This window comes from Onychostoma macrolepis, chromosome 23 (genome assembly GCF_012432095.1).
Source record: "Onychostoma macrolepis isolate SWU-2019 chromosome 23, ASM1243209v1, whole genome shotgun sequence".
Taxonomy (NCBI): domain Eukaryota; kingdom Metazoa; phylum Chordata; class Actinopteri; order Cypriniformes; family Cyprinidae; genus Onychostoma; species Onychostoma macrolepis.
The window spans coordinates 29965163-30109341 of record NC_081177.1 but is presented as its reverse complement, the minus strand read 5'-3'; the positions used below and the strand labels follow the sequence as shown (position 1 = coordinate 30109341).

At 39.4% G+C, this 144179-nt stretch overlaps 2 protein-coding genes, 1 long non-coding RNA gene and 2 other non-coding genes across 24 annotated transcripts; 1 reads left to right on the top strand and 4 right to left on the bottom strand.

Annotated features, from left to right (window-relative positions):
* Window positions 1-25678: 25678 nt before the first annotated feature.
* Window positions 25679-29365, bottom strand: LOC131531625 (uncharacterized). The gene is made up of 3 exons (XR_009268744.1): window positions 29159-29365; window positions 25886-26012; window positions 25679-25768 (listed from the first exon to the last, which is right to left on the bottom strand). It is a non-coding gene; the product is annotated as an uncharacterized LOC131531625 (long non-coding RNA).
* Window positions 29366-40311: 10946 nt separating this feature from the next.
* LOC131532715 (U1 spliceosomal RNA) lies at window positions 40312-40475 on the bottom strand. Its single transcript, XR_009268949.1, has one exon. It is a non-coding gene; the product is annotated as a U1 spliceosomal RNA (small nuclear RNA).
* A 264-nt stretch (window positions 40476-40739) lies between these two features.
* LOC131532718 (U2 spliceosomal RNA) lies at window positions 40740-40934 on the bottom strand. The gene has a single exon (XR_009268951.1). It is a non-coding gene; the product is annotated as a U2 spliceosomal RNA (small nuclear RNA).
* Window positions 40935-75427: 34493 nt separating this feature from the next.
* zmp:0000000926 (ataxin-1) lies at window positions 75428-114432 on the top strand. Of its 20 annotated transcripts, XM_058762482.1 has the most exons (6): window positions 75428-75675; window positions 76574-76621; window positions 102401-102444; window positions 102661-107165; window positions 109339-110989; window positions 113173-114432. In XM_058762482.1, the coding sequence occupies exons 5-6, from the start codon at window positions 109649-109651 to the stop codon at window positions 113569-113571; spliced, it is 1740 nt and encodes a 579-aa protein (XP_058618465.1). In that variant the 5' UTR covers window positions 75428-75675; window positions 76574-76621; window positions 102401-102444; window positions 102661-107165; window positions 109339-109648; the 3' UTR covers window positions 113572-114432. The 20 variants fall into 20 exon arrangements, with proteins under 20 accessions (XP_058618465.1, XP_058618469.1, XP_058618479.1 ...); XM_058762486.1 differs by lacking the exon at window positions 76574-76621; XM_058762496.1 differs by lacking the exon at window positions 102401-102444 and having other exon boundaries at window positions 107079-107151; window positions 109505-110989.
* A 537-nt stretch (window positions 114433-114969) lies between these two features.
* Window positions 114970-135613, bottom strand: irf10 (interferon regulatory factor 10). Its single transcript, XM_058762498.1, is given in 9 exon segments — window positions 114970-116870; window positions 132691-132809; window positions 132902-133288; window positions 134151-134209; window positions 134211-134226; window positions 134326-134368; window positions 134522-134598; window positions 134735-134924; window positions 135250-135613. Coding segments are annotated over 9 exon segments (1164 nt in total). The 5' UTR covers window positions 135424-135613; the 3' UTR covers window positions 114970-116771.
* Between the last annotated feature and the right edge of the window lie 8566 nt (window positions 135614-144179).

Below are 144179 nucleotides of genomic sequence, written 5' to 3'. Positions count from 1 at the left end.
GTTCAGGTCAGGCGAGTTTGCTGGCCAATCAAGCACAGTAACACCATGGTCATTGAACCAGCTTTTGGTACCTTTGGCAGTGTGGGCAGGTGCCAAGTCCTGCTGGAAAATGAAATCAGCATCTCCATAAAGCTTGTCAACAGAAGGAAGCATGAAGTGCTCTAAAATGTCCTGGTAGATGGCTGCGTTGACTGTGGACTTCATAAAACACAGTGGACCAACACCAGCAGATGACATGGCAGCCCAAATCATCACTGACTGTGGAAACTTCACACTGGACTTCAAGCAACATGGATTCTGTGCCTCTCCACTCTTCCTCCAGACTCTGGGACCTTGATTTCCAAATGAAATGCAAAATTTACTTTCATCTGAAAAGAGGACTTTGGACCACTGAGCAACAGTCCAGTTCTTTTTCTCCACAGCCCAGTTAAGATGCTTCTGACGTTGTCTCTGGTTCAGAAGTGGCTTGGTAGCCCTTTTCCTGAAGACGTCTGAGCGTGGTGACTCTTGATGCACTGACTCCAGCTTCAGTTCTCTCCTTGTGAAGCTCTCCCAAGTGTTTGAATCGGCTTTGCTTGACTGTATTATCAAGCTTGTGGTCATCCCTGTTGCTTGTGCACCTTTTCCTACCCAAATTCTTCCTTCCAGTCAACTTTGCATTTAATATGCTTTGATACAGCACTCTGTAAACAGCCACACCTTTTAGTAATGACCTTCTGTGACTTACCCTCTTTGTGGAGGGTGTCAATGTTCGTCTTCTGGATCATTGCCAAGTCAGCAGTCTTCCCCATTATTGTGGTTTCAAAGAACAAGAGATACCCAGAATTTATACTGTAGGGATGGTCATTTATTCAAACTCAAATGTAAATATTCTAATATTTTGAGATACTGATTTTTGACTTTCATGAGCTGTAAGCTCTAATCTTCAAAATTAAAAGAAATAAACATTTGAAATATATCAGTCTGTGTGTAATGAATGAATATAAAATACAAGTTTCACTTTTTGAATGGAATTAGTGAAATAAATCAACTTTTTGATGATATTCTAATTATATGACCAGCACATTTTTGTGGGATTTGTATACACACAGCAGTGTGTGTGGAAAGTGACTAGTGCACATAGAGGAGGAGAGTGTGCTACTACAGGTGGTTTGTACAGGCCCACTCACCTGCGTGTAGCACACTTCGATTGCACAAAAAAAAAAAAAAAGAAAAAAATTCCATAAGTTTCAGATGGTCCATGTTTCAGGAAGTAGGGGGTTTGTATGGGGTTTCAGAGAGGGGCGGGGTGATTTGAGTTCAGGGCTCTCACAGCCTGGGGTAAAAAGCTGTTGAGCAGTCTGGCAGAGCGGGCTCTGATGCTCCGGTACCGTCTTCCTGATGGTAGAAGCTGGAAGAGACTGTGGGAGGGGTGTGTGGAGTCCTTCACGATACTGTTGGCTTTGCTGGAGCATCGTGTAAGGAACATGTCCAGGATGGAGGGGAGAGGGGCACCGATGATCTTTGCAGCTGTGTTCACTGTCCGCTGGAGGGTCTTGCGGTCTGCTGCAGTACAGTTCCCGTACTAGACAGTGATGCAGCTGGTCAGCACACTCTCAGTGGTGCCCCTGTAGAAAGTGGTGAGGATGGGTGGAGGGAGACTTGCTCTTTTCAGCCGGCTTGGAGAGTGACATGGTGTTGGTGGTCCAGGTGAGATCCTCTGTGATGTGCACCCCCAGGAATTTAGTGCTGCTGACTCTCTCCACAGGCGAGCTGTTGATGGTCAGTGGGGGGTGATCACCGGAGTTTCTTCTGAAGTCCATCACAACCTCCTTTGTCTTACTCACATTGAGGGACAGGTTGTTAGTGCCACACCACTTCGCCAGCTGTGCCACTTCCTCTCTGTAGTGCGTTTCATCGTTGTTGCTGATGAGACCTACCACTGTTGTGTCATCAGCGAACTTGATGATGTGGTTGGAGCTGGACTTGGCAGTGCAGTCATGGGTCAGCAGCGTGAAGAGCAGCGGGCTGAGCACACAGCCTTGTGGGGCACCTGTGCTCAGTGTGGTAGTGCTCGAGGTGTTGTGGCCGACACGGACTGACTGAGGTCTTCCGGTTAGAAAGTCCAGAATCCAATTTCAGAGGGAGTTGTTAAGGCCCAGCAGGTTTAGTTTGTTGATGAGCTGTTGTGGGATTATTGTGTTGAATGCTGAGCTGAAGTCAATGAACAGCATTCTAACATAAGAGTCTTTGTTTTCTAGGTGGGTAAGAGCCAGGTGGAGGGTGGAGGAAATTGCATTGTTTGTAGAGCGGTTTGGACGGTATGCAAACTGGAGCGGATCGAGTGTGTTGGGGAGGCTGGTTTTGATGTTGTGCATGACTAACCTCTCAAAGCACTTCATCATGATTGGAGTCAGTGCTATGGGACGGTAGTCATTTAGACAGGACACAGGTGATTTCTTTGGTACCGGTATGATTGTTGTGGATTTGAGACATGTGGGGACGACTGCCTGGCTCAGCGAGGTGTTGAAGATATCTGTTAGGACATCTGTCAGCTGTTCAGCACAGTCTTTCAGTACACGGCCAGGTATGTTGTCAGGACCCGCAGCCTTGCGTGGGTTGATCCTAGATAGGGTCTTCCTTACGTCGGCTGGAGACAGACAGAGCGCCTGGTCGTTGGGAGGTGTGGGCAGTTTTTGTGCAGGTGTGTCATTCTGCATTTCAAACCGTGAATAAAAGTGGTTGAGTGTATCTGGGAGGGATGTGTCATCATCACAGGCCTGTGGCGGGGGCTTGTAGTCTGTGATGGTCTGAATGGCTTGCCACAGGCTCCGTGTGTCTCTGCTGTCTGTGAAGTGATTGTTGATTTTTTGAGCATATGACCGTTTTGCATTTTTGATGCTGCGGGACAGATTGGCTCTTGCTGTTTTGAGGGCTGCTTTATCTCCTGATCTGAAAGATTCATCTCTGGTCTTTAGCAGCCCACGAACCTCTGCTGTCATTCATGGCTTCTGGTTGGCGCGTGTGGTGATGGTCTTGGTGACTGTCACATCATCAGTGCACTTTTTGATGTAAGCAGTCACAGTTTCAGTGTACTCCTGCAGGTCTGTGTGGTTGTTGTAGGTGGCCGCCTCTTTGAACATGTTCCAGTCTGTGTCCTGGAAGCAGTCCTGCAGTGCTGAGGTAGCATTTTCTGGCCATACCGTGATCTGCTTAAGAACCGGTTTGGCAAGTTTGAGAAGTGGTCTGTATGCTGGGATTAGCATAACAGAGATGTGGTCCGAGTACCCGAGGTGGGGGCGGGATTCGGCTTTGTAAGCGTTCTTTTCTGTTGTGTAAACAAAGTCCAGTGTGTTATTTCCCCTTGTTGCAAAGTTCACATGTTGGTAGAACTTTGGCAAAACTGTCTTTAAGTTTGCGTGGTTGAAGTCGCCGGCTATGATGAAAAAGCCGTCGGGGTTATTTGTTTATTGTTTGCGGATGGCGCTGTACAGTTCACGAAGCGCGTCCTTAGCGTTTGCACACGGGGGAATGTAAACCGCGACAATAACAATGGCCGTGAACTCCTGCGGCAGATAGAACGGTCAACACTTCACAAACATAAACTCCACCAGTGATGAACAGTGTTTTGTCACTTCCACAGCATTGTTACACCATTCTTTGTTGACGTACACACACAAGCCACCGCCGCGAGTCTTACCAGACAGTGATGAATCTCTGTCCGCTCGGTAGCAGGTTAGCCCGTGCAGCTGAATGGCGGAGTCCGGGATGTTGTCGTTTAGCCATGTTTCAGTGAAAACAGACACACAACAATCCCTTGCCTCATGCTGTGTAGACCGACTGAGTTGAATTAAGTCCAGTTTGTTTTCCAGAGAGCGAACGTTTGAGAGCATGAGTGTTGGAAGAGCCGGTCTTGTGGGGTTAGCCCTTAGCCTGGCTCGTATACCTCCGCGCCACCGCGCTTCCGTCCTCTCTCACACCGCCATGCACGCCGCCTTGTGCGGGTAGCGTCATTAGGCGAGGCCGCGGTCTCGAGGTCCGGCTCCAGCAGTAAACAAAGGCCTCGTAGCTTCTCAGTAGCCGCCGGCGAGAGTTTGTGTTTGTATATGTTGTCGATATCCAAAAGGCTTTGGCGATCATAGATGTATCCCGGAGTGATCTCCCGATGAATTAGCGGTAAACTGACATTGTTTGGAGACGAACAGACGACATTAAAAGACATAAAAGCACCGTCTTTGGGACTTGGAGAAGCCGCTGCGTCTGAGCGCGCCGCCATCTTGGTTTTAAATATATTTAAATAATTTCTGTTGTTGTGTCTCTTCCTGGAAAGAGAAACAATTCATCAATGTGATTCTTTTCCTTAAAGGGGTGTTTTTTTTTTCCTAGGCTTGATTGTGTTTATGGGGTGCAGTCTAACATGTTAATGTTTCGTTTAGAAAAAATAAATAAAACAAATTCACATAATTTACCTTTATTCTACACCATTCTGTCTTCTCCTATAAACTCGCTGATGATTTTCTGCTTTTATGAAGCCCCTCCCTCAGAAATACACAATGGGCTCAGATTGGTTAGCTGGCCCAGTGTGTTATGATTGGCTAAACTGCCTCTAGTGTGCGTCTAAACGTCTCGCCCCTCACCTCAGAATGGCCGTTTCTCAAACGGAAGGCTGCATCCTGCGGAGGTCGCATTTGTAGGTTGCATACGTCATCAAGCCTGGTTTATTTCAGTCAACTGAGCATTACATTCATGAGTCATAAGCATATTACAACAATGTACGCTTTACTAAGAATAATGGTCAAATTTATAACTGTTAATATTCTAAAATGAGACCTCCGGAGGATGCAGCCTTCCGTTTGAGAAACGGCTAATGTGTTCCGGTTGTATTGTGAACAATGGCATCAATGCTTATCAATTTGAGCCAGAATGAGGATATTAGTGAAGAGGATCATGCAGAACCTGTGCAAGCACGGCTCTTAATGGTATGTTTTTTGTGTATTGTTGTCTCATACATTTAGATACGCTATTATCTGTAAATGTTACTGCTTATGTTAGCTTTTAATATATAGTTTTATCTTTATTAAAGCTTTAATACAGCATGGCAATCGCATACACATCCATGTTTAACGCTTCTCATAGCTATGTGAAAAATATCTGTCTGTACGCAAAGTTTATAATTGGAACAGTTTATTGGAGCTGATGATCTGAATGAGAGAGAGAGAGATGCAGAGCAGGGGGACGTGAGGAACAGGATTAAGAACCTTGATTTTGAAACTTGTGAATCCATTAGAATCGTTAGAAGACAGAATTGTGATTCATACATGAAGAGATTTTTTCATGCACCCCTAGTTTTGATGCCATGGCAGCAACTCTTCCTCTTCTCTAAAGCAGCGCAACATGGCCTTTGTTGCATGTTCCCAGGGGTTTATGTAGATTTCTGGGTTTGTGACGTCACAAACCCGGGAAGTAGCTCATTGTAGTCCCTACGAGGCGTTTTTGTAGGCATTAAACTGACATAATTTTAAAAGACTATCTCTGTTTGCATTGAACTGTCACCGTCGTAACTTTGCAGATATTGTTTATGCTCAAACAGCAACATTACACACTAACTAACATTAAAAAAGTGAAATCACAATCAACCACCCCTTTAATATAAATCTTTCATCATAATTGAAACTTACCTTTGTTGTCTGTTTATTTGGTTAGTCTCTCATTGCTGCTCCAACGAACGTACAGTACTGGTTTACGTTTTCCCCTGTGTGACTCACCTGGGTGTTTATGCAGTCGTGTTGTGCTGGTGACCTGAGGGGAGCATTACACTTGCACTTTTTAGGGTTAATATTCTCTGCTGCCCCTTTCCTGTCTTTTTTCTGTAAACCACAAAATCGCCTGCCAAATTTAAAGGATCTTGCCTAGCAAGTGGGGCTGCAAATCTTTTAAAAGATAATACATGTCACTTTTTTTCTGGTCATCTGCAAATATTTAAAACATTAAATTTCCGACCATTTCTGAAATGGTGCAAGCTGTTTCTCACTCTGTTCCCCTCCCACTTTTTCTGTGAAACTGAGCCCTTGTTCACATGGCCTTTTGATTTTTCTGCCCCTCGATCTGTATTCGATGGCTTCCTGGCTCTCTATCTCCATGGGTAAACTTGTAAGCAGAGCTTCAGATTCTGCCTGCAAGTCACGTCCTTCTCTAAAGAGACTGGAATAAGGATCCACCTCCTTTCGCTGCTTTGCAGTACCTAGCCAAGAAGGTCAAGACATCTCCATCCTCCACAAAGGGGATATAGAGATGGATCACCAAAGGCAAGTAGTCCTGTGCAAAGGCTGGATAAAGCTTTAGACCCCTCAGCAAATTATGTTCTTTTTTCTTTGAAAAATGTCCTTGAAAAATGCAACACAGTCCTTCATTTGGAAAAGAGCTCAGGTTCATGAAGGCAAAAGACCAGGAATTGAGGAACTCCTAAGAATCCTCATAAAGGCTATGACTATAACATTTTAAACAGTTTCTACAGTGTCTGTGTACTTTGTGCATCATAAAAGCCCTACCTAACATGTGGTGCTGCAAGTCTTCTAAAAGTTCATACCTTTTGTTTTCTCTGTGAAACCATGCACATTAAGAACATTAAAATCCCTCCCTAAAAATGTCAGGTTTGTTAAAAGTGCCCGCCCTTCCCTTACCACCATGCTGCCCTTCACCAAGATATTAGGATTTGAGATTAAAAACGCTTCACCATTTTTATTTAGATTTGAACCTCTCCATATGGAGGTTCAGCCCAGCTGATCATATCACAGATTAATGCTAAATTAAGGCTACCTGATGTACCTGGGACCCCACAGGTCTGATCCAGATGAACTACGCAGCCCACTACTTTCTTAAGATGCAAAGTTAACACTTTTGTTAAAATCTTATAGTCTGTAGTGAGCAACATTATCTGCCTTTTACCGGTCCAGATTCCAAACCGATCTCTCACATGCTCTCCTGATTTTACTGTCTCACAATGTCTTTCAAGAAAAGTCATTACCTCTCCGTCCTCCACAAATGGGTTGTAGAGATGAAACGTGAGTGGCACGTAGTCCTGTGCAAACAATGGATAAAGCCGTAATCCTTCCAAGAGCTTATGCGTTTTAGCATTTTAAAAGACAATAGAAACATTCAAAGTTTAAACAAGGCATCAATTATGGCATTTTCAAAAGGTTGGGACATTAAAACACTGTAAAATAAAATAATAAATAAATAATAAACTTCTTGTGTTTTGTTGAGCAGTCCATGTATTTAAACTCAGTGTGTGTGTGTTGCTTAAAGAGGTTCAACGTATCAAAGACATTTTCCAGTCCATTTGAACTTTTAAAATGGGAAAAAAAATAAATGACTGTAAAAAAGCCAGTTGAGGAGATCCACTGTTGTGCAGCTCACATTCATCACACCTGACTGACACATCCGATCCCCAGCCGAGATCCTCTCTCCATCCTGTAGCCGGTGTGGTGAGGGTGCATCTACGGCCGGCCAGGACCCTTTCCGTGTGACCCCGGCCTCGCCTTCCGAATATTGCCGCCTGGTACCCCTGCAGCATTGATGTTATCACTGAATCATGCATGGAGGGGGACCGTAACGTGCTTCCCCTCCAGCAGATTTCTGGAGGCTCAGATGGCATCTTTGATGACATTCAGGGTGAGCCAGAGCGAGTGGAATTCTTGTGTTATCAGGTCCTGCAAGCCCCGGCCCACCCCAAGGATAGCAGGCACAGGAAATACAGGGGGCCAGTCTTGGCCCACAGGTTCCGCGCAGCACCACTATCCAAGGTGTCAAATGGTCTCCGGTAAACTGCAGGTTGAGTCTTTGGCCATGCCTCTGGAGTGCATGACCACTCTGATGTGGAGGATTTCATGGGCCTCCGTCCACACCAAGTCTTTGTGCCTGTTCTGGAGCTCTGGGTGGGCAACGTTCCGCCAAACTTGAAACAGAACTCACCATTTCTCAGTCCTGCACAAGAGAGATAAGAGACTTAAAACTGTGGTGTTATTTCTTTCTAAAAAAAATAATAATAAATAAATAAATGCTTTAAAAATGAAAACCTTACCTTCCATCATCATCTGTCTTAGTCCCCAAAACCCTAGTCTTTGTCAAAAGCCTGCTTAACAACACACCTTGCCCTGGAGTGATGCGTGTGGCGATCTTCAACAGTTCATGATAGGGGCTCATAATCCATATGGGTGCTGTTAGCCGGTGATACCACACATCTCCTGGGATTCACCTGCCTTCAGGTGGGTACAGTTGTGTTTCAGGACGCTTGTCATGCACAGAACCAAGAAATCATTTTCCTTGGTGGTCACACACAGCCTGGAAAACTGTACTGAAAAGAAGAGATTTCTGTTGAAGTAACAGGCGTAACATCCCTGTTGAACCTCAGGGGATTGCAGTTTGCAGAATGATACCGTACTGAGGTGCAGGTCACGGTGGACTTCAGGGGACTGTGCCATTCATTTGAGAGTATGATACGGGGTTTCCACTGTACAAAAGGATCAATAAATAGTGTCATGCAAGTGTCATCGTTTCTTTGCTGATGTACAATATTTCATTAAAATTGTAAAACATATCAGCTTAAGTCTTAAAGCCAACACTGAAACTTTATTTTATTTTTTTTATTTCCAGTTCGTTCAATCATATTAACAACAGAAAACCATAATCATTTCTTAAATATTATTACAAATTATTTAGAAAATAATATAATATTTTAAGCATGGTGAGCATAACACATTTTAACATCAAGATGGATAGGCATAATGCAGATGTTTGTAAGTTTGTCATGTATTGCATACATACAGTAATGTGCAAAAACATCAGCACTGCTCTCCGCACATTACACTTGTGAGCAGAATCACATACCTGGCAACTCACAACTCACAATGTTTTATTTATCAGAGGCTTGCCTGCAGCAACACACCGAAACTAAGAATTATTATATATTTTTTGTTTTGTTTTTGTTTTGCTTGTACATGCATTGTTAGTCATTTAATTTATGTTTGTTTGTTAGTCATTACGTGATGCAACATTTACAATTTTCGCTGTGCAGTTTTTGTGTATTTCAATGTAAGACAAGTGAGTTCGAGTTGGTTTTTGCACACTACTTTTTACAGTATGTGAGGTGCACAACAAAAACTGCACATCAAACTTTGTGAACAGTAACCATAAATTACTATATGAGATGTATGCGTATCTATATTTCTGCATTCTGTTACGTTTTTTTTTTCTTCTTTTTTTTCAAAGTAAGTTTATGAACGGTCCAGCCACCAACTATTTGTTTAACAGATGAGGTATCTTTAGATTGAGAATTAAATGGTTTGAATAATAAATACCATCATACACAAACTTAAGCACTATGCAGTAGGCAAATGCTATAACGTGTTGTTACATGAAAAACATATTCAAAACCAATTGTAGAAATATAGAAAGTGTAAAGAAGCTGCAGCATAGCTACAACTGTCATTACAATATCACAATTATGGTATGAACTTAGAAGTGTGTACTTCCAAACATAAGTACACTACTGTAACTACAGATTGATCATGCCAGTATTTTAAATCCACCTGCAATGTAAGAATATGTGGATACAGTGTAAGTACATTGTATCATGTGCTGAATTTGACTTGTAAGTACATAGCGGTTTAAGACACTTGGGACCGGACAGTTATTTTTAGTATAGATTTGGATAGTTATTTTTGGTAACAAAAGTAAAAATAAATCCAGATAAAAATGTGGCCAATTCACCATTCAGCTGCCAGGAACTTGGGCTCTTGTTAAATTAAAATTGTCATAACACATCATAACTGTTCTACACCCGCACAGTATATTGCCACAATTTCAGCCAATTAGAAAAGTAATTTCTGAAGCTTTTGAAAGTTTGCCAGTTTCAGTATGAGGAGGTATTGTCAAGCACAATCACTCTGGATTTGCACTAACTTCAATGTCTCTGACCAGATGGTGTATCTTCAGAACTCGATCAGAACATCAGTTACTGGGAAAGTTTTGTTTCATTGATTTAGCTTTTCTTAACAAGCAAAAGTTGTTTCTTACACCACTAGGAGGCAGTACAACCTTGATTCAGAATTGATCAGAAACGTTCTCTCTACTTGGCAGATATCAGTTAGATAGAATCATCATTCAGCAATATCACTCATTCACAGACAAATTCAGTACTTGGACAACCTTTTTTTTTTTTTTTTTGTGGGTTTTACAATGCCTGCGTGGGATTTCACACATTAATTGTCACATTGTCTAAATAAATCCAGATAGTTTAGTGTGTACAGGTTTGACTATGAAGAGATCCAAAATGTTCTCACTGTTCAAAAATGTCCTTACTGATATAGTGAAACCTTCTGAACTCAGACTAGTGAGCCAGAACTCACCAGTTAAAAAGGCTTATGAATAATAAAAAAATATTGTTTCTATTTAAATTTAGTGTTTGCACAGGTTTCTGTGTGAGTTAACTTTAGGGGTAGGGGTTGGGTTAGGACATTAAAAATATCATAAACCTGACAGAAAAACAGTTGAAGTCTATGAGATGCCATCACTAATATAGTAATGTAAGTGTGTGTGTGTGTGTGTGTGTGTGTGTGTGTGCAGTCAGTGCTGTCTTTCTTGTTTTGACAATGTGGGCTGTGACTCAGACAGAAAGTACCAAGAAGGGCTGACTTGAGTATCACTTTGACTAAGATACTGACCTTGATATTCGCATGGAGAAGAATACACACACACACACACACACACACACAGGAGGTAAAAGTGGACAAAGTAAGAAAAATAACGGGCTGCATTCACAAAACATTTTATCTTACTACTAAGAGTTCTCCTAAATATCACGAAAAGTCTTTCTTAGGAAAGAATGTCCTCTTAAAAGTGTTTGACAGTAGCGTCACTACAAGTAGTGGTGCTACTATTATATTATATACCATTTAATAATTTCAATTATAATTTACACTTAATATATTATTGTATACTGTTTTATAATGTACTATAATACTGAGGTGCAGACAATTGCCACTATTTGCAGTAAGTAGTATAAATAGTGAAAAATCCTGCTATTTTAACAGTGTAAATAGAACATAAAGTTTCACTTAGTGTCAATAGCAGGGGTCATCAAACATGATCCTGGAGGGCCGGTGTCCTGCAGAGTTTAGCTCCAACTTGCCTCAACACACCTGCCTGGACGTTAGACATTGATTAGCTGCTTCAGGTGCGTTTGATTAGGGTTGGAGCTAAACTCTGCCGGACACCGGCCCTCCAGGACCTTGTCTGGTGACCCCTGGTTAATAGCATCTAATTGCTATTGCTATAAGAAGGGCATAAGAGAAATCTGAAGTTGGGATAACTTCCAAGCTTACACTCCAGAGTTGAACTTGCGAAGCCCGAACTACCGAAGGACGCAAGTCCAAAATTTGCGTATTTTGTATTGAGAAACGCGTGCAGACCTACGTCACCGGACTATTAGCCTAATCTTCTTGGTATTTTAGACCGCAATGGAAATGCAGACAGCAACAGGTCTGTGGGACAAAATGTTCCAGGTAATTTCGATGGAAAAGCGGCTTAAGAGTCCGAGTACCCCAACTCTAGTATTAGCAGATATAAAGTTCACAGGTTGTTAGGACTGCACTGCCTACAGTGTGTGGTTTGTGAGTGGCAGTGATAGTAGAAATTTGGAAACACATAGTAAAAATTTAACATAAAAACTGAAACAGAAATGAAAAAAGTTGTAGGAAAGAGGATGAATCAAAAGCGATACTTATGTCCCTTGGTGTCCCTGCTCGGTGGAGTCACACGGTAGAGTCGAAGGTCTTTTACACTCTTCAGTCTTCACATGAGGGCTGCCGCGGTATACTAACCTTTTTTATAGCCGTCTGACAAAACTGTAATTGAATTCAGCTGGACACACTTTACTGTTCATCACAAAAATGGACAGCCATTTTTAGTGGTGTCCAAAACTATAGTGGATGTTCTCGAGTGCACTCATTCAATCCCACAATGCACCGCAAAAACGAGTGTACAACCGATGTACACTCTAGACACTCTGTGGCTAGAGATAACCCATAATGCACTGTGAGAGTCGCGCCGAATTAATTCCCACGTCTTGCCAGAAGATGACGCCCGCAGCTGAATCATCCATTCATTTTAAAAGCGCTCATCCACGGCGTAATACAGCATAATGCAACACAGGTACAAATTCATTGTAAGTTGATTATTAAATTGTTTAGTTATGTTTTATACATATTTTCCATGACAGAGTTCAAGATAAATCCTTTAATCTTACTACTGGAGCTGCCCGTTTCAAATGATTATTAAACAGCAAGCAAACTATGCAAAAGCGGCAGTCCTTCATTCAGTGTCTGAATTCACTCACTCGTTTTCATTCACTCCTTCAAGTGAACTGTATGTGAGTGGACTAATGTAGGGAATAGTGAATGAGGGTATAGGGGACGATTTCGGATACAGCCTCAGTTATAAAAAACAAACAAACAAAAAAAAAAACGGTAAGAATAAACTCATTAAACTAATTGTTAAAGACTGTGTGCACTTAACTCCAAACAAATGCTCAAATAAAATGTATTTAAACCAATTAATGTTGTTGTGACTTCTTTAATGCAATTGTGTAATAAACATACAAATTATGATAAAGGAAAACAAAACGGACCTTAACGTAGTTTAGCAAGCATCATCACAATGGTTTGATAATCTATTCATAAAGATGGTCACTTGCTTGATTCCTAAATGAATCAGCCATTTGAATGAAGCAGTTGAATGAATGACTGAATGACTTGCTCTTTAAGACAGTTACTTGCTATCTATCACTGATTCTTGAGACATGGGACAAAACATGTCCAGCAATTGTAACTGCTATTAGGTTTAAAAATGAAAATATTTTCAATTGCAACTGTTATTAATAATAGAATGTATTTAACACAATCATCCTCTTCAATTTAATTTTATCATTATTATATAAAATCTATGCTATAAAATGGATAAAAATGTTTTTAATTTAAACTGACAGTGTGTCTGCCTCCCGAACAGTGTTGGGTAGATTGTTCCAGAGCTGTAAGACCAAATAGTAAATCTTTGATAAGGAATCGGGTTGTAATTACTCAAAAGAAATAAAAACGTTCATTCGCCTCTAATTTTTTGAGTAATTAGTACAAAAATGTAATTTTAAGTTTACAGCACTCAAATGCTTTCATTTGTTTTTGGCTTCAGTCTGTTGTCTGGTTCGATTGCTTCAGTCTGTTGTGCTGCTGAGAGGTTTGTGTTTGTAGCTCCGTATACCTTCGCTTTTTATTGAATCTCTACCTTACTTTCAATCCCTTTTGTCTAAAGTGATAATATATAACTTAATTCCCACCATATTTCTGGTGTTATCTTTCAAACTAATCTAACTAATTTGATCGTTCTCCTTTAAAAACCGCGAGTGCAGCTTGTTAGCCCATTAGCTTGTCTCTCGCGGTTCCATTTGCATTTCTATTCACGCCTATTATTATTTTATTTTTTCACGAGCTCATCAAACAACAGTGGTAAGTGGTAAGTTAAGTTGGTATCATTCATCAATCACGGTGAGTAATGGCTTCTTCTCCTGCTATTGTTGTTTGCACTGTTTGCCACATGTATAGTTTATCTGTCTCTGTCAGCAGCGAGGGATTCACATGTGATAAATGCAGGGAAATAGTTAGGCTGACAGAGAAGGTTTTAGAACTAGAGACACGCATCCAAACTTTAGTTGAGGACAGTAAGAATGTGAGGGCTGTAGATACTGCTTTGGATGCGACTAGCTCAGGAGTCCTGTACATTGTTCGGTTTCGTTGAGCCCGTGCAGCAGGGCAACTGGGTGACAGTGAGGCGGCATAGTCGCTGGTCAAAACACCACTCTTCCGTTCGATCAGAACATCAAACAGGTTCTCCCACTCAGTGAAGCACCCACTGAGAAACCTGATGAAAGTGCTCTAGTTATTGGCGATTCTATTGTACGGAATGTGAAAATAGAGACACCAGCCACCATAGTCCATTGTTTACCAGGAGCCAGAGCGCCTGACATCTTGGCAAATTTAAAAGTGCTGACTAATGCTAAACGTAAATTCAGTAAGATTGTTATCCACGCCGGCGCTAATGATGTTCGACTTCGCCAGTCGGAGATCACCAAAAATAATGTTAAAGAGGTGTGTGAACTTGCAAATACGATGTCAGACACTGTAATATGGTCTGGTCCGCTCCCTGCTTGATGAGATTCATAGCAGACTGTCGTCACTTAATGGCTGGATGTCTAAGTGGTGCCCGCAAAATAACATAGGCTTTATAGACAATTGGAAGAATTTTTGGGGCAGACCTGACCTGTTGAAAAGAGATGGTGTTCATCCCTCCTGGGGTGGTGCCGCTCTTCTCTCTAGAAATATGGCACATAGTCTTAGAGTTTGTACTTGACTAACTGGAGCCCAGGTCAGGAAGCAGACAGACTGGCTAAACCGATCGTCTGCTAGCCGCCTCACGTCACAGAAGTCAGTTAACTCTCAGCACATAGAAACTCTTTCACCTAGATATCACTCTATAGAGACTGTGTCTGTTCCCCGAATTGATGTTCAACAAATAAAAAAACGATATAATACAGATAAACACATGATAAAGCTTGGCTTATTAAATATTAGATCCCTTTCTTCAAAAGCACTTTTTGTAAATGATATGTTCACTGACCATAAACTAGATGTGCTTTGTCTGACAGAAACCTGGCTAAAACAAGATGATTACATTACTTTAAACGAGGCTACACCCCAAGATTACTGTTACAAACATGAACCGCGTCCAAAAGGTAAAGGAAATTCGTTCGAAGTAATGGTGCTTCATATAACGTTATCCAAAGAAACAAGTGTTAATGATAAATCCCCTGTGATGTTTGTACTGGCTACTGTATACAGGCCACCAGGGCACCATACAGACTTTATTAAAGAATTTGCACGTGTCAGGACCTACTCATTGTCGAAATCATACTCTAGATTTAATACTGTCACATGGAATTGATGTCAGTGGCGTTTAAATTTTGCAGCAGAGCGATGATATCTCAGATCATTATCTAGTCTCCTGTATATTCCATATAGCTAAAGCTGTAAAGCCAACTTCTTGTTACAAATATGGTAGAACCATTACCTCTACCACAAAAGACTGCTTTATAAATAATCTTCCTGATTTATCTCAGTTCCTCAGCATATCCAATAGCTCAGAACAACTTGATGATGTAACAGGAACTATGGACTCTCTCTTTTCTAGCACTTTAGATGCGGTTGCTCCTTTACGCTTAAGGAAGATTAAGGATAAGAGTCCAACACCGTGGTATAATGAGCACATCTGCGCCCTAAAGAGAGCAGCCCGGAAAATGGAGCGCAGCTGGAGGAAAACTAAATTAGAGGTATTTCGTTTAGCTTGGCGGGAAAGTACCCGATCCTACAGAAAAGCATTAAAAACTGCTAGATCTGATTACTTTTCGTCTCTTCTAGAAGAAAACAAACATAACCCTCCGTATTTATTCAATACAGTGACTAAATTAAAGAAAAATCAAGCATCAACAGGTGTTGGCATTTCCCAAGAGCATAGCAGTAATGACTTTATGAACTACTTCACTTCCAAGATCGATACTATCAAAGATAAAATTGTATCCTTGCAGCCGTCAGCTACAGTATCGCATCAGATAGCGCACTATAGATCCCCTGAGGAACAATTTCATTCATTCTCTACTGTGGGAGAGGAAGAATTGTATAAACTTGTTAAATCATCTAAACCAACAACATGTATGTTAGACCCGATTCCATCTAAACTACTAAAAGATTTGCTTCCAGAAGTCATAGATCCTCTTTTGGCTATTATTAATTCATCATTGTCTTTAGGATATGTCCCCAAAACCTTCAAATTGGCTGTTATTAAGCCTCTCATTAAAAAACCACAACTTGACCCCAAATATCTAGTTAATTACAGACCGATCTCAAATCTCCTTTTCTGTCAAAGATACTAGAAAAGGTAGTATCCTCACAATTATATTCCTTCCTAGAGAAAATGATATCTGTGAGGAATTCCAGTCAGGATTTAGATCGTATCATAGTACTGAGACTGCTCTCATTAGAGTTACAAATGACCTGCTTCTATCATCTGATCGTGGTTGTATCTCTTTATTAGTTCTACTGGATCTTAGCGCTGCTCGACACTATCGACCACAACATTCTTTTGAATAGACTACAAAACTTTGTTGGCATTAGTGGAAGTGCCTTAGCATGGTTCAAACCGTACTTATCTGACCGCCATCAGTTCGTAGCAGTGAATGAAGAGGTATCATATCGATCACAAGTGCAGTATGGAGTACCTCAAGGCTCAGTACTAGGGCCGTTACTTTTCACGCTCTACATGTTACCCTTGGGAGATATTATCAGGAGACATGGTGTTAGCTTTCACTGTTATGCTGATGATACTCAGCTCTATATTTCTTCGCGGCCCGGTGAAACACACCAAATTGAGAAACTAACGGAATGCATAGTCGATATAAAAAACTGGATGACGAGTAATTTTTTACTGCTAAATTCTGAAAAAAGGTGTTAATTATCGGACCTAAAAACCCCACATGTAATAACCTAGAACACTGTCTAACACTTGACGGCTGCTCTGTCAATTCTTCTTCATCAGTCAGGAACCTAGGTGTGCTGTTTGATAGCAATCTTTCATTTGAAAGCCATGTTTCTAGCATCTGTAAAACTGGGTTTTTAATCTCAAAAACATATCTAAATTGCGATCAATGCTCTCAACGTCAAATGCAGAAACGTTAATTCATGCGTTTATGACCTCAAGGTTAGACTATTGTAATGCTTTATTGGGTGGTTGTTCTGCACGCTTGATCAACAAACTACAGTTGGTCCAAAATGCAGCAGCTAGAGTCCTTACTAGAACCAGGAAATATGACCATATTAGCCCGGTTCTGTCAACACTGCACTGGCTCCCTATCAAACATCGGATAGATTTTAAAATCTTGTTAATTACTTATAAAGCCCTGAATGGTTTAGCTCCTCAGTACTTGAGCAAGCTCTTATCACATTATAGTCCTCCACGTCCGCTGCGTTCTCAAAACTCCGGCCGTTTGATAATACCTAGAATATCAAAATCGACTGCGGGCGGCAGATCCTATTCCTATTTAGCACCCAAACTCTGGAACAGTCTACCTAACACTGTTCGGGAGGCAGACACACTCTGTCAGTTTAAATCTAGATTAAAGACACATCTCTTTAGCCTGGCTTACACATAACACATTAATACGCTTCTATTATTCAAATCCGTTAAAGGATTGTTAGGCTGCATTAATTAGATCAACCGGAACCGGGAACACTCCCCATAACACACGATGTACTCGTTACACCGTAAGTTGAATGGCATCTACGCTAATATTTGTCTGTTTCTTTCCTAGTCTGTTTCTCAGTCCGTATCCGATCAGATGGTGGATCAGCACCAAGAGATGATGTCTACAGCCCTGATCGTCAGCGGAGACCAGGACACCCAGATGACCCCCAGAGATATATCCCCAGTGAAAACCTTGATTGAATACAATAAAACAAAAACAAAAACTAAAATATAATAAAATACCTAACTACATAATACTACTATTGTTAGAAATTGTAACAAAATTAAAATAGAAATATAAACTTTTGAACTGCGGGTTTCGTCTGGTCAGAGGAGAACTGGCCCCGACTGAGCCTGGTTTCTCCCAAGGTTTTTTCTCCATTCTGTCACAGAGGGAGTTTTGGTTCCTTGCCGCTGTCGCCTCTGGCTTGCTCAGTTGGGGACACTTAATTTCTAGCGATTATCACCGATTTGATTGCACAGATACTATTTAAACTAAACTGAGCTAGACAATGACATCTCTGAATTCAATAATGAAATGCCTTTAACTGAAAATTGAAAATTGAGTGTTTAATCTTATCATTATACATTACTGACACTCTATCCTCTAATTTGATACTGTTAAGTGCTTTGGTAAAAGCGCTATATAAATAAAGGTGACTTGACTTGACTTTTGGCAGTGTACTCAAATAGTTATAATACAATCCCGTCTGACGTCACGCATGTGCTCCGCCCTCAACTAGCTGCTGCAACTTTTTGAAAAGACGCCATGTTGTTGTTGCTCGCTGACTCGCCTCAGGTTTAATTTTTTTAAAATAAGTTTGCAACACGCGAAAAACTGACTTGTATTTTATACAAACGTTTTATAACATAAGAGGGGATATTTTTCAATCGCCTGTGAGGACCTTTGTGGGGAAACGCGGCATGCGGTTTTCTGAACCTGCTGGTGATGATCAGCTTCTCTTCATTGTGCTGCCTGCACAACTGTTAAGTTAACATAAGTTGCTTGTTTTATAAATGTGTTTAGTGTCTTAGCAGTTAATGTATTTTATGCATTTGCAAATGATTTGAGCTATTTTATCCTACATCACTAAAGGTCAAAAATCGACTGAATTGATGAATCAACTGTATTTAGATTGAGTCTGATATAAAAATATATCAAAGTCTGATATTTTTGTATCGAGTGTGCACACATTAAAACGTTTTTGAGTAACAAATTGTAATTACCTCAAAATGGCAGTTTTGAGTCATATTTCATGATAGAGAATGAGAATGTGACATAAAGCTGTACTGTTAAAAATGTATTGTAATTTTACAGGAAATTCCTGGCAACTAATTGCCGTGAATTTACAGCAGGTAATAATAATAATAATAATTATAATATACAGATAATGTACTGTATTTATACAGCAGTGCTACTGTGATTATACTAGCATTATTACAGTAAAATGCTGTAATTTAGTATAGTTCACTGTATATTTACTGCAACTCAGTTGCCAGGAATTTCCTGTAATTTTACAGGAGAGAATTATAATATTGTAATTCAATGTACTGTATATATCCTGTTATTTGAAAATGTTATAATAAAATACTGAAATTGTCCATCTTCCACAATTAAAACCAAAACAATGGCAACTTTTCTTTTTCTTTTTATTATTGATGCGTTCACGACAGTACATGGCAGCGCTGATCCAGATCCAGCGTGATGACGTTGAATCATGTGCCTTGTGTTCAACGTCATCACGCTGGTTCTGGATCAGCGCTTGCCTCATGTACTGTCGTGAACGCGCGTCCACAAGAGAAACAGTAGAGAGTTTCGTTATAAATCGTTATCATTATATAATATCGTAAATATTATTGTTATTTCGTGGCTTCGTAAAATTACAGTTGACAGACTGATGTCACAAGGACTACTTTGTCGATCATCTGGCAATGTTTCTGGACCTTGATCGTGTAAAGACCATTGCTGTCTATGGGAGGGTCTGAGAGCTCTCGGATTCCATCAAAAATATCTTCATTTGTGTTCTGAAGATTGGGTTTGGAACTACTTGAGGGTGAGTAATTAATGACAGAAAATTTTTTCATTTTTGGGTGAACTATCCCTTTAACAACAAAAAGGTGCACATCATATACTTTTCAGCAAGGACACTACACAGTTTTGCGAAGAAGTCTTTTTTTCAGTCCATGCACCTTCACAGAACACTGATCACCTCCAAGGTCAATAAAACTCTTTTGAATGACCTCAAATGTGTAGCGTTGTTTTTTTGGGGTAATCAGCATTAAGCACAAAAATTAGTCCGACTAATAGAGCTACAGCATGAGGGAGGTCTTTGTCTACTCTGTGGTGCTGGAGCAACAGATGTCAAAGGCGTCATCTCCATCAGGCTTTATGAGAACGTCCACATCCATTTCTGCCGTCACGCGGTCTTCAATGTCGGTTTACTACAGTAATTGTATTATCAAAATATTTACTCAGAATGTCAGTTGTTTTATTGAAATAGTGTATAACCCAATTTTTTGCAAAAAATTATGTAGGGAGAATAAGTATCTTAATTATGAGACCCTGCTTGCAAAATTCAGAAGTCTTTTTTGTAATTTACTGTTTTTTACATTAAATCATTATTCATAATGTAAAGAAGATTCTATGAAAATCTAACCTTGATATCTTTAATACTGACCAAGGCCATGTCAAAAGACTAAAATCACAGTGAAATTAACAACTAAAATCAAACTTTGGCTTTTATTATCATTATGTTCCATGTTTATATAGTATTGTTGGATTCTACGTGCTGCTGTGTGCTATCTTTCTCTCTCTCCTTCTGTGTCTTGGTGTGTTACTGCTGCTCAACCAGGTGCGGAGGAGAGGAAGGTGATCGCTTGCACCTGCTGCTCGTTACTGTGCAAGAGGCTGCAAGCTCAAAAGCTGTTCAACATGTCTACCACACCGAAGCTGGACTTCCAGAGCGCTGTACCGCTCGCCTGCCTTGTGTTGTTTTGTAAGAGTTTGATACTGTGTAAAACGTACGGCTTATTGAAGCCATCCGAATATGTAAGTGGCGTTGTTGTTGCGCTACGTGTCTTTTTATGTTGGAAGCTGTAGGGAGGTGGGTGCCATTTTGTTTCTGTGAATCTTTTTCTCTTGTTTTTGCTTAGTTAGGGAGTTAGTGTACATTTCTGTTGTTAATTTTCTTTTGTTTTGTCAGTTTAGACAGTTTTACTCCCTAACTAGTCAGAGGGTCCTTTTGTTTGTTGTTTTGGCCTTTCCCCCTCCTGAAGTCTATTTTTGCTTCCTAGTGTACTTTGTAATTTGGCAATTCTGTAAATAAAACACTTGGTTTTTGTAGTTTAACGTGTTTGTTGTGCCTGGCAGGGGACTGGTACTCCCTCACCCCAACCAATTTCTATGTTTACTTTCCTCTGTTACTCCCCTACCCTAGACCCTTATATCTGGGATGTAACATCATAATTAGATTATGAAACTATCCTAGATTTCAGAGACAGGGTCATGATTAGACATATACAGACCATTATTTTAAGCAAAGGTATAATATTAACATGCAAGTGTACCTCTGCTGACTTGAAGGAATCTGATGAATCTTCGCTGAGGTAACATGGAAAGCCCTGAAGAACAACGTCCCTTTTCATTGACATGGAATTCTTAAAATAAAAAATTATTAGATTGATTTAGGGTAAGGCTGACTGCTTTATAACTCTAGTCTCTAGTCTAAGTCTATTTAAACTGAACTGAGCTGGACGATGACATCTCTGAATTCAATTATGAAATGCCTTTAACTGAAAATTGAGTGTTTAATCTTATCATTATACATTATTGACACTATTTTCGTATTCTGATATTGGAAAGTTCCTTTGACACAATCTGTATTGTTAAAAGCGCTGTATAAATAAAGGTGACTTGACTGAAGTACCTCAGTGGAGTATATGAGGATCCTACAATATGGTTTATTGCAGCTTCAAATTGCTTTACATGATTCCAGCAGACAGACATGGGTCTTGTCTTTTGAAACAAGAAGTTATTTTTTCATAAAAATGAACATTTGTATATACCATAGACTGTAAAAAAAGATGGACGACGCGTCTCCGCTTCCTTCCATTATAGAAAAGTGAAGCGAATACATCTCAGTATGGCTGCTGCCATCTTGAGTAAATGACGTCATTTGGAGCCCGAGTCTGCGCAGTAGAGATTCATTTGGAGCCCGAGTCTGCGCAGTAGAGTCATGAGGTGGAGCCGCGGAATCAAACTCCCGCAGACCCAATCAACCATAATGACACACCCCATTTTTATAGCATCAAATTACTAGCTAAAATCAAACTTATCACAAAAACGAACAATATATCAGCGTGATAACAACTACCTTAAATTACTAAAACCATATTTCGGAAAATTGTATTGGAAGTGTAATTTATTTTTTTATTTTGACTGAAGTCCCATTCGTTTACATGGAGAGGGCGGGGTTTATGACCTGTACTGCAGCCAGCCACCAGGGGGCGATCAAAGAGCCCGCAGCTTCACTTTTAAGGACGAGTGAGACACACCCGATATATACTTTTTAATTAAAAATACTTTCCTAGATCTGGCTCTGCTATATGCATTACATAATCTCTGACCTCATGCATTATGAAATCACATTGAAAAGGTCACGCTGGACATAGGCGGAGGAACTGCCCTATTCAACATTTAATAGGACCATTCAAATTTTGAGCCGCCCAGAAAAGGGAGTGGAACAGTGGACAGGAAATGACACGCAAGCTCTGTGTAATGTGCAACTCCATAACTGAGGCTGATGCTATAGCCATCGATATGATACATTGAAGATAAATATGAAGCAGCTAGCGATGCGATATGATACGTTTCACCCCTGTTACGATGCAGTGCGATTCGATTCAACACAATGCGATTTGATGCAATGGAAAAAAATATGATCGCTTTTATTTCTTTGGTTCAGACAGACAGCAAATCATAAATTAACTTTTGTCTTCTGACTTCTAACGCCTCGAGGCTTGTTTCATAAAACAAGTTTACCAAATAAGCCAGGCTTATTTCAGTAATTCTGACTTATTTTCACTTGATTTGGTTTCTGAAAGCAAAATTACCATAGCTCAAGCTCAGCCACTGTGGTAAGTCATGCTGGCAAACTAACCTGGGGTGCGTTTCCCGAACAACGACTTAACTCGCTGATTAACCACCAACCTACGATGCATTGTTTTGGAAACGAACTAGTCACGACTGTTTCCCGAACACGGTCGCATCTCTGTCGTTTGAACCACATTGGTTCAGCAACATAGGTCCATTGGTAATGACGTCACATGCATGTGTTGGAGGAATAACTTCTGCTATTTAACTGATTAAAGATCTCTTAAGATGCTGCTGTATTGAACATGGCACCTACTGACTAATTTACTATTTTTTGTTCCCTGTCATTTTGCTTTATTTGATGTTTGATTCATCGTGAGTTCCCTCTTACGTCACACTCCGGGGTTCCCTTAGGCATTTATGCACATGCGCACTTTTCAAAAATGGCACTTACAAAAATACATAATTAAAATGCATTTTATATTTAGATAGAATGGAAGATACAGATAGTACTGCATGTTAGCTTGCTTGTTGTGCCCAATAACATATTTATTTAAACCCATATATCTTATTAACAAGAAACTATGCTTCTAACCACAGATCGAGAGCTGCAGTTCCAACCACGCAAGTTTGTGATGCTGATTGCGAACGTTCGTTTGAACTATGGTTTCGGGAAACACCGAATCGTTGAACTATGCTGGTAACGACGGAACTTGCGACCATAGTTGGCTAACGATGCTTTTGGGAAACGCACCCCTGGTCAGGAGCAGGCTAACTGTCCGGCTAAGCTGAGCTCCTCTAACACGGACCAATAGGAACGCATTGCTATTACCACTGACTCTCTCACATACAATTAGTTGACTTTATTATTAGTCCAAAAATAAAAGTATACAGAAAATACCTTAAATAATCAAATAAATAAAAAATAGGCTACAACCAACTGTATTTAATGTATTGTGCCCAAAATGTAGGCCAATGACATTTTAACATAGTTGCTACTTGCGCATTTAGTTGATCAGCAGTAGCCATGCAGCCTTTCTCTCTGAATTTATGACAGCTGCACCTTTTATGGTTATTAGAACATTAAAACTTTGCAATCTAAAATGGCTCTTTAAAGCATTAAAAACACTAAATCAAAAGTTAAAATCACTGAATTAAAAAATAAAATAAATAATAGAAATCAGACTACATTTTAACTGATAAGAGGAACACACATTTAACTCATTTGAGCTAGTATGGCTGTATTAGCCAGCTTACATTTGATTTACAGTTACTGCTATCATAAAAATACACTTATATGTAGGATTAAAATTCTATGTGTCACATTTAATGTCCAACAACAAATATTTTAGCAGAATCTATATTGTATTCTGAACTCTTGCGCTATTATTCTATTCTGCTCCATCTGTGTAGCGCGCATGCGCACTCACGTAAGCCTCGCCCACTCCTGACAGCAAAATGGATGACTTTCTAACATTTACAGATGAAAAATATACCTGTGGCGTGTCAGTTATACACTGAGGAAAACACAACGTCTCAAATGCATTAAACAGCACAAATATATTCGCTGTTTGTCATGCTGAATCGATATGAGCCATGATCGACATTAAGGGCTGCTTAAGAATAAGCGTGCACAAATTAGTTCGATTGTGTGAACCTACATTGTTGTTTATAACCGCTTTAGCCCCGATTGTTTTGTTAGGTTATTTCAAGTCAGGTTTTGGACTTTAATCCCAGTTTTTCCTCGGGTCTCCGTAGTGTTGTGATGAGAACGCGCTCGAGACAGTTTCGAGAGGAGAAATCATCCACATATAAAATATGGTCACATATTATTGGTCACTTTCTAAACAATAAAAGTGTAGCGCATCCACTAGTAATTATACATAAATCATAATGCAAGTAATTAAACATAAACGCATCGTTAATCTTTTTTTGCAGATGCACAAGCGAATCCCTACTACAAACCCAAACAACTTAAAAAACAAAACAAACAACAACGTTTTAATTTCAACAATCACAAAACTAAAATACTCACATCACTGTCAATCTTGCTGAGAAGACTTTCAAATAGTGAAATGCTGCTTATCTTTGTTCTAAACATCTGAAGAAATCAGAGTATACAGGTGCTGGTCATATAATTAGAATATCATCAAAAAGTTTATTTATTTCACTAATTCCATTCAAAAAGTGAAACTTGTATATTATATTCATTCATTACACACAGACTGATATATTTCAAATGTTTATTTCTTTTAATTTTGATGATTAGAGCTTACAGCTCATGAAAGTCAAAAATCAGTATCTCAAAATATTAGAATATTTACATTTGAGTTTGAATAAATGACCATCCCTACAGTATAAATTCTGGGTATCTCTTGTTCTTTGAAACCACAATAATGGGGAAGACTGCTGACTTGGCAATGATCCAGAAGACGAACATTGACACCCTCCACAAAGAGGGTAAGTCACAGAGGGTCATTAATGAAAGGTGTGGCTGTTTACAGAGTGCTGTATCAAAGCATATTAAATGCAAAGTTGACTGGAAGGAAGAATTTGGGTAGGAAAAGGTGCACAAGCAACAGGGATGACAGCAAGCTTGAGAATACAGTCAAGCAAAGCTGATTCAAACACTTGGGAGAGCTTCACAAGGAGAGAACTGAAGCTGGAGTCAGTGCATCAAGAGTCACCACGCTCAGACGTCTTCAGGAAAAGGGCTACCAAGCCACTTCTGAACCAGAGACAACATCAGAAGCATCTTATCTGCGCTGTGGAGAAAAAGAACTGGACTTTTGCTCAGTGGTCCAAAGTCCTCTTTTCAGATGCATTTGAAATATATCAGTCTGTGTGCAATGAATGAATATAATATACAAGTTTCACTTTTTGAATGGAATTAGTGAAATAAATCAACTTTTTGATGATATTCTAATTATATGACCAGCACCTGTATACTGGTCCAAACCTGACAGAAGGGCGTTTCTTCAGCTATATATATATATATAAAATAAAAAGTAAATTTTAAGCTTCTGAAAAACGTTTTCTTGTAAAAGCTTCATAACTTGTATTCTGCATGCTTTAAGCAAGGTTTCGTTGGAATATTTTGAACATGACCATTATAACTTGTGATTTTTATAAAACATAAGCATCTTAAAAAAAAATTAAGTGAAGCTCTTGACAAACATTATTTGGAATAACTTGTATCGTTTGTATACGCATATCTGAAAACTCTAAAATACATTATTTCACAAACAAAGCAACCGTGCAGCTCCTCACTCCTCTGTCCTCGCTCTCCCAATGGCCCTTTGAAAAGACAACAATTAATCAACCACTGTGCCACTTTTTCAGTTAAAACAGATAATTCTTGTCTTTTTAAAGATTGTATTTCCATTTAATAATCAAGAATATCTTAAGGCTTACCTATCTTGCTCTCCACTACGTGACTTCGCAGAACGGTTTCCTCCCGTCACCGATGAGCCACTTTGACGCTGACTTTTCTGCCTCATTTCTGGTAATTTGGTTTGTAATATATATTTTTTCAAGCTTCCTGTAAAACACATAAAAAGCATTAAAGTTAGATTAAATTCCATATTTAAGCACTTGGAATAAATAAGCAGTCATCTCCATTTTAACAATTTTTCAGGACGTACGATAATGGTATCGGATATAATATTCTATCATAAATGATTTCTGTGTAAACAAGGGCACAGGGCAACATTTAAAGGCATAGTTCACACAAAAATTTTATTTGTCTCATCATTTTATCACACATGTCAAAATCTGTTTATCTGAAATTTTCTTTTAAAAAATGATCATTTTTATTATAGGTCATTTTCATTGCCATTACAGTGAAATAACTGAACTTAAACATAAGAGCCTGATCATTTCGGTTTTTGCATCCGATGTCTTCATTTGTTCTTATTTTATTATCACTTCACTTGTATTAGTGTACTTGTCTTTAATAAAGTTTGAATTTTATTATTTATTATAAACTGTGAGTTTTGTGATCACTACACCACAAATTAAAAGTTACTTATCACTAAAATAAGCAGTACACCTGGTTCATATTCTCGTAATTTGGGGTATTGACAATTATTTGCATACAAACTCAACTCTACCAAATAACCTCTGTTTGCTCATGAATGTTATAAATAATCCAACAGCAAGTAAATATACCTTATACATAAATTCGCATTTGTTGCAATTCTATCAGGTTTAAGATGCCCCTTACTAAGGTTTTGATCCCACAGCTGTTCACGACTCCTCTCCTGTCCATTTCTAATTCACATAACAGAGCTGATGGACAGAGCTCCAATTACAGGGTTTTTTTGCCAAGTTTTTTACGAATGCGCTTAAAAGATGCAAATGAATTGGATGGAAGCCTGTCTTTTGACATCAATGCATAGAGTATATCATAGAGCCTAACAATACTGAACAAAAAGAAAGAGATTCATGGGACGTTCCATATGAGAATGATAGATCTATTTTCTTTATTAGTGTGTGAACAGTTTAAACATACCTTTGGACAAATTCAAGAGTGCTTGAGGCCTCTTTAGGAGACTGCAAGTTGAACACATAGCAAGCAGCGAAGGTCGCTGCCACTCCATTCAAAAGATTGGGTAACACTTTATTTTGATGGTCCCTTTTGAACATTCTGTTGACACTAAGTAATGTTGCAACTACAAGTCAACAAACTCTCATAAGAGTATTAGTAGACTGTCTGCTTCATATCTACTAACTCCTTATTGTGTTGGTCTCCCAACAGATATTCTACTGACTATAAGTAACTTTGCAAGAAACCCTAATCTAACCCTAACCCTACCAGTCAACTAATACACTACTAACACTCTAATGAGAGTCAGTAGAAATGTAGGCGCAACATTATTCATATATAGTCAATAGAATGTGTTAAAGGGACCATCAAAATAAAGTGAAACCAAAGATTGTTATGGGGCCCCATCACAATCGTTCTTTCCATGGACATCATCCACTTATCTGCGCTTAGTGTCTCTCCTGAAATGCATTAACTCAATATGATAACTAAAAGAGCACTAGAAAGCTGCACTACATAAACACATAAACACGCACGAGTGGCGGTGTTGGCACAATGGGCGAAAGTACCAATTTTATCGGCTGGGAGACAAAGTTATGGTATGTTTTTGCTAATTTAGACTAGGCTTATGTTGAATTACAGTCTTTCCTTTCTTCTATGTAACAACTATTAACAGGGCTTAAAGCAAGGAAACTTTCTGTGCCTGAAATCTGTTCAGGGTGCAATAAAAACAAAAAATGTACCCAATTTAAATGTGGCTGCTCTCCCCTTCAAAGTAGTCTCCTTGTGCAGTGATACACAGTTCTCAGTGCTCCTGGCTTGGTTGGAACGCTCCCTGGAAGCCTCGCTATTTAAGCCTATGCAGCTTAAACAGACGTGTTTTGGATCTCCTCTACTGTCAAAACGGTGACCCAGTTTTCATTTTTGAAAACTTGCACGTTTTCCATGCGCTGTGAGCGTGTGCGTTGTCACATTGGAGCACGCTGGATATGCTTAGATCCTCTTAAATCCTCTGAAGCAGAAGCACTGGGAGCTGTGTATCACAAGGAGACTACTTCAAAGGGGATAGTGGCCAAAATTAAATCAGGTATATTTTAGCTTTTTATAGTCACAGTCTCAATACTTTATTTTACTCAATACTTTGATTTCACCTCATAATAATTTTTTTAATCTAAAATGGCCATGCACCAGAATTCCGGTACAGTGCAAAAAAAACTTAAGCCCTGTAATAAACCTTAACAAAATAAGGGAAGAATATACCTTGCACGATTGACCTGTCGGTAAGCCCCCCCCCTTAGTTACTGTTGCTCCCTCGGACAAACAAAGGGAGTTGCTCACTGTCTTACAATGACAGCTGCAGTGAAAACCTTGTCCCACAATGTTTTTGCACAATTTTGGACACAGAAGGCCACCAAATGGGAATTAAATATTCCATGGAGGGATTTATAAAATATTTTCAAATAAATAGTAACTCGAAGCGAGGGTTTACAGATCACAATGCAAGCGGGAGAAGTCTCTTATTACGGTCGGATGACAACATGCAGCATCAACACTGTTCATGTATCACAGGGTACGATTAAATTAATGTACATTTAACCAGTTTAATATGGAGAGACACTGAAATGTAGACCTTCGTTTATGTGTTTTTGACCTACACTGTACAAGACACGAGAACAGTCCGCTATTTAGGTTGTACGTTAGCATGGACTCACTAACTTTAACGTTAGCTAGTTTTAGCCAGAGATACCTTGCTAAAGCACAAGATAACATTAACGTTCTGCTTGAGCAGATGAAAATTGTAACTTAATGAATGTATGACAACCAGAAAATTTACGTTTTTGTCTTCATTTGTATTGGGTTTGAATACTTAGGGACATTTTGCTGTTTTGTTTGGATTCAGGAAACGTAATAAAATTAATTATATTGCCCATCCTCTCAGGATACCTGGAGTCAGTGTTACGAGTACCACAGGCACATCGTTTTTCCATTTTTGAAGCATAAACCCCATAAAACCGATGCGAGCTTCGGATCTTCCAACGTTTCTCTATGGCGCTGAAACCTAAAGATGTCCGAGTTCCGCTCCCCATGCAACTGATACTCCACTGCCATTGGCTAGTCTGCGTTCGAGGGGAGGGGCTTACTGATAGGTGAATTAAGCGAGGTGTGCTGGGTAGGGTCTTTTTCTGGATATCAGCAGCTGTGGCAGAAGGCTGGGGCAGTGGTTCTCAAACCTGCCCTGCACCTTTTGTATGTCTCCCTTATCTAACACACCTGATTCCACTCATCAGCTCATTAGTAGAGACTGCAGGAACTAAACTGGGTGTCTGATTAGGGAGATGTACAAAATATGCAGGGCAGGGGGTCCTCCAGAACAGGTTTGGGAACCACTGGGCTCGGGAATAAAAAAAACGTATAAACATTACAAAATGTATTACCAATTACACAATAAATATATTTAGCTTAGCTCACAGTTATGCTAATTTACAGAATTAAATGAAGATACCAGCACTGACGTTTAATTAAAGCCCATATTTCAACTGATATTTTCTTGTGTTCATGCAGTGACCATAACATCTACAAACTACGTTACTGTTGCCAATCATACTAGTGTGCAAATCATAACTTCAAGACACCCGATTAAAAGACAGTAAAACAGAAGTTATAATAACATTACAATAGCCTGTCCGGCAGCACGTGAAATGCAATAATAACCTGAGCTAAGGAAGCTGACCGGGCTAATGCTTATTTTTACAGTCTACAGGCTAATGTTAATGATGCTAACATTATTTGAGCTGTCGTCATTGTGGTGGTTTTGCATGTGGTAACGTTACCTTTTTCCGTATCACCTCCGTCGAGGTTCCAATTTTGTAGAGGCGAGCCGAGGAGATGACGTTTAGATATAATCAACAGCAAATCAGTGTCTGAAATAATCCAGCGGTGTTACAGCTGATGCCGCGCAGTTTACCTTTTCCTTCGGTGTTGACCGTTCAGGACCGTGGTGAAGTTAGTTTTAAATTGGATAGAGTAAGAAGACACCATTTGAAACTAACTTCAGGTCAGTTCAAGAGAAATCTGAATATACCACTGAATATACCACTGAAATATACCAAAGGAAACAATCAGCACTCACTCAGATCACCGGTATTAACATATCCATAGAGTTATAAAATAGCTTTTATGTTACATACCTGAGACGTGTTCAGGAACGACAAGGAGAGATGTGACTGGATGGGTTTGTGCCAGGGTTACTCCAGCCAGGTTTTTGTTGTTGGTACGCTCTGCAGACTTCTTGTTCTTGTCTTTGCTACCCTGGGTACCGACTTTTTGCCAGTAGTCCTTTGTTCCCATGCAATCCTTTTCCACCATTGACCCAACTTTCACCAGCTGCTCAGGATGCGGTTCACCAATTCCTCCTCTGAGATTTCAGGCTTCCACTTTAAAGGTGCCATAGAATGGAAAACTGTATTTACCTTGGCATAGTTGAATAATAAGAGTTCTGTACATGAAAATGACACACCGTGAGCCTCAAACACCATAGTTTCCTCCTCCTTATGTAAATCTCGTGAATAGAAAAAGACCACTGAAAAATAGGCGAATCAGAACAGAACACAGACTGTGATGTTACAGTCGGGATCACTAATAGTTACGCCCCCAACATTTGCATATACCCGCCCATGTTCTAGGCCAGCCGCATCATCAGAAGTTCTGCAGGTATTGTGAAGAAACAAGCGAGGACAACAGCGAAAATGGCAGATCATGGAAATAAATGTTCTGTTCCAGGCTGTGCAGGGGATGTGAAGTGCAGGGATGGGTTGGTGTCTGTATTCAGAAAGGCACGGAAAGCAAATAACGCTTTCTTCTAAAATAATGCGAGCCACTAAAGGGACATGGTTAGCTCCTTGCTAGCGGTAGCCTGTTACATTATAGTACATAAGATTTCACTTACCACATAAACAGAGTAAGGAGAGATGGCTGAGGATGATGGCGATTGATTAACAGATCCTGAGAACCACTGACAAGCATCTGATCTTGTGAAATGTGTGGTAAGTACTGCTGCTTCATAGCATAGACAGAGTTTGTGCGATTGCGAATCTCGAAAGCGAAAGTAAAAAGCGATCGTGCATTTGAAAGCAGTTTCAATGCCCAGCATATTAATAGCGGCTCCCAGTATAATTACCCGACGATATAACTGCGAGATAAAGTATTGAAATATATTCCTTCCTGCTGTGTGAGCTACTGAAATGAGCCGCACTGTGAAACAGCCAATCAGAGCAGAGCTCAAATTGTTATTCATGACCCTTCCAAACAAGTCAATAACAGACCACTTCATTCTAGGGAGAAATCCTAGGGTTGTAAATGCACATGTAAAACCGTTTCTGGATCATTTTTGCCCTTACCTAAGCTACATACCTTCTGTGTAAATATCAGAGAACAATTTAAAATGCATTCTATGGCACCTTTAAACAGAGGGCCCGGTAGTATATAAGCGAAGTCCCTCAGGCATTGTCGTGGCTGCTAAACCAACATCTTTAGATTCCCCTGCACTTCTGAGAGGTAATCGCCACAAATGTTTTTTTGAAGGATTGCTAGTCTGATAACTTCTCCTCAGGACTATACTCAGTGTTCCAGTGAGCTTGAGGCTGGGGAGAGGCCTGATCTCTCACACTGCTCGATGAAGTTGAGCACCTCCGCTGTCTCGCAGGGGTCGCTAAAAGTGGGGAACTCTAGGTGGACAGAAGGCCGAGCACAGAATGAGGATGAACCAGTCATGATTGCGGAGGTAAGCACATTAGGTGGGTGAGTATGCACAGCAGGAGTAATGCCATAGGTAGTATTTTGAGCTCTATGAGTTGGACTTGTGGGAGTGGGAGTACTTGTGAGTTTTATTTTTTTCATTTGACTTTCCCATTTAGCATCTCTCCTAAGAAAACAATCTATTACGGGCCTTTCTAATTTTTCCAATGGGGAAAGTCCTCCAACCCAGCCAAGCTAGCGTCCATGGCCTGCCTGAAACTGGTCTCCCGATTCAATGTACTGTCCATTGACTGTCTGAAATCATGCTCTAGACTTTGTACTTTTTGAATGAGAGCCAATAAATCCACTTTTACCTGTGCTACGTCTGCTTGCATTGTTTGTACCATTCTAACATTTAAAATACAACTCCCTTCATCATCATCATCATCATCAAACTGAGCTAAGCATGGATGTTATTTCAGCAGTAGGATTGCACCTGGTCACAAACGGGCCTGCTGTAAAATCCACCTCTGACTGTTCAACATGATCTTGGACATTTACAGGTGTGCATGAGTTATCTGTAGTCACATTGTTCACAGCATTAACATCAGTAACAGTACTGTCCACATCCATATTTATACTCTACAAATCAAAAAAACACAACAATACTTGTTGGAAGATTTGTACAAGTACCAAAAAAAAAAACACATACACCATCAAATAAGCCAAATCCAAAAGTGTTTTATACAACAAATGTTCATTTCCCAGGTTGTTATCTCTTTATTCCTTCAACTGTGCATATTGTTCTCTTATACGTATCTGCATAGGTACATTATTATTATAAAAAGGTACGCTGTGAATTTTGGTTTCCTTACACTATAAATTGTGGGCTGTAATCTAAAGCATTACCGGCCTTTCTGACTCTATTTTATTTCTTCATTTATTTATTGTATTTTCTCATATATCTGTATCACCCCTGACATGTAGGGATACACGTACAGTTGTTGTATAATATGTTTTGTTCTTATTAAAGTAAAAAAAAAATAAAAAAAAAGTTCTATTATTTCTGTGAGTGTAGTTTCTGCATGAGGACGCCCTCTGGCACGGTGTACAAATGAAACAGACATTACATTATGTGTGTTCTCACTAATGCTCACAACATCATATTTTTGGTAAAAATATATACTTATCTCTGAAGGAAACATATGCTGATCCATACATTTTTCTCCAGTGTTCTCCTCTCTTTCTCTATGGAATCATAAGATTTAATAATAAAATTTAACACTGAAAATGTTTATCATAATTGAATAGGCATACTTTATTATAAAGCCTTAGGCCTTTCTAATGATTTCTAGTTTTAGGCTGTAAGGTCTGCACCGCTATGGTTCCATCCTCCTCGGGGTCTGATCCACGGCCCAGGACCTCCAGTGTCCCACGCTCCACGTCATGATTCAGGTCCTGTTCCCCTGCATGGGCCTGGCCCTCCATCCCTCAATCCCTCTGCTCTACCACCCTCCTGGACTTTTGGGGTTCTGTTATGTGTAGTTTAGGCGTCTGGAGCCACCTTTTTTGAGAGGGAATATGCAAGGTCTGTTTTAATAACCCTGCTGTTGGTTAGTGTTTTAGTTTAGTCTGTTTGTTTGTATTTTTGGTTTACACTTTGTTTAATAAACTGCACTTAGGTTCTCACTACGCTTGCCTCCAGTGGGCGAATCATTACATAAGCCCCCTACCCTGCAGTTTTATGTAAAATATAATGAAAATAATCATTATTATACTTATTCTTAAATAGTAATATTTCTTATTTTGTTAAAGGTTTTATTTAATTAAAATAATAAATATTATTAATATAATAACATATGATATTATAAACTAAAATATAATTAGTTTTATTATATAACATTGATATAAAAACACAATTTTGGGCCAAATTGTGCAGAGCCCTGCATAGAAATATGTTTCCAGAGATAAGTCTGATTTAATTGATTGTTTTTTCTCCATCTCTAAACATGTATGTGGGTCTTGAAAAGAAAAGAAAAACGTAATAAATCTTAACTAGTTAATTGATTTCCACAAAATATAACAACATGCAAAAAAGATAAGTTATAATCTGGCATGAGAAATAAACAAATGTGGTCATAACGTTGTGCCGTAGGTTACTGAAAGTCACGTGTCACAATTCTATCTTGCTACAATGGAATGCGTCACCAACAATGCCACAATATAAATGTGTTTGCTGAAGGGCACCCTTACTTCTGTTTAGCAACTTATTAAACTATTTTCTTGTATAACAACCTTATGCTAAAATGGGCTTTCTCTCTCTCTCTCTGTGCTGCAGATCCTCTCAAGCTCTGTCAGGTCCGACCGTCAGTGGACGGTCATTTTCAGGTGACTCCAGAGATGTTCAGTGGGTTCAAGACTGGGCCATTCAATGACTTTCAATTCACTTGGACATGAATATGAGTCATCGAGCAGCTTTTGGTGTTTTATTTATTTATTTATTTTTTTCCCTACAGTGTATACTATACACTGTATAGTGTTATTAGTTACAAAATTCAAAAAACAAACATGTTTCAAGAAATGAGTGTTTGTTACAGCATAGTAGCACAAACACCACAGCATCTCCATTTGTGTAAATGTTACACTAAGCCTTACATGCACACACATAAACACTGAATCAAAAATGAAAGAACATGAATGAATCACACAAGCCAAAAAAAAAAGAAGCTTGCGGTAAGGCAGGAAATATCTTGTCTGACTGGGGATTTCACAAGTGCACTGACATAAACAAATAGAGCTTTAGAAGTAGTAAGAAGCTTTTTTTTTTTTTTAATTGAAAGTAATGAAAATAGGCTTAAAAAGTTGTGTAAACTGACAATAACAATAATTTTAAGTTTGTGCTAAATTTAAGAGATTAGAAATTATATTTAGCAATTTGGTATAAATCAATATAACTGTATTAGTAAAGTGGCAAAATTACGTATTGAAAAAACATTTTCTTATTATCTTTATCTTACCATGTTCTTTCTAACCATTTTTATGTTATATTGAGCCAATATACAGTTCACAATGAGTTTTTCAGCAGGCTAAAACCACGTGTGGGTGCATTTACTTATATTTCTGTTTTGAAATGTGCAGCACATGGGGCCGTCCCCTCATTTTTACATTCACTGACCTTTATGATTGATTTCATAACAGCACATTACTAATACATTTTGGGTTTAGTGATTACACTAATATTAACCAAATTCCACACTAGTTCTGACACAAAATGAAAGACAGCTTCTTTACATATAAGTGTTCTGTTACTGCGATTTAAAAATTTGATCTGCTTGTGTGTTTTAGACTGATGCGTGCTGCTGTCATCAGATCTCTGGGTTTAGTTGTCTCTCTGTCCGTCTGTCCAGTAGTCCATCTCATGGTGTGTGTGTAGGTTCAGTAAGTAAGTGAGGTATCACTTTGAGGTATGTCTTAAGCTTCTTGTGACAGAGAAATGATGACTGTCTTCACACACATATACTCACGTTAAATGTCAGTTATTAGCTGTTTCTGGAAGCCACTGGGGCTAAAATATTTGCAGCGTGTGCAAATGTGTGGGCAGTGCGTCTGAGTGTGTGTGTGTGTGTGTGTGTGTGAGTCAGAAGCAGAGCTCAGAGCGGCTCTCACATGTGTGTGGGCAGCTTCCAGATGGCTCCTCCAGCAAGCACACAAATGTCACTCTGATAACAAGCTGAAAGAAAACGAGAAAAACAAGTTGTTGGAAGCCTATAGATATTCAAACACATACACAACACAGAATATGAAATATTAGCACAGAAATATACAGGGACAGATAAAGATGACACCTATAAACTATACAAATACTGTTCAAACAACTATTATAATTTTTTTTTTACATTTTAAATGATTCTACAAGAGAGTAATAATATTAAATAAAGAGCAGATGAAAAAGTCTTGGTAACCTTCGTTCCCTTAGGGGGGAATGGAGATGTTGTGTCGATGTTCTGACACTAGGGGTCACAGCTCAGACACCTCTGACATCACTGAGAAAAGGCTAATGAAATTGGTGAGCAAAATTTGCATAGCTGGCCATGCCCCGGACATCCAGGTATAAACAGGCCAGCGTGGCATTTGTGCACTCATTTTGTTCTTAGAAGTCAAATAGCAACAATTCAGAGTTGTGGCATAAGGGACCATCAGGGAACGACGGTCACCATATGTAACCGAGACGTTCCCTTTCAGTCAGTTACTCTAACATTGTTTTGAATTTCTGACCTAGGGGTCCCTATACTAAACGCCACAGCTGCTGAACTGCATTTACGAGTCCATGGTGGTGCAGATGTTGGCAAGCCCAGCGTGCCAAATGCACCTCTCCTCCCCTTAACCTCAGAGGGGCAGAGATCATATCCAACTGAAGCCTTTTCTCATTCTGAGAAAACAAGAAAAATAATGGTTGAAAGTCCTGGTTGTAATGTCAGGGAAGTGGGAAAAGAACACTGTGGAGACCACATCCTAACTGAAGGGAAGGTAACATGTGGAGGTGCATCCTGCTACATAGGGAAGATTTCTGTGGTGGGCTCCACACCAGGGGAGAACTACCAAGCACAGAAACAAGCGACAGACCTGGGCATTGTAAGGCCCCCGGGCCACATCCAGCTTTGAATTACTACTTCAGAACAAAATAATTCAAATCAAAAACAAAATCTATTTCATTATAAAATCCCTAAAGATGCATTTATCTCTAAAGGCACATCCAATTAGGAGACGGCGAGTCAGGACCATCATCAAATGCATGGATGATCCAAAATGCCAGTTTTCCCGAAGCATTGGGAACTTTTAGTAACTCCCTGCGCTCCAACTTCTCCCTGATGCTGTGCACGGTCACCTGTAACCTGTATGCTAATGCGTGCATAGGCCTATATGCGTTGCTTTTGCGTAGGTGATGTATAATATTTATAATATAATCAATATTTCATACAGTAGCCATGTGTGCTCTGCGCATATATGGGCAAAATAAAAGGAGAGAAGCTAAACGAGCCCGATCTGTGTAAAAAAAAAGAGCCTGGCCCGAATGGACTCAGTCCCCCGTTGGAAGTCGGCGGGCTTGCAGAACTCTACTCTACTGCATCTTGCCATCTCATAATTAGTAGGAGTGTAAATCGGGTGGTTCTTCACGATACGATATCGATTCTCAGACCCAGCGATACGATATTTGCGATACCTCAAAAAATTCTACGATACGATTCGATACAGGAGTATATCGATCGATATTTCGATATTATATACCTACTTTAAACAACAATCTACATTTTTATTAACTCACAAATGCAACCAAAATATATAACATGAACATTTATCTGAAATTTTCACATCCTGTACCTCAACTGGGACTTTCACAACAAAAAAATAGGCCTATACACTTTTTTTTAAATAATAAAGAATATAAACAATTGAAAAAACAATTCTGGCTGCTACTATGGGCTCAGTGCTAAAAATCTTTTCTACAGATAACCATATTATAAGCAATAGCAGAAAATAAATATAATAGAACAACGACACAAGATCAATAAACAGTGCTTTTGGGGTTTTTCTGCTCAGTCTAAAATAAATTTTCAGGTACGCTACAGAAATGTAATAATCAAATGTAAAATAAGGTGGTGACTGAGGTTGCACTGCTACGAATTCAGAGCCAGCGGCAAACGTCAGAAGGACTAGCCGCGGTGAGGCTGCTCTCAGTGGGATACATGAGCACTGAGCGCCCTGTGATCGTGTGGAGCTCACGTCTCCGAAATCAGCGAAGCGCCTATTTGAAAATGTGGTATCTTTATAAATAAACCGCAGATTTGAGTTTTAAACAACTATATTCTCGTCTGAAATACTGGATTAGAACGGCATTTCATGACACAATAACAGTAATATTTTGAAAATGTTGCGGGTTTCCCCTCTGCCATTAACGCTCGCTGATTTGTGCGAAATGTATTCTGGGATACCTGGCTGCCTCAAGTTCACACAAGTCACCTCTGGATGCATCCTTGATAAAGGGGCGGACTAAGAACACATCTGGGGATTTGAACTGTACTTGGCTAGATGTGAACTTTGAAATGGAACAGTACTTGGGCGACGACTGATGACGTTTCACAAGTCCACAAGAACACAAGTACAGACAAGAACGCATATTGAGAAACGGCTACAGAGAACAGGGCCGGGTTTCCCGATAATGATGGATCTTAGTGCTTAAGAGCATTTTCTACGAGTCATTTTACGAACTCTCGTTATTGTTTCACGTGCATTTCCCAAAAATAGACTTAACACATTCGCACATAGCCCTGCTTTAAGTGCTACTTAGGAGTCGCTATCCGATGAAATGTCAATTTATTGAATGGCTTGTATTTGTAGTACACGATCGTTTATTGAAATGTTAACCTAATGCTGTGTTCCAGACAGCTCAGATAATATAATATAATATAATTTACATTTACATTAAGTAATTTAGCAGACGCTTTTATCCAAAATGACTTACAAATGAGGACAATATAGAAGTAATCAAAACCAACAAAAGAGCAACAACATGCAAGTGCTATAACAAGTCTCGATTAGCCTAACACAGTACACGTAGCAAGGTTTTATTTGATTGTTTTTTTATTTATTTATAAGAAACAAGTAGATAGAATAGAAAAAAAGAAAGCTAGTGTTAGTTTTTCAAGAAAAGCTAGCAGAATAAATATGCAATTGATAGAGGGTCAAGTGTCTGTGTGTGTGTGTGTGTGTGTTTTTTTTTTTTTTTTTTTTTTAATAAAAATAAGACAGATTAGAATTAGAATAGAGAGTGCTAGAGTATATAATATAATTTAATATAATATAAGTAAATATAATAAGTATAATATTAATTTATAATACCTTTGAAGCATTTTCTACATTACTTTTTTTTTTTTTTTAGTTGTTGTTGTTCAGTCATTTAATTTAGATGCGTTGTTTTTTTGGTTAGTTTTTTTGGTTATCTGCCCTTTTTAATTATTTAGCCTAATTTCATATATATATATATATATATATATAAACATTATAAAGTGTGCAATAAAGTACAATCAAAAGCTTTAATTATAATCACATTGCACTTGAATAAATTTAAAAGTGTAATCTGCCGATTGTCCTGCCGGTGACCTCATAATTCTGTCTTCTTACGATGCACGTAGGGCTTTACGATTACTCCAGTGTACTCGTAGATCTGGGAAAGCAACATTTGGGAAAGCAAGCGCAGAACGTGGAAACAAGAGTGAAGGGAAAAACAGCATAAGCATACAAAAAATAAAAATATGAGCAGAAAATGTCTGAGAGCAGAAAAAAACTGAGAAATATAACCAAGGAAAACATGATTTTGTGCGCAAGTCAGATCATTTTGCTTTAATATTTCAATTTTGTGCAATATGATTTTAAATGTGTTTAAAGTTTTGATTCATGCTTATTATTTTTTAAAATGCGCTACTCATTGTTTGATTTACGCTTATTATTTTTCTATCCGTGACTACTGTTTGCTATTCTGAAAATGTTGCTTTCGTTTTTAAATCTTGTGCAATATATTTTTACTTGCGTTTTTACATTTTGTTTTCACGCTTGTTATTTTTTTATCCGTGACTGCAATACTTTAGGTGGGAATCTGATCCCATACGAGTACCCCAACTCTAGAGTGCGGAATGGTGCTGCATGACCGGGAGGTGAGGCGCTTGCACGATCCCTTGCATTTTTTCCTGATAATGAAACAAATCAGTCTGAAATTGATTTTATTTCTTTAAACTCATAATAACAACAAAACGTTGTGATTTTGAAAAATAATGAAAACAAGGACGTGCTTTCTGCCATCTCTGTTTCTGGAAAGCATCACAAAAAAGAACCAAAACTCAGTGTATGGCTGCCTCACAGACATGAGAAATATATCTATAGAAATGTCTACTTTTAAACAAAACAAAATCAAATACTCCCTGATTATGTAATCGGTATGAAGGTTGCATTTCTCTCTAAAGGTGTGTCCAGTAGCCTTCACTGAAGATGAGGGTCAGCATTGTGAATTTCATCTTTGCAGCCAACTCATTTTGCATTATTAGCTTTAATATAAACATGCAGTTAGTTAATAATGGCTTAAATGAATGACTAGTTAAGTTGTAGGGGACAGCCCTATTAAATACCCACTAGACATCTCTGTTAAAGGGGTCATATAATGCTACATGCACTTTTACAAGTTGTATGAACTGAGATGTGTGTTGGCAGTGTGTGCACAACCACCCTATAATGATAAAAATCCACCCAGTGTTTTTTTTTTTTTTTTTGTAATCTTTGCAAACTAGCACCAGGCATTTGGCCCAGTCCGACCCAAAGCAGCACAGAAAGATTCTCTGGAGAGGATTGGTGGGGCCGACTTTTGAAGAGTGTAAGTGACTTTGTTTTCACACGCGCGCAATATGACAGAACCGTTCACTCTGTACAACTCTCTGGATCGCTGACTAGCCCGAATAAAGAAAAGAAGAACAAAGACACAAAAGCAAAAAAAGATTTATTTAACCAGCTCTTTCAGGGGAGAGCGCGAACGCAGTCCCCCACTACCATAAATTATGCAGTCGAGATTCCCACATTTGGGGAATTCGCAGGGGTCAGCACGTCCGGAGTGTAATGGCCGAGCCTCGCCCTGGGTGAACCACCTTCTTGATCATGGTGTCTCCCCTGCCAGGTAAGTATGAAGACTCAAGCTGCCAGTCAGGGGTACCATTTCCCTCTCGACCATCCTCATCAACGGTGACCCCCACCCCTATCAAAGGAAGGACGGGTGGCCTGCGCTGTGCCTGACCGAGCCTGCCAAGCGTTGGCACCAGCTGCAGCTTTTTAAACCGGTGAATTCCCAACCGACGGCAGTCTTTGTGAGGCCAGACCTCCGTGGGAGGCGAGGCAAGGCCCCTCGTTATTTGCTCTGCTATTCCTCACAAAAAGAGGCAATCCCCAAAAAGGGGAAGCACCATTCCTGGAGACACTGTAATACCAGGCCGATGCGTGGAGTGGACGGAGCAAGCCCCGGCTCCAGCTCCGTGATCCAAAAATCAATTTAATATGCAGTCCCCGGGTAGGGGACGTATCAAATATCAAACTGATAAGAACAGATTATTATTATTATTTTTTTTTTATTTATTTAACCAAAACCATATTTCACAACAAAACCCAATGTTCAAAAATACAACATAAATAGTCAAGTCAAGTCACCTTTATTTATATAGCGCTTTTAACAATACAGATTGTGTCAAAGCACTTAACAGTATCAAATTGGAGGATAGAGTGTCAGTAATGTATAATGATAAGATTAAACACTCAATTTTCAGTTAAAGGCATTTCATTATTGAATTCAGAGATGTCATTGTCTAGCTCAGTTTAGTTTAAATAGTATCTGTGCAATCAAATCGGCGATAATCGCTAGAAATTAAGTGTCCCCAACTGAGCAAGCCAGAGGCAACAGCGGCAAGGAACCAAAACTCCCTCTGTGACAGAATGGAGAAACCAGGCTCAGTCGGGGGTCAGTTCTCCTCTGACCAGACGAAACCCGCAGTTCAAAAGTTTATATTTCTATTTTAATTTTGTTGCAATTTCTAACAACAGTAGTGTTATGTAGTTAGGTATTTTATTAGATTTTTAGTTATTTTGTTATTTTTTTAGTTTTATTGTATTTTAATCAAGGTCTTCACTGGGGATATGTCTCTGGGGGTCATCTGGGTGTCCTGGTCTCCGCTGACGATCAGGGCTGTAGACATCATCTCTTGGTGCTGATCCACCATCTGATTGGATACGGACTGAGAAACAGAATAGGAAAGAAACAGACAAATATTAGCGTAAATGCCATTCAACTTACGGTGTAACGAGTACATCGTGTGTTATGGGGAGTGTTCCCGGTTCCGGTTGATCTAATTAATGCAGCCTAACAATCCTTTAACGGATTTGAATATTAGAAGCATATTAGTGTGTTATGTGTAAGCCATGCTAAAGAGATGGGTCTTTAAATACTCTTTAACATTCCATCATGCCATTCTCTGAGCATTCAAAAATCAAAAGTCACGTATACATCAGGTTTCAAAAACAAACACCCGCATTGTACAAAAGAGAAAACAAAAACAAAAAGCACCAAAGCACAAATACAAACACTCCATCTACCCCACCCCAACCTTTTGCAGCCCCCTCCATACCCTCCTGGTTACCTCCTCCCAGAAAACCATTCTAAACACTTTAACCTCTGCTGACATTTTCCCCAACAGTTGTAAAAATAACCTTTCTGATTCCAGATGGGGAAACTGCTTTCTCAAACACATTGTTCTCCATTCCCACAGAACATGCTTCCCCTCTGAGATCTTACCCCATATCACTCTCCTTCGCTGTACTTCAAAACCATCTAAACCCACCCCATACAACACTAAATCTCTTGTGATAATTGGCCCCCTCCACCTCTCCCACCACAGCATAACTGCCTTCCAGAGCGCTACAGCTCCTGGGCACGACCACAATGCGTGTTCTATTGTCTCCTCTTTACCACAACCTGTCGGGCACATTGGGGACCTACCAGAACCATGTCTATACAACCTCTCTCTCACTGGTAACCGACCCAAGGCCGCTAATCAGTTAAGGTCTTTACAGAAGCCTGTTAAAAACGATGGCTGCACCATTAACCACCTCACTTCACATGGCAAGACCACCTTCTCTACCCCTTCCACTAGCTCGGCACTCAGACTGTGGTACAGTTTCCTCTGTTCTAAAATCAGGGATTGTTCTAGACACCAAGGCTTCCTAGCAATAAAATCTGCTGCTTTACGATAATGCTCCGGCCTATCTGCAGACCAGGGTCTTGTTCCCCTCCAGTTACCCAAAGACCTCAAGGGAAAGGCCAACCAAAACTGGGCTAAAAACCTGGCCTTATGCTCCTTCTCTTGCGATGCTAAACGAGCTGCCCAGGAGCAGAAAATAGCCTCCATCTTCAGAGGAACACAAGGGATCCCCCTCCCACCATCCCTCATCGGCCTATACATTTGCCCCCTAGCCACCATTTCGGTGCTATTCTTCCATAGAAAAGAAAAGACTAGCCTTTCTAGCCTCCTCCCAGACCAAAAAGGAACTGGAAACACATAGGCCAAGTAGTTCAGGCTTGGGAGAAGATCAGCTTTTAGCACCTCCAACCTCCCCCACAAGGACAACCCCCTAGAGTTCCACCTTACTAACTTCCCCTCACTACCTTCAATCTTGCCTCCCAGTTCTCCCTCGCACTGTCTCCTCTGAAAATTCTGACACCAAGAATTTTCAGCCCATCAACACAAATACTATACCCCCCTCTTGCCTCTGCCCTCCCAGCCCACTGGCCAAAAAACATGACTGATGACTTTCCCACGTTAACTCGTGCCCCAGACTCCTGGCAAAACTCCTCCAGTATTCTACCAACCACTTCGAAGTCCCGCTCAGACGTCAGAAACAAAGTTGTGTCATGTGCATAAGCAGCCACTTTGGCACATGTGCCACCACCACCAGGCAAATGAATGCCCCTAAGAGATGGCGCCGCCCTCAAAGCTCCCAACAAAGGTTCTAATGACAAAACATAGAAGCCCCCCAGCTGTTCCACCTTTCCTGTGAAATGGCCATTTATCCTAATTCTGCTGAATGCCTTTCTGTAAAGCAATTTAACCCATGCCCTGAACACTGGGCCAAACCCCATATGCCTCAAAATTGCCTCCAGAAAGGTGTGACTAACCCTGTCAAAGGCCTTCTCCTGGTCTAAATTCAGAATAGCTAAAGGGAGCTGCCTCTGCTCTGCCCAGCAGATTACATCTCTCACTAAAGCTAAATTCATATAGACCGACCTGCCAGGCACCCCACATGTCTGGTCTGGCTGAACAACTGCCCCTATGACCTTCTTTAGCCTCTCTGTCAAAACTTTTGCCAAAACCTTGTAGTCCGTAGTCAGCAAAGTGATAGGCCTCCAATTCCCTAACTCTTCTTTTGCACCTTTCTTATACAGTAATGTTACCAACCCTGTTCTCATTGACTCTATCAGCACCCCCTTCCTAAAACATTCTTGGTACTCTCCCACCAGTTCCCTTCCTACCCACGGAAGAACCGCCTCGTAAAAGGCAGCTGGAAGGCCGTCACCTCCTGGAGCCGTCCCCTTTTTCAAAGAGGCCACTGCAGAACTGACTTCTTGCAGGGTCATGGGCCCTTCTAAAGCTTTCCTTGCCTCAACCTCTAAACCTCCTTCAAGTCCCGCCAAAGACTTCCCATAAGCTGAAACTGGAGGAGTTCTATCAGCGAATAAATTTCTATAAAACCCTTCAGCCACTTCCAGCATCCCCTTCACTGATGTCTGCACCCCACCTTCGCCCCTCAACCCCTCTATATAGCTTTTCCTTTGCCTACCTTGCACTGTTGCAAAGAAAAAACTGGTTGGTTTTTCATCATAAAGCTGTTTCCGGATGCTTGAACATTGCAAAAATGACTTGGCTTCCTTCAAGTAGTGAACCTTCATTGCATCCTGCAAATGCCTAGCCCTACACCATCCCTCTGTAGTCCCCAAAGCCCCGCCCGCCCAAAGAGCATGCAGCTCCTCAGACCACTTACCAACCTTTTCCCTCTCAATTCTTGCTTTCTCCCTTCCCCAATTTCGGCATAAAACCCCTACCCTCTCCTTGAAACCCTTCCACCACTCCCCTCGCGACTGAAACAACCCTTGCAGATTTTTTCAACCAGCTACCAAATTATAGAGCGCTATGCAAAAAACTTTATCCTTCAAAAAGGAAGTATTGAACCTCCACACCCCCTCCCCCACCTTTCACCCCCCACCTCCACCCATACCCCCACCAGACAATGGTCAGAAACCCACATAGGAACCTGGGTATAATTAAACACTTTTACATATGACGGCAAAAAGAGATAGTCCAAACGTGCCGCTTCCTGCCTACTGTTGCACCAAGTGGAGGTGGGCACACTCCCTCCAGCCCCCCGAAAGGAATCACAGAGCGAGAAACCCGTCACTAGTTGAGCCAGTGCACCACCAGAAGCATTGTCCAAAGACACATTAAAGTCCCCTCCCAGCACTAGCAGTCTGTTTGTATACAAAATTCCCTTCAAACTCTCCAAAAACCCCTCCCTTTCACCCAATTTACTCGGGGCATAAACATTTACAAAACAAAAAGCTGTCCCCCTCCATCTCGCATCAACAACCACTACCCTCCCAGGGATGACAACAACAGCAGACTCAACAACAAAATCCGATGAGTAAAATAAAATACCCACCCCGTCTGCATTGACATTCCCCACACCCCAAAAGGAAGGCCCAATTTCCCACCCCGCAGAAAAAACAGAAACATCCTCTTTATCCTTCAAATGGCATTCTTGTAAAAAACATACATCTAAGGGTAACACTTTTAAAGACAGAAAAACTGCAGTCCTTCTTTGTATCATCTTTAGCCCTCTTGCATTCAAAGTTGCCACCTTTAAACACCCCATTTAAACAAAAACCATTTTAAAAGAAAAGGAACAACCCAAAGAAACCCCACAACACTTCACATGCTCCCTTTTCACTCTAAACCTTTTTTCCCCTTCCCTTTCACCATTACTTCCGTCCACTCTCCCACCTCCCCTCCATCCCCTCTCTCACTCCCCTTCTCCCCTCCCTCCTTATCCTCCCGCAAAATTAACTTGACCTTTTCCAAAACCCCTCCCCCACTCCCATTTCCCCCACTTTCCTCCACCACCCTCTCCCTTGTGTCCATCTCACCCACAGCCACCTTGCTCTGGATCTGTCTAAGTGCAGGTTCTTGAACTTGGACTTTACTGCACTTCTTTCCCCGATCTCCAGTCACATCCTCACAAAACTTCCTTCTCTTTAAGCCTTGGCCTTTATCAGGCCCCATGGAAGGCCCAGCGCCTTCCATTATGCCCTGCTCCAATTCAATTTCCGAGTGAAGCTCCCCTTCGCCGCCTGTAGACTCTGCCTTCCCCAACTCCGTCTCCCCGTAAATGCCACACAGTACCTCTGCAACATCGAACTCCGACCATTCCTGCGAAGGACTCAACTGAAGCTCCTCTATCCCGCTTCCTTCTTCCGTCACCTTTCCACTCCTTGCTTCTGCCACCTGCCCTCTCACAGCTCCACCACCTGCACCCACTCCTGAAGGGCCTGCCACTTGACTCTCCCGTCCGCCTGACACACTCATCAACAGGCCTTCAAGATCAGCCTGCAGACCTTGAACTTCCTTAAACAGGCTGGAAAAAGTCTTCTGTCTGCTCGTACACACCCGAAACAAATGGTCCCTTCCTCCACATAAACTGCAGGTTTTCAGTTCTGCGCAGTCCGACGCCATGTGCTCTGCAGATCCACAAAAGCGGCATCTCTGTCCTGCGCAGTCCGCTTTCACATGCCCCTGCACCCCACACCTCCTGCAATATACTGGCTGGCTTGGATAATGCAAAAATCCCTTGTTTGATCCAATGTAAAAAGATCCAGGTGGATGTACTACACCACCTGGTGCCGCTTTATCTGCCCCTAACTTAACCAGATATCTTCTCTTTCCATTCCAAATGCCAAACCGGTCCTTCAAATGTTCTCCTCCTTTCACCGTCTCACAATACCTGGTCAAAAGGCCAAAATGTCCCCATCCTCCATGTAGGGGTTATACAGGTGGATAGTTAATGGCAAGAAATCCTGCACATAGGCAGGGTAGAGCTGCAGGTCCTTTAGCCGCTGATGATCCTTTCCCTTCTCCCATGACGTATGAAACGCAACACAGTCAGTTAATTGAAAAAAAAGTAAAATCCATAAATCCAGATACAGAAAAGTCTTGTAAACAAAAAATTGAAGAAGCCGGAACCCCAAACAATTCTCTCAGCACCTCCATCACCACGAACTCTCTTCCGAATCTTCTTTTAGTCTCCGCAGTTGCATCCGCTCTCACTTGTAGCCGGACCGTATTCTTCAGCCGCACCACCATAGTCGGCAAAAATGTATCCTCTCTCGTTGAATCCATTTGGAATGATCAAACTTGATCTTCGCCAAAAGGCCAAGAAGTGATTACGCTATGACGCAGCGGGGAGGAAGCCTGAAACGGTCACGCCCATCCAGGCCGCGGTAAGTCACAGAGACCTGAAACGCTGGGGGATGGTAGCACCCTCCCCCGTCTGCGACGGAAAGTACGGCATCGCTCCTAACTCCCAAACAGCTTGTCGTAGAGCCAAGTGCCTTATGTCATCGGAATCCTTGGCTCGAGCCGAAGGAGAGGGAGGTCTCGGATTGGCTCATCGCACCGACAAAATTTTCGGCTATTTTGGATTTTGTTGAAAACCTACTTTTGCAAACTAGCACCAGGCATTTGGCCCAGTCCGACCCGAAGCGGCACAGAACGATTCTCTGGAGTCTGACTGTCAATAATCAAGCAAAAAAAGTGGAAATTTCCATTCTCCTTGGCGAGGGGACCTCAAAACGTTCGAAGGTCGCTAAAAAGGCTATAACTCGAGAAAGGAATGAGATCATTTCACCCAAATCGGCACACCTATGTATGGGCCCAATCTGTACCCCTTTACCCCTTTCTTTTTTTATTATTTTTTATTAGAACTACAACAAAGAAAAATATACAATTATATCAAGACATCCAAATAAAAAGATAAAATAAAAAATAAACGTGGGTTTACAGCCTACATTATATACAAATATACAATTTTACAAGAATACAAAGAAAATCTTTACCCCTTTATCAAATCGAGCCGTTTGTTCATGTGACGTCACATGGACGGAGGCCCCTCCCACAATTGTTGATTGACAGCAGAGTTTCAGCACAGACTGCACTGGTGTCTTACCTCAGACCCGCCCTGAGTGAGCTGTCATCAGTTGTTTCACCACCGGAGCAGATGTAGAAAATGACTCCTAAGCGATTAAGGTGTTTTGTTGTAGGATGTAATAATGAACATAGCAGTAGTCATTTACTCCCGTCATCTGAGCCGCTGAAGAGGATTAGGTTTGGTTCTGAAGGGAATGCGCCCTCCATCTACATAAATGCGTCTATATTCGCGCAAATCATTCGTGATCCAGCTTCACCTCCAGAAGAAGTGAGTACAAGGTGTTTTAAATGAATCTTTGCAAATGGCCTTAATAATGTGCTAATTAGCAAGTTTCACAATGAATGCGCTAAAGTAAACAGTCCCTCAGAGAGCGGCTTGGAAGAGAGGGGCGGAGTCAGCAGAGCTCATTAACATTTAAAGGAGAATGACACAATACCGCTTGCTCTGACAAGAGCTGTTTTTTACACTACCAATGAGGAATTTTAACCAAACTATGTTACAGACTTTTCATTAAGACCCTGAAGAATAATATCAACTTGTGGAAAATGGGCATTATATGACCCCTTTAAAGTGTTTAAAGCTTTTTATACACATTTCCATAGTCGGATAAACTTTCAGAATCAGGGTATCTGTAACGTGGTCAACGAGACGTGAGGCGTGCGGATCAAATTGCAAAGCTTTATTTCTGAGCAAAGACATGGTCATAACAGGCAGGGTCAAACGGCAAACAGGTATATAGAGGGCAAGGCAAAAGAAGTATCCAAAACAGGCGTGTTTGATCGTGGGCTAACAATATCCAGCGGACTAAGACAAAAGAGGTAATGAGTAAACAAAGCAATGGTCCGGGCTGGGGCAAACAGTATCCAAACGGCAGGGCAAACGTTAATCCAGGGAACACGGGCTAGAATAAGAACACAGGAAAACAGGCAAGGCAAGACTAGAAAACTAACAAGGGCTCTGTAGAGTAGCTAAAGCTAGGGGAGCAATAAGCGCATACAATACTCGGCCGTGAGGGAGAGAAAGTGAGTAGAGTGTGTGATTGGTGATAGCTGTGTGATCAGTGCCCTCAGCTGTGTATGTGCAATCAGTGTAATCAGCTGTGTATGTGTCACCAGTGCAATGGATGATGAGAAATGGAGTCCAGTGTGTTGGGTGCTGTGAGAGTCAATAGGTGCGTTTACACATGTACACTTTTTTGTCATTCCGATTAAAATCATTCCGATTGAAAGATTCGATGAACTGTTTACATGAGACGTTATCTAATCCGATATGGTGTTTACATGTGCCTGTGCTTTCGATTTTAGGATATGCTAATAGCCTACAGTGACAACAAAAACAAGTCACCAGAGGAAAAAAACGCCCATATTTACGTTAATATTTTTAATATCTGTTTGCACTTGCTTAGAATAAACGGTTAATATTTGAATCCTTGCGTTCATTCGAGCGCTCAGTCATATGGCCAGAACGCGATCATAGAAATCATATGTCCCTCTGTAATGCAGCTGAGATTAATTGTACTCTGATACTACAAAGTTGTACTGTACTTAAATGGAACAAATACATGATTTCTTACGAAGAGTTGCTGAACAATGAATCAAAGAAGCATTGCTTTATCACAATCGTGTTTCGTAAAACATTCATGGCGTGAGCACGTATAAATTCAAGCAGATCGGAAATTATGAATCTGTCATCTATACAAATACAAATGACAAAGGCAACTTTTGGTCAAGTTGTTTATTTTCATTGAGCTACTTTCACTATCATCACTGTGTTGTTTCTAAGCTGAAAAGCAGAAAATTGCGCTTCATTTCAGATCTGTTTTTCACTCCGGACATGAGAGCAGATAGTCCGTCACACAGCAAGCGTTCTCCTTTCTAATGTGTTTTTAACTGTATAATGGAAATTTTAACTTTATACCTCCACTATTACCCAGTCTCTACTGTTGTGTCGGTGTCCCCAAATCACAGAATGTACCGTTGCCGACATCATCACGTTCACGTTCTGACGACCCGACCTCTGGACGTGATGACGTAGACGCAAAGTAATTGGTTTAAAGTGTTTACATGGCAGGATTTTAATTTTGTTCGGTTTATAGAAAGGTTTATCTCACCCCTCTCAAACCGATTACAATTTCATTCGGTTTGGGCATTTTTATTCCGATTGAGGTGTTTATATGGAGCATTTTCATTCGGATTGGACTTTTAAACCGATTACAATGCTCCATGTAAACGCACCTATTGTGGTGAGCGAGTGACCTCTGGTGGTGAGTGAACGGAAGTTCATAGACCGGATTCATGACAGTATCTTCTGTCCAATCGTTTTTTTTTTTTTTTTTAATATTGAAATCTGAAAAATAAAAGAAAAAAAATAATTTGTTCAAACTAAATAAAAAAATCAAGAATTCCGCTTTTTCGTTTTTATGCTCAGGGACAGAAAATGAATAAACAACTTGAATATTCAATCTCTGCATGTGGGTGGGAATGAAATGCCCCTCTCCACTGATTGGTCAACCAAACATTACAATATAATAATAGTCCTAAAAAGAAAATAATAATAATAATAGTCCTCCGCTTCTATGGATTCTTAACGTGTTTATTTCTACTACATTTAATTTCTGTCTCTATATCAAACAGCCAGATTAACGAATGGCTGGACACAAACCGTACCGAGGCAGAGCCTAGACGGAGCTTTCTTTTGTGTAGGCATAAATTCTGCAACCTACCCATGAAATATTAGTTTATCTCATAAATATCTCAAAACAGCTGAAATCTCATGCTTATCTCATTTGCACCTGATTTATTATAGTTATCCACCTATCAAAATCTGTGTGGCAAAGCTGCGCGACACACTGTAGTGCGGGGAGAATGTAATGTAATGTATTGTAGTGAAGCACAGACCACTATCAATTTATGTCAACATACACAGGAGTCATAACTTTTGTTTTAGACAATACGCTGCGTTTTGGACAATGGAGGAACTTAAACAATATGACAGATATGAAAAGAAATGACTTTGTGTAGTTTACCTTCACTGCACATCTATTATTTTAAGAAATATAAAGAGATGGTTCAATATTTGTAATGAATACATTCTATGAGAATTTATGTTTCGGGTTTTGACTGCGAATGTCACTGAATTGCTTAGAAATACTTGCTTTTTTGTACAAAGTTGTGATGGTAGTTTTTGAAACACTGCAAAAAAATGCACATTTTCAAAACTGTTTTTGTGAATGTTCATTAAATAGTGATATAATTGTGTCCTCCACATTTTCATTGTATGATTATAATGTTTCATTTACTTTTTTTATAAAGAGATATAATATATTGGGCAGAACTGAGTATTGGTCCGGACTTCTGCAACCGCCCAAGTTTCTCATGTGGCCCCTTGGGGAAATTAATTGCCCACCCTTGGTCTAGAGCAGGGGTGGGGAACGTTGATCCTGGAGGGCCGGTGTCCCTGCAGAGCTTAGCTCCAACCCTAATCAAACACAGATGAACAAGCTAATCAAGGTCTTCAGGATACAGGTAGGTATTAGTATTTTCAGGGTTAGAGCTAAACTCTACCCTTCAGGATCAACGTTCCCCACCCCTCGTCTAGGGCAAACACTGAATCCTAATCGGGACATAGCAGTGGGCAGAATACACATATGGGGCCACCAAAGGAAGCCACAACATATGGAGCACTAATCCTTCTTTATACAATACAGTTCGTATCAAAGCAGCTTTACAATATTAAATAGTGTGTCATAATGCAAAAGGAGAACAGTAAACACTCAATTTTCAGTTAAAGTCAGTTCATTATTTACTCAGTTCAGTTCAAATAGTATCTGTGCAATCAAGTCGAAAATATTACCAGAAATTAAATGTCGCCAACTAAGCAAGCCAAAGGCAACATGGCAAGGAACCAAAACTCCATCAGTGACAAAAATGGAGAAAAAAAACATGAAAGAAACCAGGCTCAGCTGGGAGCCAGTTCGTCTCTGGCCAGAAGAAACCAGCACAGTGTGGTTTAATTTCAGGCTGCAACTCAAGTCAGAACTGTGCAGACGACTTATCTGGTTCCCGTGGTTTTGTGCCGATGGTCGTCGAGGTGACGAGGTCTACTTAGGGGATCTGTCTCTAGGGCTCACCTAGTTGACATGGTCTCCACTGACATTCAGGGCTGCATTTCCTAAAAGCATTGTAAGTCTAAGTACATTGTAGACCCATTGCCACCAATGGCGCTACGATCCGCTTAGGCTTACGATGCTTTTGGGAAACGCAGCCCAGGGCAGTAGAGGTCATCTCTGGGTGCTGATCCACCATCTGGATTGTAAACGGACTGCATCTGGGTGACTGCAGTGACCATCTGATCTGGATGCAGACTGGATCTGGTGGCTTTGGTGACTTCGGGTTAAGAACAAAACAGACCAACATTAGTGTAGATGCCATTCTTCTTATGATGTAACAAGTACATCGGGTGTTATGGGAAGTGTTCCCGGTTCTGGTTGACCTAATTAATGCAGCCTAACAATCCTTTAATGGATTTGAATTATAGAAATGTGATAGTGGGGAGCTAAACCATTCAGGAATTTATAAGTAATTAGCAAGATTATTAAGTTTTTGGTCTGGTAATTAACACCTCCATTTATTGATTTATTTTTTTTACAGAATTTAGTAGTAGGAAATGTCTAGTCATCCATTTATATATCAACTTTGCATTCCATTAGTTTTTCAAATTGGTATGCTTTGTCGGGCCACGAAGAAATATAGACCTGAGTATCATCACCATAACAGTGAAAGCTAACGCCTTGTTTCCTGATAATATCTCGTAAACGTAGCACATAATGCGTGAAAAGCAATGGTCCTAGTACTGATCCTTGTGGTACTCCATACTGTGCTTGTGATCAATATGATACCTCATCATTCACTGCTACAATTTGATGACGGTCAGATAGCTATGATTTGAACCATGCCAATGCAATTCCACTAATACTAACATAATTTTCTAGTCTATTCAACAGAATATTGTGGTTGATAGTGTTGAATGGGTCGCTAAGATCCAAAAGCACTAATTAAGAGATACAACCACAATCAGATGATAAGAGCAGGTCATTTACAGTAGTATTTCCTTCTAAAGCCACGTTTCTGGCATTTGTAGAACCACATTTTTCCATCTCAAAAATATATATAAATTATGACCTATACTCTCAATGTCAAATGCAGAAACATTAATTCAAACGTTCATGAACTCAAGGTTACATTATTGTAATGCTTTATTGGGTGGTTGTTCTGCGCGCTTAATAAACAAACTCCAGCTGGTCCAAAATGCAGCAGCTAGAGTTCTTGCTAGAACCAGGAAGTATGACCATATTAGCCCGGTTCAGTACTTGAGTGTGCTCTTATCGCATTATAGTCCTTTACGTATGCTGCGTTTTCAAAACTCTGGCCATTTGATAATACCTAGAATATCAAAATCAACTGCGGGCGGTAGATCCTTTTCCTGTCTAGCACCCAAACTCTGGAACAATCTACCTAACACTGTTCGGGAGGCAGACACACTGTCAGTTTAAATTTAGATTAAAGACCCATCTCTTCAACCTGGCTTACACATAACACACCAACACATTTCTAATATTCAAATCCGTTAAATGATTGTTAGGCTGCATTAATTAGATCAACCAAAACCAGGACCACTTCCTATAACACCCAATGTACTTGTTACATCATAAGAAGAATAGCATCTATGCTAATATTAGTCTGTTTTCGTTCTTATTCTGAGGTCACCTCACAGATCCAGTCTGTAACCAGATCAGATGGTCACTGCAGTCACCTGGATCCAGTCCGTATCCAGTCGAGAAGCACCTAGAGATGACCTCTAGAGCCCTGAATGTCAGCAGAGACCAGGACAACTAGATGAGCCCCAGAGACAGATCCCCAGTGAAGACCTCGTCATCTAGATGGCTGTCGGCACAAGACCACAGGAACCAGACGACTCCTCTGTACAATCTGACTTTGCTGCAGCCTAGCATCATGCTTTGGGGCTGTTTTTCTGCAAAGGGACCAGGACGACTGATCCGTGTAAACGAAAGAATGAATGGGGCCATGTATCGTGAGATTTTGAGTGAAAACCTCCTTCCATCAGCAAGGGCATTGAAGATGAAACGTGGCTGGGTCTTTCAGCATGACAATGATCCCAAACACACCGCCCGGGCAACGAAGGAGTGGCTTCGTAAGAAGCATTTCAAGGTCCTGGAGTGGCCTAGCCAGTCTCCAGATCTCAACCCCATCGAAAATCTTTGGAGGGAGTTGAAAGTCCGTGTTGCCCAGCGACAGCCCCAAAACATTACTGCTCTAGAGGAGATCTGCATGGAGGAATGGGCCAAAATACCAGCAACAGTGTGTGAAAACCTTGTGAAGACTTACAGAAAACATTTGACCTCTGTCATTGCCAACAAAGGGTATATAACAAAGTATTGAGATGAAATTTTGTTATTGACCAAATACTTATTTTCCACCATAATTTGCAAATAAATTCTTTAAAAATCCTACAATGTGATTTTCTGGATTTTTTTTTTCTCATTTTGTCTCTCATAGTTGAGGTATACCTCTGATGAAAATTACAGGCCTCTCTCATATTTTTAAGTGGGAGAACTTGCACAATTGGTGGCTGACTAAATACTTTTTTGCCCCACTGTATGTGTTTTATGGCCTTATTTTAATTACTTAAAAATGTTAGTTTTCCACTAACCACACGTTGTTTTCTCAAAAACACAAACATGCACATTCATGTTGGTTACATATTATTGTAGCCCAGTTTGTGCTGAATACAGTGTTGTCCTTTCTTACATTATCCATTAATATGTTTTTAAGATACTGAAAAAAACAAATGTCAGGGCATGTCAAAACTTCTTCAGGGCCCCAAAACACCCTCAGACCCCAGAGGGTTAATAATGTAAAACTGCTTTGACACAATCTGTATTGTTAAAAGGGCTATATAAATAAAGGTGACTTGACTTGATTTGTGACACTGATGAGAGCAGTCTCAGTACTATGATACAGTCTAAATTCTGACTGGAAATCCTCACAGATACCATTATGAGAGTTCACTTATGCTAGATACTCACTCGTAATGGATTCTTGTAATGAATTCCTCCGCTAAACTCAGCTACATAAGGGAGTGCTTTGAGTGATGGAAGGGTAGTCCAGGGATCATAAGAAGGAACTGAACTGGACTCAATAAGGGCACATTGTCACCTCAGATAGGGGAAGATGCTAAATGCAAGCTCTACACTCTATCAGCCGCCTGAGTTCTAGTGCTCAAAAATCCGGATGAAACTGGTTTCATTTGCAGATTGTAGATGGTATTAAGTCCAACTGACTGAAGGGCTCAAACGGATCTCTCTGTAACGTCTGAAGGACCACTGTGAGATCCCAAGAGGGAATGAGGTGCAGCCTTGGAGGATGTAACCTCCAGGCACCTCTTAGGAATCTGATAACAAGATCATTAGGGCTGGGCAAAAAAAAATCGATTTTTCGATTAATCGGTTTTTTTTTAATGAAGTCGATTCAATATCGATTCTCAAAAGCCGCGAATCAATCTTTTCCGGTATTTATTTCAGCACACATTTAAAACGAGATCTGATTAATGTGATTCTTATCATTAGTCTTCTCCACTAGATGTCACCCGTATTTACCGATGCGCGATGTTACAACAGAAAGCCTGTCATTCATTCAGTGCTTATCATGGTGGAGATACTGTTGACAAGATCCAAGACCAAAGCCATACGCGTGATTCGTAATGCTCAGGTGAAATGCTATAGTAATGCTATAAATCTGTGGAAGCATTTGATATCACACATAAGGCACCATGATTTCGCAATGAATGAATGAATAGCGGATGGCGCGACGCACTGTTTACTCCACACATACTAAAGCGCGGACGATGCTCGCGGTGTTTTCATCTTCTGCCGTCTCACTATATGATGATATTAACACACTGCTGCTCAGAGTCATTTCATTAGCATTTTACAGTTTAATTTGAGAAAACTACCGTCATATCACATGATACACAGCAGCTGCAAGTTCCTCACGGCAACCTGTCAAAATAAAAGTTTAGTTTAACGTTAAGACCAAGACTCAATGCTACTATTAATAATAAATATTAATAAAAAAGGAATGATCCCATTTGTTTTCTTAATTTTTTTAACAGTAAACCTCTGTTGTGCAGCACTGTTTGCCAAAAAATAAAAGGGTTTAATTTTCATTTGATTAGGATCAATTAAATTAATGTTTTTGTATGCCTTCATCTGATTACCAGAAAAATTCTGAACATTTTATAGGGCCCTATTATTGTTTAAGTAAGGACCCTATACAAAAAAAAAGAATAGGTTTAAAATACAGACCTGTGGTTCTTAATGTCTTTTTATGAATTCACTATTTGTAAACTGATGTTTACTGTTCATTTTGTTAGAAATATCAATAGCTTTTGTATTAAAACTATATTCACTGAATGTAATAAAAATAAAATAATCTAGAATCGAATCGAATCGAATCGAGAGCTTGCGAATCGAATCGAATCGAATCGGGACATTTGAATCGATACCCAGCCCTAAAGATCAAACAGGTTCTCCCCACTCAGTGAAGCACCCACTGAGAAACCTGATGAAAGTGCTCTAGCTATTGGCGATTCTATTGTACGGAACGTGAAAATAGAGACACCAGCCACCATAGTCCATTGTTTACCAGGAGCCAGAGCGCCTGACATCTTGGCAAATTTAAAAGTGCTGACTAATGCTAAACGTAAATTCAGTAAGATTGTTATCCACGTCGGCGCTAATGATGTTCGACTTCGCCAGTCGGAGATCACCAAAAATAATGTTAAAGAGGTGTGTGAACTTGCAAGTACGATGTCAGACACTGTAATATGCTCTGGTCCGCTCCTGCTTACCGTGGCGGCGAGATTCATAGCAGACTGTCGTCACTTAATGGCTGGATGTCTAAGTGGTGCCCATAAAATAACATAGGCTTTATAGACAATTGGAAGAATTTTTGGGGCAGACCTGACCTGTTGAAAAGAGATGGTGTTCATCCCTCCTGGGGTGGTGCGCTCTTCTCTCTAGAAATATGGCACATAGTCTTAGAGTTTGTACTTGACTAACTGGAGCCCAGGTCAGGAAGCAGACAGACTGGCTAAACCGATCGTCTGCTAGCCGCCTCACGTCACCAAAGTCAGTTAACTCTCAGCACATAGAGACTCTTTCACCTAGATATCACTCTATAGAGACTGTGTCTGTTCCCCGAACTAGAAAATACAGAAAACATCCAAACCAAAGTAATAGTAACAATTTAATTGATGTTCAACAAATAAAAAAACGATATAATACAGATAAACACATGATAAAGCTTGGCTTATTGAATATTAGATCCCTTTCTTCAAAAGCACTTTTTGTAAATGATATGTTCACTGACCATAAACTAGATGTGCTTTGTCTGACAGAAACCTGGCTAAAACAAGATGATTACATTACTTTAAACGAGTCTACACCCCAAGATTACTGTTACAAACATGAACCGCGTCCAAAAGGTAAAGGGGGAGGTGTTGCTACAATTTATAGAAATATTTTCAGTATCTCTCAGAGGTTGGGTTTCAAGTATAATTCGTTCGAAGTAATGGTGCTTCATATAACGTTATCCAAAGAAACAAGTGTTAATGATAAATCCCCTGTGATGTTTGTACTGGCTACTGTATACAGGCCACCAGGGCACCATACAGACTTTATTAAAGAATTTTCTGATCTTCTATCGGAGTTAGTGCTGACTGCAGATAAAGTCCTAATCGTTGGTGATTTTAATATCCATGTTGATAATGAAAGAGATTCGTTGGGATCAGCATTTATAGACATTCTAAACTCAATTGGTGTTAAACAACACGTGTCAGGACCTACTCATTGTCGAAATCATAGATTTAATACTGTCACATGGAATTGATGTCAGTGGCGTTGAAATTTTACAGCAGAGCGATGATATCTCAGATCATTATCTAGTCTCCTGTATATTCCATATAGCTAAAGCTGTAAAGCCAACTTCTTGTTACAAATATGGTAGAACCATCACTTCTACCAGAAAAGACTGCTTTATAAATAATCTTCCTGACTTATCTCAGTTCCTCAGCATATCCAATAGCTCAGAACAACTTGATGATGTAATAGGAACTATGGACTCTCTCTTTTCTAGCACTCTAGATGCGGTTGCTCCTTTACGCTTAAGGAAGATTAAGGATAAGAGTCCAACACCGTGGTATAATGAGCACACCGCGCCTAAAGAGAGCAGCCCGGAAAATGGAGCGCAGCTGGAGGAAAACTAAATTAGAGGTATTTCGTTTAGCTTGGCGGAAAGTACCCTATCCTACAGAAAAGCATTAAAACTGCTAGATCTGATTATTTTTGTCTCTTCTAGAAGAAAACAAACATAACCCTCGGTATTTATTCAATACAGTAACTAAATTAACGAAAAATCAAGCATCAACAGGTGTTGGCATTTCCCAAGTGCATAGCAGTAATGACTTTATGAACTACTTCACTTCCAAGATCGATACTATCAGAGATAAAATTGTATCCTTGCAGCCGTCAGCTACAGTATCGCATCAGATAGCGCACTATAGATCCCTGAGGAACAATTTCATTCTCTACTGTGGGAGAGGAAGAATTGTATAAACTTGTTAAATCATCTAAACCAACAACATGTATGTTAGACCCGATTCCATCTAAACTACTAAAAGAGCTGCTTCCAGAAGTCATAGATCCTCTTTTGGCTATTATTAATTCATCATTGTCATTAGGATATGTCCCCAAAACCTTCAAATTGGCTGTTATTAAGCCTCTCATTAAAAACACAACTTGACCCCAAAGATCTAGTTAATTACAGACCGATCTCAAATCTCCCTTTTCTGTCAAAGATACTAGAAAAGGTAGTATCCTCACAATTATATTCCTTCCTAGAGAAAAATGATATCTGTGAGGAATTCCAGTCAGGATTTAGATCGTATCATAGTACTGAGACTGCTCTCATTAGAGTTACAAATTACCTGCTTCTATCATCTGATCGTGGTTGTATCTCTTTATTAGTTCTACTGGATCTTAGCGCTGCGTTCGACACTATCGACCACAACATTCTTTTGAATAGACTACAAAACTTTGTTGGCATTAGTGGAAGTGCCTTAGCATGGTTCAAATCGTACTTATCTGACCGCCATCAGTTCGTAGCAGTGAATGAAGAGGTATCATATCGATCACAAGTGCAGTATGGAGTACCTCAAGGCTCAGTACTAGGCCCGTTACTATTCACGCTTTACATGTTACACTTGGGAGATATTATCAGGAGACATGGTGTTAGCTTTCACTGTTATGCTGATGATACTCAGCTCTATATTTCTTCGCGGCCCGGTGAAACACACCAAATTGAGAAACTAACGGAATGCATAGTCGATATAAAAAACTGGATGACGAATAATTTTTTACTGCTAAATTCAGAAAAAACAGGTGTTAATTATCGGACCTAAAAACCCCACATGTAATAACCTAGAACATTATCTAACACTTGACGGCTGCTCTGTCAATTCTTCTTCATCAGTCAGGAACCTAGGTGTGCTGTTCGCTAGCAATCTGTCATTTGAAAGCCATGTTTCTAGCATCTGTAAAGCTGCATTTTTTCATCTCAAAAGCATATCTAAATTGCGACCAATGCTCTCAACGTCAAATGCAGAAATGTTAATTCATGCGTTTATGACCTCAAGGTTAGACTATTGTAATGCTTTATTGGGTGGTTGTTCTGCACGCTTGATCAACAAACTACAGTTAGTCCAAAATGCAGCAGCTAGAGTCCTTACTAGAACCAGGAAATATGACCATATTAGCCCGGTTCTGTCAACACTGCACTGGCTCCCTATCAAGCATCGGATAGATTTTAAAATCTTGTTAATTACTTATAAAGCCCTGAATGGTTTAGCTCCTCAGTACTTGAGCGAGCTCTTATCGCATTATAGTCCTCCACGTCCGCTGTGTTCTCAAAACTCTGGCCGTTTGATAATACCTAGAATATCAAAATCGACTGCGGGCGGCAGATCCTTTTCCTATTTAGCTCCCAAACTCTGGAACAATCTACCTAACACTGTTCGGGAGGCAGACACACTCAGTGTCAGTTTAAATCTAGATTAAAGACCCATATCTTTAGCCTGGCTTACACATAACACATTAATACGCTTCTATTATTCAAATCCGTTAAAGGATTGTTAGGCTGCATTAATTAGATCAACCGGAACCGGGAACACTCCCCATAACACACGATGTACTCGTTACATCGTAAGTTGAATGGCATCTACGCTAATATTTTTCTGTTTCTTTCCTAGTCTGTTTCTCAGTCCGTATCCGATCAGATGGTGGATCAGCACCAAGAGATGATGTCTACAGCCCTGATCGTTAGCGGAGACCAGGACACCCAGATGACCCCCAGAGATATATCCCCAGATATATCAACCAAAAATAACTAAACTAAAATATAATAAAATACCTAACTACATAATACTACTATTGTTAGAAATTGCAACAAAATTAAAATAGAAATATAAACTTTTGAACTGCGGGTTTCGTCTGGTCAGAGGAGAACTGGCCCCGACTGAGCCTGGTTTCTCCCAAGGTTTTTCTCCATTCTGTCACAGAGGAGTTTTGGTTCCTTGCCGCTGTCGCTCTGGCTTGCTCAGTTGGGGACACTTAATTTCTAGCGATTATCGCCGATTTGATTGCACAGATACTATTTAAACTAAACTGAGCTAGACAATGACATCTCTGAATTCAATAATGAAATGCCTTTAACTGAAAATTGAGTGTTTAATCTTATCATTATACATTACTGACACTCTATCCTCCAATTTGATACTGTTAAGTGCTTTGACACAATCTGTATTGTAAAAGCGCTATATAAATAAAGGTGACTTGACTAAAGATCATGCTTCCCTACCAATCTGCCATCTAAAGTGGCATGGTTTGTTGCAATAGCAGCCATGCACACTTTAAGTGTAGAAGCAGACAGGTGCCTGTCCAGGCCCTCTTGGAGGAAGTATAGCACAAATCCGATGCCACATATCCGAGGATCCAATTCACGAAAATACACCATTTCAGGTCGTATAGCTGCCCCATAGAGGGGGCCCTAGCCTGCATAATGCTAATCACCACCTCGGGTAAATGTTCTCTGAGTTCCTCCTGGTCGTGTCCAGGGACCAGACATGAAGGTTCCAGAGATCTGGCGCGGCTGCCAGATTGTGCCTTTCCCCTGAGAGAGAAGGTCTCTCCTCAAGAGAATCCGACAGGAAGGAGATGATGCCAACAGCACTAGCTCCAAGAACCAAGTCTTGCTGGGCCAATAAGTTGCCGTAAATAAGAGTAGTTCCATGTCCTCCTTAAATTTGCAAAGAGACAGTGCAATGAGGCTCACTGGAGAAAAACACATATTTGCGTAGGCCCTTGGGCCAGCTGTGCGCCAGTGCGTCCATGCCAAGGGGGCCTCGTTCAAGGAGCCACACTGGGCTCTGAGTGGTTTCTTGTGAGGCCAACAGATCTAATTGTGCATGAACGAATCGACTCTAAAACAGCTGGACCATCTTGGGGTGAAGTTTACTCTTCACAGGGGAGAGTTTACTCTTCTCTCGGTTGACTTGAGATCCCAATCGGGCTAGGTGGTTGAGGACCGAGGACCAAGTCCCTGTGTGCACAAACCAACCCTTCACGAGTGAACTAAAATGAGCCAGTCATCAAGATAGTTGGGAATGCAAGTGCCCAATTCCCTGAGAGATGCAATGGCATCCTCCACGACTTCTGTGAAGATGCGAGGAGACAGGGACAGCCCGAAGAGAAGAACTTTGGCAAACCTAAAAAATGGCCTGTCACCCCTGTCCCCAGCGATGAACAGTTGGAAGCTGCTGCTTTGGGGGTGCAGGGGTAGAACCTGACCCACGCCAAGGCAGGCCTCCGTTTGTTAACCGTGGAGAATCGCTGTGCAAAGTTTTCAACGGTGTCGCCAAGAGACCAACCTGAGAAATGCACTTTTGCGCATTCCACATCTTTGCCAGGTTGAGCCACAGGTGGCGCTCCTGAACTGCTAATGTGGACATCGCCCTCCCCAGAGCAGCTCCTGCATTGTGAAGGGAAGTTCTGGGAAGAAAGGAACTGGGGTGGAGCACGGCTGAGTGTCACGCTTAGTCTCCAAGGACCAATCATCCAAGCGAGAGCACTCAGGACAGAGTGGAAGAATCCACTCAAGCTTGATGCTCTCTGCTGCCCGGGTAAGCAAGCATGGCTACCATCTCAGGCAGGCTCAGACAAACACACAACACCTGGAAGTGTCGGATTAGTCACATCATCCGCTTCCAATCAGTCAGACCCACCCTCCAATGCTACGCAAGACAACTCATCCACATCAAGAGCCCCGAAATGCCACGCTGGCCTATTTATACTCGGATGTCCAGGGCATGAATGAATGAATGAATGAAGCATTTATATAGCGCTTTTATTGTGTATTGCTATACACCCAAAGCGCTTTACAATCATGGGGGTCTCTTCTCAACCACCACCAGTGTGCAGCATCCACTTGGATGATGCCACGGCAGCCACAGGACAACGGCGCCAGTGTGCTCACCACACACCAGCTACAGGTGGAGAGGAGAGAGAGATAGAGCCAATCATGTGCATGGGGATTATTAGGCATGGCAAGCTATGCAAATTTTGCAGGTGTCTGGGCTCCCAAGTGTGATCCCTAGTGTCGAAACTTTGACACAACGTTGAAGTGACTGACTAAAAGGGAACTGCTTCTCAGATGTTTCTCCCCCCGCCCCCTCCTCCAGTGTTGCCAATGTTGTGTTTGATAGATTGTTTCAGCAATGTATGTGTTCTCAGACTTGTCAAGATTTCAAAGTCTGAAAAAAAAAAAAATCAAAAATCATAATTTGGGCTCAAACATTACAAACACCATTAAAATCAATTTTTGCAAAGTTTTACGATATGCACGCATAAGAAGAAAACAAGGTTAAGAAGTGATTGATTAATGTGATTGATTAAGATGAGTATATGTGCATGATCTGTGGTTATCTCTTATTATGGTAATATACAGATAAAGTAAAGTATGATTAGCAGTGTTATAGTCAGTGATGTTGTGTTTGAGAAAGGCAAGCAGTGTTGAGTGTGAAATGCACCTGTGCTAGTGCTGACACGGCCGCATGGCTCCTAGTGTTACATAGTGTTCAACGTGATCTGTGTGTTAGGGGAAAAAAAACAACACATAATCCTGTGAAAATAGAGATGTGAAATGATGTGATTCAGCATTAATTGGCTGAACTAGAAACATGGCTGTGAGGCATTAAGACATCTGTGATACTGAGTACAGCAGCAGTCACTTCTGTTGTGCCTGTTTATGGCCTTATTAAAGGGTGTACTGCAAGTTAGGGGTGGTTGATTGGTTTTTTTTTTTTTTTTTTCTAGGCTTGATTGTGTTTAGTTGCATACTAACATATGCAGGATGTTAATGCTTCATAAAAAAAATAAAAAACACATTACACATTTCTACACCGCTCTGTCCCTTCTCCAATAAACGCTCCGATGATTTCCTGTTTTTATGAAGCCCCTCCCTCAGAAATACACAATGGGCTCAGATTGGTTTGCTGGCCCAGTGTGTTGTGATTGGCTAAACCACCTAGTGCACGTTCAGAAATGTCATGCCCCTCACCTCAGAATGCGCTCCTGTTGTATTATTGTATCGTCAATATTGCTCATCAGTTTGAGCCCGATTGAGACCCAGAGAATATTAGTGAAGAGAATTGCACAGAAGCTATGCAAGCATGACTCTTACAGGACGCTTCAGAATTGCATGTTTTTTTGTTAGTTGGTGTTTCATACTTTTAGATATGCTGTTATTTGTAAATGCTACTGCTTATGTTAGCTTCTAATATACAGTTTTATCCTGATTAAAGCTGTAATACAGCAGAATACTTGATTGCCTTGTAGCATTTTTGTAAAGTAATTGTTTACTTTGTAACAGTAAGAAGTGTTTGCTAGCAAGTATTGCTCGCTACCACGGCAACAGAATGCACGTCCTTGTTTAATGCTTCTCGTAGCTATGTGAAAAATATCTGTCTGTCTATACACATAAAGTGTATAATTGGAACACAGTTCATTGAAGGAGCTGACAAGCTGATGATCTGAATGAGAGAGAGAGAGATGCAGAGCAGAGCATGTGCACGCATGGAACATGATTAATAGGGATGCAACGATACCATTTTTTTCAGAACAGAACCGATCCGATCCGATACCGAAAATTGTGAGTATCTGCCGATACCGATCCAATCCGATACCAGTGCAGTTTTTTTCTAATCGATGTAGAATTTCTATACTTCTCTGTGTTGACCTGATCGTCACTCTTTTGTGTTAAACACAATCTACTACATATAAATTACTTCATTTTAATGAAAAATAACAAATGAAAAAAATATGTAATCATAATCTATGACATAAATACTATTATAAACTAGGTTAATGGATAATTCAGCAGCAAAAGATAGAAAGTGTACGACTAAATCTGGTAAAATGGTACACATTGCTCTTTGCATTGTTGTAAAATACATTCATGAAAAAAACAAACAAATGCATTTATATATAAATATATACTACACAATTAAAAGACATTTCTTTTAAATCTATAGCACAGTAATGAAGGCAGCGACATATGATAGATAGGACAGAAGAAGAAAGACTATTAATAATCTTTCATTGCGCAAAAGTATTATAAAACGAAAGGGTTAATATTGGAATACAGAGCGGCACAGAGTGCTTATGCGCATCCCGAGCGCAGAATGATGCGCTTAAAGCAGCACGGAGTCACAGCGCGCAGCCTGCGCAGCCCTCCGAGTCTGCACAGAAAAGTTCAAAGTACAAAGGGAAAAGATATTGATGCGTAGTGTATTAAATCTGTGCGTTAGTTTACTTTTCTTTTAACAGTTTTAGACCTCAGTTACTGTGCGCTCTTGGAGAGAGTTTGACTGTAGTAACCGAACGCAACACGCAGTTTGACGCCGAATGGACGATGACAGACAGACGCAGCGGAGAGAAGAGTTTACCTGAACTTGAGTTTAACGACTTAAATATTCATCTGCACCTCAGATTAAACTATGGAACAGCTTCAGAACACTTGAAATATAGTGCACGGAAACTTTATAGTGCTTTATAATGTTTTTGTGCCTTTCGTGGGGCTCAACAATAACACAGAATAGTATGCGCACAATATCGGATTTGGATCGGTCTCGTCTGACCGATACCCGATCCGCAGAAAATGACCGTATCGGAGCCGATACCGATCCTGAGTATCGGATCAATGCATCCCTAATGATTAAGAACCGCTGCTTTAGAACATTGATTTTGAAACTTGTGAAACCATTAGAATCATTAGACAGAATCGTGATGCATAGATTTTTTTTCGTGCACCCCTAGTTTTGACGGCATGGCAACAACTCTTCCTCTTCTCTACCTCGCCCCTTTGTTGCATGTTCCCGGGGGTGGGGTTTTATGTAAGTCACTCATACTAGTCCCTACGAGCCGTTTTTGTAGGCATTAAATTGCCATAAATTTTAAAGACAATATCTCTATTTGCATTGAACTTTCAGCATCGTAACTTTGCTGAGTTATGCTCAAACAGGAACATTACACACTAAAAAAGTTAAATCACAATCAACCAACCCTTTAATATTAAGTTCAAAACTTATAAATACATTAGTAAAATGTAGTGCTGTCAATCGATACAAATTTTTTTATTGCGTTAATCACAGTCATGGACTAGGATTTACCTGTAAATGTGTTGAAAAAGAAATGCATGACAAACTAGTTTAAGGAACCTTTCACACTTCCGCCAGGTAAAATTATTATTTTATCATTATTCTTTTGTTTTTATTCAGCCATTATCAGCCTTTAAACTGGCCATAAAACGTTTACCAAGCCACATCGCTTCAATCCCAGTATGCATTTACCCAACTATTATCAAAAGTATTTCTAAATAAATACAACAAAACATTTTCTTGCGACCTTACGTGAAGTATTATGACAAAATGCATTATGAAGAAGAATTGGACCTGTTCTGCAGCTGCATTAGAGCTAATATTAGCATCATGCTTCATAAGACAATTTATGAGATTAATAGTGCACTTTTACTAAGAACTCACTTCAAACCACCATCTAGTGTTTGTAATAACTGCCTTTTGCGATCACATGTGGAATTTGGTTGTTTACTGTTGTTAAAATATGTTATTTATAGCTTTTTATATCGTTGCACAAATTAGCATTTCAGATGTACACATTCAGAAATATCTATCGACCATATCTATCGTAATCATGTTTATTGTTTTATATAATCTATAGTGGCTGTTGTCATGTTTATTTCTGCTGTGTAAAAGCCATGTATGCTCTGCTGAAACTCACGTTGTTTGTTATAACCGCCTCTCCGTTCTTAAGTAGCCAGCGATACATTCCAAGTATAATACACATTTGTAAAAGGATCTATTTTAATTTTTATTTGTTTATATACACTTTGGGCGGCTGCGGTACATTAAAAAAGTAGCCCAAAAAAAAACACAACCCACGGCTCTGTAATTTTTCCCGCGACTGTACTTTCAAAATAGCCCACTTGTGCCGCTACCCTGGCAACACTGGTGCTGTACCCTCATCACACAATGATAGATAACCTTCCGCGCTGCGATGACGGGAAGAAGTTGGGGTCAAACCTTATCAAACGATTAATCTGCGTTAAAAAAATATTAACGCGTTAATTAACATCTAAAGCCTAATATTCAGTTATAATCAAAGCGCCACCTGCTGGCAACAGGAAATGACTTATTTTACATTAACTTAAACATGTAATGTCTAATCTACTCCAAACTTCACATTTGGTAAGAGTCCTGGCCTGAAAACATCTACATGCCAATATTCGGTTGTAATTTATAGCGCCACCTGTTGGCAATAGGAAATGTCATGTTTTACACTTACTCAAACGTGCATTGTCCAATCTGCCTTAAATTTCTTGTTCAATAAGACATGGCCTAAAGACATCATAAAGCCAATATTCAGTTATAAATATTCCCAGCTGGCATACCCAGGTGAAAAACAAGTATTTATAGTATTCATATTTATTTATAAAACGCTTTGTACAATATAGATACAATGTAAACAGAAATGCAAGGGGTAAAATTATTTCTTTCTAAAAAAAAAAAAAAAGAGTTTTGATTACTAAGTGAACAAATGATGTATAAGTGTTTTCACACATGATCACTGTATGTAGGTCATCAGTAAATGAGTGTTGCATTAAAATGGCAGTGTTTTCCAAATTAAACAAAAGAGCTGTTAGTTTCGAATGATGTGTGTAACGTAGAGAACAGTGTTAAGAGTTTTGCAAAAAGTTTGTTTTACAATATCAAACTGAGTTTAAAGCATGTAATGTGCTTGTAGTTTTGCAGACTTGGTCTAAAGGTTAGGTACAGTATATGAGTGAATGGTTTCACTAAGTGGGCCTCAAGTATCACTTTTAGTGCCTAAGCAGTTTTAAAAAACTGTTATAGGGAGCCAATGTAGTGTTGACAGAATCGGGCTAATATGGTCATATTTCCTGGTTCTAGTAAGCACTCTAGCTTCTGCATTTTGGACCAACTGGAGTTTGTTTATTAAGCGTGCAGAGCAACCACCCAATAAAGCATTACAATAATCTAACCTTGAGGTCATGAACGCATGAATTAACATTCCTGCAACCGGGAACACTTCCCATAACGCATAATGTACTTGTTACATCATAAGAAGAATGGCATCTACGCTAATATTAGTCTGTTTATTTCTTATTCCGAGGTCACCGTAGCCACCTGATCCAGTCCGTATCCAGCCCAGATGGTGGATCAGCACCTAAAGATGACCTCTACAGCCCTGAATGTCAAGTGAGATCAGGACAACTAGATGAGCCCCAGAGACAGATCCCCAGTGAAGACCTCGTCACCTAGACAGCCATCGGGACAAGACCACAGGAACCAGATGAGTCCTCAGCACAAACTGCTGGTTTCGTCTGGCCAGAGGAGAACTGGCCCCCCGACTGAGCCTGGTTTCTCCCAAGGTTTTTTTCCTCCATTCCGTCACCGATGGAGTTTTGGTTCCTCTGGCTTGCTTAGTTGGGGACACTTAATTTCCAGCGATATTGTCGACTTGATTGCACAGATACTATTTAAACTAAACTGAGCTGGACGATGACATCACTGAATTCAATGATGCACTGCCTTTAACTGAAAATTGAGTGTTTACTATTGTCCTTTTGCATTACCGACACACTATTTTCCTAGTTGATACTGTAATGCTGCTTTGACACAATCTGTATTGTTAAAAGCGCTGTATAAATAAAGGTGACTTGACTTCATTTGACTACTGCTGTGCTGTTTGGAAATGTCAATGCCTGTTGATGCTTTATTTTTAATTAATTTAGTCACTGTATTGAATAAATACCTGGGGTTAAGTTTGTTTTCTTCTAAAAGAGACGAAAATTAATCAGATCTAGCAGTTTTTAATGCTTTTCTGTAGGATAGGGTACTTTCCCACCATGCAATACGAAATACCTCTAGTTTTGTTTACCTCCAGCTGTGCTCCATTTTCTGGGCTGCTCTCTTTAAGGCCCGAGTGTGCTTATTATACCACAGTGTTGGACTCTTTTCCTTAATCTTCCTTAAGCGTAAAGGAGCAACCGTATCTAAAGTGCTAGAAAAGAGAGAGTCCATAGTTCCTGTTACATCATCAAGTTGTTCTGAGCTATTGGATATGCTGAGGAATTGAGATAAATCAGGAAGATTACTTATAAAGCAGTCTTTTGTGGTAGAGGTAATGGTTCTACCATATTTGTAACAAGGAGTAGAATTTACAGTTTTAGCTATATGGAGTTTACACAAGACTAAATAATGATCAGAGATATCATCGCTTTGCTGCAGAATTTCCTTACCATTAACATCAATTCCATGTGACGGTATTGAATCTAGAGTATGATTTCGACAATGAGTAGGTCCTGACACGTGTTGTTTAACACCAATAGAGTTTAGAATGTCTATGAATGCTGATCCCAACGAATCTCTGTCATTATCAACATGGATATTAAAATCACCAACGATTAGGACTTTATCTGCAGTCAGTACTAACTCCGATAGAAGATCAGAAAATTCTTTAATAAAGTCTGTATGGTGCCCTGGTGGCCTGTATACAGTAGCCAGTACAAACATCACAGGGGATTTATCATTAATACTTGTTTCTCTGGATAATGTTGTAAGAAGCACCATTACTTTAAACAAGTCATACTTGAAACCCGACCTCTGAGAAATACTGAAAATATTTTTACTTTCTGTCTAATGGCCAAAGTATACTTCTTTTTAACGTACGCGTACAGTTGTACGCACAGCCTTGCAAAGTATACTTCATTTGACTAATACGTGTACACAGACGTTCGACATATGCGCTTTGCGACAATTTGCAATACCTCTCCTGGCCTAATGGGGCCAGTGTTTGCGCGATCTCTCGCCACGAGTTACAAGTCATATAAATATCTCGGTATTCTTTCATGCTACAGTCGTACAAATGAGGATATTTTCTAACCTCTTTGCACAATCTCTCGTCTATGTAGGCCTCCATTGTTGCTGTACTGTAGCTAACACGCATTCTGGTTTGTTCTGTTTATGCAGTTTTTCTTCGGCTACCTTGTGAATCGATACCCCCACGGTGCTAAATAGGAAAAGGATCTGCCGCCCGCAGTTGATTTTGATATTCTAGGTATTATCAAACGGCCAGAGTTTTGAGAACGCAGCGGACGTGGAGGACTATAATGTGATAAGAGCTCGCTCAAGTACTGAGGAGCTAAACCATTCAGGGCTTTATAAGTAATTAACAAGATTTTAAAATCTATCCGATGTTTGATAGGGAGCCAGTGCAGTGTTGACAGAACCGGGCTAATATGATCATATTTCCTGGTTCTAGTAATAACTCTAGCTGCTGCATTTTGGACCAACTGTAGTTTGTTTATTAAGCGTGCAGAACAACCACCCAATAAAGCATTACAATAGTCTAACCTTGAGGTCATAAACGCATGAATTAACATTTCTGCATTTGACGTTGAGAAAATAGGTCTCAATTTAGATATATTTTTAAGATGAAAAAAAATGCAGTTTTACAGATGCTAGAAACGTGGCTGTCAAAGGAAAGATTGCTATCAAACAGCACACCTAGGTTCCTGACTGATGAAGAAGAATTGACAGAGCAGCCATCAAGTGTTAGATATTGTTCTAATTTATTACATGTGGGGATTTTAGGTCTGATAATTAACACCTCATGTCGTTCCTAAAACTGTTTTATGGTGCTTAATTTCCTACACCTTCTACCTTATTTTATTTATTCTCAGGTAAGGTAAAGTAAGTCAAATCTCATAAGCATCTGAGTTTTTATGCTTACAAAATAGGTCACAGAAGACTTCTCCATGGTCTGTTCTGCTCAAGCTTAGAAATCAGAGTCTAACAGAGTCGAACAATGACGTTTTCAAATCCAATACTGCTCAGAAATCTCATTTCACTTGGAAAATATCACATTCATGTGAAAAATTGACTAAAGCTAAGCCAAACTTTGAACATTTTATAAAAGAGATTAAACAATATGGTGCTACATTAGATAAAATTAAGAACAAAAAAGCAAGATCTATGAAGCTTTTTGTTACTTTAAATTGTTGCACTTTACATATGAATGTTTATTTGTTTTTGTACTTGTTGTGAGTTGCATATGCTTGTACAAACCTTTGTATAATTTTTGCATAATAATAATAAAAAAATACTGCTCACAAATCTGTTTTTAGAACAGTAAAATCTTTTTTACTGTATAGTCACAATGTTATATTGAGTCACATTTAATAAAAGCAAATATACCCCCACTTTATTATTGAACAGATGGCCCTGTATTAAGCAGTATATAAAAAGTGTTTCTATTGCTCATGAAAACATTTCTGAAACATCTGTGCATTTGACAAATATTGCATGTTATTCAATTCATCTGTGATAAGAGTATGCAAACACCGCGAGAGCATCACTATCGGGAGCAGAAAGTGTATGACTTCACGTCTTCGCTTTCTATTCCGCCCCCGACTGCAAGTGGCTACTCTCGCCGATAGGTCTGTGCGGCGCTGCATGAAGTCGAACACACCTAATGAGAGACAGGACACATGACTAGGACAACCAATAGGCTTGTTTGAGATGAACTACACTAGCCTGCCACGGAGACATCAAGCCGGACACTTTCTGCTCCCGGTAGTGACGCTCTCACGGTGTTTGCATACTCTATCACAGAGGAAGTGAAATAAATGCAATATTTGTCAAATACACAGACGTTTCAGAAACGTTTTCAACAGAAGCAACAGAAACATTTTTTATATACTGCTTAATACAGCGCCATCTGTTCATGAATAAAGTTCGACATAAACATATTTATACTATTTAAATGGGGTATAAATGCTTTTATCAGTGTTTTTTGATAAACGTGACTCAATATAGCAGTGCGACAACACTAAAAAAGCTTTACTGTTATAAAAACACAGATTTGTGAGCATTATTGGAATTGAACTGTTAAATGCAACGCAAGTGTTTGTCATCACAGAATCTGACCAATGAAAATAATGTGCGTTGTCATCAAGGCTTTCGCAGCTGATTTTGAGCAACTGCAGCACTTGACCTCGGCGGCTGGTCTCGTTTTGCTCTCGCGGTACTTTGATGGCACATGTGATCGCAAGGCGACTGCAGCGCTGATCAAAGTCGGACAGATGTTCTAACCAGAATGCATTGCTTTTGTCAGGTGGCAGCCGATCTTTGCGGTGCCGCATGAAATTGAACAAGCCTATTGAAAACATGACACATGAACCAAAGAACCAATCAAAACATGATATATACACAAGGCAGAAATATATGAGGAACAAGGGAATCACATGACAGAACATGACTGTGGCCAAACTACAAAATAAAAGCCATGAACACAATGAACAAGAAACAAAACCCAAACCCCACGTTACAAGCGGCAGGCGCCGACTCAGATGAACTACAGTGAACGCCACTGTCCCTGGAGGATCAGGGGACATGTGTGCAGCCCAGACACACAATATGGCGACCACCATGACAGGAAGCACTGTGAACAAAGTAACGACTTCTGTGACAGGTAATGCTGAGTCCGCTGGGCTTGAGTGCACTGAACTGCAGTGCCTGCTTCACAAAGTCCCAAAAAATTAATTAAGTCCACAGCAATAAAAAGAGATTAAAGAATTGTCCGAAGTCGCTACAGATAGCCTTGTGACATATGGGTGTCCCGAGTTCAAATCCCGACTCGAGGACCTTTCCCATTCCCACCCCTCCATCTCTCTCCCACTTCGCTTACTCTCCGATCATAATAAAGGTGAAAATGCCAAAAATAAATCTTTAAAGAACTGTCCAGAAAATTGGTGTGGAAAGCCAAGTCCAAAAATTCCTGGGGTGCGGTCCTCAGGGAAACGCTGAGATCCTGCTAGATGGTCAGTTGTTCTGTTACGTTGGACTTGAGGAAACAGGCAGAGGCAAGGATCTATTTGCAGGTAGTTTAACTAAGTGACAAATTAAACAAAGAACTAGAACAAAGCATGAGCAGAGTAGCAACCATAACATTCAACAACTGATAATACATACAGAACTGAAGCAATGAACTAATCAGTAACTAACAAGGAGATGGGTGTGGTTCAATGAGTGTCCATGACAACAAACAAAGGGGAACAGAGCAGCAGGGAGACTTGAGGGGAACAAGGCAACAATGAAATACAGAACTACAAACTAAAAGTCCAAGATGCAGACACGGGGAATATATGACAATCTGAACAAGCTAATCAAGGTCTTCTAGATTACTAGAAAGTTACTGGCAGGAAAGTTTGATCAAGGTTGGAGCTAAACTCTGCAGGAAAGTGATTGTTTTATTCCCATGAGGGAGCTGTACACAGTCTGTCAAGTTTATCTCCTCACCAAAGCATTTAAAATAAGCATTCAAGAAAGAAATGTATTCCTATAAAGGTCCTGAAGATAATAACTCAAAAGCAGTAAGTGATTTTTGTTTGATTTAAATTAACAGCAGAGACAGCAGTTTGTACATTATGTAGCTGTCACACGAATCAAATGCAATTTCTTTCCTAGCTGTTTACATTCACAGACATAACCGATAGTGTTTATATGAACTTTTTTATGTTTTCGACAACCAGCTTTCTGTGTGGATATGTGCACTCAGAAAACAGTGTATCAGAATTTTTCAATGATATGGCTTTAAAACACATGCAAACAATACACTTTCATGATGTCAAACAACTTCAATATTGCGTGAGCGAGATAAACATGATAATCAAAACCAAACAGAAGCTTCCAAGGCACTCTCTTCTGGAAAGGGGGCGGGGAGCAGCAGCTCATTTGCATTTAAATATACATGAACGAAAATAGCATGTTTTTTACTTTTGTTAAAATGGTAATTTTCAGCATGGAATAATAAATGATATGTGAGTATGAAACTGCTCAGTCACATTCTAGGAACATGTCTGAAACTTATATTAAGGAGCATAATAGGTCCCCTTTAAGGAAACAGGAACAGAACAGATCTATAAAGTAAAAGTCCATATAACAAAACATGAGCACATAACTATTAAAGAAGTATTTTTTTAATAAATCCAAACTCAGAGCACCTGTAAAGTGTTTACTGTGTTTAATTGAGCCACACAAAACACTATGAGCCATGCCGTTACTTTGAAATGCGCAGTTTGTGCTGCCACCATGCAATAATGTTGGCAGTTCTTCTTAGCATTATGAAATTTCAAATTATACTAAGCAAATCACAACTTCCTGTTAGCTCTCTAATGTCACTAATGGAAACGTCTTGAAAACAATATGTAAAGCAATGTGTACAATCTCACTGAAAGAACGCACAAAGAATAATGGCTAATATTGTATAATCAATAGTCATACTGTGCTGGGAGAATAAAAACAAAATACAAATAATTGTATTACACTAGATTCCCCTGATTATTACAAACCATGGCTATTAGTGTGGCTCATGAGTTGCTCCCTAAATCAAGCAAATCACCTTTTCCATTTCAGTTAGGATGCTATCTTCAAGTTTAGCTGCCTTTTGTAGAAAGCAGACGGTGAGCAGTTCACTGGGGTGTGAAACGGATCTTTTCTCATGCTTTCTCAATTAGTTGACTAGAGAACGTCCTTAAGGAACATCTATTGATGGGTCAGAGACACAGCAGCCATGTCCTCTGTTCTGCTTGCCTTCACCACTTCCTCAGAAAGTGTGTGTATGCATAAATACAAGCTGGGAGCCTTCATGATTGTCTGGCTGCTGACAAGGAGCGTGTGCGCGTGTGAGCAGTCAGATAATGTCACAGTGTGACAGAAGTGAGAGTGTTAGAGACAGAGAGGAAATGAGAATAGGCCCCAATGCTCACAAGAGTACACACACACACACACACACTCAGCATGTGACTTGGTGACCATGTTCTAGTCCCACTAAACGTGACACAGTGACATTGCATAAATCACTGAAAACTAGTTGTTATTTTCAATGTGTGAATATATTGTTTGTTTGAATCACCATACCCCTAAATAAATAAATACAACTCCAGAAGTATTTAGCCCCTAACTCAGTATACTTTGTCGAAGCACATTTGGCAGTGATTCTGTTATTCGTTTAAGCTCTTTGAGGTTGGAAGTTGTTCCGTCAGAGGACTGTAATTTTCAGTTCTCTCCAGGGATGTCCAGGCTCTGGCTGGATCACAGCAGGACGCTACCACTAGACATTTTTTATACTACTTCCATTTCAGAATTGTATGATACTTTTAGTGCACAATGAATAAATAAATAGTCAAGTCAAATCAATGCTATTTATATAGCGCTTTTACAATGCAGATTGTGTCAAAGCAGCTTTACAGTATTAAAAGAGGGAAATAGTGTGTCGAAATAGTGTGCCATTCCCCTCTGGCCAGACAAAACCAGCAGTAAATAAATACTTAAGTACTGTTTTGTCTTTTAATGGAAAAATTGTTAAAAATTGTAATAAAAAAATAAAATGATTTTCAACATGATTAGAATCGTTTTTTTGTTTAATTGTTTGTTTTTATGACTTCATAGGTAATGTTGTAGTTGTACAGCAAATGGGAAAACCAAAGGGAACCTTCATACACGGGAGACCTTGGCTTTTTAACTTTAAACTTTAAACTTTAAATCAGCATCAATCATGTGAGGGATAAAATGGCTTTAAAGCTGACAACATTCTAGTATAGTAGTTTACAAGCAGTGATTCACAACAAAACTAGAGTTCCTTTTACTACTAATTATGATTTTACTATGGTCAGATAAGTAGTTAAAAAGTTGGTGGTTAAATGAAAAAAAGGGCATGTGGACAAGCTGCAAGCCGGTGCATGTGGCACTTATAGCCAATGGTACGAGCTGCTGTACGGATACATGTAGTGCAGCAGCCAATCAAAGCAGGGCTGGGAGGAGGAAGTGGCCAATGGGGGGCAGGCAGTGGCGGTACATTCCCCAGCTCTTAAGAGGTTAATGAGCAAAGCTACTCGGCTTCCTGCCAGCACGTCCAGCAGCTCAGAGACGTTCCCACAATGAGTGAAAGCTGTATCACGACAGGACTAGTCTAATTATACACCCACAGAGAGAGGGAGAGACAGGAGGGGGTCACAAAGGGTGAGCGAGCTGAAGTGTGCGAGTCCCTGCGCGTGCGTGTGTGTGTGTGTGCGTGCATGAAACCAAAAGAAAGCAGAGCAAGCTGTAGAGAGAGAGAACGAACGCTCGCAGTGGGTGAGAATACAGAAGATACAGCACAAGAGTGTCTAGGTGAAGACAAGATAAGGAAAAAGACAGTTTACAGCATCATGCTGGATATTTCTGCCTGCTGTGCTGCTGCTGCTGCTTTCCCATGATCACTCAGTGTATTTCTCACCATAAAAAGACACCCAAAGAGGTAGGACACTTTTGAATGCGTGTGCTCATGTTGACAAGTGTGACAGTTGACAAGTGTGTCTTCGAGACATACGGGAGTGTGTGAGGTATGTTGTGTGGCTATTCAAGCAATGACAAGACAATGTCTGAGTCAAAGTGTGTGTGAGTGTGTTCTTCAAAGTCACCAGCTTTACATTAAAAGCACAGAGACAGGGTTCGTGATGTACCACATTTAGAGGATAGCGCTGAAATTGTTGGAAACAAGCAAGCTGATGCGGCCTCAGCCGCTCTCAAACAAGGCATGACTGATCAGTGTGTTTTGTTTTACAGTTCTGCACTGTCAAAGTGAAACATGCACTTCTTATCGTATGATCTATTTCAAACTGCTCTGACCCTTTAAATGACTCTCCCTGGCGTAACTTCATGCAGTAGGTTTAATTAAGGCATGTTTTAGATTTATAACCTAGATCTGACCATCGTCAGGCATTCAAGAAAACTGCCCGGACAAAATATTTTTTATGAAGTATGTGTATATATGTTGTCGTTATTATTATTATACATTTCTTTAAACTTCATAGCCTTTTATTTTATATTGTTCAAATGCACGGTATATAATGCAAATGTCATTTTTGCATAGTGATTTGTTTTTTGAATCATCAAAACTTCTAATCGGATTTACGTATCTTAGTATTTTTTATATTGGGATATCTTATAGATTTTTTTTTTTTTTTCAAAATATAACACTATAGCTGTCAGTGATTCTCAGGCAGCTGCTGCCTCTTTAAGATGTCTATTTTTACAGTAGCATTCACACACACGTGTGTGTTTGAGAGAGAGAGAGAGGTGGAGGCAAGGAGCAGGAGTGAGTCTGTGGGTGTGTGAATAGAGTAATTCTTCTGGTTTGTGCTTCTCTATTACAGACTTAGGCTGTCAAGTGTCTGCTGGTTAGTTAATCGTTCATTCTGCAGGTTAGTCCAGTCTCATGACTCATGACTCACTCATAAAAGACTACTTAATGTTATTTGAATCAGTGATTTGTCTTGTTTTCCTCTGTGTGTATGTGTGTGTGTGTGTGTGTGTATATATATATATATATATATATATATATATACAGTCATGGCCAAAAATATTGGCACCCTTGGTAAATATTATCAAAGAAGGCTGTGAAAATTAATCTGCATTGTTAATCCTTTGATCTTTTATTTTAAAAAATCACAAAAATCGAACCTTTCATTGGATAATAAGAATTTAAAATGGGGGGAAATATCATTATGAAATAAATGTTTTTCTCAAATACACGTTGGACACAATTATTGGCACCAGTAGAAATTGTTATGAGTAAAATATCTCTGAAGTATATTCCCATTCATATTCACAATTTTGAGCACTCCAGAGTGATTATGAACATGAAATTATCCAGCCATGGCTTCCTGTTTCACAGAAATATAAATAGGAGGAAAAACAAAGCCCAAATTCCCTTAATCATCATCACAATGAGAAAAACTAAAGAATATATTTCTGATGTGTAGCAAAAGATAATTGAGCTTCACAAATTAGTGAAGTGGCTTTAAGAAAAGAGCTAGAGCAGTGAAAATTCCCATTTCCATCATCAGGGCAATAATTAAGAATTTCCAATCAACATAAAATGTTAGGAAACTGCCTGGAAGAGGATGTGTGTCTATATCGTCCTAATGCACGCTGAGGAGGAGAGTTTGAGCGGCTAAAGACTCTCCAAGGACCACAGCTGGAGAATTGCAGAAAATAGTTGAGTCTCGGGTCAGAAAACCTTAAAAAAAAAAAAAGTCAAACAGCACCTACATCAGCACATGTTGTTCGATAAGGTTTCAAGAAAAATTCTCCTCGCTCATCCAAAAACAAACTCCAGCATATTCAGTTATCAGACACGACTGGAACTTCAAATGGGACTGGCTTCTATGGTCAGATGAAACTAAAAAATGAGCTTTTTAGCAGCAAACACTCAAGATGGGTTTGGTGAACACAGGGATAAAAAGTACCCCATGTGTACAATGAAATATACTGCTGTATTTTTGATGTTGTGAGCCTATATTTCTGCTGGAGGTCCTGGACATCTTGTTTAGACACATGGCATCATGGATTCTATCAAATACCAACAGATAAAAAATCAATAAGTGACTGATTCTGTTAGAAATCTTATAATGGGCCATGTTTGGATCTTCCAACCGTACAATAATCCAAACACAAACCTCAAAAACAACACAAAAATGGGTCACTGAGCACAAAACCAAGCTTCTGCTGGTCATTCCAGTCCTCTGACCTGAACCCTGTAGAACATGAGTGACCTGAAGAGAAGAAGCAGCAACATGGAGCTGTGAATCTAAAGGGTCTGGAGTGATTCTGGATGAAGGAATGGTCTCTGATCTCTCGTCAGGTGTCTCTAACCTCATCAGGCATTATAGGAGAACATTTAGAGCGGTTTAACTGGCAAATGGAGGTTTCAAAAAGTATTGAATAAAAGGGTGCCGTTAATTGTGGCCAATGTGTATTTGAGAAAAACATTTATTTCATAATGATATTTCCCCCATTTTAAATTCTTATTATCCAATGAAAGGTTAGATTTTTGTGATTTTATTTTATTTTTTAAATAAAAGATCAAAAGGATTAACAATACAGATCAATTTTCACAGCCTTCTTTGATCATATTTACCAAGGGTGCCGATATTTTTGGCCAAAACTGGAACAAAAACAAAACTGTTACTGGAGTTTAAAAAGAAGAAAATGTTTTAGCAGTGCACAATATAACATTGCATAATATAATGAAATCCTGTGTTTTTATTTTATACTGTAAGTGGTAAAGCAATTTCATTTTAAGAGATAATACTCTTATTTTATCAGATAGAGGAATGCTTTTGGTAACACTTTAGATTAAGGAAAATATATTCACTATTAACTAGCTCAGTAAGTTTTTATTAAGTTTTTTTTGTTTTTGTTTTTTTCTCAATAAACTCCTAAATTGCTGCTAAATAATAGTTAGTAAGGTAGTTGTTAAATTAAGAGGTATGAGGTGGATTAAGGAATATAGAATATGTTCATGCAGAATAAGACATTAATATGTGCCTAACAGGTACTAATAAACAAACAATATGCTACTAATATGCATGCTAATAAGCAACTAGTTAATAGTAAGATTTGGTCCTTAAAAAGAAAGTGATACCATTCTTTTATACACACTAGTTTATTGTTTTAGAAAATAATGACTCATTTATCACTGATGTAGATCTTCCATTTTGTTTTATTCCATTCATTTCACACAACAATTAGTTCATTCACCTATTTGCTTACTCATTTGTTCATTCATTCATTCATTCATTCATTGGATGGGTTAAATGCAGAGCACAAATTCTGAGTATGGGTCATCATACTTGACCACATGTCACTTCACTTTCACTAAATTCGTTTATGTCTGGCTGCGCAAATCATTTTACTCCAGACTCAAGGCAGGTTTTGTTAAAAAGTTAAAACTCAAGGATGGATCAGTTCTCATTGTTCATGATCCAGCTGCACCTCCAGAAGAAGTAAGTCTCATACTTTATGTGTTTTATAATTATTTACAAATCGCCTTTGCTCTTCCACAGAAGAGAGGGGCGGGGTGAGCAGAGCTCATTAGCATGTAAAGAGATATACAGCAAAACGAGTTACTGTGAACAGAGCTGTTTTTGACAGGGTAAAAAGGGTGTTGTTTTTCACGACCACTGAGACCATTTCAAGAAGACCCTAAAGAATTATACCAACTTGTGGACAATGGGCATCCGATGTCCCCTTTTCCCCAGCCACGACAAAAGCAGACTTACTTTAAGATCATTCTAAGGTTAAATACAGATTTAAAATCATAACAAGCTATAGTTTAATAGCTATGATACTGTTTTTGAAATCAAATCTTTGCATAGCTATGACAGGAAACACTGGAAACTAACAATGCCTTAGAAAAAAATAAAGCATATACATAAACCCATATAGGAAATATAAGAGTTATCGGATAAGCATGTTATAAACTTCTGAAACATTGGTGTTTCATATTTTAGAGCAGTCACTGTGGGAGTGTGTGTGAAAAAAATCAGATGTAACCCCCTTTGTAATCCTTAACATTTTCATAAGTAACTGTAATTTAATTACACATTTTTTCTTAGTAACTGTAACTAATTACAATTACTTTTATTTTGTAATTAAATTACGTAATTCTGTTACATGTAACTAGTTAGTCCCCAACACTGATTAAAACACTACTTAAAACAATATAATCACAGAATACATAAATAAACATTTTTATGTATATAAAAACAAAAAAACATTCATATGAATGAAACTGTAAATAAAGAAACATGTTGGGCCACCATGTCATCGAGAGAACATCAAAATCACAGTGGGCGAAAACAAAATCATTTGTTCCAAATGTACATGGTGCTCACGTTAACAATGTGACAGCTGTAAGATCACAATGCCATCATGTGCCCATCAAGCATACTAATTTAGACTAATCAAGGCATGTTTGTGTGTGTGTGTGTAAGGCACGTGGTGGCCTCAATGATGAAGATCTACAGAGATCAGGATTTCTGTAAGAGCGTCACTGATCTGACACAGCACATAAGAGCACTACCTCGTAATCCTGTCTGACCTTAACTACCAGAGGTTTACGTACTAAAACACTATTCAATAATCTCCTTGTGTAAAATGTGATGCTGCCATTACAGAGGCTGTCATCTGAACAACTGTAGCATTTCAGGAGAAACACACATGCATAGGCAAAATGCTCCGGATTACAATTCTTAGAGCCTATTAAATTTCTTTTTTGCAATAAAAGTTGTCAAATTATCCCCAGTTGTACCATGTAAAATACTTCAGTCTTACACATCTGCAAGCAATCGGATGCTTGTTACGCATCTTCAAGCATTCATATTCTGTCTTACTATCATCAGCAAATCAGATGCATGTCACTCACCGGATTCTGTTCATCGGCCAATCAGATGTTTCACTACACGTCCTCAGCTAATCAGAAGCTACCTGTCTTCAGACAGTTTATTGGCATATGAATAAAAATGTTCCGTATTTATTTATTAAAGAGACACACACACTTGCTTGTGTCCCATACATCTGCCTGTGATCACTCCGCTGTTTATTTGTTTGTTGGCCTTAAACATCATAGAAATCTCTGAGAAGTGGCTTTATTGTGAGCGCTGAGCACTGAAAGCTTGGCCAACCATGTGTACGATTCCACTCATGTGTGTAGTCAATTCTCAACACATGCTATGTATGTACTGCACACTTGTTTTATAGCTGCCTATATGCGTGCATAACCATCTACAAAAATCACTATTGCTGTGTCCAACATTTCTCCCTATATTTTATTTAGTATTACATATACAGAAAAACAGAAGAAACCGCGATGGGACAAATTCATTTTCAAGCACTATAGGGTGTCAGCATATTTTATAGTGGTCTCTGAATTCTGAGCCAACAACTCTGTTCGCCACATTCATCCCCTCATTTCTACCCACAATGACCTCAGATTGCGAGCGTATATCGACTGTGCGTGCACCAAAGCACTATTTCCCGTAATCCCGTATTTCCCGCCTGACAAGCTGGAAGATGGAGTGTTTGGAGCTTTCTTATTTCTGCAAATCATCAAAATAGAGAGAGAATGAGTTTTAAAATAAATGATGTTATGTGGATTTTTCAGCCATTAACTCACCTTACTGTTTTCTTTCAGTGAAAAGTCACATTTTAGTAAAGACAGGGCACGGGATGAAGTTTAATTAAATAACATGTATACATATGAAGACTTGTGTCATAAAAAATGTCACTCCTCAACCTCAAACCTTAATCAGCAGCGGTCTAGGATGAAATTAACCGACTCGTGAAAGATGGCTTAGATGCTGCAGCCCTATTTATACCATCAGGGCTCGGCCCGTGCTTTGAAGACAGCTTTACACCCAGAACTCAACTAATCCTGCTTTGGCCTTTCAACTATCAGAGGATTAGCAATGCTATCTCTTCGCTATCTCTTCTCCTCTCAATGGATCATTGATTGTTTCAGTGCAAGTCAATTTGTTTGATACCTAACTTGTTTAATCTTACTAGCAATATATCAAAATACTCTGCTTCTACAATATTATTCTAATAGGCAAGTATTATAATTATTATTGTTCATACTTGGAGTTAAGGGTTTGAGACAAATTCCCGACCCTAAGCATTCAATTTGGCACATAACTTTCCCTGCACTGTTTGTGCTACAGACATGACTGACGCCTCAAATCAAGCAGTATATGCATGTACCATAAAGAATGAAAAATTGTACAGTCATGTGATTTGATGAGCTCGCAAAAACAGATGTGATGTGTTTTCACTAGACCCCAGTTATACACAGAATATGGTAACACTTTAGTACAGGGACCAATTCTCACTATTTACTAGTTTCTTATTAGCATGCATATTATTAACATATTGACTGTTTATTAGTTATTATGAATATTCTGCATGACCATATTATACATCCCTAATCCTACTTAATACCTGCAAATTAGGAGTTTATTGAGACAAATGTCGTAGTTGATATTTTATTAATGGCAAGAACTGGACCTTAAAATGTGACCCAGAATATACCTATGAGCACCAGTCAACGAAATTATGACTACAAAACAAAACAACTCTCCACATGACATCAGCGCATGGCAAGCAAAAACAAAAATTAAAAAAAAAATGCAAAAGCCTCTAAGTGTCGTTTGAAATGTTCTCCTTTTTTTATGTTTTTGTTCAGTTATGCCTTTCAAGTGAAATTACTGAACCTACACATAGGAGCCTGATAAAAATTCTCATTAGAAGAAGATAAAAAAAAAAATATATATATATATATATATATATATATATTAGGGCTGTCAGTCTATTTAAAATATTTTAATCGCATGATTATCATAAGTTAACTCATGATTAATCACAACTTAATCGCACATTTTTATTTGTTCTAAATGTACCTTAAATTAATACTTTTCAAGTTTTTAATACTCTAATTAACATGGGCATGGACAAATATTGATGCTTTATGCAAATGTAGGTTTATTATTAGAGAAACCATAGTTAACATAGAGCGTGAAGACTAGACAAAACATAGACATAGATGTTTTTCAAAGAACTTGTTCATGTCTATTAGACACATGAAAAAAGAACATAGAAAATCAGGTTCCCATTACTTCTCTTTCTTTGCACTGACCAATTTACTGACACAAACCTGTTTACATTTCCGCAGGACAGGGCAGCTCACTTCTTCTGAACATGCAAAATGTACATTTATTATTTATTATTAGATTTGTTTGCCTCTCTGTGCCCACATACTGTATTTTTATGCAGCTAAATTTTCAATAAAACCTTTTTAATTGATATATTATACTGTTTCTGTTGTCAGACAACGGAATGAATATGAAATAGTGACTGAAACGCGACCCATTAAGACTCAGCTCTCCCTTCCAAGATGTTAATCTGCACAAAAATCCTGATTTATAATTGAGCCATCGTCTGATAAAATCAAATAGGCTACACATAAGGTAAAGACAGTAGCTGTGCTATGATTTCGGCTATACTTGCATGTAAAATTACCACCTACCATCAATTACTCAATAAGTACCTTGGTCCATCTTTATTCCCCCAACTTGAGTACCGCATAACTTATTCTGTACATTAACTAATAGGTGTATACACCAGTACTTACATAGTAAGTATATGGAAATATGACTGTAAAATAAAGTGCACCATTTTACATAAACATTACACAGGAATTACCAGTTCTTCAAACTTTGTAAGCACTGTTGTGGAGATCAATTTAGCATTACCAGTCCAACACAAGCAATTGGGTTCCACTTTATATTAGGTGGCCTTAACTACTGTGTACTTACATTTAAATTAATCATTTGGTACAATGCACTTATTGTGTACATACACGTTTTTACATTGTACTTATATTTTTAAAAATACCTATATGTAATTACATCTGTAATTCATTTCTGTAATTACATTTATAATTACTCTGTTGACCCATCCTTTACACCTTAAAGGAACACTCCACTTTTTTTGGAAATAGGCTCATTCTCCAACTCCCCCCCGAGTTAATAAGTTGAGTTTTACCGTTTTTGAATCCATTCAGCCGATCTCCGGGTCTGGCGATAGCACTTTTAGCATAGCTTAGCATAGATCATTGAATCCTATTAGACCAGTAGCATCGCGTTCAAAAATGACCAAAGAGTTTCGATAGTTTTCCTATTGATAACTTGACTCTTCTGTAGTTATATCGTGTACTAAGACCGGCGGAAAATGAAAAGTTGCGATTTTCTAGTCCGATTTTGCTAGGAACTATACTCTCATTCCGGCGTAATAATCAAGGAACTTTGCTGCGTAACATGGCGCAGCAGGTGCAGTGATACGCAGCGCCTGAAAGTAGTCCCCAGCCAGGTACCTAGTTATAATATAGCTGGGGACTACTTTCAGGCGCTGCGTAATATCACTGCACCTGCTGCCGCGTCAAAGTTCCTTGATTATTACGCCGGACTGGGAGTATAGTTCCTAATCATATCGGCCTAGAAAATCGCAACTTTTCATTTTCCGCCGGTCTTAGTACACGATATAACTACAGAAGAGTAAAGTTTTAAATAGGAAAACTATCGAAACTCTTGGTCATTTTGAACGCGATGCTACTGGTCTAATAGGATTCAATGATCTATGCTAAGCTAAAAGTGCTATCGCCAGACCCGGAGATCGGCTGAATGGATTCAAAAACGGTAAAACTCAACTTATTAACTCTGGGGGAGTTGGAGAATGAGCCTATTTCCAAAAAAAGTGGAGTGTTCCTTTAACCCACCCTTAAACCTACCCATACCACCAAACCTGCCCCTGACCTCACCTGTCTCCCACCTCAATAGCAGCAAAAGTGTTTTGCAATGCAATATGACCACAATAAATATATTGTACTTATTTTTTGATACAAGTACATAGTAGGCCACCTAATATAAAGTGTGACCAGCAATTGAAAAAAAGTCCCCTTTTTATTAGGCAGGGTTAGGACTTACCAAGCGTACCGTATATACCAAGAACAGTATGTGTTTTGTTTGTTACCACATAATACCACATTTGTGCGTAGGTGCTACACATTTGCCATGTACATATCATTAGTAAGTATAGTAATGTGTCTTATTAGCAGTGTTGGGCACATTACTTTAAAAAGGTAATTAGTTATAGTTACTTCTCACAAATAGTAACTGAGTTAGTAACAGAGTTACATCATTATTAAAGTAACTAATTACCAGGGAAAGTATCTATTGCGTTACTTTAAAAAAAAAAAAAAAAATTTCAAATGTCAAATAACTTGGATGCCCCCAATATTAAATATGTTAAATGAATGAAATGGACTCTAAATAGAATAAATTATTATTATAAAACATTGTACACTAATCTACACTATTTTCATATTTCTGTGGGACAATGTGAGAGACGCCTATCAAATTCAATATATTACTGTAAATATTATCAACCAATTATATATATAAAGCTTATGTTTGTAAAATGGCACAGTTTCTTTTAAATATCTGACACTTAGCATCAGTCAGTCAAGCATTATAATATGATATTATGATAATTAAGCATTATATGATGATAGAACTTTAGTAATTAGACTAACCATGTATGAATGCATATTTGTCATGTTGACTGAACTTAGGACTGGTGGTGGTGCTTAAGATATTGTTTGTCATTTAGTGTTTCGATTAAAAAAAGGAAGAAAAAAAAACAAACAAACTAAAAATAATACTGATAAGATAAAATTACTACGAATTCTATAAAACGCACTAAGGATTAATGAGCTGCTGGGTTCATGAATATTAATCATGTTGTCTGCGTTAGCTCAAATTGATTTGCTGTAATCAAAACAGGGATGACAATAGGTGAGCGCCAGCCAATGAGATTGTCGTTTGCGCATTAGTTCCGCCCACTACCAGAGAACCTGCCAGTTCTTAAAAGCTGAAGAATTCCAAAGGAAATCCGTTATTTTGACAGGAAAATACAACAAAGAATATCGTTTACATGTAGCGCGTCAATTCTGCATGTTATGAAAGACTCTCTTGCTCTGTATCTTTCTTTGCGTGTGAGACAAAGCAACGGCGAGTCATGCGCCTTCACACTAGAGTTTACGGTTCGTCAAATACAGCTACACTGCGCATCCATTCAGATGAACTGAAAAATAAAATGATAATAATATTATAATAAATTATAGTAATGCCGCATTTTATTGTCAAAAAATAATGCCGTTAGTAACGCCGTTTATTTATAACACCATTATTCCCATCACTGCTTATTAGTTACCATATACGGATACTGTAAGTTTGTACCCACATTTACCATGTATATATTAATAAGTACAGTAAAGTATCTAATTAGTTAAAACGAGTGTGCCATGAAATATGTAATGTAATGTGTGTTGTAAAGATCGCGAGTGAAAACAAAAGAAAAAGAAAATGCTTACAGCGGCATGAGATCGTGACTGTCATGTTAGCCTGATGGGACCAAACTTCCTCTGTAAGTGATTTTAAAACATAAGACAGTACCCAGATTTGAAGACTACAATAAGATTTCACTTCTACTGTTAATAAAATTTTGGTAGGCTACTATGAGATGGATAGCTTAAATGTATAATTCATATGGGATACGTGTTATTTTTATGGTATATCAAAAAGTGTATTTTTTTAAATGTCATTGTTGGTAATGGTACATTTTACCAGTATTTACCATACTTTCAAAACAAAAATTTAAATAGGAAAAATATGAAATATGAAAATAATTTAAGAAAAAAATGTGTTTAAAGAGAGAGAGAAAAAACAAACAAAAAAAACAACAAGATTTGGTTTTCAAAAAGGTAGATCTGGAAAAGGGGGGGTCGTCTTATATTCAGGTTAATACGGTACCTTGTGTTACCACTCATTTGCCTGTAGGTACAAGATATTTACCATGTATGTACCAGGGAAGTGCACGTACTGTAAAATAAAGTGCTTCCTTAAATCCACCTGCCAAATACTGTATAGGCCAAAACAGCTCTGATGCATCAAGGCATGGACTCCACAAGACCTCTGGACATGTCCTGTGGTATCCATAACCAAAACATTAGCAGAAGATCCTTTAAGTCCAGGAAGTTGCGAGGTGGGGCTTTCGTGTATCGAATTTCTGGGTCCAGAACAACCCATAGATGCTGCCATCTCTTCCCTAGGTAAATGACTCGCATAAGATTTAAAAATGTGATTCATCAAGCCAGGCAATCTTCTTACATGGCTCCAGTTCCTTGCACCACTTTTGGGTACTAACCACTGCATATTGGGAACTCTTGCCATTTTGGAGATGCTCTGACACAATCCTCTAACCATCACTATTTGGCCCTTGTAAAAATCCCACAGATCTGTTCACTTGCCCGTTTGTCCTGCTTCCAACACATGTTCATTGTTCACAAATATCCCACCCATTGACAGGTGCCACTGTACCTGTATAATCAATATCATTCACTTCACTCGTCAGTGGTTGTGGCTGATCATTGTATATTATTCGGTGTACTAGTAATGCAGTGCTAAACAAACATCTGTGAAAAGTTTGATCATTCTGTCCATGGATCATTTCAAGTGTAGCCTATATAAGGAGCAGTCAGTGATTGGCTCTAGTCAAAAGAGACAGTAAATGTTTTGTGGTCATTTTCATTTCAAGATAAACAACAGCTCAGCTCTACAATCTTTACCTTAATTACTAAATTACCCCAGCATTTCCCTCTACCAAACTGCCTTACGTAGTTTGACCCCATCCCATTACTTAGAGTATAAATAGCTATACCTGTAGCAACTCTAACCCATGCTTTTGCAACGCAGTCCTCACCTGTCTTAAACACACTTTGCTCCCAAATATTATCAGGTATGATCAAAGACACGGCCTGCCTTTTATCACCAATCCCTTAAAGAGAGTTGCAACATTCCCTGGACGGTGGGACATTCTCAGTTACCTCAGTCCCCAGCTCCAAATTCCTTCTCTCTCTTGCTGAATTTGTATAAGCATTTGGAAGGCACACCAAGGTTATTTACTTAATATATCTAAAATATATTTCTCTCTCTATCCTTGGGTGGTAGTCACTTTTACACTTTTTCTTGTTCGTCACCAAATCTGCAACAAGAGGCATGCATCCCATACTGGGGCACTCTGGAGTTTGGCTTCTACATCAGAATCTTCCTAGGCCGTCTTAACATCTTCTGTGCCATTTGCAGATTCTCATTTTATGTTTGGCCCATTCAATCCCCTCAGCTCATTAGTAGAGACTGCAATACTTGAATTGGGTGTGTCTGATGAGGGAGAAAAACATAATGTACAGTGGTGGGGGTTCCCCAAGACAGCTTTGAGAAGCACGGATCAAAAGTAGGCAGCATTAAAAGTCAATCAATTTTTTTTTTTTTTTTGTTGGAGTCTTCTGGCAAAACAAATAGCACTTTGCAGTTCATCTAACCTTTGAATATAAAAGACGTCCCAAAATACTATGTGAAGCCCATAGAGCTAATTCACCTACTCGACAAACTACATTGCTGTGATTGGATAACCTCTTGGCATATGAATAGGCATTACATTGAAGTGTTTTGAAAACGTTTATGATATACTTATAGATACAGATGCTAATATTCAGATCTGCTCCCATTTCATCAGAGGTTGCTGCAATGACTATTGTAGCCAAAAACAGATATGTCTGTTGGGCGAACGGATGCAATATTCTTGGAATTGGATTAGCTCTGAACTCGAGTCAAGCCACGAGGTTTAGCATCTCCTTGTGATCAATCCTATTTACTATTATTCATTAATAGTATGACTGGTTGACTGGACAGGCAGGTGAGCTTGTTGGTCTCTTGGAAAACAAGTTGGTCTCTTGAAACTAGAATTTGTGAACAGAGAATCCAGAAATCAGGAAACCAACGTTCTGTGGGAGTACATTACTTCACTACATCATCTTGTTTCTTCTCTTAAATACACTGAAGCTATCAACATTGATGAGGAGACAATGGTCAGTTACTTAACGCGTGAGATTTACCCCTTTTCTCAGATGGATATGTGTTTGTCCATTCAACATTATTATGGGTATGATCAGTGCTGGATTAAGTACCTCCAATTTGATACTGTTAAGTGCTTTGACACAATCTGTATTGTTAAAAGCGCTATATAAATAAAGGTGACTTGACTTGACTTGACTTCCTCTGGATTTTTTTTTTCCGCGACTAAGCGACTAATACAATTTTGGTCGACCAAGCCTCTTCTTGTCCACTAACGGTCAGTAGACTATTAGGGGGCAGCCCTAATTTATATGTATTTACAGTTTAATCTAGCTCAGAGGAGGCATGGATGCATTTAACTTGCAGTTACAAATGCATAAATAATGCATTGTATAAAACCTTGAATACTGACATTTGAAATGATTTAAAACATGACAAAATTGTTGAAATGTGTAAAGAGGGAATGAAGCATTCATTCAACCAATTCGTTCAAAAAGCTGATTCATTCAATAAGGAAACTCTGTCCTGTGTGTTCCTAGAGATGCAAAACAGTACTGTGATCTTTGTTTGGAACTATTTTCATTGGCAAAATTGAGCGAAAATAGACAATATTGTGTCTAAAATGTAAGTCACTTAATGCAAACTTTATTAAACTTGTATAAAATCAATATTACATTTGTTATCATGCTGATATCTGGAGAAAAAAATGGCACTCTTTGTGTGAACTAAATTAACTACGTATATTAAATTATATAAATAGAAAAAATGTACAGAGGCCCTTTTGCCGTCTACAATTTAGAATGCCTTGAATTTTAATGATTCTAAATGCATTTTAATTGACTAAATCTCGTAGTGTATGCGTGCACTCTCTGTGTGTGTTTTTTGATATTCTCGATAATGTCAGATCGCACATTGTTAACACAACACTTACAATATTATCGCAGATGATATATTGTATATTACACACCCCAGCCTTGACTTGAGTGAAAAATGAAATCACACGCAGTTGTCCGTGCACTTGTTTGCACATGAGCAAAGGTGTTTTTTAGGAGTCTAACCTACAAGTGCCAGACCACTGATTCGTCAGACCTGCTTTTTTGCAGCCTGTGTTCTTCCGACTTTATTTTGTAATAAGTAACGAATATGCTTGAGGGAAATAAAAGTAAATATATACATTTCAATCACCATTATTTATGTAGTGCTTTTTAATTAAACAGGGAAATAGTGTGTCAAAATAGTGTACTGTTCTCCTCTGGCCAGACGAAACCAGCAGATTAATTATAGGCTGCAACAAACTCAGATTGTCCAGAGGAATCATCTGGTTCCCGTGGTCTTGTCCTGATGTCCGTCTAGGTGACGAGGTCTTCGGAGGGGATCTGTCTCTGGGGCTCATCTAGTTGGCATGGTCCCCGCTGACATTCAGGGCTGTAGAGGTTATCTCTAGGTGCTGATCCACCATCTGGGCTGGATACGGACAGGATCCGGGTGGCTGTAGTGTCGATCTGATCTGATCTGGATCAGACTAATATTAGCGTAGATGCCATTCTTCTTACAATCTAACAAGTACATTGTGTGTTATGGAAGTGTTCCCGATTCCGGTTGACCTAAATAATGCAGCCTAACAATCCAACGGATTTGAATATTATAAATGTGTTAGTGTGTTATGTGTAAGCCAGGCTAAAGAGATGTGTCTTTAATCTAGATCTAAACTGACAGAGTGTGTCTGCCTCCCGAACAGTGTTAGGTAGATTGTTCCAGAGTTTGGGAGCTAAATAGGAAAAGGATATGCCGCCTGCAGTTGATTTTGAGATTCTAGGTATTATCAAATGGCCAGAGTTTTATTTTTTTTTTGTTATCAACTTTTTTTTACATTTATTTTCACACACAACATCATAACATAACATTAATTCAAAACAAACAAAACAAAACAAAACAACAGACATATAATCAGTACTTTAAAAGTCCAGTCAAAAAGGAGAGAGAAAAAAAACAAAACAAGTCATTCCTTTATATAATCGAGTATGTTAAAGAAAAAACCCTGCCAAGCATCAATAGTAGAAGGCTTAGCCCCATTAATTTGTGCTGTTGTACATTCACAAGTCACTATTTTCAGGAGGCTATTGATTCAATCCGACCTTACGTGAAGTATTATGACAAAATTCATTATGAAGAAGAATTTGACCTGTTTTGCAGGTGCATTAGAGCTAATATTAGCATCATGCTTCATAAGACAATTTATGAGATTAATAGTACACTTTTACTCAGAATTCACTTCAAACCACCATCGAGTGTTTGTAATAACTTCCTTTTACGATCACATGTGGAATTTGGTAGTTTACTGTTGTTAAAATATGCTATTTATAGCCTTTTATATTGCTGCACAAATTAGCATTTCAGACGTACACATTCTCCTCAAGAAAACCACATACAGACCATATCTATCGTAGTCGTGTGTTTATTATCTTATATAATCTATAGTGGTTGTTGTCAAGTTTATTTCTGCTGTGTAAAAGCCTTAACATGTATGCTCTGACTGAAACTCACGTTGTTTGTGATGTTACAACCGCCTCTCCGTTCTTGAGTTGCCAGGTATACATTCCAAGTATAATACACATTAGTAAAAGGATCTATTTTAGGCGGCCGTGGTACACTACAAAAGTAGCCCAAAAAAACGCAACCCACGGCTCTGTCATTTTTCCCGCGACAGTATTTTCAAAATAGCCCACTTGTGCCGCTACCCTGGCAACACTGGTGCTGTACCCTCATCACGCAATGATAGATAACCTTCCGCGCTGCGATGACGGGAAGAAGTTGGGGTCAAACCTTATCAAACGATTAATTTGCGTTAAAAAAATATTAATGCGTTAACATTTTTAGATTAATCGCAAATTTAGTTCTTAATGTCTGAAATTAACAGAGGCCCTGGTTATCATATATATCACCGCAAGAAGACCAAGAGGGTTGGACAAATGGACGATTTCCGCATACAAAATTAAAATTGTGCCATAAAGGTGTACTGTTACAAAATTTGAAGGGTCCTCCTATCAGACATTCAACCGTTTTCTAGACTTTAATAGAATTAGCCACAACTGGACCAAATTTATAATGATCACCTTTTTACCTGTGCCAGTAAATAAAATATCTTGGAGTCTAAATGGCCAGAGTTTTGAGATCGTAGTGGACGTGAAGGACTATAGAGGAAATTAAATTAAAATACATAATTAGGAAATGTAGTGGAGTAAAAGTTGACAGAATTATAAAAACTCAAGTAAAGTACAGATTCTCCCAAAAAATGGAAACAGGACTGAACTACAAAATAAAAGATATGAAAACATGAACATAAAACAAAACCTAAAACAGCCGTGACAGATCCCCCCTCTATGGGCGGCTCCTGAAGCCCAAAAGGAACACCCACCCCAAAACAACAACAAAACCCAAGAAGTCCAGGAGGGTGGTGAAGCGGAGGTGGAACAGGGGGAGGGATGGAGGGCCAGGCCCTTGAACGGGTATAGGACCTGGATCAATGGCAATGGCAGACCTGGGCAGTAGAGCCATAGTGGACCTGGGCCGTGAAGCAGAGGCAGGTCTAGACTGTGGAGCAGAGGTGGGCCTGGACCATGGAGCAATGGCGGCCTAGAGAGGTTAGCAATGGCCTCTATGGCTGTAACAGGACAAGCAGAGAGTTTATGGATGGCCCGCTTGGCAGTGACAAGATGGGCAAAGTGTTCATGGACAGCCTCCATGGCTGTAGCTGGACAGGCTGTGAGTTCATGGATGTCCTTCATTGCATGATAGGACAAGGCAGAGAGTTCGGAAGTGGGCGCCATCACCTCAGGAGGTTCTGCAGCGGAAGCCGCCACCTCTGGAGGCACTGGAGTGGATTCATGGAGGAGAGGCTTCTGAGGCAAAGTCGTGGATAGGAGAGGCCTCTGGGACAGATTTGTGGACAGGAGAGGCCTCAGGAGTGCAGTGTGCAGCCCAAACACTCAGGATGGCTACCACCATAACATGGAGCACTGAGGATAGGGGAACAGCCTCTGTGATAGCCAGGCTTTGGCGTAGCAGACATTATGTGAGCAGGTGTTGTTGTAGCAGACATGAGGTGAGCAGGCTCTGACTTGGCAAGCGTGACGTGACTTGAGCAGGCCCTGGAGTAGCAGGCATGACGTGAGCAGACACAACGTGAGCAGGCTTTGGCTTGGCAGGCATGGCGTGAACAACTCCAGACATAACTGTTGGCACGTGAAATTGCTCCAGTGTAGCAGTCATAATGTGATGAGACTTAGTGAAGTGCCGTGTTCCTCCTTTACATCACCCACAGTGAAAGCAGACCCACTCAACAATAATGCAAAGTCAATATATTGCTCAAGAGTCCAATAAGGGGTGTTGCGAGGCATGAGGTAATTAAGATAATCTTTAAGTCCATGTTGAAAAATGTTCTTTAAAGCCACATCATTAAAACCCACCAAATGGCAAAGTCCACAAAAGCTTGCCACATAATCCTCTATGTAACGATTGCCTTGACAAAGGTGAAACAAAGAAACTGCTGGGTCCATTGTAATGGTTGTGTATTCTGTAACACACAGTCCACTGAACGGCAAGTTTAAGAACCCAAGTGCAGTTTATTTATTCAACATAAATAAAAAAACAAAGACTTGACTTGACTTGACTTGACTTGAACACTCACAGAGAGCAGGGTCGCATACATCCAATATACGACAAGAGACAATGGCAACATGAGGGCTATAAATACCAAACAAAAAGGGTCACATGCAGAGTTGGGTATAATGCGTTACTGTATTCTAATTACTTTTCCTGGTAACTGCAGTAAAGTAATGTGTTACATTTTAAATTTATGTCATTTGATTACAGTTACTAATGTCAATAAAATGACATTACTTAAGTTACAAATGCAGTGGTAAAAAATAAAAAATGAAGTAAAAATCATGTTTTGCACATCAGTATGCCCTTTAATAAATCACTGAAGAATGCGAGCTAAAATGCAGAAGAGTCCTACAACATTTAGATGCAATGAAAGGTTGCCTATCATATTTCAAAATGTTTCACTCAACATATTTTAGTCTGGTATTATAGTTTGGGAAAAGTTCAACAAGTGAATGTGTACAAGTTTGTGTCACAATAACACTGTAACAATATAAGTAAAAAATAAATGACTCATTAGAATGAGATCATCCGCTGGATTAAGCCGCGTCGGCATCACAATTCAAGGCTTATTCTTCACAGTGCGTCTTCTTCCAAAAATGAAAAGTAGCCAAAATGAACTTGGATCTTTCTTTGTTTACAGAGGTGATGTGGACATTTACATGTTCATGTGTCTCAAGCTTGGTTTCGCATGGATGATTATCTTATAGCGCACTATGTGCGTGGGCGTGATCACATTATAGGTGAGCTCAGACGGGTAAGACTGTACCTCGTGTTGGTTTTATATGGATTATTTTATCAGAGAATATTTGTTTTTGATGTGACTTCATTTAATAATAGACACTTCAAGCTTTCTTTAGATATACTGTATTTCTCATGTCATTTTCGTTCATTTTAGTGACTCGTTTCAGGAAGACGCCTCAATCGCGTCTTCCATGCAAGTTCAAAAATTACAACTCGAGCGGAAAATTCGCATGACGCCAATCAGCGAAGAGCTTCTTGACACGTCCAGTTGAATCAGACAGTGGAAGAGAGCATTATTGTAGCTGTCTGTTATTATATAGGTATGGAGCATAGAAAACAATTAGGCTAAAATCAGTTGTAATGGTAGTTGTATTTTATTAGCATGGCTACAAAGATGCTGCTATCGATAGTAGAAATAATAATAATATCAGTGTATATATAAAGTAGTAAAATGTAACACACACATTAATGCAGGATCCTATCGTTACTCATCCTCCTCTGGATGGTGCTGTGAATCCAGACACGTTGGCGTTTGGCTTTCCATCATATTTGGGACTTTCACAACAGGTACAAAACAGCGATTGTAGTTATCTCCACCATAGTTGATCGCGCTACAATTTTATTCGCGTGAGTGACACGAAAAACAGTAATCTAGAGCGAGTGACGTGACGTGACGTGATGCACATATTCACTTCGCGTCTGGTGTCCTCCCTGTCCGTGAGAGTGATTTTGTGATGGCACCATGAAGCGTTCTTAACTGAACTCCGATCCAGGAGTCACCATTTTTTGTTTGTTTAATGCCAGTTTTCATTCTTACTGTATATCACCACCTGGGGTGGTTGTGCAATTTTTTATTATTATTATTTTTGAAACAGAAAAAAATAGAAGTTCTGAGAGAAGAGTTTCAAGTTATAGAAAAAGGTGGTTTGTGGAATTAAGAAACAATAACAGCAGCAACAACAACAAGCTTTTGGAAAAAAATTATCCAAGAAAAATCATGTCGGATCTTTTTCCAACTTTAATATAATATTAAAACCATCAAAATTCACATACCAAGCAAATATTTTGAGAAAAAAAAAAAAAGAAAATCTAAAATTACCTAGCTAAAAGTGTGTACACCCTTTTATAATTGGGCAACTAATCACATTCAAATTGATTTGAACAAACAAGACATAAACAAAATACAAGGCCTTAAATATACTATGGCAAACAAGGAGACAGTCACAGAGAGACAATCATGAATAAAACTGCAAAGGACTACAAAACTCAACACATGTAACAGGAAACTAAGGAATAAGAACTATAAAACTTTGAAAGTCCAAACAATTAGGGAATATGTACTGTAACAAAGAACCTTAAGAACTTAGGAAAGTGAACAAAAAGGAGGGTGGTGGAGCAGAGGTGAACCAAGGGGGAGGGATGGAGAGCCAGCCCATGGGGTGGAAGAGGGCCTGGACACCAAGGCGTAGCAAGGAATCAAGGTGGAACTAGAGACCAAAGTAGAGCTGGCAGAACTAGAGACCACCAGGGAGATGCCAATGGAGCAGGACGACACCAGGGCAGCACAGGTGGAGCCGGATTTGAAGCAGAGCCTGAAACCAAGGCGGAGCTAGTGGAATAGGGACCAGGGTGGTGCCAGAGACCAGCAGGGCAAAGCAGGAAACTCACACAGAGGAACCGGTGGAGCTAGACACCAGAGCAGCAGCAGAGCAGGAGACCAAGGTGGAGCCGATGGAGCTGAAGGGCAGAGATGACAACCAGGGTGGAGCTGAAGAACACAGATGATCAGGAGATAACAGCTGGCTGAGATCATGATAGAGCTGGCAGACCAGGGATGTCTTCCACTTTGCTTTCAGAAACATTTGCAAACTTCCCTAAGCACTTCCCCTCGGGGGAGTCTACGCTGCCATTTTGAAATACGCTCCACTTTATGAACTGGAGGAGGGATGTTTATATGCAAGGGAAAAAAACGTATACTGGAAATGCAGAACCAGAAGTTCACATAAGTTTGGCACCTGTAATACAAAAAGCTGACAAACACCGTCAGGTCTAATCACATGGGTGTATACATAGGCAGAGCATGTGTAAGGCTGGGAAAGGCTTAGCTTAGTCTTCCCCTGGCCACGGGTTAGAAATTAATGGGGGCTTGGGACAAAAATGCCACCACATTTGTCAAAAGATATCCTTGCACAACTGAACTAAATCTTTTACAGCTGTCATGAATAAAGTGTAAATGAAATTAAAAGTGTCAGTTGTGGCATTAAAGGTAGATCTGCTCATGTCGCATCATATTTCTTTTTACAAGTCTTTACAGTGTTGCGCATTATAACCAATGGCAGTTCTGCTTATTCTGTTTATAATTCTGCTTAAAAGCAATAGCCAATCAGGAGGCGTTCAGATTAGTTATCACTGAAAGTCTTGATTTTTGTTACTACCTTTGGAAGAATACAGGTCCTGGAGGGTGAGCAGTGTGCACTGGCATGACAGTGTGCACAGGGAGCACAGTGATTCATTCAGCAGTCTGGACTGTCCATTGTAGTTTTCTGATGTCTTATTTGGTCTCTGCATCCAGAATGATATAGATATACAGTAGATGAACACAGGACAAACTCGATGGAAGCCCATGCTGGGGTGTTCCTTCTGAAGTTCACTATCATTTACACTACTTTTAGCATGTTCAGCTCCAGGTTATTATGACTGCACCAGACAGCCTGACATTCAACCTCCTGTCTGTATGCAGACCCATTACTGTCCTGGATGAAGCCAATGAACATGGTGTTGTCTACAGAGGTTCAGACTGCTCAAAGGATTATTGGTGCTCCCCTGCCAAACCTCCAAGAACTGCATACATCCAGAGTGAGGCTCAGAATATCACTCCGGATTCCTCACATTCAAGCCATCTCTTTTTTGAACTTTTGCTGTCTGGCCGGTGCTACAGAGCACCGAATACCAGGACAGCCAGGCACAAAAACAGTTTCTTCCCCCATACAATCTACCACATGAACAGTTAGATGTTCCCCTTTCTGCAGTAAAAAAATAAATATCTGCAATAACCTTATATTTATTTGTTACCACCCTACATCCTAGTACATCCCGACATCTTATTCTATTATATTCCTATTCTATAGCACACCTGTACATACAATTTATTTAATTTTTCAATTTATTTTTCAATTTTTTGTTTATTTATTTAAATGTGTATTTTATTCACATCTTATTTTTAATATCTGTGTGTTGTTGTTGTCTCTGTGTATTGGAAGCTTGTGACACTAAAACAAATTCCTTCTATGTGCAAACATACTTGGCAATAAGGCTCTTTCTGACTTCTGACTTAAAGACGTACAAATCCGTATTGATGAATATTGAAACCGTGGCATTAATATTGTTAGTAAAATTGTCATTGTTGGTCCATGTGTTTCTGTTCATGAGGTTTTATATATTGCTTTTATATTTTGTATAAAACGGCTATGTTTAGGTTTGAGGGAAGGGTTAAGGCATCTAAAATGTATCTATAAAATGGTAAACCTGCAACTATAATAATATGTTTATGGTTGTAAAAATTGCAAATACTTTGTTTCTTTTCTTTAGTTCATAATCCCAGTACTTAAGAAACACACCCTTAACTCGTGTCTTTTAGAGAACTACAGACTGGTTTCCCTTCTTCCTTCCAAAAACACTTGAACGAGCTGTGTTCAACCAAGTCTCTGCCTTTCTCACACAGAACAACCTCCTGGACAGCAACCAGTCTGGCTTCAGAAGTGGACATTCAACCGAGACTGCCTTGCTGTCAGTTGTTGAAGACTGGCAAGAACTGATTCCAAATCTTCAATACTTATCTTGCTGGTACTGTCTGCTGCTTTTGACATGGTTAACCACCAGATCCTCCTGTCAACCCTATTGGCAAAGGGCATCTCAGGAACTAGTGGTTTGAATCTTAACTCTCAGATAGGTCCTTCAAGGTATCTTGGAGAGGTGAGGTGTCCAAGTCGCAACATCTAACTACTGGGGTGCCTCAGGGCTCAGTTCTTGGACAACTTCTCTTCTCTGTCTACATGGCATCACTAGGTTCTGTCATTCAGAAACATGGCTTTTTCATATCACTGCTATGCTGGTGACACTCAACTCTACCTCTCATTCTATCCTGATGATCCGACGATACCTGCTCGCATCTCAGCTTGTCTAACAGACATTTTTTGCTGGATGAAGGACCATCCCTTTCAACTGAACCTTGCCAAAACAGAACTGCTTGTGGTTCCATCACACCCATTGTTTCATCACAATTTCACCATCCAGTTAGGCACATCAAGCATAACTCCTTCAAAAACTAAATAAAAAGTTATGATTGATGGTCAGCTTACTTTCTCAGACCACATTGCTAAAACTACCCAGTTCTGCAGATTTGCTTTATTTAACATCAAGAAGATCAGGCCCTTTCTTTCAGAACATGCTTCACAACTCCTTGTTCAAGCTCTTGTTCTGTCCAGGCTGGATTATTGCAATGCTCTCTTAGCAGGACTTCTAGTCAGTTCTATCAGACCTTTACAATTAATCCAGAACGCAGCAGCAAGATTAATTTTTAATGAGCCAAAAAGAATGCATGACACACCTCTGTTTATCAGTTTGCACTGACTACCAATAGCTGCTCACATAAAATTCAAGGCATTAATGTTTGCCTACAAATCCACCTCTGGCTCTGCACCCCTTTACCTAAATTCATTACTTCAGACTTATGTGCCTCTAGAAGCTTGCTTTCTGCAAGTGAACGGCACATTATTGTGCCATCCCAAAGAGGCACAAAATCACTTTCACAGACTTTTAAATTAAATTTTCCCTCCTGGACCTGCCCAACTCAATCTGAGCAGCTAAATCCTTAGCCATCTTCAAGAATCGGCTAAAAACACATCTCTTCCATCTTTATTTGACCCTCTAACTCTAGCACTCTCTATTCTAATTCTATTCTTAAAAAAAAAAAAAAACATGCCCCTTTTAGACTTGCATTCTATTAATTTCCTAACTGCTTGTTTTTCTTTAAAAAAAAAAAAAAAAACTAACACTAGCTTTTCTATTCTTTTTGTATTCTATTTGTTTTCTTTTTATTTATTATACAATTAAAAAAAATAACCTTGCTACGTGTACTGCGTTAAGCTAACTGAGACTTGTCATAGCACTTGCATATCTTTGCTCTTTTGTTGATTTTGATTGCTTTCATGTAAATGTAAATGTAAATATAAATATATAATAATGTTTACATTTTAGATGGTGTCAATATATCCATATTGTAAGTTTCAGCATCTGTCGATCTATTCTGTAAGGCAAGAGTACAATGCTTTCCAGCTTTAATGAGAAATTTGATGTATAAATTCATGTGTCAGTTGGATGACTCACATAATGCTATTATAATGTTGTTGTCAAATCTTAGTGGGCAATACCTGTCACCTATGAGAAAGCATTGGTAAAACTGTCTCTTGTAATGTGTATTGTACAGTTTTGTTTTGTTTGTGTGTGTGTGTTTTTTTTTGTTTTGTTTTTGTTTATTTTGTTTTTGCTAATGGGCATTGAGTCTGGAAATAAAGTTGAATGAATGAATATCGAAATGTAAAAAAAAAAATATTATTTTTTTTTTGGTATGTGTAAATGTAATTTTTTTATATCTCAAAAAGCACAGTTAAATGATGAATATAAATGAATAAATAAGATCTGTAGATGGTGTCTTTTAGAGAAAGCATGAATATGTATGAAAGATGTTTGGAAACTTCAGCTCTCAGCCCTCTCTCACTATCATCATATAGATTAACTATTGTACGCATACTCACTTCAACACACATGCAACTCTTTCAAGGGGAGACTTTCAGGGTTTCCCCAGTGAGCTACTGGACAATGATGACCTGTTTCTATGTAAATGTATATAAAGAATGAATGATAGTACATTTATGTATTATTCCATTGACCCAGGCAAATTATTTGAATCAATTTACCATGCTCAGGCTCAGCTTACCAACTGCTCACCTTTGGCGAATTTCTCTGTATTCATCACACAATGTAATCAGACAAGATTAAATGATGGCATATTGTGAATGTAACTTAAAGGTGACCTATTATGCCCCTTTTTACAAGATGCAAAATAAGTCTCTGATGTCCCTAGAGTGTGTATGTGAAGTTTTAGCTCATAATACCTCACAGATCATTTTTTTATAGCTTGTTAAAATGGCCACTTTTAGGGCATGAATCAAAACACACCATTTTTAGGTTTGTCCTTTAAATGCAAATGAGCTGGAGCTCCCGGCCCCCTTTCAGAAGAAGATGGAGCTTCAAGAGCTCATGCTTTGCATGCCGGAAACAACAAAACAGGTCAATCTCATAAATTACATCACCTGACTAAATTGTTTGAAACGCTCTAAAACTTTTCAAATTCCATAATTGTAATCAAAAGCAACACAACAGTTCTGTTTCAATGATTTGCAATTCAATCTAGTCCCATCCAAACAAGTATCTATTTAAAGAGTGTAACAAAACAGGTCAATCTCATGCACCGAGAATGTCAGAAACTCACAAACGTAGCGTTGGTATTGATCCCTCATTCAGAATCAACCTTTGCGAACCTTTTACACTTTGTTCCACAATTTAAGCTTTATTTCATAAATAACAGGAGGTGTCTGTCAAGCCCCAAAACTGAAAAACACTATAACCACTAAAAAGGCACCATTCTGTACTACATTCCAGCCTTCTGAGTATCATATATACACTTTATTATTTATATATAGCTTTATTATTATTTCATTTTTAATTATTTGTATTTGCCACATGTACCAGGAAAGACCAATCATAACCTTAAAAAGTATACCAGTTATGTATTAATTGTTAATAATACCCCCCCCCCCCCCCCCAAACGAAGTTTTATTTTGTTTTTTAAAAATGGGATTATCATTCATTTTTCTGTATTGTGTTATATTTTTAAGCTAGTAAGTGGTGTGTGATGAGTGTTGTGGAGCAGGTACAGTTGTTCTGCTTTGGGTCAGAAAGTTCAGGGCCCGCTGTCTCCTCCTCACCTTCACCTCCGCTGGTCTTCCGGAGAGTTCTGCTGCATCATAAAGATTTCAGAGCTCAGAAACATGATCAGCCCAAAGAAGTGCTGAACACAGGAAAAATGATTCACACACCGCACAGAAATGTAGCTGCACCTCTAAACATTTCATGTTCATTTGCTATTTCTTGAATTTTAGCTGTATTATCAGGTGAACATATTTGCAATGAAAAATTTATTCTCATTAATTTTGGGAGTATACGAAACATTATGTTAATTTTAAAATAATGATATCACACAGAAACTCACAAATGCTTCCTTGACAACATTATACTTTTAAGCTTTTCACATTTTGGATTGGACCAAAAGTCATTTTGCACAGCAGATTCAGTATGTTCCAGTTTCAGAAGGAAATGCATGAACCAAGGGATGACATTAAAGATGAATCTAGGTTTCTACATAACAAAGAAATTATTTTATTTTTCTTTCTTTTAAAAAAAAAAAAAAAATACATATACTGCCCCTAATAAGTCATAAATGACATCACCTGTCTAAATTGTTTGAAACGCTCTAAAACTTTTCAAATTCCATAATTGTAATCAAAAGCAACACAGCAGTTCAGTTTCAATGATTTGCAATCCAATCTAGTCCCATCCAAACAAGTATCTATTTAAAGAGTGTGCCAGTGTTCTCGTCTTCAAAGAGAACGCTGACTCTGCATCTGCTGGACAGGAGTGGTGTGTGTGTGTGTGTGTGTTTGTGTGGTGAGAAAGAGAGATGTAGTGTACAGTTTTGGTTTGACTCAGAGGTTTCTGTGACACCACAGGCTCTCAGAGATAGAGGGTTTGTGTAGGATGAGTCTTCTTTAACATTTTCTCTCCTACTCCCGTCTCTTTCTTATTCTGCCCTGCTCTTTTGACACATTTTTTTTTTATCTTCAAACTCTTATACTCTTTCTCACTCCGTAGCTTCATATCTCAGTTTCTCCCACTCATGTGTTACCACTGTAAAAAAAAAATATATATATCTTTTTTTTTGTGTGTGTGAATTTAGTTGATTCCTGTCAGCTAGTTGTTGTACTCTACAATTACTCATTCATTTTCACAGATGTAGTTCATTACAATTATTTGACAACTGTATGCAGTGAACAGGGAGAGGAAATGACAATGCTGTAATAGTGTTGTTGTTGGATTACAATGACTAGCTGTGACTGCATTACAGTAGGCTATTCTTTTCTATATTTACAGATTATTGCAGACCTGCCTGGGCCTTTTTCTTCTTCTACTAAAAGGTCAGCTCACCAAAATAGTATTTCAAAGCCTTTTATTTGTCTTTCAGATTACGCAATTACTGTGGATCAATTCATAAAAATATGGGATTCTTTGACAAATAATTATCATTAGTAGTCATACACTATGGTTATGACAAAAATGTCCAAGAATTGGCTCTACAGCTTGACAATTTTCACAACAATTTAACAAATTTCAATTTTTTTTTCCTCGATCAGGTTCATCTCAAATTTGAATACATCACACCTGCAAACTCCACACAGGCAAAACATGTTGTAGGCAGCAACGTTTTGATGTAACACCAGTGTCTACGGTAACACCCTAAACTATAAAATGACTAAAAACATTTTAGAGTTCACACGTTTTGACAGAAAGTGTTATAAAATGTTAAACCTCACATCAGCATACTAAATGATTCTGTATGTTATATATAATTGGTCTTAACAAAACACTGCTTTATTAAAGAACATATGGAGGTATGGCCTATTTCACTGACTGAATGGCAAGTGTCAGCAAAAGTTGAAGAGTTTGCTGGCATGATATATATTTGAATTGAATTTCACTTGAAATCTTTGTGTTCTACGTTTCACTGCTTTATTTTATTCTGTTGTTTTTGTCATGGCGCTTATTATCTGGTGTATATTTAGCCCTGTGTTTCATTAGTTCTTGGTTGGTTGTTGTCTTAGAGTATGCACATGTATGTATATTTGTATCGAACATTTATGGAGCAACAGACTGTGTGAAAATAAATCAAACAAGTTCTATTTTATTTTGTTTAAAAATCGTATAAATGTACGAGGTCGCAAGGGGGGCCTTTTTACTCCACACACGGGGGAAAAGGCTGACCAGCATGGGGCAAACGGCACAGAGTATTGATATAAATACTTTAGCTAATATATTTAATAATGTTAATACTTAAAATCCCTTTTGCAATGTTTGTACTATTTTCCACTTATTTTGATAAATAAAATTATTTGTTTTTCTTCAACAAATATACTGTAATTAAAATATTTTAATATAAAACATATATATAAATTTACAGTAGTAACAACAAATGATTTTTTATTATATGATATGATTAATATCATATTTGTAAATATGATAGTTTCATTATAAACTCGGTGATTATTTCATTATTCTTAATTCTATATTTACCATCTGAATCTAACCATGTCATGTCAACAAATGGAAAAGTCAGCCATCTATTAATTATCATGTTAATTATTGTGCCCCAACAGCAGGGGCGCTTTTTACCGATACTTTGTTATTGAAAAACTGTTGCTTTAATTATCTTAAACAAAACTGAAAATTATTTAAGACAACCTTTGTCTAAAAATATATGCGATAATGTTAGCGATTCTCATTTGCTACTTAAATCTACAATGTTTTAAAAAATATCAAATATTAGATCAAGTAAGCACAGAATCAACTTTGCACTACTGCCCGCAATTATGTCAAGGATCAGCCAAATTTGCACATGCATCTTAAAAAGCTAATGTTTTGGAAAGTGCTACGGCAAGTTTTTGTACCATCTAGTGGTTTAGAGGAAAAAAAAGGCCTCAGGATGCCTTTAGCCCTGTAGTACCCTATACCTCTTGACAATAGATTTTTGTAGATAAAATACTGAAAAAAACTGAGAGGACTTTTACACTAGTGTTTTCAAAATGTCCACCACAAAAGAAAATATGGTGCTGGTTGCATGGTATTTTAGGTTGCAACCCTTTTTTTAGTTGAAGGGGTTAGTTCAGTTACTAGACAGGGGTGCGTTTCGTTTCTCACACGAAGACAGGCATGTCCACCGAACTCTACCTTAGGAGGTTGCTTTAGGTATACCTTCTTACGTGCAATGTTACCAGGTGCTGTCCATGGCGGTGGTGCTGATTTGGCTGATATCGATGGCCTGAGAATCGATTATTCACTCTGTGTAGGGGCTGCTTCAGTGCATTATGTGAGAAAGCTGTGTTCTTTATAAAAGAAATTGCAATTGAGAATGTTTTTATAAGATCCCACGAGTCCTGATAAATGCAAAGTAAATCCAACCCTGGATATTTTATATAATTTCGAAATGAGTGAGCGAACCCGCAACCTCATGCCCAAACATATCATTCCTCAACCCACTACACTAACTAACTAGCATTATGCCTTCACAGGCCTTTGAAAGGGTCATTTACAGCATATTATTATAATATATTTGTCATAGTGTTTTCATTTACTCCACAACCAGGGTTGATTGCCCAGCAGCCGCATCAGATTATTGGTGTAATTTTCTCATTTCTGTTATTAGATGACATGTTCAATAAAAACGCAGAACGCAAAACATATAATCTACTATAGAGAAGAAAAAAGGGAGAAAGAGGGGAGCCCCCAGCAGCTGAATTTCGGGGCTGAGGGGGTAGATCCATGAATAGAATTAATGAGGTTTGTGCTGCTTTGGTTGTTTTCCGCAATTTGATTGTCCAGGATCCACTGGATTGAGCTCACGATAATGGGCAGATGCAGGGTTGGTTCAGGCTCAGCATTGGAGATCTGAGAGGACTGGAGGCGGTAGAGAGAGTTGGCGTTTAGGTTCAGTTGTAATGATCGGCCTTATCGGATGGGAATGTTACAATTGATTAAAATGGAGTCAAATTAAATTTGGAAATGAACCTGTTTTCATCAGGTTTTTACTGATGTTCCTCTCATTGCTTTATTTTAATACTCTAGAGGCTTAGATGGTCTTTCTATTAAGAGACATCAACTGGTTTCTCAATTTATATACGGGGCATGCAGGCTACAACGTTTTTTGCCCATTTCACATTCCCTTACAAATCCCTGGGATTTGTCTATAGTTTTGCTTATGGGTCCTACGTTTGAGCCTTTATAATTTTTGTCTGATAAGGTGTTGTCTCTTAAAAAGGCCTTGTTTAAGAGAGTTGATGATTAGCATTCCTTGTCGAATTGTCCTGTATTTATAAAAAAAAAAAAAATGCTAGTGTGTGTGCAAACTGTAACTGTTATGTATGTGCGGTCTGTGAGGGAGAGAGAGCGGGAGAGATAGAGTATGTGCTTTCCGTACATAATAAATAATTTTGTGGCAAAAACATGGACATGATCTGTCGTTTTTATCATATTGTTTACTATATTTATTTGTTTGGCCAGTGTCATTGTGGGTTTTGGTTATTTTGCTGTTGTAAGACCTTTGAAATAACAGAAATCATTTGGCGCATATGGTCATGTAATGCGGTCAAGAGCTGCCTGGAACTACGTTCGCCGTGCGTTTCCCTGAAAATAATTGCACCATCAGACAATGCACAATAGCCAGCCAATCAGATTCACGCATTCAACGGCCCCATAGTATAAGATGTTTATATACTGTACATGCTTATTTATTTTTTGTTATTGGCTTGTTGGTGTGGCAAAGTATTTTGGCAGCTACTTTTCATTTGGCATTGTGCTATATTGTTCCCATTGCATAATGTTAATACTAAAAGGAACGTCTAGACAATTACTGTTAGTCTGTTTCCCTGAGTGGGAACAAGATTCTGCATAGCAGTTTACACACTCTCTGTTGCTTCATGGGCTCATGCCTGACTTCTGAAAATTGGAGGTTTGATGCTGCCAAGCAGAAAGTTATATGGAAGCTACCACGTAGCACCTTGGTAGCATCGCTTTTGCGCTATCAACCAATAAATTAGTGTGATTCTATTGGGCTTCCAACCATCTGACGCGGGTTACATTTTTCAACTTCCACTATTTTTTCCTCCTCATCCTCCATTTTTTAAAAATTGGATTTTCAGTGTATATGAGGCTACCCAGCATGACGCCACAGAAACAGAAACCAAACACAACAAAATGTCTCTCGTGGCTTGTTTTGACTGGTTAATACACAAACTCTAATTAACGTAGTTTGAAATGAACATGGAAGAGATGCTTTACCATTGCACATCTGGTTAGAGACAATCATTAAACTATGTAACACAACACAAAGCTGTGTTTTAGAAAAAAAAGTCAATGCATCCAAATGCTCTGCCAGAGTGGACACTAATCACCATAATAGTGACTTTTATGAAACAGCTATGCTCATGATTATTCCACAATGCAAAGCAATAAAGTTGGAAATTTTTTGTCAGAAAATGGCCCTTTTTTCACCAAATGACTTACTAATACTATTTTTTTCTTCTTCTTTTTTATGGATAGAAAATCATCTAAACTCCTGTAAAATGTTTACAGTGTAATGATGTGTTTGAAACCGGAGTATATATCACTATCTATCTACATGCTTATCACGTATGTAAATGCATATGCTCAGAACTGAGAGTGTGTGTTTGAGAGCGATAGCATGAGTGGGAGTGTGTGTAATTACCCGTCTGTTACTGCATGTGTGTGTGTTTATCCCTTTCACAGTGAGTAAGGCGAGTGGGCGACAGCAGCAACTGGTCTGCCTGTGTGTTGTTGCACAGCAGACATGCCTCACACTGCACGATATTACTCATTTCCTCAGTCTTGTGTACATGCACACACACGCACAAACTCTCACACTTTTTCACAGTCAGCCTCACAGCCTTTCGACATGGTGTGACACCACATTTTGCCCGTAGATTTGCACACACCATTGCCTTACTGGTGTGTCTGTGTGTGTGTGTGTGTGTGTGTGTAGAAGAGCTGCAGGTGTGATGGACTGCAGGAGTAAGTGGCGTCACATGGATATCTGCTCAGCACACCCCATCAAGGTCAGTCGCATCAGGTCAGCAGTGCTTTTCATTTTGATCTCAATCAAATTCATTAAAACTGTTTACTGTGTGTGTGCTTGAGACATGCCTGGAAGTTAGAAAACAAATGTAATTTTTCTGTAATCTGTGCTTTTCAATGTGTAACATAGTTTACTGCAATTATGTAGTGTATTTTGGTGTTTTTTGGGGGTTTATTTTTTATTTTTTTGTAAGAGTCATCGAAGATGTTTTTCCACTAGTGTGTATGGCGCAAAGTATTTGCACTAGAACTTGAGTTAGCATTAAAAGAAGAAGCTGGTGAGAATAAACGGACTTTGAAACTTCTGAAATAATTAAATGAGCCTGGAATGCACCTTTTCGAGACTAGTTGTCAGACTGATTCTGTCAGTGTTTTTTCTACTGTGATTTTTTTATTTTTTTTATTTAAATGACTAAGCTTTCCAAAGATCATATCTAAATGTATAAATTTGCAGTACATGATCGAGAAACATCATGTTAGAGTGATTTAATTTGTTACAACAAGCAGGGCTGTAAAAATGATTAGCAGTAAGCATAGGGATTGTGGTATAGGGTGTAGAATATATTTGTAGCCAACTTTCAAAAACTAGATGTGCAGAGATAATTGTGGCATGTTTACAGCTGTCAGGAGGTATGTAATTTTTTTAATTGTATTTATGAACTCTTCACCTAGGGATAGTAACAACTCAAGATAGAAAACAGATAAATATCAGTTTACATAATTTAAGTTACTTTCTATGTCTAGCTTTTGTATTTTAAATTTTTCTGTTTAGAATGAAAAATGACCATTTATTTATGTATTTATTCATTCATTCATTCATTCATTCATGGAATAATATGATTATGTTTATTCCAGGATTTCCTTACTTGGGTCATGTATTGCATTATGAAAATTTATTATAGAGATAAACATTATGTGCAGTTTAATTACTTTACATACTACATAATGTGACTTGTGATACACAAAAAGAGTGTGTAAACACTATCAGAAATAATGAAGCATTTGGAAGCACTTGACAAATCATATAGTGTCTTATTATGCTAATGCTCAGTTCCCTACATATTTTTAATGTTCTCCACAAATTCGCACTAGCACTTTAGGTTACATAAATAGAAGGAACTTGTGAGAATAGACAGAAATGTCTCCTTTTTGTCTAACTTTGCTTAAAGTTGTTTTATCAGCTTGTTCTTGGGTGATGAGTACAGTTTGTCATGTGAACAGTTTGTCGGCATACATTTCCTGATAAAATCCCTATATAACCCTCTCAGCTCTCTTTGGTCACTGTAGATGTATGGAATCAGTTTCCATGGAGACAACAGCAGGGTATTGGGTTCAATCCATGCAGACAGTGTGGTAGACAGAGGCGTTGAGAAAGAGACCAGATGTGCTGGCAGTGTATTGCAGTCAAATATAAGTGTCTAATTTAGAGTGCTGGATTGACATTAGAGAAAGTTCCCCACAAGAAGGTGTGAATGAAACAAGCAAGTTTCACTGCTTTAAACCTTTCAGCCATCCTTTGTGTGTGTGTGTGTGTGTTTTAAATGCCTCCGCATTAGTGATCTTTAATCGTTAGGTAACTTTCCCAATCACTACAACAAGTTCTGGAATAAGTCCGGAGATTCCCATCACAGCTTATTAAGCAGAAGCAACCTATTTAAAAACTGGCATGTAGTCTCTTGCCATACTTGTATGTGTGTGGGTGAGAAAATCTTGAGTGTTTGTCTATCAGTATATGTTTTTGTGTGTTTGTTGGTAGCACAACAGCAATATGGTGATAATCGTGTGGAAGTTATATTTAGAGCAGTTGGACAATTTATTTCTCCCAGTATAAAGCTTTCAGATGTTCCAGTCTGCAACTACATAGCCATTAAGTCATAGTCAAAGTCTGCTTTATTGTCAATTCTGCCACATGTACAGAACATACAGAGAATTCAAATTATGTTACTCTCAGACCCTTGGTGCATACAGGTAACACTAAACACTGGGTGGAATGTAAATATACAAATAAATGCAAATTAAATATAACATAAAAATACAACTATACAAATAAGGGCATGCAAAAAATAAAAGCAAACAGAGAAGAAGGTAATCATATGTAGTGGCCCCTGAAAGTGTATGGACACTCTTTAAAATGTTTGATGAACTAAATCTATGGTTAATCTGCTTAGGTACTGCAGTGACATTCAGAAATAAGTTTTATCTGTGAATCAAGTATACTGTTTAGGGCTACTGCAAGAGGTCAGTGCTATTTTCATTTAGTTATTTAATTATTAATTTATTGTATATACATGCACATATATATATATATTTATTTTTTTCCCTTCTCTCTCTCAGGTGAGCGGGAGTTCTGAACGTGGCTGTGTGTGACACGTGGTGTGCGTGATGCTGATCAGCAGAAGAACATGTCTTTCTCCTAGCCCTTTGTTCTTCCCAGCCCATGTAACCTAGAGTGGCCCAGAAGGCCCGGGGGATTGTCCCATGAATCCAAGCCCAGACCGCAGCAAGGAGTGTCTCCCCCCCAAAAAGCGGGACTCCCGACAGGGCTCGTCAGATCAGCCAGCCCCAGAGGATGACTTCAAACCCCCCGCCCCTTTTCGAAGCCGAAGGCAGCACCACTCCACGGAGGGTCACCGAGAGAGCGGGGATCTTCTACCACCCCCTCCACCCACACTGCCACCCCTTCCTCTGTCATTGCCTTGGCAGGTGTCCTATACTCCCTCCGTGCATCCCTCATACCTGCCGGTCCAGGTGGGAGAGAGGCGAGGGTTAGCTTCGGCATCCTGGAGAGAGGCATTGTGTGGACGGGGTGTGGATGGAGGACTGGAGCACACCGTTGCCCATCCCTCTCGTTGGCTGAGCAGCGACATCCCCCCAATTAGTGTGCAACCGCTCATCTCTGTGCCCATGTTCAAAAGTGTCTACGCAGGCGAATCCAGAGAAATGTGGTCCTACGGCCCCAGTCGACGAGACTATAGCTCGTCTCTATTCTCCCCTCACCTCTTTCCGCAGCCTACAGTTTATCCCCACGACACTCTCCCAGAAAGCAGACTCAGGTACCAAGGCAGACGGCCCAATGGTGTTGAAGGCACAGATAGCGGGTCTGGGCCTAGCAGAAGGATGCCCTCTTGTGATGGCCGTGGGAACGACAATGTGACCAGATTAGACGGTCCACATGCCAATGGCAGGAGAAGACAGGAGAACACAACAAGACAGACTACCGGAAGAGGCCTTCCGCCACGAGAGAGCACAAGTGCACATTCCTCACCGTGGGACAGGGACCCTCGGGGAACACCCAAAACGCCAATAACCCCCTTGCCAGACGCAAGGACAGGAAGGGCAGTCACCTCTCAGGACCATTTCGGTGGTAGTACCTCTCAGGCTGGAGCTCAGATCTACTATGCTGTGGGGTCCCTTTGCCAATCTGCTCACCATAACTCTCAAAAGTACCCACGACTAAGTCCTTCTGTGTCCTGTTCCCCGAGGAAGTCCCAGCACTTCCTGCAAAGCCAACACAACAGCCATGGGGTTGAGACAGAATGGGATCCCTCAGCAGGGTCCTACCATCCTCCCGTTGCTGTGCTCACTGGCCCTGACCCACCCCCTTCTGCAGTCCTACCTCATTTTGCCAAAGGTTCCCTGATCGAGCTGGCCGGCGGCCATCTGAAGAGGGTGGAGGAGCTGAAGACAGAGGATTTTGTGCGCAGTGCCGACACCTTGCCTGAGTTTCACCTGAGCACCTGCACTATTCTGTTAATCTCACCCGGACCCACGTACGGCTTCAACCACTTGCAGGTCTTGCTCACAGACCGCAACACTCAGGTGAGTTTAGCACAAGAAGTATGTACAGAAATCTAAATATACTGCAAACTCAAGTCAAGTCAAGGCCAATTTATTAAAGTGTATTTTTATTAATGCTGTACTACACAAAGTGATGATAAGGAAGGATAAAATCAAATACAGCCAGTTACACTAACACAACTAAACTATGTCTATGTCTACGTTAATCCGGATACATTTGAAAACTGTGTTTTCGTTTTAAAACGGTCTCCGTCCTCACTAGCATTTTCAAGCGTTTCTCAAAAGTTTCTCATCCACATTGAAACGTCAGAAATCATTAAATTCACTTTACTGTGCATGGATAAAGCCTTTAAAAAGCTCACTAAGACGATACAGATGGAACAGACATGATTTACGTTTTCATGCAATTCTTCATTTTATTGACGAAAATATCTCACTATTCACTGACGTGTCCAGGTCACACTCACTCACAATTGTGTGTCTGATCTAAAACGCAACTGCCCTCATGTTTTGCCGCAAACAGCATTTGCGAGTAAATATTTTGTGAACCAGGACTGTGATGAAAAGTGTACCAAGTAACATCTATAGTAAATCTATAGCAACAGTGTGAAAGTGAATAGCACATAAGAGGCATGATACCAGTATAAACATAGATGTCTATTGGTACAATATATGTCACATGAATAAACATGCGTCATCGTTTTCAAAAGCCTCCGTTTTCACAGTCTACACTACAATGCGAAAACAGCGTTTTCAAATTTATCCACTTTGGAGACCATTTTCCTTGACAAAAACACCATCTCAGTGTGGACGGAAGGCCAAACGGAGTGAAAAGGATGCATTTACAAACCAAAACGTATTATTGTGGACAAGGCCTATGGCAGTTGACTTTGAAACGTATTAAACAACCTATAAAAACAAGATTTTTGACATTTTTGTGCATGTTGAATTGGCCTAAATAATTATCAATATGAACAGTAGAGGTGCCTAATAAATTCTGGTTTTCTTGTTCAGCTGAAGGAAGTTCTTTTCCTTCCAATATCTGACTTCGTCCAGACATCTGAAATGGTTACTTATAAAGTCCCACTGAAGTACCTTGAAATGTGCAGAGTTATTCATTGTGTTGACATAATTTCCACTGAAACAGGAGAGCAAGTGGCTCATCACATAGCACGAGTATTATTTCTGCTCGTCAGTGCCGTTTATAACATAGAAGGTGTCTAACCATTTGCAATGTTTGAAATACAGCATTCAGTGTAGAATATGATCTTCCCTGTGCTGTCATGTCTCTGGACCAGACCACACTGTGGAGGTTTGCATGACACTTGCATGAAACCAGACTTCATTCCCCCTAATGGAGCGCATATGAATTGCTCCCTATACATTATAGAACACAGTAGAAGTTTGAAAAGTGACAGATTTCAGAGGAAGCTTTACTTTCTGCTTATAATGTAAGGGATGGGATGATTCCGAAGGATGTCATCAAAATCCTTGATCCTTAGTGGTAGAGAGAAAGTGTAAATTGTGCATTCTTACAATTTGTGTTTTTTTAAAATAGTTTGGATCACATAGCCTTAGCCTTAACGTATCGTCATAATATGTTAATACTATGTCAGATCAACAGCTACTATTAGGGTATTAGGGTTTTGTTGCAACTCGTATGTTGGGGTATAATTTTGACATCATGACATGACATGATTTTTATTTTTATTTTTTGGAATGATTTTTAATTATTAGATGCCTTGGGAATCTGTTGGCTTTTTTATAGTAGATGTCAATTTGAGGAGAGGAATCGGGAAGGTCACTTTATGAACTGACAGCCTCTACTCTTCAACATATTACCACATTCATTTTGGCGTGAGCTATATTTGGAGTTTGCAAAAAAATAAAGTATTTTTAACACTGAGAAATTGCAACAATGTTGTTTTGGCTGTCATAAAACTCCATAGAGTTTATAGCTCAAAAAGAAATTCATTGTGAACAAATTCTGTTTTCTGACAAAGGATTATTGAGCTAAACATGCATTGATAAGTACAGCCACTTGAAATGTTTTTCAATTACAGTGCACATACAAAATCTTAATGTATTTCTTTCTCTGAGTGCGAATCTTTTGCACGAATCCTTTTCTTGGTGAGAATTCTTCTGTGTGAAGTGTCATCATGTGTGGCTTAACCTTACCAAAATGTACGTTCTTGTTTCGGCAGGAGCTGCTCACAGTCCTAGCGGAGTATCCGTTCTTCGTCCGGGACCGCGGCTGGTCTTCTTGCAGTCCCCAGCGGAGCGCCCAGCTGTATGGCCTGCAGTGCCGTCAGCTCAGCACAGGTGACGTGTGTCTGGCACTGACTCCCACACCTGCTTCACTTCACTCCGGCAGTCAGGTGCAGCGTGCGCACATACGCTCAGAGGACGCGGTGGAGGTGGCCGAGAGGATGCCCCATGTCCCCACACCTCCAACTCCGCCAGCGGGACAGCCTTCTCCTTCCGGTTTGCTAAGCGAGCGGGCCCGCACCCGCAAGAGACGCTGGTCCGCCCCTGAGCTCCAGCCAGGAATCAAGACTAGCACCCATTTACCTCAAGGCTCGAAACACGAGAGACAGCAGTAAGGTTTCGAATCAACACCACAGGAAGGTCGAGAGTCTGATTATTGGTAACCTCACAGATACCGTGGAATAGCTAGTAAATTGTTCCCCTTCTTTCCTCCACTGTTAAATGTGATTTCAGAATGTAGAACAACACATGCTAGCCAGTTCCAAAATGCACAGTGAGACAATCAAAAATCACTTCTTTGTGATGCCACGCACCTTTTAGTTATGCTAATCTCAAGCCTTTTTCTGCAGGGTATGTCTTTTTAATCTGTATTATAACAAACCGATACTACTGGAAGAAAAAAGACAAAGTACACAAATATATGAGAATATGCTACAGGAAATAGTCAACTGTTAAATTCGTAATGACGTCTCGTTTCACGCTTATGAACTGCGTATGTACCTTCAGTCTAGCAGGCAAGCTGAATGTATTAAGCAGCCTTCAGCCAGGCTTTCAGTGTGGGGTCAATATGCTAGTTCACTTTAGCATTACACTCCAGCCTGTTCTTACCAAGGGAAGAGACACTAATGTGGGAATGAAAGCACACGCGACCCTGAGCCTGGTGTTTTTAAAGAGTGATGGTGCTAATGACACATCAGAAAAGTCCTCTGGTGATTGTGGGTTTCCCTTTGACATTTCCTTGTGAAAAAGGACAGAAATCTAGTGTTTTGAAATCAGATACGGGTATATCTACTCATGATTAAGCACACTCTATCACTTTATTTTTCTCTCTTTTTTGTGGTTTCTCAAATAATGTTTGCTGTTAGTTTTTTTGTTTCTTTATAAATGTTCTAATTGCTCTAAAAATGTATATTTTTAAATTTGTGAGACTGTAATACAATGTTCGCTAGAAATAAAAGAACAGCTTTCTAGATTTATATCGAATTCTATTTAGCATCTTAATGAGACGACAAATGAGATGTATGAAATATAAAAACCTTGAGATGTTACTATGGCTACGGTCACACTGTTAGTGTGAAATGTCTAGGGCTGGACCAGAATAGTCGATCATTCGAATATTCGTTCGGTGGGTTGGCATTCGATTTTCAATTTTGAGATTCGAATATTCTTTTTTTCTTTTTCTTGTTTTTTTGAACACCTGGCATCCCCCGCGAAACGGTTCTCATTCGCGCTTGAATATGAATCGCCCATGAGTGAACGTCATGATTCAGAGATTCATTTTTGAGAAGACAAAAAGACCTCAGACGTGTGGGAGCACTTTAAATTGAGTGAGGACAAGACAAAGGCAGTGTGCCAAATATATGCGATTTGAAACTGGCCTACTGCAGTACATCATGTTTGTTCTGTAAGTAGATTGTTGGTGTAAAAAATGCGCTGCTTTTATCCACCATGTTAATCAGTAATTTTACACATGATAAAAACGTGCACTTAATTTTCTTGGAAAATACTTGCGAATGTAAGGCAGTCAGAATTAGTTTTATTTTATTTAAACTGTTCGTTAATTAAAATGTGTGATGCTGTTATTTAAACTATGCTACCGTGTTCTTTATTTATTACAGTTCGTTGAACTCTTTCGTTCTTCTTTTATTTAAATAGCCTACCCTTTGCGGTGTAATTACTGTGCTGCTCATTTCTGTTTCGGGAGTGATTTGTTTATTAGAAAAATGTTAGGCTACCTTATTAAAAGTATTGCTCTTAACAGACCTGTGTGTTTTGTATCACTAGTGCAATTTCCGTTCTCGGAGCATATAAGCCCTGCCGCTTCCGGATCGCGCGGTTCTGTAGTTTATTAAAAGTTTATAAATTCTGAACGTGTCGTGTGTCCATATTGCACCAACATTCCACACTGCACTACCTTGGGTCCGCAGCAACACACCCGCCATGCGTGAAGTCAATTGGATGAACGGTTCTCAACATAATAAAAATGCCTTTATTAGAGAGAAGAATATGTTCAGCCCCCTCCCTCCGAAGCTTCGAAGCTCAAAAAATGGTATTCGGACCAGCCCTAGAAATGTCCTGTTCACACAGCAGCTTACGAGAGTAGAATACTCTCTGTATCATTGTGTATTGTGTTTGTGTCTATTACCTGCTGTAAGCATAGCGAGGGTGGCTAAGTAAATATCAATGATGGCGACGTGCAAAAAAATGCATTTGTCGTCTCACATTTGACAACACAAATTCAATTGTGGTGCCACTTCATCTGTTGAATCTTGAATAAATGGCAGCTTTTCTACCTCAGTAAAGAGCGGAGCATTCGAGTCCGGTGGAGAACAGCGACTGGATCCAAACCTTCAGATGACGCACAGCTCATATCTGCGTCTCTGTGAGTTACTGAAGCCACAGTTATCGTTTATTTGGTCGTCACCCCCCTAAACAACCGAACGTGTGTGAACGCATCTGTTTGAATGACCCAGATGCAGGACTGATAAGCGGACTCTGCTGCTGTGTGAATGTGGCCTATAAGCAGTCTGGCAACATGTCAAGTGTATGGAAAAAAAAAATCATGCAGTCATTACACCTGGGCAATGTTAAATGTAATTTAAGCTCGTGACGCTGGCTTGAGGATGTGCAGAAATCATGCCACAGTGAATATCATCATTACTCTCTTTTGAATGCAATGCACTTGGATTTGTTTTTAAAAAATACAATGCCAGAATTAATCCACAGCTTCATAAGTAATCTGCTCAAATATATTTGGGATGGGCCAGCCCTCGGGACAACCTTGGGCAGGACCTTTTAAATTTGATTTATTTATCTATCATTTAAAGGGTGAAACAAAGATTCCTAATTTCTCTGAAGGGTCTGAAGGATCAGATCGCTCGTCACTCTTATGAGTTCATTGCATTAAACACTGCCTACGTGTAACGGCTGCATTCAGTGTGACATGAGTTCTCTTCAGTACAAGCTGTATTGTCTACCATGAGTCGTATTTTACCTCTGAAATAACCAGGTGATACAGAAGACTAACCAAACTCTTTATTTTAATTTAATTTTTGAAGCAAAATTTTACAAAAAGATAAAGAAATCAATCTAATTGAATCAATATCATGGTTAGTAATGTTAGTAAGACTATAAAGGACATAAAGCTTAATACAGTCAATGAAAAGTTAACATTGTAGATTTCTTCTTTCTACTGATGTTAGATACAGACACTTCCATTTGTATTTTATTATTATAATTATAATTTATTAATATCATTGTTGGTGAATTCCTACACAGGGATGGTGAAACGGGTGTTGTTCTGATTAAGGTGTGTTTATTCATTGGTTCTCCTGTGTGGCGGTGATTGCTTCATCTCCACATTATTAGGTGCATTATGCCTGCGGAGACACTCTACAGCAAACAGAGGAATCACCTACACACAGAGATGAGAAAGAGAAGATGTATTTACTGTGTGATTACTCCACAATGCCCTCTACTGGTAGTCAACTGCTGCTTTAAAAAGAATCAAGATACTTCTGGGGCTGGAACAACAAAAAAATCCTATCAATCAATCAATCAATCAATCAATCAATTTTAATGATCACGTTTGGAAGGGGTTCAATTTTAGCATACTTTGTCATATATTCGTTTAAGTTTTACTGTATTTTGTTTCATAATAAATCAAATAGATAGGCAAAACAAAAAAACAGTTATTCACATATTTGAATATGCCTTTTTTGTTTAAGTTAAATGGTTTTTAATTGAATATACATATATATGGTAAAACTTTATTTTGATAACTAGAATTAACTCTACAACTACATGCCAACTACTAGTCTCTCTGCTTAATATCTGCTAACACTATTTTATGGTTGCCCAACAGACATTTTACTGACTATAAGTAATTTTGTAAGTGCATGTCAACTTATTGGTAACACTTTAGTATAGGGACTGATTCTCACCATTAACTAGCTAAACTTATTAGAATGCCTATTATTAACATTGGCTATTTATTAGAGCTTATAATGTGCATGACCGTATTCTACAACCCTAATCCTACACAATCCCTAAATTTAACAACTACCACACTAACTAGTAATAATACCTAGAGGTAAAAGTCGTAGTTAAATGTTTGTTAATAGCGAGAAATGGATCTTAAATAAAGTGTGACCAACTTATATTACTAACCATAAGACTCTAATAAGAGTTAGTTGACATGTAGTTGCATAGTTACTTAGAGTTAGCTAAATGTGTGTATATGTAATATATGTAATTATGACTATGACCAAGTATAAGATATTATGTCATAATACAGACGGTAACACTTTATTTTAGGGTCTCTTAACTAGTTGCTTATTAGCATGCATATTACTAGAATATTAGCCATTTATTAGTAGTAATTAAGCACATATTAATGCCTTATTCTACATGACCTTATTCTACATCCCTAATCATACCCAATACTTAAACTTAACAACTACCTTACTAACTATTAATAAGCAGCAAATTAGGAATTTATTGAGGGAAAAGTCATAGTTAATAGTTAATAAGTGTTCCCTATTCTAAAGTGTTACCCATACAGACTTAGAATTGAATAATAATGAGAACATTTCCCAAAATCAAGACATAATTCTCATAATTATTATGTTTTGTCATTATCATATAATCGAAAAAGTCATAATTATAAAAAATATGGTAACACTTGAATCATTAGGTAAGCATTAGTAAATAATCAGTTCATCCTTAACCCTTGTGCGTTCTTCGGGGTCTTTTTGACCCGCAAATGAAGTTTGCTAAATTTAAAAAAAATGTTCTCTTTTTCCAAATGGCATGAGACTTTGTACGGTCGTCAACACTTTCTAGATCTACAAATAAAAAATAAAATTGGAATGATTTCTTGATTTTATGTTAGTGTGAAAAAAAAGTTACACTTATGGTCTTTGGGGTCTCTAGAGAAAACAAAATGTAATTTTTTAACAAAATATATATTTTTTTAAAACAAATGTAATTTTACTCTGTTTATTAATGTTTTTACTCCACATTTGTGTAGTTTTTGGAAGACTTATGATATATTTTAAATTTATATAAATAAATTAAAGACATTTTTATATAGGTTTTATACAAAAACAGCTTTTATGTAAAATTCACTTTATAAAAGACCCACATTTCTAACTTTCATTCATGGGGATAACATGGATCATTTCACATGGTTTAGTGTAAAATTTCTGCCCATATTTTGGAAATTACAGTTTCAAAAGTAAAAAATTATCATGTTTACCACTAGATGGCTGCAGAGCTCCACTATTTACTATTTGCTATTTGACCAACTGAAAGATATCTTTTCACAAGTTTTTTTCAGTTGGATTCATATTGTGAAATCACAATTATAACAATAAAAATGATTTTTGTCAAAGTTTTGCATTTTTAGAACTGAAAAAAAATCAAATTTTCAATAATGTTACATTATGATTTGAATCAAACCTCAACAAGATGTTACAAAGAGAAAGGTTGGAGTCTTTAGAGTTCATCATTTATTTCAATCATCTGTTTTTCATATAATTTTAAGTGTGCGTGCGTTCGTGCGTTCGTGTGCATTGTTGATGTGTCAGTGTCACCAATTTATTTTTGTGGTGGTTCTGCATTTTGGATTATTTTATTTGACAAATTATAAGAAAGCAGTTTTTATGGTCTCACAAATTTATTTGTGTGTGTGTGTGTGTGTGTGCGCACATTGTCGATGTGTCAGTGTCACCAATTTATTTTTGTGGTGGTTTTGCATTTTGGATTATTTTATTTGAAGAGACCCTGCATAGAAAATGGACAAAATTCATCCTCAAAATCAGAAACAACACAGAACACACATGGACAGAAATGAAGTGTCACACTTCCAATATTGCAAAATGATCATGCTGTGAACACACATACAGTCACACACACAAACACAGAGGAATAAATTTGTGAGACTAAAAAAAACTGCTCTTTTATAATTTGTCAAATAAAATAATCCGAAATGCAGAGCCACCACAAAAATAAATTGGTGATACTGACACATCGACAATGCACACACACACTTTGAAAATTATATGAAACACAGATGATTGAAATAAATGATGAAATCTAGACTCCAACCTTTCTCTTTGTAACATCTTGTTCAGGTTTGATTCGAATCATAATGTAACATTATTGAAAATTTGATTTTTTTTTCAGTTCTAAAAATGCAAAACTTTGACAAAAATCATTTTTATTGTTATAATTGTGATTTCACAATATGTAGATATGAATCCAACTGAAAAAAAACTTGTGAAAAGATATCTTTCAGTTGGTCAAATAGCAAATAGTAAATAGTGGAGCTCTGCAGCCATCTAGTGGTAAAAATGATAATTTTTTTACCAATTTAATCCCCATGAATGAAAGTTAGAAATGTGGGTCTTTTATTAAGTGAAATTTACATAAAAAGCTGTTTTTTGTATAAAAACCTATATAAAAAATATTTTTTAATTTATTTATATAAATTAAAAAAAATATCATAAATCCTCCAAAAACTACACAAATGTGGAGTAAAAACATTAATAAACAGAGTAAAATTACACTGGTTTAAAAAAAACAACAACTATTTTGCTACAAAATTACATTTTGTTGCCTGGGGTCTCTGGAGACCATAAGTGCACAACCCAAAATGAAGACCGCACAAGGGTTAATAAAGCATTGTCCCAACATTAATAGTCATTAGTAAGCAGTTTATAAATACAGCTATAAATGCCTTGTTCTTGATTTATAAGCATATCTATTACAAAGGAGATTTAAAGGCTGTTATCTTCCTAACAGAAAAATAAACAAACACAACACAGAGGGATATAGAACACAGAAATATTTTTTCAAGATGCAAAAAAAATGAAACTGTACACTTGAATTTATTTATTATTTTTTTTCAATGAAATTGCAGAGGTTTTTTTATCAAGTGTACAGTTTCATTTTTTGCATCTTGAAAAAAATATTTCTGTGTTCTGTATCCTTCTGTGTTTCTGTTTGGGAGATAAATGAGCCTTTAAATCTGATTTGTAAATGCTTTATAATGTATAAATAGTCCTCACACAAATAGATGGCTGGCTGAAGTGAATGTTTTATAACTACCTGACTTAATCATGAATTACAGCAGGAATATGTGTTAATAAAGCATTTATTCTACACTTTCTAAATGATCTTATGAACCACTGACAACTCCTAAATAACTGGTTTGTAAATAACATAATAAATTAGAAATGATAAATTGATCGTTAATAAAGTATGAAAATACTATTATTAAACATTACAGATATGCTCAAGAACAAAACATTTATAGCTATATTTATAAATTGCTTACTAATGCCTATTAATGTTGGAACAATGCTTTATAAAGGATGAATTGACTATTTACTAATTCTTAACTAATTATTCATAGTGTGCAGTTATATATAAACATTAGAATGACATATGTTCTTATTATTATGGAATACCATTCTTTAAAGGGGTAGAAATATGTTTTGGATGATACTTCTAAAGATATCAATTTAAAGGGGTGGTTTACTGTTTTTTTTCTAGGCTTGATTGTGTTTATGGGGTGCAGTCTAACATGTGTTCATGCTTAGTTTTTTTAAAAACGCATTATTTTTCATATAATTTACCTTTATTCCACACCGCTCTGTCCCTTCTCTGACAAACGCCTCGATTATTTCCTGTTTTTATGAAGCCCCTCCCTCAGAAATACGTGATGGGCTCTGATTGGTTAGCTGGCTCAGTGTATTGTGATTCACTAAACCGCCGAGCGTGTGTCTAAATGTCTCGCCCCTCAGCTCAGTGGCATGTGCTCCGGTTGTATTGTAAACAATGGCGTCGTCTATATTGCTTATCAATTTGAGCCCGATTGAGACGCAGAGGATATTTGTGAAGAGGATTGCGCAGAACCTGTGCAAGCATGGCTCTTAATGGTATGTTTGTTTGTTTGTTGTCTCATACTTTTAGATACGCTGTTATTATGCTACTGCTTATGTTAGCTTTTAATATACGGTTTTATTCTGATTAAAGCTTTAATACAGTACCGCAACCGCACACGCGTCCATGTATAACGCTTCTCATTGCTATGTGAAAATGTATAATTGGAACAGTTTGTTGGAGCTGATCTGACGATCTGAATGAGAGAGAGAGAGAGAGAGAGAGAGAGAGAGATGCAGAGCAGGGCGACGCGAGGAACAGGATTAAGAACCGCTGTTTTAGAACATTGATTTTGAAACTTGTGAATCCATTAGAATCGATAGAAGACAGAATCGTGATTCATATATGAATAGATTTTTACGTGCACCCCTAGTTTTCTCTTCCTCTTCTCTAAAGCAGCGCAGCACGGCCTCACCCCCTTCCTTACATGTTCCCGAGGGCGGGGTTTATCTGGGTCAGTGACGTATCAGACCCGGGAAGTAGTTCGTGTAGTCCCTTACCAGCCGTTTTTGTAGGCATTAAACTTCCAGAATTTTAAAAGACGACATCTCTGTTTGCATTGAACTTTCAGCGCTGCAACTTTGCAGATATTGTTTATGCTCAAACAGCAACATTACACACTAACTAACGTTAAAAAAGTTAAATTGCAATCAACCACCCCTTTAATTTCTGGGAAATCACTTACTACAGTACCAAATACTACAGCACCTATAAGCAACAGTATACGTTACTATGGAGATGACTCTGGATAGATCATCAAAAATCTGTTAAAATATATACAGTATTATACTGTTATATTCAAAGGTGCCGACTACATCATTTAACAGAATACAGAATTTGAAACTCGGTGACTGGCAGTTTCTTGAGGCAATGCATGATGGAAACCAGTGTTGCCAGATTGGGTGGTTTTGAATCTTATTGTGTGGGCCAAAATTGGTTTGGGTGGGTGGACAAAATTTGGGCTGGTTTGGGATTAGTTTGGTGGTTTTCAAACACTTTATAAGCGAAGTGGTTAACAAACAAAACCCAACTGTGCAGGGACATGCAGAGAGTTCCTCAGGGGCAGGGGCTCAAATGTAAAATAGGGGCAATGTAAAAAAAAAAATATAAAATAGTAATGTATCCCAACTTTTGACCTATATATATATATATATATATATATATATATTTATATAGGTGAAACATTTGGATAACTTTTGTTACAATATACGCTGAAATGGTTGAGGTCAGTATTTATTTATTTATTTTTTTAAAGAAATTAGTTTTCATTCAGCAAAGATTTGCTAAATTGATAGAAACAGTGATCGTAAAGATTGATATTGTTAGAAAACATCTCTACTTTGAATAAATGCTGTTCTTTTTACTTTTGCATGAACCCCAAAAAAGTATCACTGGTTCCAAAAAAAAAAATCAGCACAGGTGTTTCCTGTAAATCAGCATATTAGAATGATTTCTGAAGGATCATGCACTGAAGTATATTAAAGCAGGTAAACATTCTTTTAAATTGTAATAATATTTCACAATATTACAGTTTTTTTTTCTGTATTTAGTGTCCATTTTCCCAGCGATGTAATTTGATTTATAAAGAGACAAACCGCAGATCCATATCGCTCCACAAATAAACTCTTCTCTCCCATGTAATTTTCAACCGATTTATGAATAAGAACGAAAAATGACTGCTCCACTTCACATTATTGGTTGGTGAAAAAAACACACGCAACCCATAGCAACGCCTCAGATTGACAGATATGTAAAAATTATTATTTTTTTTTTTTTTTTACTTTTGAGCGATTAGTTACCGTTTTGTGCACATTGTCATGTTAATTAGAATTTAAATGCATTTTGTTTTATTGACTGCAATATCATTGCTATTTGTCTGAGAGGGGCACTTTTGAATAATTTTGAAAAAGGGCAGGGGCTTGAGCTCCCAAAGTTCATTCATTTTTACCTTGAGGGACTGTTTTTCTCTCATTTTTTCAAACAGTTTGATCCATGTTTTCAGCTGTTAACTAGCTACTCTTTTCAATTGTGCACATGCCACGGACAGCGCCATGCTTTAACCCCTGCACACTGCGCTTCCAGCAGAAGATGACAGGACGAGTGCTGTACCACTGAATCTGGTGCGTGTATTACAGTTTAGGTGATCAACAATGTTGTATTTTGAAATGGATTGAGTTCAAACCAGAAACGCTGACTTGTGACATGCTGTCACGAATCCAGTTTGCACTTCCATTCACCCTCCACCAGAGGTCACTCGCTCACCACATGGACTTCACACCATACATAACACTGGACTTCATTTCCCATCATCCAACACTGATCACAGCTGTCACCAATCACTCATTGCACTAATCACACGCACACCTGATCCCACACACACACTGATCACACACCTTATATAACCCTGGACTTTGTTTCCCTCGTGGCCGAGTATTGTATGCGTTTACCGCTCCCCTAGCCGTAGCAACTCTACAGAGCCCCTGTTAGTTTGGATTGTGTTTTCCCCGTGTTTGTTCTACCCGTGTTCCCTGGATTAACCCTTGCCTTGCCTTGCCGTCTGGACACTGTTTGCCCCCTATTGGATTCTAGCCTGTGTTCCCTGGATTATCTCTCTGCCTTGCCCACTGCATACTGTTTGCCGATCGCCGACCTCCGCTTGCCCTAGGATTACTCTTTGTCTTGTCCCTGCTATACCTGTTTGCCATTGCTCGACCCTGCCTGTATTTATGACCATGCCTATAAATAAAAGCTTGCATTTGGATCCGCACGTCTCACGTCTCGTCAGCCCCGTTACAGAATACTCGGCCACACGAGGATCCAGCAGCTTTTCCAGCAATGGACCCTGGTCAGGTATGGATCCATTCAACCAGTTGCTCGATCTACGACAGGGGAGTTCATCCATTGAAGAGTACGTCACTCAATTCTGTGAGCTAGCGTATATGATCTCATTTGATGAGGTTGTATTAAAAGACATTTTCCGTTTTGGACTGAGCGAGCCAATCAAGTCATGTTTACCTGAGGGGAAATTTAATTGTAGTTTAAGGGATTTTATAGACTATGCTTTGCTGTGTGCTGGCTTTTTGTTTACTGTGGGTGTCGCGGAAGAGGAACGCAACACCGTGTCTGTGACTAAAATGGCAGCGACACCGGAGCCCGTTCACAAAATGGCGGCCACAACAACACCCCGTCATGTCATTGCTGTCAGTAAAGAACTAAGTCAAGTCACAGTTGATGTCAGAGAGTCAAGCCAAGTCACCGTTGATCGTCATGAATCAAGCCAAGTCAAAGCTGATCTTCACAAGTCAAGACAAGTCACAGCTGATCTTCGCGAATCAAGCCAAGTCACAGCTGATCTTCGCGAATCAAGCCAAGTCACAGCTGATCTTCACAAGTCAAGACAAGTCAAAGCTGATCTTCACAAGTCAAGCCAAGTCACAGCTGATCTTCGCGAATCAAGCCAAGTCACAGCTGATCTTCGCAAGTCAAACCAAGTCGCAGAGGAACTTCATGAGCTAAGTCAAGTCACAGCTGATCGTCATGAATCAAGCCAAGTCAAAGCTGATCTTCACAAGTCAAGACAAGTCAAAGCTGATCTTCACAAGTCAAGACAAGTCACAGCTGATCTTCGCGAATCAAGCCAAGTCACAGCTGATCTTCGCGAATCAAGCCAAGTCACAGCTGATCTTCACAAGTCAAGACAAGTCAAAGCTGATCTTCACAAGTCAAGCCAAGTCACAGCTGATCTTCGCGAATCAAGCCAAGTCACAGCTGATCTTCGCAAGTCAAACCAAGTCGCAGAGGAACTTCATGAGCTAAGTCAAGTCACCGTTGATCGTCATGAATCAAGCCAAGTCAAAGCTGATCTTCACAAGTCAAGACAAGTCACAGCGGTCCGTCCAGAGCCACAGCACGTCTCAGCTGTCCGTCCAGAGTCACAGCACGTCTCAGCTGATCATCCAGAGTCACTTCACGTCTCAGCTGATCTCCTGAAGTCAAGTCACGTCACAGCTGTCCGTCCAGAGTCACAGCAGCACGTCACAGCTGTCCGTCCAGAGTCACAGCAGCACGTCTCCGCTGTCCATCCAGAGTCACAGCAGCACGTCTCAGCTGTCCGTCCAGAGTCACAGCAGCACGTCTCAGCTGATCATCCAGAGCCACGTCACGTCTCCGCTGACCGTCCAGAGCCACGTCACGTCTCCGCTGACCGTCCAGAGTCACGTCCTTACTGACACACTCAGATCATCAAGGTCAGTCTCCCATTATCCTGGTTTAATGTCTAGTTTGAGGGATGTACCGCTGGTGTCTGCACGCGCAGCTGGTATCCCCAAACCCACTCACTCTAGCTCTCCTGTTCTTTTGCATATTCCCCTGTCCGAAGCGCTTCCCCTGATGGGAATCGCTTTATGTTGCGTTTGGGCTGCGTACACCACCGCAGAACTGCCCGAGGTGGCGGCACACGCTGCAGAACCTCCCGAAGCGGCGGGGCTCGCCTCAGCCTCTTGTATGGTGGTGGCGCCCTGCAATGTTCTCTCGGTCTGTCGAGTTGCGGTCGAGGAGACTGTTACCGCTGTAGAACTTCCAGAGGTGGCGGCAATCGCTGCAGAACCTCCGGAGGTGTCAGTGGTATCCACTCACCAACTGTCGTCTTGCTCTGCCACGGCCACGGAGGCCGTCCTTGATTCCTCGTCCTGTCCTGTTTTGGCCAAGGAGGTCGTCCCTGAACTCTCGTCCTGTCTTGTCATGGCTATGGAGGCCATCTACGAATCCTCGTCCTGTCCTGTCGCAGCCAGAAGGGCTGTCCCTGAACTCTCGTCCTGCCCTGTCACGGCTATGGAGGCCGTCTGTGAATCCTCTGCCTGTCCTGTCGCAGCCAGAAGGGCTGTCCCCGAACTCTCGTTCTGTCCTGTCACGGCTATGGAGGCCGTCAGTGAACTCTCGTTCTGTCCTGTCACGGCTATGGAGGCCGTCAATGAACTCTCGTCCTGTCCTGTCACGGCTATGGAGGCCGCCTGTGAATTCTTTGCCTGTCCTGTTGCAGCCAGAAGGGCTGTCCCTGAACTCTCGTCCTGCCCTGTCACGGCTATGGAGGCCGTCTGTGAATCCTCTGCCTGTCCTGTCGCAGCCAGAAGGGCTGTCCCCGAACTCTCGTCCTGTCCTGTCACGGCTATGGAGGCCGTCAATGAACTTTCTGTGTTCCCTGCCTCGGTCCTTGGGTCCGTGCATGTTCTCTCTCCTTTTTATGTCTCCACTCTCCCTAGGTCCCAGGCTCTGCTGTGGGTTCCTGATCCGTCGTGGTGGGCTCCTGCTCTATCTGCTCCACCGTGGTGGTCTTCGGGTCCATCTGCTCTGCCCTGGTGGTCTTCTGCTCCACCTGTTCCATCTGCTCCGCTGTGGTGGTCCACTATCTGGCTCTGGTGGTCTTCTGCGCCACCTTGGTGGGCTCCTGTTCTATCTGCTCCGCCGTGGTGGTCTGCTGTCTGGCTCTGGTGGTCTTCTACACCGCCGTGGAGATCTTCTGTCCCGTCTGCTCCGCCCTGGTGGGCTCAAGTCCCGTCGGCTCCGCCCTGGTGGGCACCAGGTCCGTCGGCTCCGCCCAGGTTTCCTGCTGTGCCGGCTCTACCTCGATCCCAGACCACTCCACTTCCACATGGACCTGGCCCTCCATCCCTCCCCCTGTTCCGCCTCCGCTCCACCTCTCTCCTGGATTATAGACTGTGTGGAGCGTCTGGAAGCCGCTCTTTGGGGGGGGGGGGGGCTCTGTCACGAATCCAGTCTGCACTTCCATTCACCCTCCACCAGAGGTCACTCGCTCACCACATGGACTTCACACCATACATAACACTGGACTTCATTTCCCATCATCCAACACTGATCACAGCTGTCACCAATCACTCATTGCACTAATCACACGCACACCTGATCCCACGCACACACTGATCACACACCTTATATAACCCTGGACTTTGTTTCCCTCGTGGCCGAGTATTGTATGCGTTTACCGCTCCCCTAGCCATAGCAACTCTACAGAGCCCCTGTTAGTTTGGATTGTGTTTTCCCCGTGTTTGTTCTACCCGTGTTCCCTGGATTAACCCTTGCCTTGCCTTGCCGTCTGGACACTGTTTGCCCCCTATTGGATTCTAGCCTGTGTTCCCTGGATTATCTCTCTGCCTTGCCCACTGGGTACTGTTTGCCGATCGCCGACCTCTGCTTGCCCTAGGATTACTCTTTGTCTTGTCCCTGCTATACCTGTTTGCCATTGCTCGACCCTGCCTGTATTTATGACCATGCCTATAAATAAAAGCTTGCATTTGGATCCGCACGTCTCACGTCTCGTCAGCCCCGTTACGCATGCTTTTATCTCGCCGCCACTCGGTCACGTGGTTCATGGAGCTCTCAATAGTTCCAAACAACTCTGTGCTGACAATATGATTGAATGGGTTGAATCAGGACAGACAGCAGTTTCACTGTATTTGCAGAAATTTCTAGTAATTATTAACACATTACGCTGACTACGCTTTACAATCGCATTTTATTCTGGGGATTGAAATAGAGACAGCATTAATGTTCTCATACTCCTGGACAGACAAATGTTGCCGAACACCTTAAGTGTAACTTTTAATCAATTAAATAATTATAATCAGTACTATATTCTAGTTCAGTTCTATATTTTGATTAGATTTTTGGTACTGATAATATGTGCAATAATTATGTACCATGAATGACCATTTCAAACATACCATTACGTTTTATTATACTAGTGTAGTATTTATTTTTAAATGTTTAAAAAGGTTAATTACTGACATCCCAGCATTATTTAATTTTTTTCTAAGCATACAACATTATGTGTATTAAAAAGGGCAAGCAAATATGGAATTCAAGCCAGTAACAAACGTTTAAAATAATGTTTAAAAAGCACAAGGCAACCAATTGCATTCAGCGAACCTACAGGGATAGAAAGATGGAAGGAAGACTAAAACTTATGACAACTAGCATCTGGTTATGGTCGCTATTAAGGTGTTTCTCATGTTCTCTAACTGCAATTATAGTATAACTGTCAATTATCTAATTATAAACACAACGCACTTCAAAAAATACCACTACTGACCAGATTTCCGTAAAAGTAATTGCATGCCTTAGAACATTCGTTAACCATCAGAAGGGTATAACATTGATTATATCATTACAGTGGCACCTGTCAAGGGCTGGGATACATTAGCCAGTTCAAGGAAGGACAACAGGTGCATCGCCGTCAGGGTCGTGGGAGAACACATCTCACTGATGCTCATATGGGCAGCAAAGGCTAGTCCGTCCGGTCTATAACACAAATTAAGGCAGTGACCTCTTTCAGCTGTCACGCTGCAAAAACTGTTCACGAATGGTTTGAGGAACATGACAAAGATCTCATGGTGTTACCTTGACCTCCAGATTCCCCAGATCTTAACCCGGTTGAGCGTCTATGTAATTTATTACTCACCCTCATGTCGTTCCAAACCTGCAAGACCTTCGTTCATCTTCGGTGTTGTGATACTGTCTTCATAGTGGTGGTGTGCCACAGCATATGGGATGAGGAGGAGAAGAATTGTTGAATAAAGTTTTTTTTGTTGTGTTTTGTTTTCTTTGTGCACAAAGAGTATTTTCGTAGCTTTGCAAAATTGAAGTTGAGCCACTGATGTCACATGGACTGTTTTACCGATGTCCTTGCTACGTTTCTGAGCCTTGATCGTGGTGGGACCCTTGCTGTCTACGGAGGGTCAGAGAGCTCTCGGATTTCATCAAAAATATCTTAATTTGTGTTCCGAAGACGAACGAAGGTCTTACGGGTTTGGAACGACATGAGGGTGAGTAATTAATGACAGAATTTTCATTTTTGGGTGAACTACCCCTTTAAGCAAACAAAGTAAACAGTGTGGAAAATAATCGAATGCTTGTCAGTATATTGGATATGTCAGCTTGTCTTAAAGTTATTTAATGTTAATCAAACAAAAGAAAATGAATAACTTTGGTAAGAATCAATGTATATTTAATTCATACGGTGAAGACTAAGCAGTGTTCGATTTTTACATTTGATTACTTTATTCAGTTTCTGTGTAGTAGGATGTTAATTTTAGTAGGCTAAATCTTTTTCTGTTGTACTATTTGTGATGTTGTTTGTCATTTTCTTCTTTTTTTATTGTATTACTGACTGTTTCAACTCACTATTGTTTGTTGACAGTGAAACTGCTCTGAAACAACAGATTAAGGGGTTGGGGGTCATTTTGGGGTTTTTATGATTGCATGGGGCCTCTGACAAAGGTTTGCTTAGGGCCCCAGAAGCCTAAGACCGGCACTGATATATGGGATGTGCTGGACCAACAAATGCGATCCACATGGCCCCACCTCACAACTTGCAGGTCTTTAATGTCTTAACGCCAGATACAACAGGACACGTTCAGAAAAGTCCACAGCTCAATGCATCAGAGCGGATCTGACAGCATGAGGGGGACCTCCGTGATATTAGGCGTGGTTTTAATGTTTTTAATAAAATCTTAGATGTTTATGTCTGGTTAACCAAAACTTATAAGAGCCAAAAAAAAAGCTTATAAAGGTGGCAGATCCATGTGAGTCAAGCAGGTTAATCCAGACCTTGTAAAGAGATACAGTCGTTTTATATAATAATTTACGTTTAGGATATGTAAGACTTTCAGCCAGAACAGGAAGAGTTATTTTTATTTGCTTTATGTGACACACTACATTAGGAAAAAAGCTGATGCAAATGGACAGCCACTATATTGTGAAATATCTGATATTTCTATTCTCAAATATGTGAATTAAAGTAAATGCATTTTGTTGTTTAAGCTCCTTAATAATGACCACGTCAGTTCTTTTGTAACGGGTAATGGGTGCTGCCGTGTTAGTTTGCGCTGCAATGCAGAGAATCAGAGTCAGATTTACAAGCCATGAATTCATTCGCTTCTCCCGAAGACATGAAAGTAAGTAACTGGTAGAGCTGGGCGATATTATGTTTCGTATCAGTCATTATTGAAAACCATTTATAACTTTTTTTTAAACAAAGAGTACAAGAAAAAAGGTTTAAATTTAACTACTGTATTTTTAAATTATTTTATCTGCAGATTATTGTTAAAGAAACTTTTTGACTTGTCTCCTGAAGCCACAGGAGGGCGCAATGAGCAAAATTCTGTACCGCATTAACTTGTTTATTCAATGCAATGAAACAATGACTATCTATGAAAAAAAGTGTATCATTTCGTAAATTGCATAAGCAAACAAAACAGCATCATGTATTTATGCATAGCTTAATACAAAAATCCAAAGAGCCGATCATACAGACTGTGTTTAATTCAGAGTGCTGTGCCTGTCTGCGTTTAAGAGACTGTGAATGAAAAATGGTGCGTTTGAATTTTATGTCCAGGAGCCTTATCAGTGGCACACGAGATGCGGTGGTGATGATGATGTAAGTGTCGTTGTTGTACTTTATTGTTTTTGTTAGTCTGTCCAGTTGAACCCACGAGATGCACTGCTGCTGCGATTTTCATTCAAAGTATTAGAGAAATATAGAAGCTCAATGCAGAGAAGATCTTGGTTAGATTAAAACCGAAACCAAGCCATTCACACAGAACGCATGTTCTGCGCATTTTCGAGACGGATTTCTAACTTGCACTTGCGTCTCACACAAAAGATGACAAAAGCCATGCAAAGTAAAAAGAGCTTATAATTTTGTCTCGAGAATTTGTGGGGGTTTCTTCCATTCACTCATAGCACGTGCCTATATCTTGTGCTACACCGAACATTTTTCCATCATTATCGACGAAGCTGTACCGTGGATAAATACTAATACCGTTTTATCGCCCAGGCCTAGTAACTGGTGAACTAGGAAAAAACTGTGAACTTCATAGTTGCCTACAAAATGCGTAATGATGTGAATAAAACATGTCATCACATTATGTTTTAAAGGGATTATTATAGATTCTTCTATAGACATCAGTGTATATTTCACAAATTATACTCTGCAGGTCAAGAAAAGAAGTTACTGTCACGAATCTGGTCTGTGAACTTCCATTCATTCACCACCAGAGGTCACTCACTCACCACATTGACTTTCACACCACACAACACAATGGACTGCATTTCCCATCAGCCATCTCACTAATCACACACTCACCTGATCATTGCACTGATTACACAGCTGAAACCCATTGAACACTCTTTATAAGCCTTGGACTTTCTCTGCCTCACTGCCGAGTATTGTATGCATTATCGCTGCCCTACAGAGCCCCGTTAGTTTTCCTAGCCTTGCCTTTGTTCGGATTGTTTTCCCCTGACTGGACTCTCGCTCACGTTTTGGATTACCTCTCCTGTCTCGCCCCTTTGGATACTGTTCGCCGATCGTCGACCCACGTTGGTCTTTGTTTACTCTCTGTCTCGCCCACGTTATACCTGTTTGCCACTGTTTGACCCTGCCTGTACGACCACGTCTCTGCTCAATAAAAGCTCGCACATGGATCCACACGTCTCACGTCTCGTCAGGCCCGGTACAGTTACTTAGTTAGTTAGTTGGGAAATAAATGACCGGTAATATGAATTTGATTCATCAAAAGTGGCAGGAAAGTCATTTATAATATTACAAAAGATTTCTATTCCAAAGAAATGTTGTTCTTTTGAACTTTTTACGAAGGAATCCTGAAAAAAGGTTTCACCATTTCCAGAAAAAGATAAAGCGCCACAACTGTCAGCCAAAGCACAAAGCGGATTTGAACTTAGTAGTTGGCACGCCGAACGCTCTAAACAAGCTGCTGTGATCGTGCACGTCAAAGGGTTAAATAAGGCGGGTTTTAACTTGAGCCGAAAAAGTTTCATTTTGATGTTTTGCTGACATAGCTGTTCATTTTCAATCTTTTCTTGTGCTACCTTTGACAAACAAGTTGTGAAGTTTTGTATTTGTCAGATAAAATAAACTAAATTAGGCAAAATCGTGGCCATTGTATACGTTTCAATACAGGTGTTTGTGAAGGGTAGCACAGGCACTGAAAGTTACTGTCTGAACTCTCAGTTCATCTCCAGTTGCTGCAGTAGAACTGGCGAGTATACAAACGCAAGGGTCCAATGCTACACTTTAAAAAATGCTGGGTTAAATACAAACCAGCGCTGGGTGAAATATGGACAAACCCAACTATTGGGTTGTTTTGACCCAGGATTAAACATTTAACCCAACCGCTGGGTCAAAACAACCCATTTGCTGGATTTGTCCATATTTCACCCGGCATTTTTAAAGTGCACTGAACACTCACTTGTGCAGTGATGAGCTTCTTGGTCTTTGGCTGGCTGGGGTCAGGGAACTCCTCTCCGAAGCACAGGTCCACTGTGTACTGTGGCTCAGGACCAGTGCCCTGCTGATGGTTTTGTAACTCTGCCAAGAACACAGGAAACAGCGTGAGGACTGAAGAATCCCCGAAATGCAAAAGGCACTGGTTTCCCCAGCTAAGCCCCTCCCTTCTTCACCTTGCATGAAGATGGTCATGTCCAGGAGTTTGCAGGTCCTCTCTCTCTCCAGTTTGTTTGGTTTCTGTCTGTGCTCTGCCAGAGGGCCGTCCCAGTACACGCGGCCCTGGCAGAAGCGCTTGATGAACACACCGTCTGGGGCCACCCACACCAGCACACCTTTCTCCAGGTGCGGCAGAAGACGGGTCATGGCATCAGAGATGCCCGGAGGCAGCTGTATGATGTCTGGACGAGGGAAGAAGACCTTCTTGGCTTCACAAGGCCCGTAGATGCGCTCGTTCCCAACCGGAGCGCAGCCCTGCAGAATAAAGCATCCGTCTGGAGACGTAGTAACGAGATTCTGCACCAGGTTACCGTGATAGAACAAACGCACCTCCAGGCGGCAGTCTGCACGCATGCACACGAAAAAATAGCATCGCTTTTGTAACACTGACTTCAGTTTTAATCGTACATTGGGCCTCATTCATGAAACATTCATAAATATATGAGTAATTTGCGCGTAAAACGGACCTTCCCGAAAACTCTCCTCCGGATTCACAAACGCTTCGTAAATGTCCGATTTGATAGTTAAACATGCGTATGTTAATGAATTTGTAAATAGGGCGCTCGTGCACGCACGTGTACAATTAGCATAATTGCTAATTAGCTCTGAATTACAACTGCGCAAATTATGTCTCCAGGAACACAGTGGAATATTCTGGTCTACTTTCTCAAGTTTGGCTCCAGTATATTGCATAAATGCAAAAAAAGACTAATAGGCCATATGGCTACCAATAAATATTCAATAAAGTGTGTCCACCAAAGCGGTTTTAGCCAGCTGAAAAATGTAAAAACTGACAGTGACCAGTGACAGCTGCGTTTTACCCCAAAGCTTAACTCTCAGCTACAAAAAAAAAAACAAAAAAAACTTGTAAAATATTATAATGGCAGTGCATCAGTTTGCCAAAAAGAACACAGAACGTTTTACGCACCACTTACACCTGGTAAGGAGCAGGTGTAGATTTATTTTGTACCAATTAACATTTTAAAATACAAACACTTTCATGAATCTGAAGATTTACGTCAGAACAGCTTTACAAACGATTTACACAAAAATTCATCCTGCTTGTGTTTCATGAATGAGGCCCATTGACATTCCACCTAATGTTATACATCATTTTCCTGCCAATGAGTAATTAAATCTTTAAAATCACAATGACTTCATAAAATGAGGAACATTAGAGTATGAGCTTGCTAGAAATTGTCTCACCAGTTATGGGGACCTGAGACGGGTATAGAGGAATGGAGTCAGTGCCTGAACTGGGACACATAAGCCCTGCCATTCACTGCAAACACACACAAACACTCAATGTAACTGATAAATGAACATGTTTTTTGTTTGTTTGTTTTTAGTTAGTTATTGTTATTGAAAGTAAAACACTAACCACTCCATCCAGCAGATTTGTTTGAGTCACCAAGCGAGCTGTCCTGCAGGATGTGAAAATAAACTATTATTTCATGTCACACAAAACATACACAATCCATCCAGTAGGGGGCAGAAAAAGAAATGTCATCCAAGTTTGCAGTCAGTGTAGTGCGTGTGGGGATTTCCACAGGACAGGAGGTGTCACTGAACAGTACCTGCATGGGCAGATGCGTCTCTCTCAAGGCTTTGCTGCAGTCACTGTCCAGTGATATCACTGGGTTTCCAGCAGGTTCTGGAAGACACGAGGAGTGGCTTATATCTGAAGCTGGTTTTGAGTAGGACTGTGTGTAGCCTACATATTTATATTAATGAGGAAGTGAGATTTGGGTGGCTGAGGTTTGAGGAACACAAGTCGAGATCTGTAATACCTGCCGCTCTTCCTGTGTCGTCCAGGATCCGGTAGACCTTGTACGGCTCAGAGATATCCAGCTGACTGCGCTCAGAAACCTCCTGGAAGTCTGTGCTCTTGTTGAGGGCACAGCGCAGACGCGTTTTCCACGTAGAGGGGTCTGCTTTGTCCCTGCCCTCTTGAAATTTACCCTTGTACATGGCCCATGCCTGAGACAGAGTGTGTGTGTTTAATCTGCTCTCTGTCTAAATGTATTGGTGTATTAGCAGCTATATATATATATATATTTATAAAGTTTTTTTTGTTTGTTTTTTTGCAAGTTGTGTACTTTTTAGTCAACTGGACTTAAATGGGAAATTCAATATAGTTCGAATGATACAAATGAAAAGTTTCGTGCAGATATGCTTATAATAGAGTTTTAATCACCAGCAATCAAGTCACGCTATTGTCAGTTTCGTCGTTCCGTCAGATATTTAAAGCCAACTTTAATTGCTCAATAGTGGATCGATTGAATAAACTGTACCGTATGTTTACCTTAAACAGCGCGGCGTCCTGGTTCTGTCTGTAGTCCTGTTTGGCCGCGTGTTTCCAGGGAATCCTGAACATGGTTTTCTCCTCATTTTCCCAGCTCAGTCCAGCGTATTTACCGCTGTCTATCTGCGCTATGAGCCATTCTCTCAGTCGCATGTGCCTCGACCTGTCTTCCATCAATCTACAACATAACACCAGTCACATATACAAACAGCAGTTCGAACACACTAAGACTTCCGTTTACTTTATAAAGCTTGTGCTAAGGTCATAAAGAAATGAAATTTTAGATGAACTCACAGTTAAACAATTGCATGCATTCAGACATGTGAGTGAGTGAGTGCGCTTTAAAAGCGAAAGTAAAAGTATGAAGTGAAACACTTTCGGTTTCCCATGCAATGAATGTTGCCCTGTTTACAATGACATGTTCGCGTAAGACGCAGCAGCACAAACTGTCCCTTAATGTGCACTTCTCAGCTCTGCCTGCAGAAACAAGAGTGGCATGTTCAATGCGGTGACACTCCTGACGCTTAGCAGTGCGGCCGATGCAAGCATGAAAAACTCCGATTCTAATATAATAATAATAACAATAATATTGCCAACAATGTATATATATAGGCTATGTGTCTTTCAATCCGCTCATCAATGCTTTGGATCAGTGTGTGAAAGCGCTTTCTCTGCAATGGGAATAATAAAGTCAAAGCAGAGCAGCCAGTGAACTACAGCCAGCCTTTACTTGTGAAAAGAATGCACTCGTGCAGAATTCTCACTATAAGAATTAGGACTTCTTTTCATTAGGGCTTGTTAAGTTTATTTGCTCAAGAATGTTTTTCGTTATGCATTTTGACATTTTTCATATTTTGTTTGAGTATTAATTCTATTCTTTAATCTACTTTTTTGTTGAAATACAGAAAATATATTTGCCATTAACTGTAAAACTGTTCTTCAAGTGTCTTGGAGACGTGGTCTGTCACGTTTTTTTCCCGTTTCTTCATCTAATCGCAGAGGTCTCAGTGATGGTGAGATCAGATCTCTAGCACTGGAGCACTGGCTGCTGTCAGACTCCTTGTGTAGCCTACTAAAATCTCACTGGATTATTACAATCAATGGCAAAATGAAATGTAAACTGATATTTCTGACACATTACAGCAAAAGAGAGAAATAACTGGGTTAAAACATTTTTGGAGGTGAAAATACTAGTGTTCTAAGACTTACACAGTAAGTACCACAAACATAAAGGTTGTTTTATTAACTTACATTCAATACAGGAATTTTCCAATTAAAACAAAAAAAAGTAAAGAACATGTCACATCAATGCTTTTTAATTTATGATAATTAACTTTTGTGTGCTACAGACTTTCTCAAGCACTTTAGCCTTACCCTGGTCAGAGAAGACAAAGAAGTCATTCGCTTCAGTGGTGTCTTATGAAGCGTCATTTTCTGATAGAAGACCAAGCTCTTCAGCTGAGTGCAGAAGATGATGATGTATCCGCTTCTTCTCTGTAAATAGTTTGGGAGGCAACCAACTCATCTTGAATAATGAGTTATTTGCTGTAGCAAGGATGGCTTCATTGACATCACTCTTCAGCTGTGAGAAGCTACTGAACCTTTTCTCAAAGCCAACTATGATGGCTTGCAAAGTATGTGAGCAATAGCACAGGTTTAAGGCTTGCATGTCATGTAGTTTAACCCGAACAGCAAAGAGGGTTGGTATGAGCTCTCCATAGTATAGCATGAGGTCTGACCTTGTAGGCGATCAATAGTATTAGCAATGGGCTTGAGCACTCTGCAGTATCCCTCCATGAAATCAAGTCCTACTTCTCTGAATAAGTTGCAAGGCAGACATGATCTCAGGAAGCTTCTCCCGAAGAGATGTCAGCTGACTCAAACAATCATAAAGAGAATTCCACCTACAATTGCAGGGTGTCTTGAGTTGCTGGTTGGTCAGTTCATTGAGTAATTCCATTCCATAGGGCTGAGCACTTTGCCATTGATGAATGATTCAGCCTAGAGAGAGCTGGATTGTCTTTAATTGCCTTTTTGGCATCAGTGGTTGAAACCAATGTGGTCAATTCTTCATTTGAGTATTGTTCTTGACATTACATTAGCACCCTGGCAAAGGCCCTGTACTAATTATATGAACTCTTTTTGTTCAACAATTGGCAGCGGGTACATACCTTTTGTAACAAAAGATGTTACAATAGAGTCAACTTTATTTTGTGTAACAGCCACTAGTGCATGCTCAAAAAGATGAGTCTGTCTGTAAGTGGTCTCGGGCTTCTTACAATCCCCAGTGACAAACTCCTTTTTGTGCTCCTCATATTCTTTAGTTTGTCAGGGTGCCGTCGTTTTAAGTGGGTTTTAAAATTGGATGTCACTGCAAGGGAGCCACATATAATGGCCTTTTTTGAGCACAGCTGACACTCAGCCTCTATCTTTCCATTCGGAGTCTGAGTCACTATTTTAAAACATCGTCCATCCAGCATTGCACATTGCTGGTGCAGCTTCCTCTGTAGATGTGGTAACATGGCATGTCTATGATGCTTCATCCTCCTTTTTTTTTTTTTTTCTTTTCTTTTTCTTTTTCTTTAGTTAGGAATCTAAGTAATATCCAAAGCATCCAAAAAGCACTAACAACTAGTTAATAGTAGCATTCAACTAAGAAACCTCCCCATATTACACACAAACCCGATGTGATGTATTTCAATTAGGGCTGGTAAGTGATTAAAATGTTTAATCTAATCAATTACATGATGTGGTGATTAATTAATCTAATTAATTGCAAATTAATAGAACATCAAATTTGGCTTAGAAATGACTCCCACAAGATAATTTAAAGTCATTGTTGAGTAAAGCATCAAACAAGTAACATTACAAACATCAAACATTACAAAAAGTAACTTCAGCAAGAAATATTTTGTTTGATTCAGCATAAAATGTATTACATACTCTTTTGAACCAAGAGGGTGAGTAAATTATGAAAAAAAAAATATATTTTTTTTTTGGATGGGTGAACTATACCTTTAATAATTTATTATTATTATTATTATTATGGAATATGGAACTATGTCTTAATGATTTAAGTCATCGAGTCATTTATTCATTCATCTGACTCATTCAAATGGCTGATTCTTTCAGGAGTGAAGTAAATGGTTACTAGAAAACGCTAGATGGCACCAGTGTTGGCTTGCCATCTGCTGCGCTCTCTGTAATTCACAAATCACAAACTGTAATTCTACCCTGGTTTATGACTGCAAAACACTGCTTAACATCGGAAGTGTGGTTGCTGATTTTACCAAGGGTGATGTTAGTGGACTCTGCCTATTCCTTCTGCCATTCTTGATCCACCTCCCTGCACACCTGTGTAGGCATCTCATGGATCTACCCAGAAGAAAGCGCTGTAGGAGGCGCGGCAAACAGGGAGGCCTCGCTGCTCAACTGAAATCTGGATCGGCTCGTGAGAACGATACACAGCATTCATTATTCTTGTGGGGAGATCAGCTCCATGGATGTGGCGTAGGAATGGGCTTTCCTGAGTCTCAGTTCAGTTGTCACCACTTCCTCTTCTTTGCATCGTCGTGGGTTGTATCATCGTGACCACCGTAGCGGAGTGAATCTCCAACCACTGTGCCGTGCAACACAGCCGTAAAGTGACTCATCCTTAGCTCTCATCATCAACTGTTTTTAAGAACGCATTTCCCTGTCGATCTCTCTCTACTGCTCTGTATAGCAGTTTTGAGGTGCAACTATTTCAAATACTGCTAACAAACCCTGTCACTATTGCTTTGGTGTATCATCCTCCCAAGCAAGACATGCAATTTCTTAATGAATTTGCTGCATTTGTGGGGGATCTCATTACTGCTTATGATAAAATATTGCTGTTGGGGGATTTTAATATTCATGAATGTTGTGCTTCCAAAACCTTATTTTATTGAGTCATTTGACTTTGTTCAGTGGGTATCTGGCCCAACGCATTTACAGGGCCATACACTGGACTTCATTTTAACTCATGGACTTTCTGCATTGGACATTACAATTAGCAATGCAACTTTCTCTGATCACATGCCTGTATCTTTTTAAATACCATACTTTGGTCAAACTCTTATAAATCAGCCCATAGAGCGTATGTCTCATATTTTCACCACATGCTCCAGTGTAAAGTTCATTACAGCATATCATGAGGTATGGGATTCCTCAGAAATGGAATCTATATTGCACAACTTGGATGCTGATGAACATCTCAGTTACTTCAACTCTACTTGTGCCTCCATCTTGAACAGTATTGCACCATTGAAGCTTAGAAGTCAAAAGTCGGCGCCAGTGTTCTGGCATAAGGAAACAACGCGTTCTCTCAGACAAACTTGTAGACAAGCCAAGCGCAAATGGAAAAAGGAGAAACTGGAGGTTTCATATGAGATCATGAGAAATTCTCTTACCATGTTCCAAAGGGCAGCTAAAGCTGCTAAGTGCAAATACTTCTCTGATCTGGGCCCATATTTATCAAGCTTCTCAAAGTACCATTTTAGACTTAAGTTTGAAAGTAGGAGTAAATTTCATGAATTCTCAGCACTTAAGTATAAAAGCAAGTTATCAAATTTCTTAAAGCTAAGAATCCCTCTTACTCTTCCAGTTATTTAAGACAGCTTGAGAAGTCTCTCAAATGGTTAGGAGTTGCGAACAGGGGCTTGTGATGGCGCTGAGGATCCCGTTCAAAACGTGGATTAAGAAATTAAATGCCGCTGTGTGTTTTGCTCAGAGACAAACAGTTCTGCTTTGTCTATATATTTTTGTTGGCCAAATTGAACAAAACAGACAATATTGTGTCTAAAATAACACAATATTAACTTCTTACTTACTGAACTGTTGTATAAGATCAGTATCACATTTGCTGTTGTGTGATATTGCACTTATTGCTTGTGTGATGTTGCTTAACTATATGATGTAAATATGAGACACAAGCTCAAACGGGGTAATTTTTGCCCCATATCTTGAATTTTAGGGACATTCTAACTACGTTCTTTAGGCTCCATTACACAGTGAGTTGTTGCCCTGCCTCATATTTGTCATCAATCAACTGATGAAATGTCAGATGACCCACATAGATCTGGGGTGGGGAAAGTCAATTCACAAGTTCTAGCGATTTGTGCTAATCTTTTGTCCTATAATGACATTGTGAATAATATATGACAGTATATTTTACTAGATACTTAACCTTAAAGCAGTTTGACATTTTTGATTAGTAATATGCATTGCTAAGAACTTCATTTGAACAACTTTCAATTTTCTCAATATTTAGATTTTTTTGCACCCTCAGATTCCAGATTTTCAAATAGTTTTATCTCGGCCAAATATTGTCCGATCCTAACAAACCATACATCAATGGTTTATTCAGCTTTCAGATGATGTATAAATCTCAATTTACAGAAAATTGACAGTTAAGACTGGTTTTGTGGTCCAGGGTCACATACAACGGGGCTAAAGGCGTCTTTGATATTATGTTCATCTAAACCACAAGATGGCACAAAAACATGGTGTAGCACTTTCCAAAACATCCGCTTTTCAAGATGCATGTGTATATTTGTCTGATCCTTGACGTGACTGCGCACAGCAGTGAAAAGTTGATTCTGTGCTTACTTGATCTAATATTTAATGTTTTTTTAAAATGTTGTAGATTTAAACAGCAAATGAGAATCGCTAAAATTAATGCATATATTTTGAGACAAAGGTCTTCTTAACAGTTTTCAATTTTGGGTCCCACTTTATATTAGGTGGCCTTAACTACTGTGTACTTACATTTAAATTAATCATTTGGTACAATGCACTTATTGTGTACATACATGTTTTTACCGTATTGTCCCGAATATAAGACGACCCTGATTATAAGACGACCCCCCTTTTTCCAGATGTACCTTTTGGAAAAAGGCTTATTGAAAACCAAATCTTGTTTTTTTTTTCTCTCTGTAAAACATTTTTTCTTAAATTATTTTCAAACTGCATACTTTTCCTATTTTAATTTTTGTTTTGAAAGTATGGTAAATACTGGTAAAATGTACCAACAATGACATTGAAAATATACACTTTTTGATATACCATTGAAATAACAGGTAGCCCATCTGAATTATATAACATTTAAGCTATCCATCTCAATTTTCAATTTTATTAACAGTAGAAGTGAAATCTTATTGTAGTCTTCAAGTTTGTTCCCATCAGGCTAACATGACAGTCACGACATATTTCATGGCACACTCGTTTTATGCGTTTTTGGCGCCACCTATTGTTGTGGGTGTATTACTGACATGTCAAAGTCTAGACCCTGAATATAAGACAACCGCGTTTTTTCAGATGTATTTCCAAGAAAAAAACATCGTCTTATATTCGGGTCAATACGGTACATTGTACTTATATTTTTAAAAATACCTATATGTACTTACATCTGTAATTAATTTCTGTAATTACATTTATAATTACACTGCTGACCCATCCCTTACACCTTAACCCACCCTTAAACCTACCCAGACCACCAAACCTGTTCCGAACCTACCCGTATCCCACCTCTATAGCAGCAGAAGTGTTTTGCAATACAATATGAACACAATAAGTACATTGTACTTATTTTTTGATGTAAGTACCTAGTAGTTAAGGCCACCAAGTGTAACCCAATTTTGTTTAAGATAATTAAAGCAACAGTTTTTAAATAATGGTATTTGGGGTAAAAAGCACCCCTGCTGTTTGGGCTAAAGGCACACAGTTTTTAACATGATAATTAATAGATGGCTGACTTTTCCATTTGTAGACATGACATGGTTAGATTCAGATGGTAAATATCATATATTATGTCCATATTAGAGATAATCACCATGTTTAGAATGAAACCATCATATTTAAAAACATGATATTAATCATATCATATAATAAAATATCATTTGTTGTTACTACTGTAAATATATATTCAATTATTATGGGATCTCCTTCAATGCTTTCAGAATCTTAAATTTTTTAAATGATTTTGTTTCTGTATTTTAAAATATATATTTCTTTATATTAACATATTTTAAGGACAGTATATTTATTGAACAAAAAAATAATTATTTTATTTTCCAAAATAAGCAGAAAATAGTGCAAACTTTGTTAAAGTGATTGTTTTGAACAAGTATTAACATTATGAAAAAAAAAACATTATATTAGCTGAAGTATTTGTATCGATACTGTGTGCCCCGTGGTAAAAGGCCCCCTTGCCATTGACATTTGTAAGATTTTTAAACAAAATAAATGACTTGTATGATTTATTTTCACACAAAATCTGTTTCTCCATTAATGTTCAATACAAGCATATATATTTTATCTGCAATTATGCATTTTAGGTGCAGGGAATAGCTAATTTTTTCTTAGGGTGTGCCTTTCAGCCCCGTTGTACCCTATATAAATGTTTTAATGGTTTTTACAATTTGCACTTATACTGTAAATAATAAAAAATATTGTCTTAAGTAAATAAAGGTTTGTAACGACCGGCCTTATCGGAAGATGTTACAATTATTAAAATAGGGTGTGAGATCTTGGAGTGTTTAAAAAGAAAAGATGACAACAGACATAGAAAGAATAAATAAAGTGTATTTACAATATTCACAGGAAACTTAAAACAGTAAGTTCCAATGTAAAAGTGTCCATCGGTGTATATACAATCCAAAAACAGTGATAATCCAATAAAAGTGATGAAAAAAGATGCTGAAATGGTAAATCCACAAAAGTAACTCCTCAATCCAGCGTGTCCAGTGTTTCGGTCAGAGATCCTGATTGTTTGTCATGCTGCCTCCTATATGCTGTTTAGACCCAGCTTCACTTAAAGACATACACACATTAAAATGGTTAAGAGGATTAAAATGGCTAAGACAACATGAAAACCTATTAAAACTCAAATATAGATAAAATCATTGTAATATTTTGAGCAGGTGTCCTGCATGACAGTGTCACATAGTCCCCTCCCTTAGCCTACGGCTCCCGGGGAAGAGACTAGTCCCTTAAAGGTACTGTCAGCCATTGTCCATGTAGTGGGTGACCTCTAAAATGTGTATCTTAAAATGTCTTTGTAATAATTTAAATAAAACTAGGCCCTCCCACACAGGCACTAGTCTGCTAGAGGAATCTAATGGCGCTTTTCCACTGCGTGGTACGACTCGGCTCGGCACGGCTCAGTTCGGCTCGGTTTGCGTTTCCACTGCAGTTTAGTACCGCTTTAGAGTGGGCGGGATTATTTACCTGACGATTTTCTCCGGCCAATCGGTGATCAGCAGAGTTCACACGTCACGTTTTGGTAACGGTACGGTTCGCTTGGAACCTCGGCCGAGGTGGTACTAAAAAAAGTACCCGGTACCAGGTACTGTACCCAGTGGAAAACCCCCCAAAAGTGAGCCGTACCGAACCGTACCGTACCGTGCCGTACCATGCAGTCGAAAAGCGCCATAAGGGAACACTAGAGTGAGGTGTAGTATACCAGTCTGGGTGTCCTTGGGTTGGTGGCACCGCTGGTTTCTTGCTAGGGTCGATGATGGCACTCTCCTTGGTCTCCACACCACACGACTTGCAGGCCTCGACGAACCTCCAGATGTCGCTGCGGATCGTGGGCCACCAGGTAACTTCCAGGATTTGCAGGAGGGTTTTTAGCTGTCCATGGTGTTTATCCTGGGTCTTCAGATGGAAGTGCTGTAGCGTCTGCTGTACCAGGGGCTTTGGGACGATGAGCTGGATCTTGTCGTTGTCATTGTCTTTCTGGATCTGCCAATACAACAAGCCGTGGTGGTCCTGCACGTTGATCCTGTTGGTCGGTGGAGTGGAGGGAGAGATGGAAAGTCCCTGGAGAGTGTTGTCATCACCCTTATACGCTGGTGAGTTGCTCTCTGGAGAAGGGGAGGATGGAGAAGATGGCATTAAAGTCTGGCCTG

What these genes read in the sequence shown, in the direction of transcription:
- zmp:0000000926 (XM_058762497.1), top strand. Translation starts at nt 109,649, where the DNA reads ATGAATCCAAGCCCAGACCGCAGCAAGGAGTGTCTCCCCCCCAAAAAG. An exon ending in TCACAGACCGCAACACTCAG is followed by an intron (nt 110,990 to 113,172) that starts GTGAGTTTAGCA and finishes TTGTTTCGGCAG; the next exon opens with GAGCTGCTCACAGTCCTAGC.